The sequence below is a fragment of the Phyllopteryx taeniolatus genome, chromosome 11 (assembly GCF_024500385.1).
Source record: "Phyllopteryx taeniolatus isolate TA_2022b chromosome 11, UOR_Ptae_1.2, whole genome shotgun sequence".
In the NCBI taxonomy this organism is placed as follows: domain Eukaryota; kingdom Metazoa; phylum Chordata; class Actinopteri; order Syngnathiformes; family Syngnathidae; genus Phyllopteryx; species Phyllopteryx taeniolatus.
Genome location: NC_084512.1, coordinates 21,372,478 through 21,513,780, shown reverse-complemented (window position 1 = coordinate 21,513,780; position 141,303 = coordinate 21,372,478). Strand labels below are relative to the sequence as shown.

The 141,303-nt window shown below is 41.5% G+C and overlaps 10 protein-coding genes, 1 long non-coding RNA gene and 1 other non-coding gene across 15 annotated transcripts in view; 6 read left to right on the top strand and 6 right to left on the bottom strand.

Moving 5' to 3' along the window:
• Nucleotides 1–4,816, bottom strand: part of LOC133485707 (uncharacterized) — a 15,530-nt gene extending 10,714 nt beyond the window's left edge. Inside the window, exons 1-3 of the long non-coding RNA XR_009790781.1 lie at nucleotides 4,738–4,816; nucleotides 4,584–4,629; nucleotides 3,570–3,637 (exon numbers count right to left, since the gene is read on the bottom strand). This is a non-coding gene — a long non-coding RNA (uncharacterized LOC133485707). The remainder of the gene's footprint in view (nucleotides 1–3,569; nucleotides 3,638–4,583; nucleotides 4,630–4,737) is intronic.
• Nucleotides 4,279–10,459, top strand: ikzf5 (IKAROS family zinc finger 5). The gene is made up of 4 exons (XM_061789873.1): nucleotides 4,279–4,661; nucleotides 5,306–5,466; nucleotides 5,823–5,996; nucleotides 6,467–10,459. The coding sequence occupies exons 1-4, from the start codon at nucleotides 4,600–4,602 to the stop codon at nucleotides 7,354–7,356; spliced, it is 1,287 nt and encodes a 428-aa protein (XP_061645857.1). The 5' UTR covers nucleotides 4,279–4,599; the 3' UTR covers nucleotides 7,357–10,459.
• Nucleotides 10,460–10,546: 87 nt separating this feature from the next.
• Nucleotides 10,547–16,405, bottom strand: LOC133485704 (deleted in malignant brain tumors 1 protein). Its single transcript, XM_061789871.1, has 17 exons — nucleotides 16,331–16,405; nucleotides 16,213–16,254; nucleotides 15,445–15,543; nucleotides 15,313–15,351; nucleotides 15,141–15,239; nucleotides 15,008–15,046; nucleotides 14,823–14,921; nucleotides 13,831–13,869; nucleotides 13,646–13,744; nucleotides 13,526–13,561; nucleotides 13,307–13,451; nucleotides 12,232–12,449; nucleotides 11,903–12,078; nucleotides 11,605–11,835; nucleotides 11,363–11,526; nucleotides 10,746–10,990; nucleotides 10,547–10,677 (listed from the first exon to the last, which is right to left on the bottom strand). Exons 1-17 carry the CDS (start codon nucleotides 16,380–16,382, stop codon nucleotides 10,631–10,633), a joined length of 1,869 nt encoding a protein of 622 aa, XP_061645855.1. The 5' UTR covers nucleotides 16,383–16,405; the 3' UTR covers nucleotides 10,547–10,630.
• Nucleotides 16,406–18,070: 1,665 nt separating this feature from the next.
• On the top strand, nucleotides 18,071–24,906 carry agt (angiotensinogen). Its single transcript, XM_061789872.1, has 7 exons — nucleotides 18,071–18,229; nucleotides 20,651–21,089; nucleotides 21,390–21,747; nucleotides 23,006–23,130; nucleotides 23,301–23,449; nucleotides 23,671–23,827; nucleotides 24,475–24,906. Exons 2-7 carry the CDS (start codon nucleotides 20,673–20,675, stop codon nucleotides 24,652–24,654), a joined length of 1,386 nt encoding a protein of 461 aa, XP_061645856.1. The 5' UTR covers nucleotides 18,071–18,229; nucleotides 20,651–20,672; the 3' UTR covers nucleotides 24,655–24,906.
• A 2,522-nt stretch (nucleotides 24,907–27,428) lies between these two features.
• Nucleotides 27,429–40,142, bottom strand: cog2 (component of oligomeric golgi complex 2). Of its 3 annotated transcripts, XM_061790089.1 has the most exons (19): nucleotides 39,800–40,142; nucleotides 39,496–39,571; nucleotides 39,155–39,316; nucleotides 38,443–38,508; nucleotides 37,751–37,831; nucleotides 37,546–37,649; nucleotides 36,147–36,255; nucleotides 35,893–36,072; nucleotides 35,092–35,216; nucleotides 33,987–34,113; nucleotides 33,765–33,904; nucleotides 32,366–32,427; nucleotides 31,309–31,460; nucleotides 31,040–31,225; nucleotides 29,905–29,977; nucleotides 29,679–29,821; nucleotides 29,448–29,587; nucleotides 28,294–28,492; nucleotides 27,429–28,208 (listed from the first exon to the last, which is right to left on the bottom strand). In XM_061790089.1, exons 2-19 carry the CDS (start codon nucleotides 39,550–39,552, stop codon nucleotides 28,110–28,112), a joined length of 2,205 nt encoding a protein of 734 aa, XP_061646073.1. In that variant the 5' UTR covers nucleotides 39,553–39,571; nucleotides 39,800–40,142; the 3' UTR covers nucleotides 27,429–28,109. The 3 variants fall into 3 exon arrangements, with proteins under 3 accessions (XP_061646073.1, XP_061646072.1, XP_061646075.1); XM_061790088.1 differs by lacking the exon at nucleotides 39,800–40,142 and having other exon boundaries at nucleotides 39,496–39,700; XM_061790091.1 differs by lacking the exons at nucleotides 37,751–37,831; nucleotides 39,800–40,142 and having other exon boundaries at nucleotides 39,496–39,700.
• Nucleotides 40,143–40,321: 179 nt separating this feature from the next.
• On the top strand, nucleotides 40,322–56,658 carry pgbd5 (piggyBac transposable element derived 5). Its single transcript, XM_061790092.1, has 8 exons — nucleotides 40,322–40,417; nucleotides 40,918–41,545; nucleotides 45,977–46,407; nucleotides 48,764–48,898; nucleotides 49,515–49,695; nucleotides 50,524–50,721; nucleotides 52,198–52,303; nucleotides 53,201–56,658. Exons 2-8 carry the CDS (start codon nucleotides 41,134–41,136, stop codon nucleotides 53,397–53,399), a joined length of 1,662 nt encoding a protein of 553 aa, XP_061646076.1. The 5' UTR covers nucleotides 40,322–40,417; nucleotides 40,918–41,133; the 3' UTR covers nucleotides 53,400–56,658.
• A 16,732-nt stretch (nucleotides 56,659–73,390) lies between these two features.
• klf5a (Kruppel like factor 5a) lies at nucleotides 73,391–84,180 on the bottom strand. Its single transcript, XM_061789023.1, is given in 6 exon segments — nucleotides 73,391–75,932; nucleotides 79,033–79,092; nucleotides 82,344–82,414; nucleotides 82,416–83,128; nucleotides 83,130–83,321; nucleotides 84,011–84,180. Coding segments are annotated over 6 exon segments (1,377 nt in total). The 5' UTR covers nucleotides 84,173–84,180; the 3' UTR covers nucleotides 73,391–75,753.
• A 1,702-nt stretch (nucleotides 84,181–85,882) lies between these two features.
• Nucleotides 85,883–115,302, bottom strand: pibf1 (progesterone immunomodulatory binding factor 1). Its single transcript, XM_061789020.1, has 18 exons — nucleotides 114,426–115,302; nucleotides 113,896–113,996; nucleotides 113,635–113,833; nucleotides 113,451–113,570; nucleotides 110,077–110,210; nucleotides 108,731–108,839; nucleotides 107,947–108,066; nucleotides 107,814–107,875; nucleotides 107,615–107,740; nucleotides 107,426–107,524; nucleotides 98,352–98,517; nucleotides 96,428–96,578; nucleotides 96,157–96,247; nucleotides 94,355–94,457; nucleotides 91,641–91,771; nucleotides 89,652–89,736; nucleotides 87,089–87,268; nucleotides 85,883–86,024 (listed from the first exon to the last, which is right to left on the bottom strand). The coding sequence occupies exons 1-18, from the start codon at nucleotides 114,684–114,686 to the stop codon at nucleotides 85,971–85,973; spliced, it is 2,292 nt and encodes a 763-aa protein (XP_061645004.1). The 5' UTR covers nucleotides 114,687–115,302; the 3' UTR covers nucleotides 85,883–85,970.
• Nucleotides 98,925–99,006, top strand: trnas-acu (transfer RNA serine (anticodon ACU)). Its single transcript has one exon. It is a non-coding gene; the product is annotated as a tRNA-Ser (tRNA).
• Nucleotides 115,303–115,512: 210 nt separating the features above from the next.
• On the top strand, nucleotides 115,513–127,097 carry dis3 (DIS3 exosome endoribonuclease and 3'-5' exoribonuclease). Its single transcript, XM_061789019.1, has 21 exons — nucleotides 115,513–116,047; nucleotides 116,736–116,893; nucleotides 116,971–117,155; nucleotides 117,232–117,305; nucleotides 117,985–118,152; nucleotides 118,463–118,624; nucleotides 118,701–118,814; nucleotides 119,135–119,272; nucleotides 119,370–119,516; nucleotides 119,749–119,865; nucleotides 119,943–120,044; nucleotides 120,169–120,233; nucleotides 120,642–120,726; nucleotides 121,637–121,764; nucleotides 121,847–121,933; nucleotides 122,801–122,957; nucleotides 123,645–123,859; nucleotides 124,056–124,224; nucleotides 125,103–125,261; nucleotides 125,327–125,449; nucleotides 126,198–127,097. Exons 1-21 carry the CDS (start codon nucleotides 115,829–115,831, stop codon nucleotides 126,264–126,266), a joined length of 2,841 nt encoding a protein of 946 aa, XP_061645003.1. The 5' UTR covers nucleotides 115,513–115,828; the 3' UTR covers nucleotides 126,267–127,097.
• bora (bora aurora kinase A activator) lies at nucleotides 127,080–135,016 on the bottom strand. Of its 2 annotated transcripts, none has more exons than XM_061789021.1 (12): nucleotides 134,777–135,016; nucleotides 134,194–134,346; nucleotides 134,006–134,112; nucleotides 133,863–133,908; nucleotides 133,023–133,101; nucleotides 132,895–132,936; nucleotides 132,774–132,830; nucleotides 132,455–132,705; nucleotides 130,882–131,035; nucleotides 129,060–129,580; nucleotides 127,979–128,119; nucleotides 127,080–127,540 (listed from the first exon to the last, which is right to left on the bottom strand). In XM_061789021.1, exons 2-12 carry the CDS (start codon nucleotides 134,344–134,346, stop codon nucleotides 127,520–127,522), a joined length of 1,572 nt encoding a protein of 523 aa, XP_061645005.1. In that variant the 5' UTR covers nucleotides 134,777–135,016; the 3' UTR covers nucleotides 127,080–127,519. The 2 variants fall into 2 exon arrangements, with proteins under 2 accessions (XP_061645005.1, XP_061645006.1); XM_061789022.1 differs by having other exon boundaries at nucleotides 134,203–134,346.
• Nucleotides 135,017–135,052: 36 nt separating this feature from the next.
• Nucleotides 135,053–136,185, top strand: mzt1 (mitotic spindle organizing protein 1). Its single transcript, XM_061789024.1, has 3 exons — nucleotides 135,053–135,324; nucleotides 135,415–135,560; nucleotides 135,689–136,185. Exons 1-3 carry the CDS (start codon nucleotides 135,273–135,275, stop codon nucleotides 135,713–135,715), a joined length of 225 nt encoding a protein of 74 aa, XP_061645008.1. The 5' UTR covers nucleotides 135,053–135,272; the 3' UTR covers nucleotides 135,716–136,185.
• Nucleotides 136,186–141,303: the final 5,118 nt, after the last annotated feature.

The window sequence follows — 141,303 nt, the reverse complement described above, 5'->3', positions numbered from 1 at the left end:
AAGCTTAATATCTACCTCCTTTATGCCCACACACACACACACACACACTCAGTTCTTTTTCCAAATGCTCCATGTGGAGATTCCCAAAGAAACACTTTCCCATCTAATCCCCCCTTCACCTTTTCCGCCTGTCCGCCGTTACTATGGCTGCACTTGTGTGGGATTAAAAAGCTTTTACACGCGGGTAATCCTCCAATGAGGCCAACAAAAATGACGCCGCGTCTTTAAGGAGCTCGCTTCTCCAAATTTAATTCCAATTTGAGGCGCAAAAGAGCGGCCTTGTGTGCGGCTTCAGACACCGCTAACGGCCCACGAATCAAGCGGGTTAAGAGACGCCGCGGAACCTTTTCATTGGGCTCGGACGCCGCGGCCTCCTCAACGACAGGTGGCGCCGCGGAGCTGGCCTTGCTTAAGAGCCGCACCTTTGCATAATGGCAAGTTTAAGAGTAATTGTAAAACTTCATCACGCCCACACAAATGCTGGACTAGTACATTTGATTTAGTGCATCTCCACAGTGCGCTGCAAAATGATTACTTATTATTAGAGATAGACCGATGTTTTTTTTAAGGCCGATTGTTAGAAGAAAAGAGAACGATATTTGGAGCCGATATTTGTTTGCAGCCGTGGCCCAATGGTTAAGATCATTGCCTGCCACCGTGGGGGACCTAGGTTCAAAACCCCGACTGGACCATCCGCCAACATCCCCCGGACTCACGGCTGTGGTGTCCTTGAGCAAGACACCGATACCCCGAAATGCTCCCCGGGCGCTTCAGCTACCCCCTGCTCCAGTGTGTTCCACTAACATGTGTATGTGTTCGCTGTGATGGGTTAAATGCAGAGAACAAATTTCGTGCGCACGCATGCATGTTCATGACAATAAAAGATGATTCTTCTTCTTCTTCTTCTAAAAGGGAAAATATTGTTGTCAAAATTTTGAATAATACGAACTCCAATACTTTGTTAAAATCCCTTTAAGCATATGTTTATAAAAAAAAAGCTTTTCAGATTTGCAACATGGTGAAGTTTTATTTATTTTTTTTAATCTTAGAAAATAGATTGTTAATTTGTTTTGAAATTCTAACAAAAAGCGCAGGGAGTTCCCAGGCTCAGCAGCATGTCTAAGAAAGTTACATGAAAACGTAAATGAATGAAAAGCTCTCTGCAATTTTCTACAGTAAATAAAGTTTTCCAAAATTTCAATATAACTAAATTATTAATCTTTCACTCATCATTGTTTTAAGTTAAAAAAAAAAATAATGTGCAGCATCTCTAATAAAGTTATGAAATATATAAACAGATTGTGCTGGTGGGGGCAAAAGGTGTAAAAATGGCTGCAGAGCTAAACAGTGGAGGTAAGAGACAATAGTTAATACTACTTGAAGTCCAGCAAGCAAAGTGCACCAGAGGAAAAATCTCAATTCAGTGTTGTGTTTGAGTTTGGACGTTCCACTGTACGACATATTAACAAATCCAGTAGCATATTCTGTGTATTGAACAAAATTAGAGCACGTTCTGCATCTTCTCGCTAACAAATCATTTTGTCTGCGTGTAAATTATTCAACAGGATCCGGGGCCCGCTGGAAACCTGTGCATAATTAAATTGTAATAAAACAACAGAAGTGCAGACTGGCTGTTGGGAGGTGATGCTAATTGGCTGCTAAAATGTCTCCTGCCAGCACGTGAATGTGCATGCTGGTGATCTGTGGAATATCATGGATCAATATTGATCATGTAGTAGCTCCCAAAGAGCTTCCTCTGCACATTTGGCAAGGGAGTGGGTACTTGTGGAGTTGGGAGTTGATGTTTCACCATTAAGACATGTGCACCATCTTGTGTACAATTGTTGTAACCACATGTAAGGAATACTGCAATTTTGAATGTTTGGTTCATTTTTTTTTTTTGCGTTTGGACACATTGACATCCTAAATAATCTCAGTTGTTACACTGTCATACCTTTATAGGAGGATGCATTATTATGCGCTCATATTACACAGCTGGAGTTGAATGGTGGCAGGTTTACATCACTGTAATGTACTGCTGTAATACAGTTGGCCTGTTGAGATGCAGTCAAGAGATACAGTGCTCTCACTCCACTCGTGTCCATTTGTCATCTTCTCCTCGGCAGGTTTTCCTTTAACTTTGACATTAATAGAGCAACGTCATGTTGTGCCTCTTTTGCCACTTGCGCCTAATTACACGCGGTACACGTTGAAAGTGTCTCGTGTCATGCTGGATGTGAATGGGGTCAGTTAGCTAATTACCCGGCGGGGTGGGAAGGAGGTTTCATATTCCGCAGTGTTGTGGTTGCGGACAAAAATGGGGTAGGTTGAAATAAACAGTGAATAAATGCTTTGCAATAAAGGTTTCTCGTTGAAGTTACATTCAAATATTAAAACAAATATTGGAAAATGTAATTGGTGATGATAACAACTTTTTGTCTAAAGTAAATACAGCAACTAAAGCGGGATACTCATTCTGGTAAAATGGCTTAATTTGAGCATTTTCATCTCTTTCGATCAAATTTGTCTAAATCAGCGTTGGTGAGCAGTTCTCTTTTGCAGAGATAGTCCATTATCGAGATACCCTTTATTCGTTCCACAAAGATGCTGACTAGACAGCATGATTATTGCACAGGGCTGCCCACGATAAAAGACCACTCTAAAATGTGCTGTTTTATCACACAGCACAATGTCGAAGGTGTCTCAAGTTTTGAGGGAGCGTGCAATTGCACCAATGCTAATTTCTGGAACATGTGCCACACTTGTGAGGTGGTTGAATTATTTTGGCAAAGGAGAAATGCTCACGAAACAAATTTAGACAGCTTTGTGAACAATATTGGAGAGAAACAGGCCTTTTGCCGACATAGAAAAAGTCTTAGATCTTTGAGTTCATCCATTCATCCATTTTCTGAGCCGCTTCTCCTCACTAGGGTCACGGGCGTGATGGAGCCCATCCCAGCTATCATCGGGCAGGAGGCGGGGTACACCCTGAACTGGTTGCCAGCCAATCGCAGGGCACATACAAACAAACAACCATTCGCACTCACATTCACACCTACGGGCAATTTAGAGTTTTCAATTAACCTACCATGCATATTTTTGGGATGTGGGAGGAAACCAGAGAGCCCGGAGAAAACCCACGCAGGCACGGGGAGAACATGCAAACTCCACACAGGCGGGGCCGGGGATTGAACGAAGCACCTCAGAACTGTGAGGCAGACGCACTAACCAGTCGTCCACCGTGCCGCCTCTTTGAGTTCAGCTCTTGAAAAATGGGTGAAAAAAACATTTAGATTCCACCTGGTTAAAATAAATTAAGTGGGCGTGGCCACACTTCCCACCATTTTCAACCAAGTAGTGTGTCTTTAGTAATAAGCCATATTTAATAGTTTTTGTAACCAACAGTTTACATAGAAATGTCATGATCAGTTCCATATTGCTCGTATATTTGGGAAACAATTTTTTTTGCTGTGTATAGCAACAACTCCCGGAAGTAACGCCAGACGAAGTATGATCATTTTCCTCATGTTTTTTTTTTTTAAGCGATAAAGTGAAATAATTCAACTAACCTTAATCACCGACAGTCAACCGCGACGTGTCTCTTCTGTCATGTTTTCCAACTCATTTTAGGGGGCACCTACATTGAAGAAAGATATTTGTGTTGATAGTTTATTTTGTGAGACACTACACTACACTAACAAATTCTGGAAAGATGTATCCCAGTGTTTCTGTTGTTGATAATATTGACTCTGACTTTGACTCTGAAATTGTATAGTTTGGTTTCTTCAATAATGATAGCAACAAAACTAAACGAGGCGTTGCGGTAAATTCAATAATTGTTCTTGCAAAATTTTACTTCCACAAATCCAAATTTTGGCATTAAAAACCTCTTTTTTTATTTTTGAGAAGGAAAAAAGACAATACGTAAGTACAATATTGAAATCTAAAAACTAAAAGCAGTTAAAATTGTTATTTTTATGCTCTGAATTTATGTTTTTTTCATCCCTCTGGGTCCTCTTTTGTGTTATTATATGTATTAATGGCTATTGCCTGTTTCTTATTTTTATTTTTTATTTTCTTGTAACTTGAATATTTTCAATAAAGATTGTTTAGAAAATATCTCACGGGGCGCTGCACCCCGGAAAAAAATACTGTAGTGACGTAATGTATTTCTAAAATAGAAGAGATTATTATTCGTGTATTTAAATTGCAGTCGCATATCTCACTTAGCAGTGGAAACCGTTCTTCGAGGACCATTTTTTGTGTGGTGGTCGGACTTTTGTCGTCGATGCACAACTTGGTGAACTTTCACCCCTCCAAGCCGTCTTGTTTTGATTTAGAATGCTAGGTTCTTAGCGTGAAATTTAGCAGGAGGACCGGGCGTAAATACAAATGACAGCGGGGACATTTGAGGAAAATTGACCCGTACGCGATAGAGAAGGGTGACAATGGCGCTGTCAAGAAGAAACTGTCGCTCCCGCTGACAAAAAGATGCTTGTTTTAACCCGATGCTAACGTTAGGTGTCAACTTAATATACTTCCTGTCAACATGGCGGTGATGAGGAGCGATGTGTAGCACTCACCTACTGGACACACTGCATGTGTTCGCCTTTGGTTTTCATTACTGGCCTGGATATTTCACACAAGCAAATACAACGGATGTAAGTATATAAACATATTCGGGAGGTTGTGGCGTAGTTTACAAAGGATTCAATTCATCTGCATTGCTGCACTTACTGTGTAGGTGCAAGTAACCTCCAGGTTTATTAGTCACGTTGTGTCGTCAACCAGACATTTTTCTATTATAACATTGTCATGAGCTTTTCACAATGACGTCACGCACTTCCGGGTGGCAGTCATAACAGAAACCTCTCTGACATTTGACCAAGGCAGAGTGTTTGAGAAAACAGGATAAAAGCCTTGATGATTGATGATGATTTAACCTTCTTGTGAGGTGTCAGTCGAAAAGAAGAGATTATGCTCTGTAAATATCTTCGTAGGGAGACGGAACGCCGGCTCAAATTTACCTTTTCAACAGGTAGGTTGATTAAAAAAATAGACAATAGTGGACATTTAGACAGTTAACATGATCATTGAGGCAGACTCGATATCCACACGACATTCTGCAGGATTAATTTACATTATTTTTCTGAAAGAAAGGTTTATCTAACAGCGTACGTTTTTGTCATAATTCACAGTTCAGGTTTGCAGTAGATGCTCACCTTTCTGCCACCTAGAACTACCCTGTCGCCTATCGTTTACAAACGTTATAAAGTGGTCTATACTTTTGAAAATGTCGTTGCAGTGTTGGATATTTCCATTCCTTGCTTTCAATGGGCGAGGAAAAGCCAGACACGCTGGACTTCGTGAAGGATTTCCAGGAGTATCTGAGCCAGCAGACGCAGCATGTCAACATGATATCAGGCTCCGTCAGCGGCGTCAAGGAAGCGGATGAGCTACCGGCTGGTAACGTTGATGCTTCTTCAGTTTTTTTTTTTTCATGAGTCAACGTTGTGATGATGATGAATCATATAACAGTGAACCCTAGCTATTCACGCGGGCTAGGAATAGCAAACATTTGCATATAGGAGACAACCCCCCTACTCACAGTTTGCTATTCTTCACCTATTTTTCTGTAGAGCCTATCCTCACAAAAACTTCTCCTCCGCTAACATGAAACCTTAGAAGGCGCTACAAAAGGACACGAAACATGGATATGTGCGTTTTTCAGCAAATAGTTATATGTCGTAGTTAGGTTCTACAGAAATATTTTCGAGTCGGTGAGTTTGCGAATGGCTGACTGTTTATCCCTTCATGTGCAGACTGCAGTCAGAACGGGCTCGATCACCCGACGGTGGACATGAACCTTGAAGATGGATCTGGGATGTTGGTGGATGGTTTTGAGAGAACCTTTGACGGCAAACTCAAGTGCCTGTACTGCAACTACGCCACCCGAGGCACAGCGAGACTCGTTGAGCACATTCGAATGCACACAGGTATGGCTTTACAGTTTAATTTAGGGTTGTCACTATTGAATCGATTCCATCCATTCCATCAATTAATCAAATAATCTGATACAAATTTTTATTTTGCATTAAAGTTTATTGCAAAAATCTTTTTATTACGTTAATTGTTATTTGGTATTGTTAATTATTTATAAACAAGAATTAAGCAATATGACACGAGGGAGTGATTTACTCACCAACATTTTTGAAACTGAGAGCGACTTCTTGGATACTGATTAATGCGAAGCTCGATATACGCTTCTTAGGCTGCTTCAGGTTCAACTACTTGTCAATTACAGGCTAATTATGTTACAGCGGCAAGTAACACATTTTTTTTAGAATAGATTTAACTAACAATTTTTTTTAATAAATCGATTACAAAATACAATATAACGGAATAAATGTAACGTGTTACTGCCCAACCCACCTCTGGATATACACCTGTTTCCTCAATCCAACAGGAGAGAAACCTCACCGCTGCCACCTGTGCCCGTTCGCATCGGCCTACGAGCGCCACCTGGAGGCCCACATGCGCTCGCACACGGGCGAGAAGCCGTACAAGTGCGAGCTGTGCTCCTTCCGCTGCAGCGACCGCAGCAACCTGTCGCACCACCGCCGCCGGCGCCACAAGCTGGTCCCGAAGAAGGACGCCCACTCGCTGTCCCACAAGAAAATGCTGAGCGTGCTGCAGAAAAAAGCTGGCTCGATTAGCTACGGCCGCCGCCTCCTCATCGCCTCGTGCTCTTCTTCCGCGATGACGCCTAGGGGCGACGACGTCGACGACTGCTCCCGTGAGCTGCCGCAGGAGGTTGATGATGATTGCGCAGGCGAGGAGGACACTCAAACTTGCCATCATTCGAACCTGATCATGGACAACCCCCTCAACCAGCTCTCCGCCCTGGCAGGCCAGTGTTCCAGCCTCCCTTCTTTGCTCCAGCCCCCCGTGTCCCCAGGAGCTGAATCCGTCGTGGATGAGAAGCCCCTCCTGATCCAGCATCCACCCGCCGCCTCCTCCCCGATCACCCCCGAACCGCGCGCCACCACTCAACCCAGCAACTGTAGCCCCGCGGGCGGAGCCTGCAGCGAGCACAGCGTTCACGCCAGCACCCCCAGCGTGTCCAACAGCCAGCCCGGCACGCCGGCCCCCGGCCAGTCGGCCCCCCTGCTGGACCACCGGCGCGTGCTGCATCACTGCCAGCACTGCGACATCTACTTCCCCGACAACATCCTCTACACCATCCACATGGGCTGCCACGGCTACGAGAACCCATTCCAGTGCAACATCTGCGGCCACAAGTGCAGGAGCAAGTATGACTTCGCCTGCCATTTTGCTCGCGGTCAGCACAAGTGACAAGTTTTGATAACTTTACAGGATTTTTATTTATTGATTTTTTTTTTCTCCCCACTTGGCCTTGATGTAGCATTTATCCTTCCAAAAAGATGTCAGAATTCAGATGGAGCCCTTGTCTATGATCGGTGAACGTTTTTCACAAGCGGAAGGAGTCATAATTTTATGAAGGAGTCAATAGCGCCACTTATGAGAACACATTTGTATCTCTACAATTAATATTTTTAAAATTTGATGAGAATAACGAGGAATTTACTTGGGAAAAGAGTTGCAATATTACGAGAATAAGTACAGGAAAAAAATGCTAATTTTAGACAGAAAATGTCCCTTGCAAATTACACGTATATTGTCAAAATGTAAAAAATAAAATGTTACAATTTTATAAGAGTAAAGTTGTAACATTGTGAGAAAAAAGTTTTAATATAAAAAACTCATAAGAATAGAGTCGGAATACTACAAGAATCAACTCATATGAGGAAAGTGCAATATAACACGAATACAGTGAAAATGTTCTAACATCACAAGAAAAGTAGTAATTTTATGAGAATAAAGTTGTCTTTTAGGAGGAAAAAAGTCAAATCACAATTGAGGAAAAAAAACAATTTTATAAGAAGGTTGTAACATGAAAACTGTGTCATGTTACATAGGAAATATTCTATTTTCTGAGAAAAACAGAGAATCAGAATATTTCCTGAATAAAGTGAAAATATTGAGAAAACGTCAAAATTTGACATGGGAAAAGTCTTAAAATCCCATGGGAAAAAAAACATATTACAAGGAGAAGTTAGAATGGAATAAGAAATTAGTCAATATTTTTTTACAAGTTCAAATCTTACCAGAGAAAAATTTAATATTTCACAAATAAAGCCAAAATATTATGAGGGGAAAAGTCGCAATTTTTGGGAATTTTATAAGAAAAAGCTGATTGCTGATTGAAAATATGAAGTAGTTGTCATATCACAAAAATAAAAAAAATAATTTTACGATTAAAAAGTCCTTTTACGGGACTGAAGTAATTTACGTGAATACAAAATCTGAATGTTACATGGATAAGGCCAAAATATAAAAAGTCATAATTTTATGAGCATAAAGTTGTAATATTGCAAAAATCATTATTTTACCAGAAGTTGTAATTCTATGAAACAGAAGTCAGAACGAGAAATGAGAAAATAAATTAAATGAAATAAATGAGAAATTGTTATTTCAGGTGAAACTATTCTAATATTAAGAGAAAATATTTCTAAAATGAGAAACAAAGGTACGATTTCAAAAAAATAAAATCTTTGATGTGGAAAAAATATTATATGACAGTAAAGTGGTAATCATCGTACGAAGAGTTTAGTGTTATTGTGCAAACTTTTTTTCTGGGGGAAAAATATAGCTTAGCCCATAATATTGCAACTTTGCTATGGAAAAAAAAAAATACTGCTCTCACAAGTCTCTTTTTTTTCCCCTCACCTTTTTTTTTACTCTTTCATATAAATTAAATAAACCAACCATGAAGGAGATTTCTTTTTTTTCTTTTCTTTTTTTTTAAACTTAATATACAGTATTTCGGGATGTAGCCTCAACTCTCCTGGAGCTAATCCTATAAGGTTGCCTCAGTAACACAACTTTGTTAAAAGTGATGTGGTGTTGAAATAATGCCAGTATTTCTTTGCAGTGCCTGACATTTGACGTTTGTGAGTGAAATAGGAAAAAAGTCTGAAGTATCGCCTGTATTTTGCCAAAATCTTCCTTCCATAATGCTGCTATGACTCTTTGGAATAAATTCCAGCTGCACCACAAGACAGTGATTGGCCACTGTGGCAATGTTACTAATGCCCGGTCAGCCACTGAGGTGTAAACTGGATTTTAACTTACTTTAAAATTTTTGTGTACTGTAGTTCCTGAACACACCTCACCAGGGGCCACCAGAAAATGTTGCTTTCCTTTAGTAACATAGCACACTGAACTTGCTATTGTCTGAAGTCACTTTAAGAACCGTATCCCCATGGCCTTACAACCTTACTGATGACAGTTTCCCCAAATGTATCCCACTGAGCCTGGTGCTTTTTTTTCTTGAATATTTACTACATATTGTATTCTCAGTGGTTGATTTGATGTTCGGTGTAAAAAAAATAATAATAATAATAATTCTAGCGGGGTACACACATACCGAACCTATTTTTAAAATGTGAGGGACTTTTATGTAATTTCTTAGTCATCCAAGTCATGATGATCCACAAAAGTTGACTGGAGGCAACTGGACTCTTCTGGGTTGTTGAAGACGTTTCACCTTTAATCCGAAAGGCTTTTTCAGTTCTAAATTTTAGGTGATGATTCTCATTCTGGTTGGTGTGTTCCAACGACTGTTTGTTATGCAGAAAGACACACCAGGCAACAAGAAACAACCTAGGGGAACTCGACACCTAAAATTTAGAACTAAAGAAGTATTTTGGATTAATGGCGAAAGGTCTTCAACAACCCAGACTCCCGTTGCCTCCATTCAATTTTTGCAGAGTAGTACTCCAAGAAGAGAACAGAAGAAACTATGCTAACTCTTAGCTTGTCTGGTAACTTCTACTACTACGAACGACTTGCGAGATTTTTTACAAACGCTCAACACAAAAGTTTCAGTTGGCTTGCTAGTTTGCTACCCTTCAGTTTTACGTCAAAATCGCGGCGTCTGACTCTGCTTGACTGTGTTGAATCAATCGACCATCGATTATTGCAATTGTAAACACTGAATAGGTTCAACATTTAAGATTGTCAGCCGAACCGTTTTCCAAGCAGATGGGTGAGGAAAAATGAACCCCACCCTAGCCCACAGGATATATTGCTCAGGATAATCTTTTAGAGACATGCAATAATCGGGCCTTTGCTGACTCCGTTCGCAAAAAGAAGGGAAAATGCACAAATTCGGTCCAATGTGTGTACCTTGCTGACACCTACTTTAGCAAGTTTGTCCAGTTTGTTGGCTTCTGTCGTCTTTTGCCAAGCAGAGTGTACAGTAGTGACTTGCCGCTGTGCCCAGCACAAGGAATGAATGATGCCTTTTGTCATCACTGTGTTCTCACTTCATAGGTAGCGTTTGTCTCAAAAGCCCTTTCTTCCTTTGGGATGCTAATTTGATGAGATAATTTACAAGTAAAAGTGTGTTTTTTAACTGTGTTGAGTGTCATCTGATGAGTGTGTGAAAGAAACCAGATAGTCTTTCCTGCAGCCTTTAATCAAAGGTGAGTATGTTTCACACTTTCATTAATGATTATAATTACAATAAGTAGAGATGATCGTGTTAAACCGCATCCTCTTTTGCAGATGTCTCTTCCTTTTTGTCCGGGTCTAAGAACGAGAAAACATGGATAAATTCCTGACTTTGTTCCTATATAGATGTCAAATGCGCTACACACCGATAAGCTGGATCGGACCCAGGACCAGAGTCTGGCTCTCGTGTTTGGCACCCACATCTCTGGCCTTGCGCTTGAGGCAGCCCCGGCGGCAGCGGGAGTTCCAGTCGTTGTCTTGACATAGGAGGACCTTGCACTGGATGTAAACCTCCTCTGCGTGCCTCAAGAACTGGAAGGCCTTGAAGGAGAATCGAGCGTAGCGGGCGCTGCCACTGACGTACGCGTGATAGGTGTTATCTATGGGACACCTGTGTGGGGGGAAAAAGATCATGTGACGTGTGTTGTGTCGTGTCTCACAGGGCTGAGGCAGCTTCATTTCACTGTGAGAGTGGGAAATGAATTGATTATTATTGTGATCTATATTGTGGTTCAGTTAGAAGTGTGTAAATAGGAGTGTCATTTTGGATTCACACTCGTACTGCTGCAAAAATGAGGTGTTTCCCTTTTAGGAAGACTTTGTGCCACACTCCAAAATGCTAGGGGGAACCATAGCAGTAATTTGGGAATATTTGACCCTGTTGTAGAAACTGGATGAGATCAGAAGCTTTGGGTAGCAGGAAGCAGACAAAAAGGACCTGCACTCAGGAGTTGCTTGGCGGTTGAGTGGGTGCTGATCTTACCCATTGCGGACCAGGTAGTAGGTTGTCGTATGGAAGTCGTAGGAGGATGGCGAGGCCACACAGGTGTCAAGGAAAATATCCAGGTAGCTGCCGCTGCTGCCCCTCAGTTCCATCTGGATGTAGAGGTCCTGGTTGAGAGAAACTTTGTATGGGAATTCAGCCACCTGGTGGAGGAGAGCATCAAGGCAACACTTGAATGGCTTGTGTGGAGTTGAGTGTCTTTGTAAAAGAAGTTTTTCTGCCTTATAGTTGAAGCTGCTGCTAGTGTAGAAGTCCATGGAGGTGTTGAACATTCCTGTGCCTGTGATGCTGGTGTTGTCATGATTCTGTGCCAGGTACATAATCTGTGCCACAGAGAATTGATCCATCCGACACACCACGTCGATTTTTAAGTTGGCCTTGCGAGTTATGTCTCCGGAGCTAGAGGTGTAGCCCCGCACCTTGTTGGTATATACCACTCTGCCGTTTTCAAACTGAAACATACATTTGTTTGTTTTGTTATAATTGCAGATTGTTAACCCTCCCACATCTGCTGTCAACCTTTCGACTGGTGCCACAGCTGTAGACACGGAAATTGAAGACCACCTCCTTGGTAAAAATTTGGGGTCGACAATACTGGTCATTGAGGTAGAGACTGTGGCCGTCGTAGCCCAGTGAATTCAGGTACTTCCGCCCAATCTTAATGTTCATGAAATCCGAGGAGCAGTTGACTTTACCTGGTAAGAGACCATGCTGTTTTACAGGACCAGTAAATACAATTTATTGTTAAATACAAGCAACAACTACAGGCTCAAAAAGGTGCACTTGTCACCAACCTACTCCACTAACAAAGTTCTCGCAAATCTTCTATCTTCCAGTCTTAATTTTACCTGAGTCCTGCGGCAGAGCGCTTGTGAACTCCGCACGGAATCCTCTCCCGACTACCGAGTTGTCGCTGCGGAAGACCACAGTCATGTGGTTGGAGGTCGAGTAGAAAACATTCAAGCTGTTGTTGTTGTTGTCGTTGCATACTTTTCCCAAAAATTGTGAGTTTATGGATGGTCCGTCGTAGACTGAAATGTAGTCACAGTTGCAGCAGCTCTCCAATCTGCCCACAAGTTAATCAATCAAACAAGCATCATCAAGTATTCCAAGCAAACTCTCATGAATTATTTCTCTGGAACAGCTAACTAGGACTCCACTGGTTACGATTCTGAACTGATACTTCTTTCAAATTTCTTAGGTTCCAACATTGTTCAATGTCAAGCAAGAACCCCCTGATCATCATCCTTGTGCCTTTTTTACGTTATTGTCCTCTATCCGAGCAATAACTTTGTTTTGATTGTTTTCCACTACTAGAAAAATAAGTAATTCAGGTCTCAAATTTCAGTGAGCCCCTAAACCTACCCTAACTCTAATCCTAACCCCCATAATACCCTAACCCTCCTGAATCTTAACACTAACCCAATGTTTAGCCTACACAAACCCTTACCCTCCTTAATCCTAACCCAAACTACAGAAACCCAAAATCTACACAAACACCTAACCCTCCCTAATCATAACGCTACTGAAACCCTAACCCTACCCAAGATCTAGCCCTACCCTAACCCAAACCCAACCCTCTCTAATCCTAACCCCACATTGCTCAGAGTAATTTTACCCTATCCAAACCCACCCGCTAGCCATAACCCTCAATGAGCCAACTCTTTACCCTACGCAAACCCTAACCCTCCCGAATCCATACAGTTAAACTGCTCAAACCTTAGCTCTACCCAAACCCTAACTCTACCCTGAACACTGTCTCTAACCCTACTCTAATCTTAGTAACCGTAGTATTAATGTTCTGCATCAGACTATGATCCCTGCCACTTTAGTATTACATATGATCCAAGTAACGTGTGGTAGTTGAGCGCTAAGGACTTTTGACGAGCATTTTTATCAAATATAACGTAAACATTCACGCACTGCAGGTATGAGAATTCTAGCAGTACTCTTTGGTCATGGAAAGATCTGAGGTGCCAAACACAGTAGGCGTTGTCGTGGTAGTAGTCAGGGTGCCTGGGACTGAAGAAAGCACCAGAGCCAAACATGGAGCCTCCGCATGGCCCCTCTGAAAGTCAACGCCTTTATTTACATTCCGCTTGTGTGTTAACTTGAGGTTAACGTCCATGCAGAAGATTCTACCTGTGCTTGGCATGTAAGTTGTGGAGTAGCAGTGCGCTGTTTCAAAAGAGTAAAATGAAAATACACAGATGTTACCACTTTTTGTGTGCTGGGGTTGTTTTAGGGGCATTTTTTACTCACAGTAGTAGTCAGAGCAACATCTGCCATAGTACTGGCACGAGCTGGAGCAGGAACAGCTTCCTAGGTCCCTGCCACAGTTGTAACGACACGAAGGCTGGGCTGGACAAAAGAAGTGGAAGAATATTACCAAATTACAAAATGTACCTTGTTTAAATGACAGATTTTGCCCGAATATGTCGATTAACCTGTGGTCCATGGTTCTGCAGTCGCCCTATCACAGTAATCTGAAAGAAAGAGTTTTTACGCATTTCATGAAGGGCAACACCAAAGGATGTCAAGCGGCATTTGTTAGGGTATTTTAGGGCAGTGTTTCACAGCCTTAATTGATCCAGGGTACAAAATAATACTAAAATAATGAGGATCTTTGACTTGGATGAAATCTGGGCCTTTTTATTTGAACAAAAAGCTAATGATTTTTTTTGCTATGTGCTGCGAGCCAACATTTGAGCTCAAATCAAGCTTCGGGTATGCCGTCGCTTAAGTGAAGTGGGAAAAAAAAACAAATAGAGCCTTTAAATGCACTGTAATGCCTGTGCATTCACTTTCAGCGTTTTGTCACTGCCATCGACTGCTTTTAATGTCAAATATCCATGTTAACTGGAAGGCAATGAGTTCAACAGGACAGTCGAACACACAAATAGATCATAAAAACACTCGCAAGGAGCTGCTGTAGGCCACAACTGACGCCCAGGCACTGAAACGCACACCGACCGGCCAACCCGACTCCAGATCCTGATGTCACTGATGCTACAATAATTCATTTCTTTATATATTCTTTTATTATGTTTTTATGCAATAGAGTGCTATTTCTCTTTATTAACAATCTACAATACTCTCTACTATTTATTGGAACAAATTAAACTCGGTCAATGTCAATGTACGATTTTGCGTTGTTATTTTAATGGTTAATTGTACCTTCTGGAATCTAGGGGAAGTACTTTTTCTGCCTGTCATTATACATCGCTGGCATAGATAGAGGAACAACGATACATTGTGTTGTAAATAAGTAACGGTTTTTGGACCAATTAAGTGAAATTGGCGAGTGAGGAGAAGCGGTACAGAAAATGGATGGATGGATATTTCGTGATGATCTCTCATGGCACAGTAATGTACCACGGCAAAATAATGTACTACGGCACAGTGGTAAGGAATCACTGGTTTAGGGACATAAACTCACAGTTATAGTCACGGCAACAGTTGCTATAGTACCGGCAGGAGCTAGAGCAGGAACAGCTTCCCATGTGACTGCCGCAGTTGTAGCGACACGAGGCCTGACCTGGAGGAATCTCAGCATTTTAGTTCCCATTCATCCTGAAAACTTTGTTTTTGATTGGTAATTTTGTCAATCAAGTGATGAAGTACCTGTGGTCCATGGTTGTGGAGTTGTGCTACTGCAGTAATCTGAGAATAAGGATGATAAAATGGGATTTTCTTTACACATTTTTGGCCACAACAACACCAATGAGGATGTCCCTCAGGATTTTCTGATACTCACAGTTGTAGTCTCGGCAACAGTTGCCATAGTGCCGACACGAGCTGGAGCAGGAACAGGTTCCCATGTGACTGCCGCAGTTGTAGCGACACGAGGCCTGACCTGGACGAATCTCATCATTTTAGTTCCCATTCATCCCGAAAACTCTGATTTTGTCAAGCTAGTTATGAGTTACCTGTGGTCCATGGTTGTAGAGTTGTGCTACTGCAGTAATCTGAGAGAAATGACAATAAAAATGTTAATTCTGACCTATTTTTGCCCGGGAAAACACCCGTGAGGATGTCCCTCAGGATTTTCTGATACTCACAATTGTAGTCTTGGCAACAGTTGCCATAGTGCCGACACGAGCTGGAGCAGGAACAGCTTCCCATGTGACTGCCGCAGTTGTAGCGACACGAGGGTGCAGCTAGAAGAAGAAATATTTAAAGAAGTTAAATCAACAAACAATAAAAACTGAATTGCTGGGTGACGACATGACTGAAATGTACCAAATGGAATCAACTTTGAATCCATTTTCTAATGCACTCCTCATTAGGGTTGTGTGTGCGCAGGAGCCCATCCTGCTGAATTTGGGAGAGAGGCAGAGGGTAGACCCTGGACTGGTCACCGGGAGGCCGGAGATCGATAAACAAGTATTCACATTCACACCTACGTATGGACAATTTAGTCTTCGAACATCGAACCTCAGAACTGGGAGGCAAACAGTGACTCAGAGGTCACTTCCCTCTGAGAACATTCTGTCCGAAGCCACTGTTGATCATTTGTTAGGTGTGGTCTAGGTCTCATGATTTAATACTTTCAAATTATGAATAGGTCTGTTTAAAAACCAATTCTAATTGAACCAGGAAATGTTTTGGTCCATTCGTGGATCAAATATCTTTCATGAATTTTGCCATTGGGCTCCTTGTTCGAGAAATTGTGCAAAAGAACTGCAACATTGCACAGTTGAACTTTGAGAAGCACAGAGAAGGTCAAATTAGACTCTAAAGGTTAGAGTGCATTTTAAGATGATCCTGTAATGTCGGCAGAAAGTGGAACGTCTCGAACTTTTGTGTATAAATCATACTGTATGTACCTGTAGTTCTGTACAACAGTGCATTGTTGAGGGCACCATCACCTGATTATGAAAGAACAAAACCAAATCAATACTGAATCTGTCAGCTCAAACACAGTTTAAAAATAACACACAATACCTCGCACTCCGTGTTGGACGACCACGCCACAAACGACCAGGAAGGTCCACATCGTGACCAAGTTCACCTTCCGAACTGCCTCACCAAGAACCACAGAACAGTTTATATGATAATACAAGCGCCTCCTTTCGCTAGCCATAAATTATTCAAATATCACATGGTGATTGTTATGCGTGAGAAACACACACTTGTGCTCCGTTGTAAAGAGTCAGCACAGGATTGTTTGAAGGTATTTGCTTGTGTAGCTTAATGGTACGCAATTAATCACACAGAATATATCGGCTCTGACACTGATGGTGAGTGATTATACCTCACTCCGGCTGCCAACTGTTAGTTTTGTCAAATATTTTTAAACGGGGTCGTGTCAACTTTAAAAAAAAAAAAAATGTAAAATATTTTTAACAGGGTCGTGTAGACTTTTTTTAAACCCACTGTTTATATTTGTTCTAGTATTCAGACATTTGCTATTGCTATTTCAAAGGAACAAAATGGACAAAATAGTGAGTTTGGTTCACATTTAATAATAGAAAACACCTAAAATATTGTTTTTCAATCATTTTGTATGTTCAATATTTTTATATTAACAGTTGGCATTAACTGCAAATTCTGGTAAGGGAACGATTTTTTGTCAAAACTGAAAGATAATTATATATTGATATAAATACTATTTATATTAATATGCTACACTGTATATATTGTATTTTATACTATTTTGTTGTTTGAGCCACTTTTTTTAAGACTCATAAATACTATTCGTCCCCAAACCCCAAATATTGAGTAAATGTTTGACTTTATAAAATTGTAATTTATGGAGCCTCTGCAGCTGCAATCTATTCACGAGGCTGTGTTCATGTCAGCCCATAAAAAAATGAACATAATATTGTTTCATTTATGATGAGAAAATATAATGAGTGTGTGTGCAAAGGAATGTTCCTCCTGATCTCACGGATGTTGGCTTTTTGATAGACAGTACTTGATAGTAAAGTGTTGTAAAGTGTACCATTTGCAAACTAGTTGCTATTTTCCCAGGCCAATTTATGAGAGGCAACGTTTCTTCACACTTACATTCACAAATATGGACAATTTAAAATCTTCACTGAATCTCGTTTGTCCTCATTAAGTTTTGTGGACACATGGAGACTATTCCCGCTGACTTTGGGCGAGATGCGGGCTGCACCCAGGACTGGTCGCCAGTGAATCGCAGGGTACAAACAAGGTTTTCACACTCACTTTCACATTTATGGACAATTTTGAGTCTTCTATGAGGCTAACGTATGTTTTTGGAATGTGGGAGAAAACCAAGCAAACAATATGCAAACTCAGACTAGAAGTTCAGAGCCAATATTGGACCCCAGAACCTTAGAAGTGTGAAGCAGAAGTTTCACCACTCACCACTGTTTCATCGTTGCTGCTCATAAGACTGAAGTCATCCAGTCCACCAAAGAATAGCAAACAACAGCAGAGTAAGCTGTTTTGACTTCCTCGTAAACAATTGTTAGATTTTGACAGTAGTTTTCCATTTCCTTCCACGTCTAGTGATTCATGTTTGTTTTCGTGTCCTGTTTACTCGTTCCGGAACACTATTCCCACGTCACGATTGAACATCTGTGCAACTTTTCGCTGAATGGACCCTTCTCTCTCTGCCTTTCCTATTGTGGCCGCCGCTCTCAGGCCCCTTTTCAGGATGCACTTACATCATGCTCCTAAAGTCAACACGTCAGGGGCGGAGGGGGCAACACGGGGAGGGCCTCTGTCAGAGCCGTTATTGATCACTATCAGGCGGCACAACCAGCCTGAGTCAGTCAGGGCCGGTGTTAATCAATAACCAGCACGGTGGTCCGCTTTAAAGTCAGGGGAGCAGAGCAGCTGCGGATTCATTCGGCAGCAAGCCCGCACACGGTAAGAGTCGACTTCACTGTCTCTGTACTTTACTCTTTGAAAGATGTTTGTTTGTAGGTTTAACGGGGAAAAAAATAGCAAGTCATCTAGCAAGTCATCAAGTCATATTTTTCATATGAAGTAGAATAAGGTACCATATGTCATGATTTCACGGGTTTGAAGAGTGGGCGTCGAAGTGCATTGATCAGAGACCAAGGCCATGTCCTGCGGTCCATCCACAGAGTGTTTGCTCACTTCACACACTCGAGAGGGTAAAGTCCGAGTTTTTCTGCACTTAACAAAAAAAAAAACATTTGCCGAAATTCTTTTTTGCAGACTTTCCTCCAAAAATATCAATCAGTCTGCTTTCTTTAAATCAGCTTTTATATTTGTAGGACCGCTCAGTGGGACACTCACTACAATATGTCACAATTTCATATCTTGATGATGAATTTGAATAAATTAATACATTTTATATATACAATGTGTGTGTGTATATATATATATATATATATAGATAGATATAGATATACGATATTAGTTTATACTTTTATTAATACGTTATTTACTTTAATATATATATTTAAATTTATACTTTAGTATTTATATATAGTACATAATGAAAATATAATTTAAAAACGAATTATGCATTTAGTCCTTTTGAAATTATTTTACATGGATATATAGATATATATATTTTTTACGTAATAATTTTAAAGGCTTAATTGTACTGTTTTAATTATATTTATAATTTTCTTATTTTATATATGTAAAATATATGTATATTTACTTTATGTAAATATATTTTATAATACAATAATAATAGCCAATGTAGTATATGTATATAGAAAATTATATAATTAAGTAATATACAATAATAATAATATAAAAAAAGCAATAAATAGTCTATTTAATTCTTTGATATTATTGAAAATTTGGGGTTACTCCAAATTTTAACCACAGAAAACATAATAAAATGTGATTATTTTTAAAAATGATTATCAGTTCATTTGGTTACCAATTGGGAGGAGTTATACACACCTTAAAGAGAGGCATGTAGCGACCCTCTTGACTTAAATTTGAGGTACCAAATATGGTTCCTTGCACTATTTACATGCATTAAACTATATGTAAAAAATAATAATAATGAAAAGTTCCAGGCGATACGGGAACACAATGATAATTCAACTTCAATAATTTCTCATTTTGCCCCTGACACCCTTGACGCAAATGCTGTAATTTTTGGAGATGTTTTTTTTTTTATATATATTGCCTGTAGTCAAGGAATCACATTTGTTAATTTAAATCATTCAAGCTACCAAATGTAATTCCTTGCCTGATATAGGCCTCGCCAGTTGAGATTATTAAAACTGTCAATTTAGTACACACTGTGAGAAGTTTCGTCTCGGGAACGGCAACATCCCGATTTGAGCAGTTTGTTGGATCCAAATAGACAAGCAAAGAAACGGACCCCAATGTGCTTCATTGTCTAAGCGACCCTTGTTGCCGAGGGCGATGCGTGCGCTCATTCAGCGGGCAGCGGCACAAAGAAGGTTCCATCCATCACTGACACGTCGTCTCGTCCCCACTGTTCTTGCCGGTTAATGGCGTCGGAGGCTAAAAACCAGATCCAGCCAGATGTCGTCTCATTGGGACACTGAGTCGAAAGAACGTATGTGTATAGATGTATGTTTTCAAATGTGCGGAGTAAAAGTCAAAAGTTGTCAATAAGTTAGTGCGCCCCGTATATTGACGGTTCGGCATTCGCGAATTCCCCTATGCGCTGATTTTTGGGCGGAACCTCTGTTAATCACTAAAAATGTCACCTATTTACTGTTTTTGTGCTCCGGCCAAAGCCATGTTTAATATACTGTAAATAATAATATTAGAGTATTGCTTTAATAATAATTCCTTTGGGCAAAGGAACTATGTTGAAGTGAGGGGAGGAGCCTCGTTTAGTCAGGCCATATTTCATCTAATAGGAAAAAAAAAAAAAGCTTTTCTGCCGTCTTGTGACATTTTATGGGCAATTACAAAACGTTTTCGTGTGGACACCAAATGCTCAATTGATTTTGGCCATTCGCTGCAGGGTTCGGTCCGTAGATTAGATCAAATTCGATTCGATTAGATAGATGGAGCAGGGCAGTTGCAGCAGCCTTGTCACTTAAACGGTTCCTCTGCCTGGAGATGGTGCTGTACAGTGGATGCTTTGGACTGTCCAAGTTGGACAGTCCAACTTGTTCGGTAATCTCCGTCCTGCCACAGATGTCAGGCTGTCCGTCTCGATGCCCACGACAGAGGCTGCCGTCCGTCCTCACTTTGTCCAGGCGCCTCGGTTCGTCCTATGTCCAGCGAATACCTGGGGTTCGCTGCATCGCTGTATTTGTACTTCCCGCCATTGACACAATATTCATAAAGTCTTTCTGTGTTCTCTCTGCTAAGGATTCCGAAATTGACAAACAAAATGCAAAGCCTACGCCCAGCTTTCGTGGTCCTGCTGCTGTGGTGCTGCCACCCAGGAGGCCGAGCCAACCGCGTTTACATCCACCCCTTCCACCTCTTCGCCGCCGACAACGTCAGCTGCGAGACCCTTCAGACCCAGACGGCAAAGCCCTTGCAGACCCTTCCTTTGGCGCCCCTCGACATGGCGGTCCTGACGCCGGAGCCCCGAGATCCGTCGCAGCAGGACACTCAGAAGCAGAACGTCACGCAGAGGACGGCGGTGCTGGCTGAGCTGCTGAACTCGTTGGGTTTGAGGGTGTACCAGGCGCTCAGCGCCAAGCAGCGAGGCGCCAACACGCTCCTGTCGCCCGTCAACATCTACGGATCCCTGGTCACCTTCTACCTGGGGACCTCCAAGAAGACGGCCAGCTCCTTCCAGGTTTGGACCTCGAATTGGCGGACTCGGTTTAGTGCAGGGGTTCTCAAATCTTTTAGGCCGAGGGACCCCTTACTGGGGAGAGGTTTTTCTACGGGCTCCTTCCTTATCCAAAGGGCCATTAAACATTATGACAAATGCCATTGGAATTACAGTAATCGCCTGCTACACGTGGGGGATAGGGACCCCACCATGTACTATGATGTAATGTATTATGTAACTATTGCACTGTACAGTTTAAGGTATGTAAAATAGTTGTATGGACTTGATCCTTTTCTCTCATCTTCCCTTCTTTCCTACCAGCTTCTGCTGGGCCTGAGCAGCGGCACCGATCGAGACGACTGCGTGTCCCTGGTGGACGGACACAAGGTCCTGAAGACTCTGCACAGCATCAACTCCCCGGTGGGCGACGGACACAAAGAAGACGAGATGACCACCCAAGTGTGGCTTTTCAGCCACCCGCACGTCCGCCTGTCCGCCGACGTCGTAGAAGGCACCCGAGACTTCTCGGACTCGTCCTTCATCCGTGGCGTGGACTTCTCCCAGCCCGAGCTGGTGAACACTTTTGTAGAGAAGACGTCCGACGGGAAAGTGAAGGACGCCTTCAAAGATGTGGATGTGAACTCCAACCTTCTGTTTGTTACTTTCTTCAACTTCCAAGGTTTGTCACTTCCTGTCGTTTCCTCAATACAGTGGTGCCTTGACTTATGAGTTTAATTCACTCCGTGAACATTGCCCTTAACTCTAACCTCATAAATCAAGTCAAGGTGAGGCGGCTTTATTTATATAGCGCATTTCATACACAAGGTAACTCAATGTGCTTTACATGATTAAAATAATTTAAAAACAAAGTACAGAAAATAAAAGACAGCAAATCCAATTCTCTTTACCTATTGAAATGAATGGATATGCCCGAAACCCAAGGGAAAAAATAGCACTAATTTATAGTAGTGTACTTTATCTATAAAAAAAAAAAAAAAAAAAAAAACAGGCACTAATAACATCAAATAGAATATAAAGAGTTAAACAGCTTGTGCATCATGATTTCATGCATAAATAGATTGTGCGGCTCCTTGTGTGCTTCCCTTGGCCACCAGGGGGCAGTACAATACTATATACATACGTATACAGTCTACACACAAAGAAGATGGTCACAACTGCTCAGTAAGATGCAGTGATATGAGTCATTTTTTTTTTTTTTTTTTTTTGCAGAGGATAAAGAATATATGCCTCTGAGTATTGTTGAAATATACGTCTACAAATATGTTGCTTAATGGTTATAACACCGTAATGTTGATGCGAGTTTTGCTAGCCCATCTATGACTTTTTGCATTGTGTGTTAGCATTAACTTTCATAAGACAAAGTTATTTAGTTTGGTTAAATACACAACTTGTAATTTTCTTTGTTTTATGTTTAGTTTTACAGTATACCGGTATTGCAACTGGGAGTAGCAATAAACAATAAACTTTTTGGAAGAATTGTTCACTATCCGCCAAACTGTTGCTTGTTGAGAAGTTTGCTGCCACCATCCGGCGTGTTAAAATTTAGAGTTACTGTTACAGCTTAATTGTTTGGGTAGTGTACATGTGACACCTCAAAAAACATTTTCCCAATAAGAACACCAGGGATTGCAATTTTTCAGTTGCATTATGTGTGCATTGGTCCATCGCCAGGTTTCTGGGTGTGAGTCTCTGACTGTATTTTGTATTTTATTTTTTTTGCGATTGTGCAGTTAATTGTGAAGGTTTTTGGTCCAGTTGAAATTAAAACACCTTCGCCTTAGTTCAAAGGGTCTCGTTTTACATTTTTGCATTGATAAATCTGGAACACAAAAACAAAACAAAAAAGCCCTCGAATGGATTAAAGAGACATCTTAGTTGTACCCTACAATCAATCCCGCCTGTCTTTGTCTTTCTAGGCAACTGGAAGACGACCTTCCAACCAGAGAAGACCTCCTTACAGGAGTTTTATGTGGACGAAACAACCACCGTGATGGCTCCGCTGATGACCCACACGGGCCTGTACCACTACTTCAATGATAAGGTACTTCAAATACCTTATAAAGGTCTGTTTAAGTCAGTGACTTTTCACCTAGAAATCCAATGTTTAGGTGAATCTTCTGGCTTGTGTTACCAGTACTATATCCTGACAAGCCAAAGACATAATGTATATCTAATACATCTACAGTAATAATCCATGTGTGTTTTGTGTAGGTGAGGAGGTGCACGGTGGTGAAACTGTCACTAAGTAAACGCTCCTACATGCTGGTGGTGGTGGCCCACAAGGGCGCCAAGCTACACGACATCGAAGCCAAACTACGCACTGACGTCATGTCCTCGTGGTGCCACAGCCTCCAGGAGGGGTCAGTCTGACTGTCTACATACACTGTTGAGCCGTTTATTTCATCAATAATGAAGTTTTGAGACTCATTTTACCATTCAATTCAGCAATAATAATTGATAGATCAATTAATTAGGTGGAAACGTGTACAGTCGAATGACACTTCCTCCTCTGGTCATCAAATAAAATGAAATAATATCAAATTTGATCAAATGCTGTATTGGTCGTCATGCGGTGTTGCAGGCTGCTGGAGCTGTCGCTGCCAAAGTTTTCCATGTCTTCTGTGAACGACCTGCGTGAGCTTTTGAGCAACGTGGACGCAGAAGTGGAGGCCAAACTGTTGGGCTCGCAGGCCGAATTCAGCCGACTGGGCAACACCGACCAGTTCACCATCGATAAGGTAAGCGAGGGGCCACACGACTGCTAGGAGCAATTACCGGTTAATAGAGACTGGCGTATGGAGCAAGACAGAGTCAACTAAAAATGTTTGAATGAGGTAGTTTATTTACATTATTCACCTTCATTTTTTTAACACTTTTTGTCACCTGTGTCAGAAATCTCTATCCAGTTACGTTAATAGTATTTGCTTGATATGTTATTTAATACAGGGGCTGAGCCCTGCACCGAATCCCCAGCAATTGATCCCCCCACACCCCAAAAAAAGGCTTGCAATTGCCAAGAGATGCCACAAGATGGCAGCAAAGCATTACGTTTGTCGAAGTGAAGCTCCTCAACTTGCTTCAACATTGTTCCTTGACACCAAGATGCCACAACATAGCGGCAAACACTACTTTTATCCAAATGAAACTCCTCAATTCAATTCCACATAGTGCCTTGGCACAAGATGGCAGCAAAGCACCACTTTTGTCTAAATGAAGATCCTCAAGTCACTTCAACTGACTTCCCCAGCACAAATATGCCAACAAAAGGGTGGCAAAGCACTAGTTTTTCAAATGTTGCTAAATGCCCGTTTGGGCCGTGGGCGGGCTTAAGATGTCAAAAAGTATTGCAATTCCATGTTGCGTGTCCTCTTCTTGGCGCTTCTAGGCGATCACCAAGGTGTCGTTCGAGATGTCCGAGGAAGGCGCGACGTCCCGGGACAAAGCGGAGGAGGCGACGGGCACTCCCCTCAAGATTTCCGTCAACCGACCCTTCTTGTTCTCCGTGGTGGAGGGAGAGTCCAACGCCATCCTCATGTTGGGAAAAATCACCAACCCGACGCTGTGAAAATAACCAGACTAGACTTAAAATGAAGGAAATCATCAGTTTTATCATCATTGCCATGTTGTCAGTATTTATGAAAACACGTTACTGTTTTTCCACTTTTAAGTTCCACTTTAATTTTGTTTTTCTTTTAACAATTCCTCTACAGTATTTTTCAATAGAGTTGTTACAGTTCATCAGATGAGCCTTGTATATTGTAACTAAAGAGTTTATTTTTGTTCGATGGCCGAATAAAATGTTTGTTCCTCAATCAAATTCAATTGTAGTCGTTATTCTGCGTCAGGCACCCAGGGCAAAACATAATGGATTTTTGAAAGTACACATTTTGAGTTCTCTAAATTATTCTTGAAAAACATGCAGACATTTTCGTTGTTGTTTTTTTTTAAATATATTTGCCTGAATTCTCAGGATTTTAAAAATATACAGTATGGATGTTTGCATTACATTTATGAAATAATAGGTCTATTGGTGTTTGGTGATATGAAAACTAACTGAGAGTTGAATTAATCGGCTCGTGGTGAAGTGCTGGGTTTCAAGGGAGGGTTAGGGCTTCAAACCAGGATTAGGGTTTCAAATTAGGGTTTCAAACCACGGTTAGGGTTTAGGGTTAGGGTTTCAAACTGGGGTTAGGGATTCAAATTATGGTTTCAAACCGTGGTTAAGGTTTCAAACCAGGATTAGGGTTTCAAACCAAGGTTAGGGTTTCAAACCAGGGTTAGGGTTTAGGGTTAGGGTTTCAAACTGGGGTTAGGGATTCAAGTTAGGGTTTCAAACCGTTGTTAAGGTTTCAAATTATTGTTTCAAACCAGGGTTAGGGTTTCAAATTAGGGTTTCAAACCATGATAGAGTTTTATATTAGGGTTTCAAACCGGGGTTTGCATTTCAAATTAGCGTTTCAAACTGTGGTTAGGGTTTGAAACCAGGGTTAAGGTTCGAAATTGGGATTTCAAACGAGGGTTAACGTTTCAAATTAAGGTTTCAAACCGAAATTAGAGTTTCAAACCAGGATTAGGGTTTCAAATTACTGTTTCAAACCGGGGTTAGGGTTTCAAAATAGGATTTCAAACCAGGGTTAGGGTTTCAAATTACAGTTTAAATCCAGGGTTAGGGTTTCAAATTATGGTTTCAAGCCAGGGTTACGGTTTCAAATTAGGGCTTCAAACCAGGGTTTGGGTTTCAAATTAGGGTTTCAAACCGGGTTGGGGATTCAAATTATGGTTTCAAGCCAGGGTTACGGTTTCAAATTAGGGCTTCAAACCAGGGTTTGGGTTTCAAATTAGGGTTTCAAACCGGGTTGGGGATTCAAATTATGGTTTCAAACAAGAGTTAGTGTTTCAAATTAGCGCTTCAAACCAGGGGTTGGGACCCGCGGCTAGGGTTTCAAGTTAGGGTTTCAAACCAAGGTTAGGGATTAGGGTTAGTTTTCAAACTGGGGTTAGGGATTCAAATTATGGTTTCAAACCAGGGTTAGGGTTTCAAACAGTGGTTAAGGTTTTAAATTATGGTTTCAAACCAGGGTTAGGGTTTCAAATTAGGGTTTCAAACCGTGGTTAAGGTTTAAAATTATTGTTTCAAACCAGGATTTGAGTTTCAAAAAAGGGCTTCAAACCAGGGTTTGTGTTTCAAATTAGGGTTTCAAACCGGGTTGGGGATTCAAATTATGGTTTCAAACGAGAGTTAGGGTTTCAAATTAGGGTTTCAAACCGTGGTTAAGGTTTAGGGTTAGGGATTCAAATTATGGTTTCAAACCAGGATTAGGGTTTTATATTATGGTTACAAACCATGGTTAGGGTTTCAAATTAGGGTTACAAACCGTGGTTAAAGTTTCATATTAGTGTTTCAAACCAGGATTAGGGTTTCAAATTAGGGCTTCACACCAGGGTTTGGGTTTCAAATTAGGGTTTCAAACCGGGTAGGGGATTCCAATTATGGTTTCAAACAAGGGTTAGTGTTTCAAATTAGCACTTCAAACCAGGGTCTTCACACCAGGGTTTGGATTTCAAATTAGGGTTTCAAACCGGGTTTGGGATTCAAATTAGGGTTTCAAACCGTGGTTTGGGTTTGAAACCAGGGTTAGGTTTCGAAGTTGGCTTTTGAAACGAGGGTTAACATTTCAAATTAAGGTTACAAACCGAAGTTAGGGATTCAATTGAAGGTTTCAGACCAGAATTATGGTTTCAAATTACAGTTTCAAACCAGGGTTAGGGTTTCAAACTGGGATTCGGGTTTCAAATTAAGGATTCAAACCGTGGTTTGAGTTTCATATTCGTGTTTCAAACCAGGGTTTGGGTTTCAAATTATGGTTTCAAACAAGAGTTAGGGTTTCAAATTAGCACTTCAAACCTGGGGTTTCAAATTAGGGATTCAAACTAGGGTTAGGGTTTAAAATGATAGGTTTTCAAACTTGTGTTTCAAGATGGGGTTAAGTTACAAGGTTCAAGCGCGATTCATTTGCAGTCCGGACACGGAGGGGCGAACAGCTCAGCTCCGGAGGGTCTTTCAAGAGTCTCCGGTAACATCACTTACATTTGTCGCTTGTCACTTTGTACGTCGCCATGGAAGAGACAAAACTGCCCCCCAAAACAGAGTCATTTTAGACACAGAGTGACAAAGTGTAATGTGATTCTCGATCCTTTGTGTATTTTGACAAAAGAAAGTCAAGGGCCTTTGTTAAGATACCTGCAAACTGAAGTCAAGGAGAAAAAAAAAATGCAAAATGATTTCTTCAAATTCAAGCCCAAAATTCAACATCAGTGATTCTCAGAGTAGCACTTAAGAACTGTTTGCTTTCAATCATTTATTGAGGTACAATTTTCAACTCTTATGTACAATAGATATGAATTGAATCGATTCCTTTCGTTTGCCTTTTTATATTTATATGTATTAAAGAGCTGCATTAACATTACAGTAACAAAAAAAAACACTTTTTAGTGTCGTCTTTTTTGATAAACACGTCATAATTGTATTTCAGTTGTGAAGGTGGCACTTGGAAAGCTGAGTATTTGTCTCCTTTAGGTAGTACTTGGTGTAAAACGTTGGAGAGCCACTGTAATCTCCATAAACTAAACAGCAGAAATGAGTGTAGTGTTGCACAAGCACTACAGTAACACTGTACTAAGTCATTGTACTAGGATCCGATGACACAAATTGTAAGCATTTATTTCACTCCTGAGCTCATTTCAATGCGCAGTATAAATAGTCAGTTTCTCGCAGAACACAATATGACCAGTCCACACGTTTGCGTAGAACAGCACACACGATGATTCGGCTCATCTCGTCCAGCCACTTTATGCGGATTCATGTATACATTTACATTATACACGATCCAATCACAGTTGCACATTCTGCGTGCACTTTGGCTTTACAATATCTATTAAAATGTCCTCGTTCTTCCTGATCGAACATCATTGTGAACCCATTCCCAAACCCTGCACGGCAGTTATCTTGTTTTATTTTTGTCAGGGGTTGTGTTCAACGAGATCTCTGGCTTCTTTCACCAGCTCCATCAGTGTGGAGAACATGGAGATGTCTGCCGGGTCCAGGCCCATCTTCTGTATCTGAGGGACAACACGCACACAATTTGGATCATTTAAGTGCGAAATGTACTTGTTCACTGTACACGTGACGCCCCCACCCACAGACCTGTTCCCCCAGGTACTCCACATCTAGAGCCAGTTGCAGGCGGATCTTGGTGTCGTCCGACGGGGCGCCGTTGGTTCCGGCCGCGCCGCCGCCGCTGCTGGTGGCGGCGGTGGCGCCCTTCCTGGCTTGCTTCAGTCGCTTCAGACTCTCCTCCATCTTCCTCACCGAGCTCAGAACCTCAGAAATGGTCTCATAGTACCTAGCACACACGTGTGTCCATGTAGTTAATCGTGACCCCAAAAATCATAAACAACCTGATTAACTTATTTTATTATTACGTTTATTTGCGGTGGCCGACTGGTTAGCACATCTGCCTCACAGTTCTGAGGACCCGGGTTAAAATCCGCCCTCGCCTGTGTGGAGTTTGCATGTCCTCCCCGTGCATGCGTGTGTCTTTTCTCCGGGTACTCCGGTAGGTTGATTGAAGACTCTAAATTGCCCGTCGGTGTGAATGTGAGTGCGAATGGTTGTTTGTTTATGTGTGCCTCTTGCCCGGAGTCAGCTGGGATAGGCGCCAGCACGCCCCTCGTGAGGATAAGCAGTACAGAAAATTGATGGATATTTATTTGTATACCTTTTCAACTATTCGATTTATTTCATTTTTAAAATGTACTGTATGCATTTCTTTTTTAAAGCATAAACACATTCACCAATGTACTTAATTTTTGAAAGTACATTTTAAAAACCTGTTAAAAGATTTACAACCTGATTTGTTTATGAATTTTGAAACATCACTAAAGAAAAAAATATTTGTTAACAGTTTTTAAAACTTTTTAAACAATTATAACGTCTTTATTTTTTTAATCTATTACAACCATATTTAATATATTTCTATATTTTTTTTTCATGATTTATTTTGAAGCCTCATGAAAAAAAAAGCAAAAACATTTTTTGTTAATTTATACTGATTTTTCAAACTATATTAAACAAAAATTACAACCTGATTTGTAGTTATTCTAAAACCAAACAGTACAACACCATTTTAAAACCATATTTAAAAAAATATATAAAATATTTGTATTTGCTTAAAACCAAATCAAACAAAAAATAGAACCATATTTATTTAATGTATTTGTTTTTAACCCTGTATATATATGAAAACTGTATCCAGTAAGTTCCTCCACGGAGAAAACAAACAAAGTTGGGGAGCTCACCTCTGCGTGCATTCCGAAAGAGTCACTCTCAGCCACTGTCGCGCCGTAGCCGCGTCCACCAGGCCCGTCGAGTCGGTCAGCAACTGATGCAACGGCTGCAAGGCGTTGTCCATGTACGCCGACGCTCGCACGGGCGCCCCCTGTCCACGTGGAAAGAAGAAATGTGTTCAACGGCGCGTCGGGCTAGCAGGTGGCGGCGGCGGCGGCGACTTTGGTCTTCCGGCGACCGACCTTATTAGTCCTGCGGTAGAGTCGGGGCACCTCGGACGCGCTCTTCAGGAAGCGGCAGCTGCGTTCGCTCAGGTGTTGGGTCATGCGGGTGCTGAGGGCGGGGATGCTGCCGGACAGGCACGCTTTGGAGTCCGCTAATGCCTCTAGGGGGGAAACATGTTCCTTCAAATCGGTCACCTTTTTAAAACCTTCCAGTAGTGAAATTAGACATTTACTTGTCACGTACCTTCCACAATGACAAGGTTTGTGAACCCGATGACTTCCAACCGCTGTCTGGCCATTTCTGACACTTCTGGTAACTAAAAGACAAAAGGAGACCATTTTTAAACGTATGGTCTTCAGGGTTTATAATTGCTTTAACAGTAGATGCCACAAGATGGTTGCAAGGCACTACATTCTTATTAGACACATTTACACATTTTGTTATTTTTATATTCCATTTTCCGAGCCGCTTCTCCTCACTAGGGTCGCGGGCGTGCTGGAGCCTATCCCAGCTGTCATCGGGCAGGAGGCGGGGTACACCCTGAACTGGTTGGTTATTTTTATATATCATGCTTTAAAAATGTCAGCACACAATTGTATTTTTTGCATAAAACTTTGATTAATCCAATATTTTTTGTTAACACTTAAGGAAATATTGATTTTGTTCAGTAGAATTCTTTATTAATTTAAAAATTTGTTTTTAACTGTAATAACACAAAATATAATCAGATTTATTTTATTTAGGCATTTACTTTAAACCTTAATAAAAACAATTACAACCTTATTTATTTTTAATTTTTAAACCTTATTTAAATATAAAATGAAACATTGACCAAAGGTTACAAGCTAATTTCTTGTACTTTATTTATTTACTTTGAAACCTTAAACAAAAATAAATTTACCCGACTTATTTTTATGATACTACTAAACAAAATCTGTTTTTTTAAACCTTAAACACAAATTGCAACCTATATATATTTTTAAACATTATTAAACCAATATTAGGCTACTCCATTATATTTAGATTATATTACCTTCTAAATATACAACTTATAACCAGAATAATTATTTCACTTAAAACAAATTTCAACATGATTCACATATTTTATCACCACATAGTGCTAATTGTAAACTGTGAAGGCACATTCAATTAAGAAACGACTACACATATTTGTGACAGTGTACATAAAATACTATGTACATTGAGGATACATACACAAATGTAAAGATTGTGGCATGATATGATAGTAAGTGGAGAAAACTAATAATAACCCCCCCAAACGGAGCATGACTTCGACACAGCTCTTATATTGGTTGTGTTTAGCACGTGCAGGTGTACCTAATGAAGTGTGTAGTGCTATTATGATCGTTGCGCTTACTTGCTCTTGTAGTTTTTGGACGTCGGCTGCAATGTGGACTAGCTTTTTGGTGGACAGCGAGGCCGGACTTCCGCTCTCGCTGCCCGTCTCCTCTACGGACGCCCTGCTGGAGGTGGACGACGCCGAGCTGGGGAGGGTCCTGGCGGGCTCTTTGCTCACCTCGGGCAGAGTGGTCTTGGTCAGCACCTGCTCGCCGAGCCAATCGATCAATCGAAATCAAATCAGTAAGTCTTGAAATGATAATTAGTATTCCATTATTAAAAGCTGACCTCGTCCAGGAAGGTTCCGTATCGCGAGTAGAGCTGCAGCGTGAGCTTCCAGAAGCGATGAGCCAGCGGCGCCAGGTAGATTTTGTCGGCCCAGCAGCGCGTCAGGCAAGACCACAGCGACACCGACGCCTGAAGGTGGTACGCGCTGCCGGCTGGATGCACGGCGGCACACAGACAAGTGTCAAAGTGATATTAGTAAGTGTATTATACTGTAGGTGTTATTAAGCCTGGATTTATACTTCAAGTGCCTAATTCTGATTTAATGCCTGTGTCATCTGATTGAGTGATAAGAAAGAAAAACCATCAAATCTCATTTTTATAGGTGTCTTCTAAATGTTTTTTTTGTTTGTTTTTTTTGGCCAGTGTGCAATCCATTGAGGATTCATGGCATCATCGAGTTGAACTGTCTTGCTCCCCATTAATCCCCTTCATATTCGCATCTGCATATTGCTTTTTCTGAAACACCCTAAATTGTCACAACATACCACCAAAGCGCTGTCTAAATTGGAAAGTAGTACAGTGGTACCTTGACTTACAAGTTTTATTCAGTTAGTGATTGGGCTTGAAACTCAACGTACTCCTACAGTGGTGCCTTAAAACAAGAGTTTAATTTAATCTGTGACTATGCTCATGATTTAAAACACTTATAACTCAAATCACCTTTCCTCAATGAAATGAACGGAAATGCCATTAATGCGTTTCACACTCCGCCCCAAAATCCTTTTCTTTTTTTTTTTTTCCTGTAAGTTTTTGTCACATTTTTTTTTTTTTGCTTCAAGTCAATGGGCATTGTGCTGCTCCTGGGGGCAGTATAATCTAATCTATAGATATGCCCCTGTACAGGTGACCAATCTGTGTATCCGTGACATCGAGCTCACAATGATCGGGTATTTCAGTGCATTTGCATGTATTCTGTACGTATCAGGTTGTTATCCACATTTGGAAGAGTCCGCATTCCGATCTGAAGGTACTCTATTCAACCCCCCCCCCCCATAACGAATATCCCAATTGTGCCATTTGAGAGCAGAAAAAAAAAAATGTAATCCAAGACACACACCTGGCGCCGCCTGTAATCCGTCGCTGATGGCGTTCTCCAGGCTTCCTGCTATTTCCTTATACCTGGAAAAGCATTCGGAGAGGAGAAAGGAGCAAGTAATCATTGCGCAATATCAGCTGTGATGTGCAAACATGAAGGAACACAGTGCTTTCTGGAAAAAAAAAAAATGACTTTTCCCCAATACTGTCTGTGGCGTGGCCTTGTACAATCTTTGTGTGACGTGCAGCAATGAATGTCTACAGCAGTCGAAGTGTACTTTGTGTTGCATCCGTGTTGTGTGTGTTTACAGAAGGAGTGGGTCACAGTCAAACATGAAGCCACACGTCCGCAACGCTCCCGCTGCGACGTGCTGCTCAGTTTTTGTTCCGGCATCAAACACATGTGCGATAGGTGCATCCGTAAGTTTGTTTTTAAGTAGGCGGGATTGGACGTGCCGCTGTGTCGCCATACACTGGCCAGACACTTCATTAGGTACACCTGCACATTCTAATGAGATCCAATACAAATGCATAACTGATGAGGGGTTTCTGATATACTGGTCATCACCATCTGAGGGGGCAAACTAGCACATCCATGTGATGCTTTATTTATTGTACATTTATTATTTTTAAAACTTAAAAAAATATATAACCTGACTTATTTTCCAAATCTTATTAAACTAAATATTTTTTTAAACTTGAACAAAAAGTTAACTTTATTTCTAAACCTCATAAAAAAAATGACTTTCTATTTTCTTTTATTTGTATTTATGAATCAATTTTTAAACATTGTTGTTTATTGTTTAAATATTAAACTAAACTTAAAAGCTAATTTATTGCTTATTTACTTTTAAACCTTACCTTAACATTACAATATGATTTATTTTTAAAATAATATCAAACAAAAATAATAAGATAATTAGTTGTAAATAATTGTAATTAATTATATTATTTACTTACTTTTAACCTCAACCTAAAATGATCAAAAATTCATTTTTAACATTAGAATTCAAACTGTTTTCAACCTTATAATTACAACCATTTTTAAACATTTTAAAAATGACAAATATGAATTTACATTAATCTATTTTCAAACCTTACCTCAAAATTACAATCTGATTCTTTTTTTTAAACCATTAAACAAAAACTACAACCTAATATATATATTTTAATTATAATTTTTAAACCTCAACCCTAACTATGTTTTTACACGTGTTAAACTGATTTATGTATTTAATTAAGAAAAACCTTTTTTTCTTTACCTAATTACCCATAAATTACAACCTTTTAAATTGATTTTCTTGTTATACAGTACACATTTGAATCCTTCAATTATGAAGGGGATGCCAAGGTGCTGCTCAATTTTGTTAACTCTAACCTTAACCCACACACACACAATAAGCGCTGTGCCACTTACTTACCTTAGCTGAAAGTATACGGGCAGGTTCCATTTATTGTGGAAGCCGACGTATGACGGGTGCGCTCTGAGCCGTCTCACGCTGGCCTGCGAGCTGCACTGGCGCTCGAACCGGCGTACAAACTCTGTGCTCGCGCTGTAACGCTAGAAATGAAGAACACCACGGTAAGACGAGGAATAAATGCCAAGTAAGCTGACGTCATTTCTTGTCCCCCATCCGCTGTACCTCATAGAATATGTCGGGGTTTCCGGGGTTGAAGAGGTAAGACAGCCTCTCCTCGATGCCTTTCACCATCTCGGGCCACACCGAGTTGACCAGGAAGTCGTAGCCGGGAATGATGTCGGCTTTGTCGCTGAGGAGAGAGGGCATTTCAATGAAGGATCTACAGATGAATTGGGTTACTCATGTGGCATTGTAATCAGGCCCGATTCTGTATACTTTGTCTTGAAGTCAAGGGACCATAACTAACTCGACAAGGGGTGCAACTATCAAATATTTTTAGAATCGAGTATTCTACCGATTAATTGATTTTGTATTATTAAACAATAACGTGCGGGTGAGCTGCAGCTATTATTTATGTCCACTTGGGGTCCCCATCCTCACTTTCTACTGTAATATCTGTGATTCTGAGCGTGTATGGCTTTAAAAAGGCAGGGCCTGGCCTGGTGAGTGACGTGGGCGTCAGAGAACGCGAGTGTAGATATGGCTCACTGTTAACCGCCTAATGCAGGTTGAGTGACTCGCCGTGAGTTGTGGCCATCGGCAGCTCATGTATGAACATGTTTACTTTTATTTTTATTTTTTTTCTTTCCTCCAGGCTTGCCACCATCGCACCAATTTATTTCTGGGACTGCAGTAACATTAGTCTATGTGGAAAAATTATCCCTGCTTCAAGTTTTTGAACAATAGTCAACAGAGAGGTCAGAAAGGTCGCTAAACATAGCGACCAACTTGCGAAGTTGGCAAGACGGACTACTTTTGTGAACCAGCTCCTCTCTGTTGGCAGCTATGTTGTTGTGTGCACATCAGCAGAGATACACTTTGAATTACAGAAGCCACAAAAACAGCAAATTTTTATTTTTATTTTTTTTAATCGTCCTGACAAATAAAAGTTAGAGAGTTAATCTATAAAATCAATTAATCGCATATACAAATAGTTGTTCCAATACTGTCGTTTCTGTCTTCCCAGTTTTCCGGAATGCAGCACTTACTATTCCAAATGAGCTTTTGCTATAGCAAGCATGTGCATGTTTATCTAAAAATTCTCTGATTGCACATTTTTCCAATTATGACTCAAATAAATTTCTTTTGACTATCCACCCTTACTAACCTGGATATGGCTCCTCCGGTCACTTCTCTCAAGAGTCTGCAGTGATGAGGAACAAACTCCAGCAGCCTTGAGTACATCACCTGGAGACCATTGGGACTGGACTTGACCACCTCCTCCACAATCACCTTCGAACATACGGAGGAAGCCGTAAGTTCTCACACAGCAACCCCAAGTAGAGTTGTACCTTGACTTACCACAGTGCCCCAACTTACAAGTTTTTTGAGTTATACTTTTGTATTTGTTTTGCTTTCGGTAGTGAGCCAAAATTCAAGGTATGAATGAGCTTCCGGTACGACGACGCTCGGGTGAAGTGAAGAATAAATAAATAAATAAATAAATAAAATAAAGATAAAAAGGAACAATTAAGGGCCTGTAATGTAAACGTTCATGTGGGCAAAGTGAGCCACAGTCAAACACACAAATACAAAATGAGAACACTTGAACTGCTGTAGGCCACAACCAGCCAACCGGAGGCCAGCTCCCGACGTCGCTCACTAGGCCACAAAAACAACGGAAAACGCAAAGCACTACATGAAGCTCATTAACTTATTTCAACATAGTTCATTGGCAGCAAGTCATAAAAACATGGTGGCAGAGTAATATTTTTTCAGGGAAAAGAGTATAGGTTAAAAAAATAACAAAAATGCAAGTATCAAATCACAAATATGCAGGGGAATATTGTAAGGACAGTTCAATTCATTTTAATGGGGAAAATGTATTTAATATGTGTCCCGAACTCAGTGATGGAACAAATTAGTCAGGGTACCACTGTAGAATCTTCAACATTAACGCCATGTTTACCTGATCCATGAAGGGTTTGACCAGCACTTGTCCCACCAGCGCCTCAGCGTCTCGCATCTTGTCGATGGTGGCGTACGTCCTGAGGCAGTGTCGCACCATGTCCACGTTGGATGTCTGCAGACCCTCGATGAGCAGACCCTCCAGGGAGCGCTGCAGCATGGAGGTGATGCCGGCGATGCGCTGGAGGGGCGGATGCAAACGTTCACGGAGGATCTTTCAAAACGAAGCGACGGTGCTTTCAGATGAAGACTCACAGGTCTGACTTTGTCCAGCAGTGGCATGCCTTTGCTCTGCACGGCGTGGAACTGAAGCTGGTTGAACTCGGTGGCGATCCTCTCCAAGATCTGACCTGCTAACAAGGGGCTGAACACGGACAGAAAGACAAGACGCACAATGTCACGGATTTAAAGAATATCTATGACATAATGTGTCTATTGTTAGGGTATCTGTAGGTTAGAGGAAGCCAGATGGAAGACTTTTTAAGAGCGTTGTAAGGCCACTTCAAACAAAAGTCACGACCTATCATTCTCTAAAAATGATCATGAGGAACAAGCGTTTTTTGTTTTTTTTAACATTTTAGAAATTTGAGGACATTTTCTTTGCATGTATGAAATAGTTTACAATGCAGATTAATTCAAAATACATCAAAGAAAATAAGGCATTTTTTTTTTTAAACCTTTCAATGGGACATTTAATGATTAAGACATTTTTGAGCCTAATGAAAGCCTTCATTTTGAAAAATAAAATTCAAGATATTTTAAGCATAAGGCGACAAAACACTTATCAAAATAATAAAAAATAACTAAAAACAAGTTTTAGTTTAGATAATTGTGAATACTGAAAATAAAATAATAAAATATTAATTAAAAAAAATGTTTTAATGTATGTACAGCAGACTGAACTATGACTTCCCAAAAACTATTTTCAACTTAAATAATTGTTAATAAGTTGAAAATTAAAAATAATAAATAAGACTAATTTGTACAATACATAAAACAAAAGAAAACATACAATGCAATATAAGAGCCTTAAAGTTTGAAATTCTCAAATTAAAATGAGTATGATAGTTACCGTATTTTAACTAAATTCATTTATTAACAGTATTTTAATGCAATGTATTTACTTTTATGTTGTTATGCATCTGTACTGTTGGAATCCAAATTATTGCATTGTAAATTACATTCATTTGCAAAATCCACCCATTTTCTGTACCACTTATCCTCATGAACAATAAAAAAAAATGACAACTTATTTGAATTGTTTGGAACTATTTCTTGTTGTTCCTTGCTGTATGAAACGCTAGGCTGCATAATGCTACAAATATAGTGCCGCACGTGGCCAGGTGGTGAGCACATTTGCCTCACTGTTACGACACTAGCTGTTAAAATATAGGTTTCTTGTGTGGAATTTGCATGTTCTCCCTGTGCTTGCGTGGGTTTTTGGGTGCACTTTGGCTTCCTCCCATATTCCAAAAACAGGCAAATTAAGTACACTGAAGACTAAATTGTTCATCGGTGTGAATGCGTGTAGAAATGGTTGTTCGTCTATGTGTGCCTTGCGATTAGCCGGCTCCCAATCCAGCCTAGTCAGCTAAGGTAGCCTTCAGCTCACCGGAGACCCTAATAAGAACATGGATGGACGGACATTTGACACCTGTTGATTTCCAACGAGTTGGACTCTTTGGGGTTTTGCGAGTTGAGGATTTTCTCAATCTTCTCCACCGAGCGCACCACCTGGATCAGCCTCAGGACGCAAACCTGACGGACAGAATGGAATGCATGGGAATTAAAAGATATTTAAAATGAAATTTGATGGTGGCACAGATGATTCTATAACAATAGCAATGTAAGAGCCTAACCTTTTTCTTCTGCAGGTCTTCCTGTTTGGATAGCTGCACGTCTATGGCTTGTATCACCTCGCTGACGCACGACCGCAGGCTCTGCACCGACAAGGTTCCTCAGCACTCATTCAAACGGTCGTACACTAACTACTAGTGATGGCGAGATGAGGCTTCATGACGCATCGCAACACTTCAGCCGTTGGTTCGAGTAATGGTTCATTTCTTGATGCTTCATGTGCTCACGAAACATGTTCATAATCACCTGCAGCTGTATCTTATCCACATATGTTATGCGTTGCATTTTGCGTCTTTTTGGCTCTTGGGAATGTAATACAAAACAATGCTTGACCAAGTAATTTTCCGACATAGAAGTGTAAAATATATTATTTTTGAAAACACTCTGTGTGCGTAAAACGTTCATAATCATTGGTATGGCAGGTTGTAAACTATTTTTCTGTCACTTTCGGAAAATGTCATGTGCTTTAGCGGGCAGAGGACTTTGAAAGTGCTTATTTAGAACTAACAGTTTATCGCCATTTTTGCCGGGCAGAGAGGCTTCGGATGTCATCACTTCTGGCTCCCCCCCTAAATGAAGCAAGCCTCGATACGCGCTTTGCGGAAACGCCCCTTCCATTACCCGAGAGGCGGCTCGAAAACTCGGCACATCTCGCAACGTCACTACCGACTACATATCGAATTCAAACACGTACCATGACCTCCTCCCGTAGCTGTCCCAGTGGCACGGAAAGCTGATTGAGGGCTTTGTCCATCCCCACCTGAGACAAGATGAGAGGGCGGCAATAATTCAATTCAACTGTATTAATATAGCGCCAAGTCACAACACAAGTTGTCTCAAGCGACTTTACATATCGCTGGCATCGGGACAAACCCTCCTATAGTATGTCAAAAATGTAGTCAAATTCATATTTTTTTTCATAGATTAAAACTATTAGTGATTCCCCAAAGTGGGTGTTATTTTTACAAATTCTTTACCAAGCTTAAGTGTTGAAAATGGCTTGCTCTCTTTGAAGATGAGATGCTAACGGCTCAACAAACACACAGGGTTTCTTCGACTCAACTTTCATCACATTATTGTCGACTTAAAAACAATCATAAGTCGTGCAACGCCTAGTCTTCATTGTATTAATTTAATTTGCAATAATAATGCTTGGGTCATTGGCAGTAGTACTAGGAGTTTTACTGCACCATTAAATTAATTGCATAAATTGTAGCAATCCAGATGTAAACATGTTGTTGTTGTTGGGTGCACCGCGAAATCTGAGCTGGATAACAAAATAAATATAGTAATATTCTACCTTGAAACAGTACTAAAGTGGAAAAGAACTGGTAAATTCTGAGAATATAGATGCACAAGAAAAGAGTTTACAGTTTGGAAGCACATATGATGCAATAAGCACTCACTAGATTGGTGGAGAGGTTGACAAAGTCAGCGTAGTCCTTGTTTATTAGCTCCACCATGGCTGTTTTCAGCAGCTTGTAGTAGAGCTCCAGGTCCTCCCTCATCTCCTCCAGCTGCACCTGCTTCCGACACTCGGCCACGAACTGGTCCACGTCAAAGTCATCCTGGGGGCACAAAAACAACAACTATGAAGCCTCTAGGGATGATAGTTACTATAGAATGCAGCCATTATCAACTTTTTGGCATCGGCGATCGTTGAACTTGGAGCCGGTGAGTGTCTATTCGCCATGTAGCGAAAGCGAGCACATCTACGACCGATTACGTTAATACAGACGACCCTTACCTTCATGAAAACGTCCTTGTCGAAGCACAGAGAGTCGGGGCCCTTCGGTAAATTCATGATGAAGTCTAAAATGCAGCTACAACATAAGAAGCAGGGAAGATACAGCGGCTAAGTGTTGGCGATTACTTCCGCAAACATGGCACATGACCAGCGAAGAAGAAATTTCAGGCTTGGATAACAGCAGCGCCCCATAGAGAGTGCCGGTAGTAACTGCACCGTGGTACTGCATTGGCATTCTTCAACGGAAGCTTTCTGAATTACAAAAAATAGATTTAAAAATAAAAACATGATGAAAAATACAAACCTAATCTTAATCTTTATTTTCCTCAAACATGGCACAATAGTCTGACAATGGCCGTAGACCGGCGGTACCCTTCATTGCATGCTATAAATATGCATGTGCTAAATAATCGAACCTCGGCCTCTTTTTTTTGTGACTTTATAGGAGGGAATAAATCTTACAGGGCTGCAACAGTGTCACGCAATGCAGGAAGAGAAATTGCTCCAGTGCCAATGGGATACTGGCTCGTGAATGACGCGTTCAGGGAACACTGGGTCGTCGGACAACTCAAGTCTTTGACTCGGGGGAAGATGCATTTCTTTGGACAGGTGTGTGGCGTCACTGCGGTAACGATGGCAGGGCCCATGTAGACGCCCTAAAAGAGCATACTAAATCGTCACCGACAAAGTTTATTGATTCTACGCTCAAGAATTACATGCTACAAACTTACATCAGCAATACCCGCTGCCTGGCGATGGCGTCAGTTAGGAAAAGTGGAGTTAAATTAATTTCAAACTCCTGTCTTTTCCTGTTCAAAAGGAAGCAATTTTCGTCTTAGCTTGACCTGTGATGTTTTCGACAAAGGCTAAGGAAAGGTGGTGTAAAAGTCAGGAGATTTGACTTTGAGATTCTCAAAATGTGGTACGTTTACCATTAATGGTACACAGACTCCCTCGAGTGGCACACAAAAGAATAACTGCCAAAGTACAGTTCAGTTGTATTTAACTTTTGTTGTACAATTCATTTGTATTTAATCTTGTAGAACTGAACGTTTTTAAACTTAAATTTAGGTGCAATTTTTATTTAACTTTTGTGTGCAATACTTTTAACTGAATCGTACAGTACAGTTTATTTTATATGCTCTATTGAAGAGCAGTAGATGTGCGGCTGTACAATTCCAAATGCAATGTAATACAACTTACTGCGATATGATATACAGCATCGAGAGGAAATCGAGTCCACAGGTTACTTGGGTAAATAAAGTTAACCACAAATTGGGTTTATTGTAAGGACTATTGGTGGTCGGAAGTGAATCTTCAAAAACAAAGATAATCCATGTAGTCATATTTTAGTTCACAGTTGTTTGGTGGGCATAATTAAATAGGTTTCATATTTCCCAGTTTCTATGAATGCACCAACAGGTTGTGCCCACCAGGGGGCGCAAACGTTCCATAATCCTTGAGGCGGACCAGCCCCAGATCGTCAAAAAGAAACAGGTGCTCCCGAACCATCCCCGAGTGGAGAAGGTGGCGCTTTCCTCCGACATCGTGACGACTTCCGCGCAGGAGGGAGGACCGAGTGAGTGATCCGAGCACCGCCACCACTACCGCCGCAGAGGGAGAGAGAGAGAGAGAGAGATGGCGGAGTGCGGCCGGAAGGCGCTGTCCCTCCTGGAGGCGGCCCGCTCCCGATACGAGAGCCTGCAGATATCCGACGACGTGTTCGGCGAGTCTGGGGACGACAGCAGCGACAACCCGTTCTACAGCACCTCCGGGGACTCGGACTCGGACGACTACATCGCCGAGGTGGGCGAGGAGCAACAGCACCACCACCACCACCGCCGTCATCATCATCCTCCTCACCACTACCAACAGCACCAACACCAACACCAGCACCAGCACCACCAGAGACGGGCCGACAGGGAGAGCTCACACGGCGGCGGAGGAAGCCCCGGTCCGCCCGGTGCTCTGTCCCGCAGCCAAGCCGAGGAGGAAGGCTGGACGGAGACCGTGCAGGACGTCACGGTGCCGCCGTTTAAAGGCTCCTACGGTGAGGCGTGATGAAAGAAGGTCACTTGTCACTCACAACACTATCACGTTTTATGACGGCCCATGCAGCAACAACGACGGCAAGTCGAGCTCATTTTTTCATGATGTGTGTGCGTGGGGGGCGCAGGATGACGCTGCAGCATTAATTGCTGTGTTCATGCCTTCGACGCTAATGTTGTTTCATGCATGCATGCTGTGTGGCCTCCTCTGCCACATGCAGTCATGCAACATTGCATTAGATATCATTTTCAGTTAGTAGACAAAATATTAGGGGATCCAATAACATATTAAAAATGACCTTCAATTTAACAGTATGTTTCCCCCCCCCCATGAAGTCACTGATGGTGTAGTGGTTCATTAGCCTGACTTCGACTTTAGTTCCCAATCAGTGATGGTGTGAATGTAAGCATGAATGTTTGCGAGTTTCAATGTACGCCTTGCGACTGACTGGCGACCAGTTCAGGGTGTAGTTAGCCTTTTGCCTGAAGGCAGCTGGGATAGTCGCCTATTATTGTAGTAGTTTGTAGTGGTGTAGTATAGCGCTGCGTAATAGTGAGAGGTGTCTTTAATATTTTGACTGGACTAATAAACATTGACAAATTAATATAGGCGTGATCTGACAGAGCATCCTGACTTGTACATTTCATATAAAATGCAAACCAGCTATGCACACGCCTGAATTGTAAGGCACCAACGTGGATTTTGTCTTCATCTGATGGATTTTTGTCATTGTGCACTGCGGGCAGCACAGTGTCCTAGTGGTTAGCATGTCTGGCTCATAGTTCTGACGTTCAGGGTTCAAATCGCTCTGCTCTGGTTTTCTCCGGCTTCCTCCCACAATCCAAAAACATACACGTTCGGTTCATTGAAGACTGTAAATTATCTATTGGTCTGAATGTGAGCACGGATTGTTGTTTGTTTAGTATATGCGCCCTGCGATTGGTCGGCGACCAGTTCAAGGTGTACCCAACCTCTCACCCAAAGTCAGGTGCAATACGCTCCTTCTCAGCCGCCACCCTAATGAGGACGCGCTATAGAAAATGGACGCTTTGTGCATTGCGTGCCATTATTTTATTACTCAAAGTGCAGTGTCAGGGAATCGGTGAGTGAAGTTCAGTGCAGCACACCGCAGCTCAAGCCGGCCCAATTGGTATAAATGACTACTTGTTGACACATTGCGCCATTGGCCACCGCATGGAGCACTTCAGAGAGAAAAAAACGCAGCAATCGTATCTTCCCGGGAAACACTAGGATGGAGGTAATTGTTTTTGGTGTGCAGAGCACGATATAAATTGATTTGGACCATGCTCTCATTCCGTGCGACAGCGGTACTTGAAATCCCAACATGGACCTAAAATGGCATCCCTTTCTCCAATTTTGAACACTTAATGACATCAAAGAAGCTATTGTTAAAGTAACCACAACACAAGAGCAACTCCACTCCAATCGTGCTTGTGTATTGGAGTGCAGAGAAGAATCTTGAAGATATTCTGTGGGATACATTGTCAGGGGTGAGACTTTGGGGCATGCACAAATTTAGAGTCTTCAATTATCCTAACATGCATTTATTTGGAATGTGAGAGGAAGTCCGAGTGCCCGGAGACAACCTACGCAAACACGGGGAGAACATGCTAAAGGGATTTGAACCCAGATCTCCCGACAGTGAAGCAGACTTGCTAACCATTATATTCCCGTCCTTCCAGAGGTCAGGCAAAATAAATTTAAATTGTTAACAGCATGGCGGCACGGTGGACGACTGGTTAGAGCGTCAGCCTCACAGTTCCGCATTTATCTTCTTCTCTTCTATAATTACACTGCATCTACATCTAGAGAGCACAGTGCAGCCTGACACATTGTGGCCCATCGTGGTACTGCATTGAAGGCGCACAACTCTCCATTTGGAGTTGCTCGTATACTGTAATTAGCCGTACAAAAGCGATCGACTCAAAACCAGCAATATAGTTGAGGGTTCACCGTAATATTCAAAGTCTGCAATTGATTAGCGACTAGTCCCAAAGTCACCAAGGTTAGGCTCAAGCTCGCCTGGTAGTGACCCGAATGAGGACAGATGCTAAGAAAATGGATGGATGAATGGGTATTCAAAGTTTTTTCAAGATGCTTTGCATCCTACTCCTGTTTGGTCGGTGGAGACGTAGCAGGTGTGTCGTGTTTGTGCAGCATTGTTGTGTATTTGCACAACCGCTGCGAGTGCGGTCAGCCTCCCGGATGATCAACTGGCTGCAGGCACAATCATAGCCAACATTCCAAAAACCTCAAATGGACAAGGTGTGCCCTTATTGCTCTTCAGTGTGATGTTTCTTTATGAGTTTCCCCTGCAGTTGAAGTGAGACAGGACAAGGTCTTAACTATTGTGGGAGTGCATCCCGCATTGTCTTTTTTTGTCAGCTGACTGGCATTTAAGTGACGGCCAAGCGCCGTGTACATTAATCGTCGGCTGCCGTCAAAAAGCCAGAAATCAAGTCGGCCTCGCTGTAAAATACCATCTGGTTCCCACTCGGCTTGGAAATTGTAGTTTTGAAAGCGTCGGAATTTTGTGTGTGTGTATGTTGTTGAATTACTCCAGGTCAAGTGTTTCTTATCTTCATCTCGGGGTTGTTCGAGGGTGAAGCAGGAGGGCCAAGATTACAAAGTGATGTAACCGCTTAATCGGGATGTTGTAGTAGGGGATTTAAAACACTGATTATTCATTCGCTTTTAAGAGATTAACCCCGGCCTCCTCCGTATGCTGTGTTTTAATGGTCGTCTATGTGTTATGCAACGCGACGGAAATATACATAACAGAAAATGAATGTGATTTGTTTTATTACAAATGATACCTTACAAAGAGTACATTTCATACAAGCAGAAAATCTCTTGGGAGCTTATTTGTCCATATGTGCCCTGCGACTGGCTGGCAACCAGTCCACGGTGTGCCCCAGATCTCACCCAGATGTTAGAATACGCTCAAAGTCAGCTGGGATCGGCACCAGTGCTGCCCCGTACCGTCAACATGTTCAACAAAACAATCAAGTTCCCATAATAAGGTCAGCTAAATGGTACTTTGTGTGTAGTTCAGGTATCCAACCAGATTGTGGGAAATTAACCCGTTAATCCACTGATCGAAGTACTTTGTTTCTGTTGAGCCAGAGCCATATAGTCTAGACATAAAGTGCTCTGTCAGGGCTGCGTAAGGATAAATCCACAGGGAGCAAAATACATATTTGCTCAGCACCACATGAAATAATTTCATTATCTTCCTCTGCTTCTGGTGCTCTGGATTCTCTCCTGCCAGGAGGAAGAGAGGAAGGTTGGTGAGTCACAGCCCAAGGAATGATTCCTTTTGGCTGAATCCTACTTCCAAGCTTTCAAGTCTAATGGAATGCAAACGCAGACGCGTTCGGAGCCATCGGCTGAGTGGGCGATCTCATTCTCCACGCTCGTGCCGGTCTGCTGCTCTCCCACGTGTTACTTTGTACCACCCGAGCTGCTCCCTTTATCTTGAATTCGGCAGCCTCTTACTAGTTTGTTAGCCGTATCCACTGAACGATACATGATGGAGTGTGTGTGCGCACAGAGATAATAACGTTGTGCCAAGCACTGACTGCGTCATAAACACGTGGATTACATTCTGAAATAATGAAGGAACAAATCCTAACGCCAGGTTTAGTGATTTTCACTGGAGTTGGAAACTTTCTATGGGATGTTATGGGGGGTAAACGGGAATAAACCAAGAATAAAAAATTGAAAAGTGATGGTTAGCTCTTAATAGGAACTTTAGAATAATGTTGAGCATAATCCTGAGTAGGCATGGGGCAGTTACCGGTTTCAAGGTTTACCATGGTTTGAAAAAGTCACAGTTGCAAAACTGTCCATTACTGGTATGAGCTTTTTAATTTTTTTTATTATTATTTTTTTTTCTTCTTGACATGACCCCCTCCCCTCTCTTGCACGAAAAGTCAGTGAGACCTACGACTTTTTCGCTTGTCAAAAAAGTCATCTCTTTTGGGAATTTTCCGGGTCCCGTGAAAAATATGATGTCACAATTACAAGAGTGCCGCCCCTAGGACAAATTCAATCGAATTAACCTCAATTCTGAAAACTTTCCAATGTTGAATATTTCCAAAGTGTCTCAGCTTAATTTCCCATTTAAAAGAAATTACCAAGAGGTTCCCACCCCTTTGCAGCCTTACTTGTCATTCGTTACAGCAAAGTGACACTTCGCAAGTGCAGCAACGGCACACTGTGACATGACGGCGGCTGTCATCTTGAAATAAACTGCCCTCACACCCCCGAGCTTGCTGTCTTTGCATTGTGTTAATGGCTGGTGTTGCACTCCAAGGTTCTAAAGTACCGTTCCCCTATGTGTTTGTGATTTGCTGTCTCAAAACGCTTCTGCCTTTGAGACTTCCTTCTCTCCATTGTCGTATTCCAGGCCCCGCTCAGAAGATGCCGGCGACCGCCAGCGCTCTCGACTTCTTCCAGCTCTTCGTCCCGGACAACTGTATCCAAAACATGGTGACGCAGACCAACATGTACGCCAAGAAGTTTCAGGAGCGCTTCGGCTCGGACGAGGGCTGGCGTCCCGTCACGGCCCAGGAGATGAAGGCCTTCGTGGGCTTCGTCACGTCCACCAGCGTGCACCACTGCGAGTCGGTGCTCAGCATCTGGAGCTCGGGCTTTTTCAGCAACCGCAGCATCGCGCTGAAAATGAGCCAGGCGCGCTTCGAGAAGATCCTCAAGTACTTCCACATTGTGGCCTTCAGGCCGTCGCAGGGAAGCAACCAGGGCCTGTACAAGATCCAGCCCTTCCTGGACTCGCTGCAGCAGGCTTTTAGCTGCACGTTCAGGCCTTCGCAGACCCAGGTGGGTGCACACGAGTCGTCTACGTATGAATACATTTATTTTCTGTAGCGCTGTTCCTCATTAGTGTTGAAAGTGCGCTGCTCTGGAGTCATTCTTTATTCGGGCTCTAGTTTTCTAGAATCCCTCACTTGTGGAAATTACAATGACTACCTCTTTAGAAATGTTTAAATCTGGACTTGAGACTTATTTCTACCCTCTCGCATTTAACGAAACCACAGGTAGCTTGCAAATTGCTTCTTGGCCTGCCTTACGCCCTGACGTTTGAGAGGAGAGGTGGCAGTAAAACGGGTCACAATAAATGAGAGAGTGTAAAAATAAGTCTTAAGTCCGGATTTAAACACTTCTACAGAGGTAGCCACTCTAAATTCTGCAGTTAGGGCCTTCCATTTTCTCTGCAACTTGGGGCAGAGTGCTCCCTGCCCCACACAGAGCGAAAGGACAGAGAGAGCTGGTGGAACAGGTCAGAAAGATTCTAAGTCACTCCAAAAACAGAACAATGAACATGTATATTCATTTTGCAACTAATTCACTACACACGCATCTTTTCGGCAACAGCGCCATCTGCTGGATCTGGTGGTCAACATTAATATACAGTAAATAACCCTAAAGCCGAGCACTCCAGAAAGTCTCATGAGACTTTGGGTCAGTCAGCATCATATGATAAGCATTTTATTTTTAAGCCACTACAGTTGGGTACCATCGAGGTCAAAGAACCAAAAATGAGATTCGGAACCAAACCAAAGTTGTCGTCTTTGAATCAGAGATTGTTCTTAAAGAACATTTTATTTCACGGACTCCTCTCATTTCTAACAACCCCGATACCAATGAAGTTGGGACGTTGTGTTAAACATAAATAAAACAATACAGTGATTTGCAAATCATGTTCAACCTACATTTAATTGAATACACTGCCAAGACAAACTGATCAACTTGATTGTTTTTAGCAAATAATCATTAACTTCAAATTTTATGGCTGCAACACGTTCCAAAAAAGCTGGGACAGGTGGCAAAAAAAGACTTGAGAAACAGTGGTACACAGTGGTAATCATAACCCTGTCCATTTAGAACGTGTTGCAGCCATAGAATTCTAAGTTAATGATTATTTGCTAAAAACAATAAAGTTTATCAGTTTGAACATTCAATATCTTGGCTCTGTAGTGTGTTCAATTAAATATAGGTTCAACATGATTTGCAAATCATTGTATTCTGTTTTGATTTGTTTAACACAACGTCCCAACTTCATTGGAATTGGGGTTGTACACAATAGCTGAGAAAATTAAATTGCACTTTGTACTGCATGTTAAAGGAGATAACGCAACGAAATGTGCTCCCGAGATTGAGGTCGAGCCAAGTGAGTCCCGCAAGGAACGTCAGTCTGCACATCGTATTCAGATGTGTGTGCCTGCATTGTATAAGTGTGTGTGTGTGTGTGTCATGGGAAGGGAATCGTGCATCTTGGACAGCTTATTTGATCTGTTAGGCGTCCATGCCAGCGGGTGTGACGGCTGTCCAAAAATCTCTATTTCACTCACTTTGACCCAGAAAGCTCAAGTTTGAAGTTTCCCCTTATTAAATTGATGATTAAATAATGCTCAGGTTCCATTGACACTGTCCGAGAGGTATTGATGTAACTAATATATTTATTAGTGTGGTTCTTGAGTGCCGCACTGCGTTGCACCATACTGAGACTTTGTTCTAATATCGTATTGGATCTCATTATATTACGCAGCTGTACACTGTAGCGTTAGTTAGCATGATGATTATTACCAGCTAAAAAGATGATAGTGTGCTTCTAATCCAAGCCAACAATGTTCAGCAAACCAGCACTGACACTTTTTGTTTGGACCAAAGGATTCAACCAACCTGACCAGTTGCTATGGTAACAGTCACTACAGTACACCAATTGTGAGGACAAATATGCAGGACAAGGAGAAATTACATAACGTTCCATGTTTAGACTTTAAAATCCATCTTTTGGATGCAGCAGTACATGTGAGGGTGTGAGCGGAAATCCTCCATCCCGAGCGCGGTCCAAAACATTTATCACTTTGGAAAACAAAACAAAAAAAAAAAAAAAACAGGGAAATGCTCTCCAAAGGAATACTTGGAGAGGGACCAGAAAAATTATATAACAACCTTCCAAATGAATAATGAAAGAATAACAGGACAATTTAGCATAGGATTTTCTTTGAGGCAAAAATAAACGATGTATGAAGTGGCTATAAAAAATCTACACACCCCTGTTTGAATACCAGGATTTTGTTATTAAAAAAAATAATAATAAAAATTACACCGTGATAAATCATTTCAAAACGTTTAACCCGCACAACTCAAAAAGTGGGATTTCGATTTGCAGGTTCTTCACGAACCCTTGATCGACGAGGACCCGGTCTTTATCAGCACCTGTACGGAACGTGAGCAGAGGAAGAGGAAGAAGAGGAAGTTCAGTCTTTGGGTTCGACAGTGCACCGCCACTGGATTCATCTGTCAAGTACAGTATCCATTTTAGACTTACTTACGTACTACTCCCTGTTTCGGTTTCAACTTGCCAGATCTGTATTGCACCCTTTGGTGGTTACTGCTAACTAGTGAAACTCATTTTACCTAAATTATTTTAAGTAACAGCAACACAAAATGATTTGATGTTTTGATTAGTAACTGCAGCCCGTCGAGGCAACAAATTTGCTCAGATTGAATTAACTGAGCACTCTGCTGATTGCCGTGGAATCGATTCTGCTCGCATCGTTTCAAGAAGTGGCGATAACACAGCATTTGCATCGTTCATGCGGAAAATTCCTTGTAATGTGTCCTTGCAAACCTCATCTCGTCCGTTCAGCAAACACGTTACACTTCTGACTGACGATTACCAGTCAACTGATGCGTCTGCTCTGACTTGTGTTGACGTCGAGACAGAGAGAAGGGAGATGAGTTAATGGAGCAAATCAATCAGATTCCATTAGCCACCACGCAGGCACACACACACACACACACACACACACACAGAGGCCACTTAGCGGGATAGCCAGAGGCAGGCTACATGTTGGTATGCAATATGTGCCCTCAACAAAAGCCGAGAAGATGGACGTCTCTCGTGTGTGTCTGCGCAGATTTCGGTGCATCTGAAGGAGGGCCAAGGTGCGGACGGCCTGGCTGCTTTGAAGTACAAACCTCAGCTGCACGGTCTGGTGGCCAAGCAGCTGTGCCAGAACATCTCGGGCAAAAACACCATCGTCTTCACGGGCCCGTCCATCACCAGCCTCGGCCTCTTCACGGAGTTCAGCAAGCAAGGTCGGCGCTCTCCAACGGCGCTGTAAAATAATACACAGAATTCGTCATCAAGATAAAATGAATCATGAATACATCTAAATAAATGAATAATTAGCCCTGTTTGCATCATTGGTGCTTCATAAACCGAAACATTTATCCTGATATACACATATTGGCCACAATATTTGATACTTCTATCCAAACTAATGCTATTCACTACAGTTTCGAATATTTAGCTAAATTAAAGGGGTAACAGTAAACAAGTAAATTGTAAAATACAGCTTCAGTGTCATGTTTCCATGCCTTTTTAAATCACGTTAATAGGTCACAGCACTAAGATGCACCACAGATATATTGCAGATCAATTTATTGAAATGGGTATATTGTTTGGGATGCTTTAAAGACAATTATTTGACACCACAGAGCAGTGATGTTCAGCCTCATTATTGGAAAGTCTTTTTTGGTGTACAACAGCAGATGTGGGTCAGTGTGCTGCTCAAATAAGATTAGACTCAAGTGATTCAGCAGAAAAATCCTCGTTCTGTGAGTTTCGTGAGCTTTTTGCATTACACAAGAGACTCAATTGGGGTTGAGCTGCAGCCTCCAGACAAATAGAAGTTTGGCGATACGATCAATATTTTGTCATCCTAATGAGACCAGACAAAACGGAAAATTCAATGCTTGTTAAAGGCTTTGTTTGCCAGGTGTATTGCAACTTCATCATGCTAGATGAATGAGCAATTAACGCACAAATGAAGGGACAGGATAGCAAGAAGAGAAAGATGGCTACAAGAAAGCAATGAACGTTGTTTTACCGGCTGTGTCACTGCGCTTGGTGTCCCTGTGCAGACATCTACTGCTGCGGTCTGCTGAGCACCAGGAAGAGCGACTGCACGGGTCTGCCTCAGAGCATGCTGGTGTGCAGCTCCACGCCGGCGCAGCGCGGCCAGTGGCGGGTGATGATGCAAGGCAGCATGTCGCTCATCAGCTGGTACAACAAGGGACACTTCAGGTTCCTGACCAACGCGTACTCGCCCACTAAACAAGGTAGACTCTGCTTGGAATACATTGTTACCTCGCTGTATTGCTGTTCATCGTTCGCATCCCCGCTGTGTTGTGATTTTTCTTCTTTTTTTTTTTTTTTTTAAGTAAGAGGTATTTTATGAAGAATGTTATTTTCTGTGGTCTCTCTGTGTCATGGCTTTTTGATCTGCAACGTACAAGGTTATACGTTAAAAATCAAGCACAGTAAAACGCATGGGAAACGGGGGGTTCACCGTACTTGACTTTTGTAAAACTGCTGTCAGTGGTGCAACAGTAAAGTGGTTATAAGTATTGCTTTGCAGTTGTCTTGTAGGGTCTCGGTGTCAAGGAACTAAGTTGAAGTGAGTTGAGGAGCTTCATGAAGTACTTGGCCACCATCTTGTGGCATCAAAAGGCAATTCTAAACCTTTTGGGGTTATTTACTTGCTGATTTTCACTATTTGTGGCAGGGCTCTGACCCTGTCCCCCAAGAATAATTCCATAATCCCATCACTTGTTGCTAGGCAGAATTTGTATAGCGTAATAATTTGTGCCCCTAAAGCAGTGTACACACACAGAGATTTTTTTAACATCTTAACCGAGACCCAACACATGACAATAAAAAAATATTTGTGTGTGCTTTCTGTTCTTATCGTGTGTGGTGTAGTCAAGATGACCAACACGGCAGACAACACACATAAAGATATCTCCTCCGACAATCAGTGCTCACCGACACAACCAGTTTCTTAAATCTTTGTGTCCGGCAACAATGCCAGCTTAGAGGTCGCTTCCTAATTGGCTTTCGTTCCATTTCGCATCACAATCAGAGTCTGTGGCTCAGGCCAACTCGGTGTTGACAACACATGCAAGGATTTGTGATCGTGAGTGTTATATCGGTTTAACATTAACGATTGTCAGCCTTGACCGTATTCCGAGTAGAGGATAAATCACTCGTAACCCACCCCAAACCACAGTTTAATTGCTCTGGGTAATCTTTTAGAGACGCCTGGTAATTGGGCCTTTGTTGACTTTGAACAGAAAGTGTGAAAAGGTTCAAATTCGGCCTGATTGTTATGTAAAACCACAACTGGATTCAAGGACTCAGGGGCCCCGAGACTCCATTTTTTTGCAAACTGTCTTTTCCTTTGCAGTACTTTAGTTTCATCTACATAATGCTGCAATCATAAATTCACCTGTCTCCATTTATTTTTCTCCTTGGAATCATTCATTCATCACCTGAAAACAAACAAAAAACATTCCCACAGCCCAAGTTATCAGTTTACTATAGACAACAAACATCACTTTAATGATTGTAAGACACGTTTGTTAATGCATTTTAATTTTCCACTAATAAATGGATGTGTACTACATACCGTTTAACTAGTAGATGCTACAAAAAAATAAAATAAATAAAAAGTTACCATTGGGCTAGAAACCACAAGTGACGCATTTTAATTTAATGTCTTTTCACTGACTTTGTTGCATGGGTGTTTGTGTCAGGTCTGATCATCAAGAGGAAAAGCGGCGAGGTTCCGTGTCCCTTGGCGGTGGAGGCCTTCGCGGCGCACCTCAGCTACATCTGCAAATACGACGACAAGTTCAGCAAGTACGTGTGCCTGTTCAGTGTTTACTGGAATACCTCTTCTAATTCTTCAAAGCATCTTGGGTCAGATATCATTCAAAATCAATAGTTTCCTCGCTCACTTGTTTGAAAGTCAATCAAAATCAAGGTGGTTCTTGTTCAGATATACTGCATAACACCACTACCTTTGCTTGGAAAAGATCAACTGGGGATTGCTGACTGAGCAACATTGTCGAGAAATCCCACCCCTACAGATTAAAAAAATACAACTGTTGTTGTCGCTTAAAATTTTTTTTACAAATTAACATTTTTAAAAGGAGTGGTGGTACAAATGCAAAGAAATAATAAAGTTAATAATCGTCATTTAAAAAAAATCTTTTTATTAAACTTTTCTGAACAATGCACATCAGTAAAGTGTCCCGATAAAAGAAAATCATTATTAAAATGTGTCAAAATGTACTATTATGATTATTTGTTGTTATTATTCTAAGACATGATAGTTTACAATTATTGTTGTTATTACAAAGTACAACACTGTAGAGACCTATTTTTCTTTAAAAAAAAAAAAAAATTAATAAAAAAAAAATGCATGTTTAAAAAATGGTGGCTTTTGAGGCACTGGAACAGATTAATGGCATTTCTATTCATTTCAATGGGGAAGGATGATTTGAGATGCGAGTGTTTTGAGACGTGAGCGTGGAACGAATTCAACTTGTAAGTTAAGACACCACTGTACTCGTACAACTTATAATGATTGTGCATTTTTATCCTTTTAAAGATATTTAACATAACCTAATTGAAACGCATTTTAAATTAAAAAAAAATATATATTTTTTTTTTTACACGTTGTGACTTACGTGTCCCTAATGAAGTGTCCAGCAAGCGTCTATTAACTCGGTATGTGTCCATGTGTGCGGTCAGGTACTTTATCTTCCACAAGCCCAACAAGACGTGGCAGCAGGTGTTCTGGCTGAGCATCAGCATCGCCATCAACAACGCCTACGTCCTCTACAAGATGTCCGACGCTTACGCCGTCAAGCGCTACAGCCGGGCGCAGTTCGGAGAGAGACTGGTGAAGGAGCTGCTGGACGTCGACGACGAATGTTCGCCCACGCCTTGAGGCGACGAGGGGTTCCTTCACACACTCCCCCTACCCGACACACACATTCACATTCACACAATTCCTCGCGCCTGTACAGACTGTGTGTCACCGTGCCGAAGCAGTGCCAACTTGTGCTCGGGTCCTTATCGGTTGTACTGTAAAAGATATGTAACATCACTTATCCAGTTGGAGCAGTTGCATGATGGAGAGGAATGATGACTATAAAGATTTGTCAAAACATGAGATCACGGCAGTACTTTCCCCCTTTTAATGTTAAAATGCTGAACAAACATACTGTATGTTATTGTATACCAAAATTCTTTATTTTTATTCCCAGCACTTTTTCGCCACTCCTTCCACATTGCTCACGTTATTGAAATTTCAAAAGAGTCACAAAATACAGGAAATCTTGGAAATCATTTTTTCATTTTCTTAAAATTCTCTTTTTTGCCCCCACATTTCATAATTTTTCACTCTGCCTCCCTCCCCCTCCAAAAAAAAAAACATTCAAGTGAATGAGACATTTAACAAAAACGTTCCGAATTCAAACTGTCCAGCTCAATTAGAACATTTTGGGAACTATTTTCCACTCCAATAATCCTCAGAATCCCCAAAAATTCCACACTTCACAGTAAAATTCCAATATTTCAGAGATATTTCACATACAGTAGACTCCCGCATACTCTCGGTTAGGCACCCGCGGATTCACCTATTCACCATTTTTTTTTCTTTCTTTTACTTTTCCGTTTTTGGGGAGGAACACACCCCGAAAATGCTTATTGCCAGTTTATCCCTGCTTATTCAGGAATTTTCTGGGTTCAAACTAAATAAAATTTCCAATGCAATTATAATGAGCATCAACAATTTTTGGATTTTTGCTATTTGCGGTTAGCTTGATCCTCATCTCCCGCGAATAGCGAGGGTCCACTGTATATGCCTCGTCCATCGACATTTCTTGAGCAATTCAAACCATTCCAACTTCAAAGTTTTCCTCTTAGTGCGACCATCTTGGGAACTTTTTTTATTTACCAATAATTCCCACATTCCCAAAAATGCCACACTTTTCAAAGTAAAATTCCTACATTTTCACTTGTGTCACAGTTTTTGTTTGTCACTGTTTTCACGCCAGTGACACAACTAATTGCATACCACCAATCGAAAAGTTCATTCTCACTTTATCCCCCTTTAAAAACTAAAATGTGTCGTAAAAATGGTTCCGGGGAATGTTGTAACCAGTCTTTTGCATTTACATTTCCTAATCCAACTGTGACTTATCAAACGGTGACCCAAAGGAACGGATATTATTGATGACTGAGAGATTCTGTACATATAGATGTATGAAATTGAGCCAATCAATTTGCTGTAAGCAAGTCATCGCCATAGTTTTAGTCTGTTTCTATTTTGTTTACAAATCGCACTGAGTGTACGTCACACAGACACAAGATTGTCCTTTTTTTAATATCACTAATCCAAAGCAATGTTGTCATCACTTGTGTATGTGTGTGTGTGGGCGTGTGTGTGTGAACTACTAAATGTCCCGTACTCACTTGCAGTAACCTTCACTTCATGTCACTTCAATATCAAATACAGGCACATGTGCATAGTAGCTTCTAGTAGTGATTAAACAAACAATATGTAACAATGTGTCCATCAACCAGCGTGTTGTCGAAGCTACGCTGGCATAAAATACGAAGCGGAATGACTTTGTCGTCGCCACGGTGACCCCTGGTTTACGAACTTCATCAGACAATAATACTGATGTGTGAGTGTTAGCATTAGCATTGGCGCTATCAAAACACTTTGCGGCCAGATGCATGTGTATTTCAAGACCCGTGTTTGTCGTTTAACGCGTGTATGTTTACGATTTACTTACCAGTGTGGCTTAATAGACGCAAATGACTTATTACAACAGTTTGCTGAGCCTTAAATTTTAAAAGGGTAACTAATTTATTTATTTATTTATTTTTTATGTTTGCAGCAGAATCAATAATTATCTAATAATGTGACCAAAACATAAAACATTATAATAATACATCATACTCACTAGAGAGACTGATTATTAAATGTGTTAATCTGTGCAGATATGTCTCGCTCGTTGAACTTGGCTGGAACAAGTTTTGCTCAGATCAACCAATCAGAGGACGGAAATGGATGACATCATCGAGGACCAGCTCACTGACCCAGTGAGGACAAATTTAAAATCGGATTGGTTAAAGAAACAGTCCTATTGCTAATACAGTTTTACGTTACGGTGGCCAGCACTACTGTTTCTAATGACCCTGGGCAGATTAGATTTACATGGCAACACGGAGAGGCTGAAATCTGATTGGACAAAAAAATAAAATAAATAATTAATCAACATCCACCTGCACTGGGCATAGTGAAGCCAAGAGAAAACTATAAAATGAAAAGAAAGACTTATGCGAATAAATGAATCCAATTTAATTAAAAATGTGAATTTAGGTTATAAATGTAAATCAGTGATAGTATTTAAGTATTTGTCAAACCTCTTATCACCCCTTTTTTTGTTTGTTTGTTTTTTAAATCTACCACGTTTATGTTTTTCAGTTCTGAAAAGGTCCATATTTCAGGCCAAGTGGCTCAAAAATGTGACTTTATTTCTCTTTCTGTAATAATCCCACACATCTATCGTTATTGTGCCTCTCCTTTTCGATTCGCTCCCCATGCAAACTAATGGACGTGTCGGAGGAAACGTGCTTGACACTAAATTACTCGCCCTAGTCGTGCGGTATGAGAAGATGTCCACGTGATGTGAAATGTGTGTGTGTGTGTGTGTGTGTGTGCGCGCGTCTCATTGTGGTGTGTGTGTATCTGTGCAGTGCTTCATCTGTGCATCCACCGAGTCAGTCGAGACGTGTAATAATCAGCTCTGATGATGAAAAAGAGTGAGCTCAGGGCACCTTTGCTAACTAACCGCACTTCGTACGCGACACTATTGATAGCAGACTAACACACATACACTTGGTGGACTTATTTATCTCATAACCGGGTGCTATAAGTATAAAGTCAACTTCAATGTTATGACATCTTAGCAGCCATGTTGAGGAGGTGAAAAAAAAAATAACATGGTAAAAGATGGTAGAAAAAGAAAAGAACAGAGTTTTACCTTCATGCAACTGATGAGCTGGACAGACGTGTGTGTGTGTGAGTGAGTGTGAGTGTGTGTATGCATGTACTGTTAACACTGGGTTGAAATGTGTACAATAACTGGACCAAATAAATTTCAGAAATGTGTGTGGTGACGAGTTGTACAAGGCCTTTGTGTCATTGTCATTTTTAAGAAAATATTATTCACTGTACAGCGAACCTCCACCAGTGTAAATCTGCGACGTAGCGAGACCATTAATAGTTTTACCCCTCCCACGTGCATTAAACACATTTAAACTTACTTAAACGCATCAAAAGATGCTTTTCTGCGAGGATTTCTTAGCTCCTGTTCTCACTGTCGCTGTCAAGAAATGGGAGACTGTCATATAAAATAACTTTGAGGAAACGAAAAGAACACCCGCTCGCACAGATCTCCAAGTAAGAGACAAAGCGTGCTTGCTTCAAGTTGTTTATTCATCACTGCCGGTTGAAGTTTCATGTAAAGATTGTATATTTAAACACCCAAATGTTCTAGGAAACTATTTCATCTAATGTAAATACACTAGTTTAATGCTAACATAATGATGACATAGATGGGGGTAGCAGAAATTAGCATAGCATAGACGGTAATAATAAACCTACCTCTACTTTAACACGAGGCAGCAACGCATACAGCAAAATATAATTAAATATAGGATAGTTTAACACCAAAATGTTCAACCGAACTATATAATTTGTCCTACCAAAAGTCTGCTAGCTTAATGCTAACATAGACCGTGAACCTATCAATATTCACGGTTCAAACTTAACAAATTTATATAGTTGCAGATTTTTATTTTCATCTATCCTCCATTATTTACTCAATAACTCGCCTATTAACAGTTGGCATCTTGGTGCCAAAGAACTATGTTGAAGTAAATAGACAAGCTTCATGTTGAACCAAATTTGTGCTTTTTGACCATCTTGTGGCAAATATTGGTAATTATGAACCTTATTGGAAGGGCGTCAGTTACTCATAGATTTTTGTTATTCGCGGCAAGACTCGGTTTCTATCCCTTGGGTGAATAACGGGGGAACACTGTAATGTAGACCCGCTAACAGAAATGAGCGTAGATGTTAGCGCATTTATAAACCTTCAAACAACTGCTACTTTAACACACACCGGGCAGACAACACATACAAAGAGAGCATACAACAATACAGACAAGCATAGTTTCTTTGCTCAGTGGGAATACGACTCTGACTCTTCTTCTTTCTCTTTATTAAACTACATTCACATCCAGTAGAGCTCAGTGCTGCCCGCCATGTTGTGGCACAATGAGGTATTACACCGAAGACTGTAAATTTAGACTTGCCTGACAGTATATTATACAGTACTGTAAAAGAAAAAAAATATTAATTACATATTGTACAAATTCATTAAGCACATGGTAAAATACTTTACAAAAGCCAATTACCTAATTTGTATTTTCAATTTTTTATTTTCATGAGATGGTGAATTAGTTTTCTTTTTAGCCATAAGCAATTATAATCCAAATGATTAAAATATATCTGAAAAAAATTCTAATTTATCAAACTGCAGCTGGACATGTTACAAATGAAACAGATGTAATACCCAATATGACCTGAGGATGGCAGCATGTCACAGCCCACAGCATTAGGTACACTTGCACAATCTAGTAATGAGCGCCAATGCAAAACCTGCTCACTCAGTGCAATATGGCTCAAGGGACAATAACTCGAACATAAAAAAAAATAATAATAAAGAAAAATAATAATTCAATGTTGAGCGCTTCGTGAGATGATTTTAGTCTTAATGTGAAGAGACTCTCCTCCCCGGCAGAAGAAGCAGTCATCTCCCACATCAAGTAATGGATGAGTACGCAAATGTACAGTGCTTAAATTCTTTTTACAGTTGTATGAGAATTAAAGTTGGCTTCGTTTCCCAGGTGTCATCAAGTGGTGAATAATTTTATTTGTTTGAATCATACAGTGGTTAGCATCTTTTTACACTAAAATGTCACCTAAAGCATTGCGTGTACAGTTGCTAAATGTTTCATGATGGTCACAGTTGGACAGATGTGCTGCCCATGTGTCATCATTAAACTTTATGTCCGAACTTTGTTTCAAAATGCAAATGGAGCTCAGTTTAATTTAGCTTTGCATGTGCAATAATAATACTGTAATTACTCTTTAATATGATCACATGAAGGCAACACGATGGCCACAGTGGCCTAACTCCTTCCTGTGTTGACTTTGCAATGTCTGCTTGCGTGGGTTTTCCCTTGGTACTCACACCCACGTTCCAAAAACAAGCATAAAGACTCATAAATTGTCCGTAGGTGGGAATAGTTATGTGATAAATGTCCAAACTGTGCATACTATTACAGTGGCCTAAACTTTTTTTTTTTTTTAATCCTGTACACAACATTTGTTATATACAGTTCAGCTGTATTTAACTTGAAAGTATAATACATCGCCATTTAATCTTTTTGAATTTTTTGTTTTAGATAATAAAATGTATATCATTTATATGTGCAATACATTTCAATTCCTTCGTACAGTTTTTTTCTTTTTGTTCTATTTTCCTATATTTAAATGAAGTGTTAAAGTTCAAACTGTGCATCACGTTACAGCGGCTTGCAATAATATTAAATATACTTGTTAGGAATAAAACCTTGGGCCTACTTCGTGGTGGGGCCAAGTATTTCTTTCTTTCTTTATTTATTTTTTTAGGCGTAAAACGCTTGTGAACCACTTGCTGTCGGTGTGAACATCCCAATACTTTTATCCATGTAGCGTCCATTGAAAAGCGATGGGGAAGACATTAGTCATGACAGGTCTCGTTTATAAGACATTAATCCTTGCCAAATCACCTATAATGGCTGGCAGCAAAAAAAAAAAAAAAAAAAGGGCGTTGTTGTTTTATTCCCCTCCCTCCCCCTTTCCTTTCTGTTCTTTTTAGAACGATATCGTAAAAGATTAGTCATCGAGTCATCATGAAAAGCGCGCCGGCGTTTTCATGAGTCTTTCCCAACTTTACAACCGTCGTCTCCAGGATGTCTAGGGCTCTCCACCCAACACGACGGACGCGAGGTTAGGACAAGGTTAGGAGTGGAGATCTCACACTTCTCGCCTATTGTACGGTTCACTCCGTATTTGCTATGAGTAATTGTTTGGGGGACACCATGATCACTTTATAAACAAAGTTTTTCAACAGAAAACAAATTGGAAGGCCTAATAACCATGATATAGACAAATAACACACAGGAGACATCCATCCATCCATCCATCCATCTTCTGTACCGCTTTATCCTCACAAGGGTCGCGGGCGTGCTGGAGCCTATCCCAGCTATCTACGGGCGAGAGGCGGGGTACACCCTGAACTGGTCGCCAGCCAATCGCAGACACAGGAGAGAACTTTTGAGAAATGTATCGCTGTAGCCGGTGTTTAAAATGACATGACAGTGACATATCTCAAGTTATGTAACCCCACAGGCATTTTCTAAGTGGAATTCAAAGGTAACTATGTGATCAAATACATAATTTGGAACCTTCTCAATTGCGTACATATACAATGACTGTATTTACATCTGCATTACAACACATGCACGTATTCTTAATATTTTTCAAATGTGTTTTTTAAAGTTACATTTATATATCCATGCTTCATGGGAAAAAAAGAGTAAAGTTTGTATGAATGTTTTTATACATAAGATTAAATGATACATTTACTGTATGTTCAATATTGTATGTTCAACATTTACTGTATGTTCAATATTCAGTATCACATATATTACATGATTTATTTATATATATATATATATATTTATATATGATTGATATTATATACAATTCTAGTGTTTTTTTTTTTGGTTTTTTTTAACTCTACCTCGTTACATAACAAGGCAGGCATTTAGTTTTTGTGAATCATAGTGAACAATTCTTCCCAAAAAAAAGCTGTTGTTGCCACTTCCAGTTGACGTTAACTGTCAAACTAAACAAAATAGGGAGAATTCCACATTTGTGTATTTTTAAAAAATAAATAAATAAATAAAAAGCGTTGCCTTACGACAGTCTGTTTAGCTTAATGCTAACGTAAAATGCAAACCGCCACAGATGGGCTAAGGAATAGCATTTTTGTGGCAGTGCTATAACACTTTCAGAAACGGACATCAGAACACAAATGGTAAGGCACTGTAACATTATGCACAGTTTGAACATTAACACTACACTTAAATATTGGGGGGGGGGGGGAAACTATACTTAAAAATTCACTCAACTCAACTTGCACATACAAGTAAAAAAAAAAAAAAAAACATACCTAAATAAATGTTTAAAAAGAAACTTCTTAAATATTAAATGCAGTTTACGAAGCATTTGTGCAGGTAAACACGAAATACACCCATTCAAATGACATGAATTTATTTATTGTATTTCTTGAACACATTGAAAATACAAACACTTTATTTTGTGTTTTGTTTTTTTTTCCCACCCTGGTCGTAAGATCTTGAGTGGCAATATTATGTCAAATATTGTTTGACCCTTTTGTCCCCATGGTGTCCAGGAACGCAGGCGATTGTTGATGATGCTCAATGATTAACCCCAATCGACGTCCCCCGTGTTTGCCGTCCCTCTTGCGACACGGCCGCACGTGGCCGCCACGAGATTCTTTTTTTAAAAATTGCCGGACGCCCATTTTGACATGAAATATGACTTATGATAAGATTTTTTTTCTTCCGAGATAAGGCTCGTTCGGACCTTTGAAACAGACAAGGACGCTCATTAGGCCTGAATAATACGCCGAGGAGGGCTTGAAACTCTCTAGACTGTACGTTTTAGTTCTGGAGGCCATCCCAGTAGACTGGATGCAGGGAACACAATGGACTGGTCAAAGGTCAATTAATACAATTGAAATAAGTGTCATAAAAAAAAAAAACGAAGAAAAAGCCAAACGTAAATTGCATTTTTGTGAACAATTTAGCAGAGGTCAGACTTTCAATAAGAATTGCAATGTGCGAAGAGGATGTGCGTGCGTGTGTGCGTGCATCGCGTGCAGATGGAGCGCCTCGTCTCCCACTCAGGTCCCGTCCCGACACGGGGGCCGCTCGGGGTTGCAAACGGAGCCATTAGCCTATTAGCATGATGATGTTAGAGATACTCGGGGGCGGAATGAGCGGCATACTTCCAATTGCATGCAGCTGCCAAAGAAGAAGAAGAAGAGGAGAGGAGGTGGAAGGGTGGGGGTCATCATATCCCCCCCCCCCCCCCCCCCGCCCCCCTCCCGCCCCCTTCACATGCATGTGTGTGTGCATGCAAGCCATATGTGCAGCGAGTGTGTAGGTGTGAAGGGATCAGGCATCGGGGGGATTCAGGCATGACATCGTCGTATAATAGAATAATGTTTTATGTCATCGGAAGGAAGGGGCGGCTTTTGAGGGGGCTGATTATTTTCATAAAACGCACACACACATACACACACACACTATGGAAAGTCATTTGAGCATATTCGATAGTCTTGATATCCAGTTTAGGGTCCAAGGACCTTAGTAGGACAGCTTTGGCATACTAGTAGGACAACTACATGTTACTAGCAAGGAAAAACTGTGTACTTGTTTGAATCTGTGTGGTACTTGCACTAGTGAAGCACTAGAGGTTAACTAGTACATTTCTTTTTTTTTTTTGTCACAAGTAACACGCAGTTGTCAACTAGTGCACAGTTTTGCCTCACTCGTAACATGGCGTAGCCTTACGAGCAAGGACTAAGAGAATACTAGTACATGAATCTTAAGCTAGTAAAACAATTCAACACGACAATGTCGTACTACTAACGAGTAATTTTTTTCCTCACTAGTTTATGACATTTTTTGCACACTAGTAGAACAACTTTGCCATACTACAAACTACTAAATGTTGCTAGGGAGGCAGAACTGTGCACTAATTGGAATCCGCATGCTACTACAGTAGCACTACTAGTAAAGCGCGAGATGTTAACTAGTAGAGCTCAATAATATCACTAGTACTACCAGAAGCATTCAGTTGTCAACTAATACTACTAGTTTTGCATCACTATTAACATGTAGTCACTCTATTAGTGACGTCAAAGACCGTATTAGTCCAAGGACATTAAGCTAGAACTAGAACTATTCAGGGCACTAGTAGAACGATGGTGTCTTACCAGTAATGTTTTTGTCCACTAGTACTGCCTTCAACTACTGTATGGCATTTCTGCACACTTGTATAGGACATCTTTGGCACAAGTGCGATTCATATTCAGCATAAGGTCCATGTACTGGTACGCTCTTTGTCCTCTTTCGCATACTAGTAGGACAACGACATGTCACTTGTGAAGCAAAACTGCACTAGTTGACTACAGTGTGCTACTAATACAAGTAGGGGCATTCTAGTTGACGTATGGCATTTCATAGTAGTAGTAGTAGCGCACAGATGTCAACAAGTGCACAGTTTTGCCTTACTAGTAACATGCAGTTCTCCTATTAATATGACAACATCTTAACGATGCCAAATTACTATGACTGGAAATAAAATGTTACCCGTAAGACATAGTCGGTGGTTCTATTTGTGCGCTCAGTTGCCTTTCCAGTGAGGACAAAGAGTGTACTAGTACGTGAACCTTAAGCCGATGCCCATGATATGGAATAAATGCTCAAATGTCTTTTCATCCACACGCACACGTTGGCTTCCATATGATGTACATCAGATGTGCGGAGACAGATGAGGACGAGCAGCAAGAGAATTACACGCTTCTCCATTATCCCGACAAGAGCGCGCATGTCTGGCTGTGTGCGTGTGCGTGCATGCCGCGCCATCATCATTTTCTCGATGCCTCCTCGAATCAGCGGGGATTCGTCAGCACATTCACGCGTTCCCGTCAAGGCCTCGGGGTGCCTCACAAGTTCATTTAGTCACACGAGAGCAGGTGGAACATAGTGGAAGGAGATTTGTGCTGCTTTTATCCAAACTCCGCTGTAGTAGGGCTTACTTTTGCCACCAAGTTTTCACTTGTTTGCACATAGTTTATCTGAAGTGAACATTTTTAATGGGTTTTTACTAGGAATGGGTGAGTACTGATAACGGGTATCAGTATCGGGCCAATGGCGGCCTTATTTCAAGGTATCGGTTACTCGTGAACCCCGGAATATTCACGGTTCGGTATTCGCAAATTCGCATAGTCACATAGTCAGAGTTTTTTTTTTTTTTTTTCAAGAACCTCAACCGAAATAAATGGAAAGTGAAAGTTCTTTCGCTTCTCTGCCGATGCCGCTATTAATAGCCTGTGTAGTCTCGAAATAGTCCCATTGCTAATAGTTGATCTCACGTCCGCTAGCACTACAGATTTTGAAGGTCCTTAATCAAATATATAAATCTGCAAATGCCAAACTGCAAATACAGTATGTGGAGGTTCATTGTGTACTTACGTACTGTAATCTCATTTGTTTCTATTTGAAAAGAGGAAAATTCTTGCATCAGTTTTCATCCAACTTCAAATTGAACACAATCCTCCATGGCTTTGAGATGTGGGTGGTGTGTGTGTGTGTGTGTGTGTGTGGGGGGGGGGGGGGGGGGGGGGGGGGGGGGACAATGAAAATCGAGTATGATTGTTATTTGTTTGCTAGGTTGTTATGATCCCTGAGGTCAATTTCCAGACGGGAAACATTTGCTTCCACCGAAGGGTTATGACTATCTGTGTAATGTCATCACAGCTTGTTTTATTATAATGATTGTTATTATTAGTAGTATTAGTAGAAGCATTAGCAGTGGTACTAAGCGAGGAAGAAAATTGCAAATAGTATGGTGAACTAGTGGCCAGCACGTGTTCCTCACTATTGAGAGGTTCTAGGTTTGAATCGCAGCTTCGGCCTTACTGTGTTAGGTTTGCGTGTTCTCCCCCGTGCTGCGTGGGTTTTCTCTGGGTACTCTGGCTTCCTCCCACATTCCAAAAACATGCGTGTTGGGTCCATTGAAGTTCAACCATGATTTGTTGGAACAATGGGCCTCAAAATATTTTTCAGGGAAAAAAGACAAATGACCTAGAGTTCATCCAAGATTTTTTGGAACAATTTCGAATACAACCAAGATTTGTTGGAAAAATTTGGAGTTCAACAAATATTTTTTGGGGGAAGAATTTGGACTTCAATCAAGATTATGTTTTTTTTAACAGTTTGGAGTTCAACCAAGATTTTTTTGGAACAGTTTGGAGTTCAACCAAGATATTCAATTTGGAGTTTAATCTTCCTCAAAAGTTAAAAAAATATTTAAAAAATTTTTTTGGGGGTGGGGGCTGGGGGTTATTCTTCAACCAAGATTTTCTAAAACAAAAAAACAAAAAAAACAAAAAACTGCCTCAATTTCAAACAATTTGAAGTGCAACCAAGACCATTTGGATTTTTTTTTATTTTTTTTTGGGGGGGGGGGGGGACAGGGGGGACATCTGTGTCAGAAGTTAAACAATTCGAGTTTAAAGCTTCAACTATACTAAAAAAGGAAGTCCATTGTATATAGTAGTCTCTTTATATCGCGGCTTTTCACCTATCGGCAGCTTCAGAACGTAACTCCCGCGATGAACAGGGGATCAATGTGCAGTATATGCTCGTTCCTAAAGCGCTTGTCCTAAATTAGGGTGGCGGCTGAGCTGGAGCCTATCCCAGTGGACTTTGGGTGAGAGGTAGGGTCCACCCTGACAATTTGGAGTCTTCAGAGTAAACATTTCAGGCTTTATTTTGACTTCATTTTTCCTCCCGCCTCCTCCGCCACCTTGCATGCTAACAATCAATAAAATAGATCCTCTGGTACGAGGCCACATCTTTTGTTGTGTGCAGCCGTTTGGCTCGGCCGCGTGCCTTCCGTGCGACCGCTCGGGGAAGCTTTAAAGAGCACAAATATTTGACTTTATGGAGGGCAGCGTACACACACACACGCCTTCACACATGCTTACGCGCAATTAAAAGTGTAATCCGCACAAACTGCATGTTTTGACGCGCGTTCGCAGGGAGTGGAGAGAACCGACACGACTCCGGCGTCTTCACATCTGGCTCCCGACCAGATGTGCTTCAGGTTGCTCGTAAAAAGAACGAAGACGCAGGTTCAACTCGAAGTGTTTTCTTTGATAAGTGCCCTTTACATTCTTGCTGATGAAATATAGCAAGCGCTCGTCATTTCCAGGCCTTCCAATTCTCCCATGTCTGCCTCCCTGGTTTTCCCAGCCATGTCTCCGTTGGGAATGATTGTGAATAATTCCTGATAATAATGATAATAAATAAAAAAAATTAAAAAAAAATCCAACTTGAACAAGATAGTTTTAACTCTGCTGAATCAAGTCACGGACGTCGGATGGTTTCGACACCGCTATGTCTCGCAGGGACCCTAAATCCCGGAATCTTGTTTGTCTTCCAAAGAGAGCAATAAGTAAGAACGAAAGAAACACAACAACGACATGATTGTTCCTTATCACTGGGCTTTTGTTATAGAAAGACCTAACGTTGCTCCTGTGAGCATTAAACTGATTGGTTCCTTAAATGTAGCTATTATGATGACAAACAGCTACAGTGCAATCTCCATTGGAGACTGAATGCTCTGAAGTGAAGCAATTTTTCTGGAAACATTCGCTTCAAAAGTCAAACAATCTGGTGTTCAAACAAATTTGGGGGGAAAGATAGGCCTAAACAATATTTATTGTTTTTAAATAACCTCAAAATCTAACGATTTGGATTTCTTTCAAGATTTTTTGAAAAAATATGCCTCAACTGAGATTTTTTTGGAAAACGATATCTCAAAAGTCAAACCAAGAGTTTCTGGAAAAATGTGCCTCAAACAGGATCAAGATAAAGTAAAACCAAGATTTTGGGGAACAATATTGGCCTCAGAAGTCAAACAATTAAGAGTTCAACTAACATTTTCTGGAGATATGTGTCAAAGGTCAAACAGGTTGGTATTTAAGCAAGATTTTGGGGAAAAATATTTTGAAAATGTGAACCAATTTGGTGGTCAGCCAAGATTTTCTTGGAAATATATGCTTCAAAAGTCAAACAATTTGGAGTTCAAGCAATCATTTTTGGAAAATATGCATCAAACGAGATTTTTCTGGAAAACTGTACCTCAAAAGTCAAACAACTTGGAGTTCAACTGAGATTTTCTGGAAAAACATGCCCGTGTTTTCAATTTCGAGGTTTGTAGCCAACATAATGGCTCGTGCTCCAGTGTAACGTCAAAGCCGCCACTGCGGGACAACAAATGCGATGATAGGCACGAGACGTGGACGAATGAATTACGAGTCCATTAGCTTTTATCTTTTTCCGATCTGCAAAACCATAAAAACGTTTAATTCACGACTGTTTGGCGAGGGAGGTGGCCCACGCAAACGTGTGGAAGTCAACAGTCAGCAGTGGCGTGTTTGTACAGTGTGACTCTTTCTATATGTATGACTAATACGATAGCATCGTCTCTCCTTTTTTTTTTTTTTTCAGGCGTCCCGATAAGAAGTAAAAAGGCCCCCCGGGTCAAAAGCTTCTTTCTTTTGCGTTGCCATGGGAGTCATTGCATAGTGTGCAATACTTAATGAGCTTAAATGGGTTTGTCCTTTTGAACTGGGAGGAAGGAACCCACCCAACACTGTCAACAGGTGACTTTTCTGACTGAGCAGTTCACTTCAGTCCAACATCACACACACTTCCGCTTAGCTAGAGCCACTCGAGTAAAAAAGGTGGAAAATGTAATTGATTTATTACAATAGTTCACAAATGATACAGTACAATGACTATCCAGGAAGCAAGTCAGTGTAATTTATCACATCACATTTCTGAGTGGTCATTTGTTGCTAGGCAGACTTCAAAGGGCTCATGCATAACTGCCCCATCGGCCAATGAGAAACAATGCTCGCTGCAAATTGGAGGCAACGCAAAGTCAGACAAATTTGAATTAATGCTCTGTATTAACTATAAAGATGAAAGTCTGATTTTCAAACAGCTACAGGAATTAATTTGCTCTGTTATTGATTACAAAACTCAGTCAAGTCAGAATTTTAAACATTTGAATCAATTGTCTGTATTGACTATAAAACCGACTGACACGTCCAATTATTAAACATTTGAATTAATTTTCTGAATTAAACACAAAACTCACAGACAAGTCCGTTTAAAACATTTGAATTATTGCTCTGTATTAACTGTAAAACTCACAGGCAAGTCATTTTTTTAAACATTTGAATCAATGCTCTGTATTCACTATACAACTAACAGGCAAATCTTTTTTTTTTTTTAATTCATGTTCAGGATTGCTTATAAAAACTCACAGACAAGTGATATTTTTAATGATAATATATAATAATGAATGAATGCTCTGTATTAACTATAAAACTCACAGACAAGTCAGATATATTTGAAAACATTTGAATTCATGTTCTGATTAAGTATAAAACTCACGTAAAAAGTTGATGTAAACGTTCTGAGAGAATAACATCTATCTATCTATCTATCTATCTATCTATCTATCTATCTATCTATCTATCTATCTATCTATCTATCTATCTATCTATCTATCTATCTATCTATCTATCTATCTATCTGCGGGAGCTTAAGAACTATAGTCAAATGGACACAATGCTATGAAAAGCTCATTTTGAATAGAGAATAACGATGTTTGGGCATATTGGTATTAGTTTTAGAACATTGTAAACTAAAATAAAAGACAACGTTTGTGTACTGTTGGTATTTGTGTCATGAGACCACAATAGGACAAAAGCCTCACCTCTTTTGAACGTGTTTTCTATTTTGCCTTTTCCTTGAGCGTCTGTTTTTACTGACTGCTTCTTTCCGATTGGCTGCAGCTTTTGTCCATTTAGTGGCCCATTTATTGCTCCTCTTTGTTACATATTGTCTTTGATGAAAAATGGTTGCAATTACCATTGCGACATGTTCAGGCGTCAATTACTTTCTGTTTAACAGGATTTTAACTTTACCAAGTTTCTTGGAAGTAATTATCGTCGCGAGGCCTTTAAAAGTCTCGTTTTTCAGGTTGTTCAAAAAGGTCGAGACGTGATTTAGTGTGTGAAAAAAACACCACACGCTTACTTCGTGGCTGCTTTTTTTAAATGGAACAATTAATATGTTAAAATTAACAAGTCAGTTGACTTTAGGGGATTTCACATGCTCTAAATTAGCTAATGACGAAAGCTGCACAAATCATTTCTATTTTGGCCACAATACCCACAGTAAAGGTCCGCCAAAAGTTGTCTTCGAGCAACATCGTAATGATCGTATATACAGAGACCCACCTGCAATAGCTAAAATTACACGATATATAGAAAAAAACACATTCAACTTATTAAAACACACTTTTTAAAGTATTTCGAAGTGCCTATTCTCATTCTCTCGCTGTCGAGAAATTGGAGACTATCATACAACATCACGTTGAGGAATTGAAAAGACAACTCACTTGTGCATAGAGTTCTCCAAATACGAGCCACAAAGGTGACTATTTATCACTACCAGTTGGAGTTTACTGTAAATTGGCCACATAAAGCAAAGCAGAATTAAATCTTCTTTTAAACGACGACATGTTCAACCCAACTGTATCATTTTGTCTAACGAAAGTCCGCTCGCTTAACGCTAACGTACTATACAGCGTTCCCGTATGCTGAAATTATTTGGTGGTAAAGTAATGAATGACCTGCTAGCTTAATGCTAACATAATGGAAAATGCTATTGATGTGCTAACAGTTAGCATCAATAGTAGCAGTTTTAGAGCCCTTAAAGCAAACGCACACAAATGATGTAGACAGATTATATACCAATACTCACAGGCATATATTCTTTATCCTCTGTGAATAACGACTACTCTTAATGTAACTTACTGTGTTTGTTACAAGGGTTTCGAAACTCTTCTTCATTTGTGTCTGCATGACTCTATTATATTGCCTCCTGGTGGCCAAAGTGGGCAAACCAGAAGGAACAGTAAAATGAACTGAATTTGCAACATCATGATGAACATTCTGTTTTATTCTTTACATTCGATTGAATTCTGTCATTATGGCATTCTGTTTATATTAAGTACAATATTATAGAGTGCTATTTTCCTGATTAAATACACAAACACAATTATTATTATTGTTTTATAAGGTGTACAACAGTCACCTGAGACGACATCTTCCTGTACATTGAACTCTTTACTTTTAGCATGTCGGATCGTTCCAAAACTGATAACACCATATTCTATTCTGAGAGTATTCTGAGAGTTTGTGTGTGTGTGTGTGTGTGTGTGTGCGTGTGTGCGTGTGTGTGCGTGTATCCGGGCTCCCCGTGGTCCTTCTATTGGTCTTCTGGGTGGGTGGTCTGTTCCAAGAGAGGAGCATTGGAAATATTACACCTACCTACACAAGCATGCACACACACACACACACACACACACACACGCGCGCGCACACAAACATATGCACACGCACGCACACTCAAGCAAAGTGGGAATCACACCAACGCAGCACAGCGGCGGGCGGAGCAGGCGGGAGCCGTCTTCCAGATGTGTGACGTTAATTTGCTCCATGCAAAAACATGAACCGGTAGCTCCCACTCACTCATCACCACACTGTGTGTGTGTGTGTGTGTGTGTGTGTGTGTGTGCGTGCGTGCGTGCATGTGTGTGTGTGTGTACTACGGAGAGATAAACAACCTTGTAAAAATTAGGCTAGTGTTGGGAAGTAACGAAGTGCAAAAATTGTTTGTCACTATACTTGAGTCGATTTTTCACGTATCTGTCCATCTCTTGAGTTTTTTTTTTTTTTCGATTTTCACTTTTACTTTTTACGATTTTCGCTGATGATAAAAAAAAATTATTCTTTTGACGATTGTTTTTATTGTCTGTCTACACGTGTTCCTGCATCGTTTGTGTTCACATATCCGTTGCATTAAACTGCAACGTCAATGCTACTTTCATTAGCCTATATATGGCGTTTTGCATTGCTTGCTAGCATTAAGCTAGTGGACATTTTGCAGGACAAAGTTAGATGGTTTATTGAAATACTCAACATGGAATTCTTTTTTGTTTTCTGTCCAATTTGACAGTTAACTTCAAGTGGGAGTGGCAAGAAACAGCTTGACAAAAGCACTTGGCCTTTTATTTTTAAGAATTGTTCACTGCCAAACTGCTGCTTGTTGTGAAATTCGCTGCCACGATCGGTGAGCGCTCGTAACTATTATTTTTTGCTCCACTTTAAATTTTTGACTTACTATCAGAGTCTGCACTTTGACCTTTTAAGTCAGTTCTTCAACTTTTACCAGATTCAGTTTTTTTTTTTTTTTTTTAATGCCGTCTGCGGTGAAAGGCCCATCCACCTGTGAGGCTCCACCCCACGATCGCAGGTGACGGAGAAGGTGAGAGGATGTGGGAAAAGCGTCCACTTTGACCTGGAGTGCATCACCCCGGGAGGAAGACGAGGAGGAGGAAAGGGGCGCATGAAAGAAAGAGTGAGGAGGAGGAGAAAAATGAAATCAGAAGAGCGGAGGAGGAAAAAGACGGAAGAGGTTGATTGGCTCCCCCGTGAGATTCTTTTGTTTAGATTGTTCCTCGCTCCATCTCTTTTTTTTTTTTTTGGGACATCTGAGGCACATTACAGCAGCGAGGCCTGAGTCACATTTAGGACTTAAACCAAGAACATATGCGCTCTGTGTGAGTGTGTGCGTACGTTGGGATGCAGTGGGATTCCCCCCGCGCCGTTCCCAGAGTGCTGCTGGACTTTTATTTTCTTGTCCATTGTCTCATGCTGCGGTATAAAAGGCTTATTGTTTGCGGAACAGCCAGGGTGCTGCTGCAGGTTACCGGACTGTCCCGAGCGAGAACGTCGATGCTCCTCCTCCACTCTTGACTCCTGAATTTAGATTTGAGCGGCTCCGCTTCTTGGGCGACACGGCGCCCGAGTGGGGAGCACATCTGGCTCACAGTTAGGAGGTTCTTAGTTTGAACCCCAGCTCAGGATTGCCTTGGTTCTCTCCGGGTTGTCTGGCTTCTTCCTCTCTACATTTGAAAAATATGCATGTTAAGTTCAGTGAATACTGTAAATCACAGGTGTCAAACTCAAGGCTCGGGGACCTGATTCCGGCCCACTAAAGCAAATAAAGTGTGTCTACATCACTTTTCTTGGTAAATGCAGAAATTGCAGTTGTACTTCATTTTTAACTGATATTACAAGCATTTTTTTCACCAAATCCCTTCTTAACATTAGTTGAATAATAGTTTTATCCAGTGTTACTTTCACTTACGAATAATTCCGTTCCGTGACCAAGCTTGTAACTCAATTTACTCAAATCTGACATTTCGTTCTATCTCCCCTCCCAAAACACAATATTTATTATGTTTTTAATTTAAAAAAATAGCACTGTATTGTATAAAACATAGTGAAGCACAGTAACTGAGAATGTAAAGAAATAAACTGGTTTCATGAAGTGTAATTACTGTACATAACTGTATTATTCCGTATATTTGTTGGGACCACGTAAGAGGGAGCAAATATCTCCTATTCAGGCCTCCTTTCACTGGCTGCCAGTGCACTTTAGAGTTCATTTTAAGATTCTGCTATTTGTTTTCCAAACAATGCTTGTGTTGGGCGCCCACTCCATTACACTCACAGCTGTTTCTGATATTTTGCCCCCCCTATTGCATGTAAGTAAAGAAGGTTTTCAAAATCATATTGTTAAATTAATACCTCTCTAATAGTGTCAATCAAAACAGAGTATTATTAGCAATGTGAAAGCACCTTTTTTGTGTGTAGATGGTAATGTACAGTAAATCTCATGCGTGTTACTCCTCATGTATATTTAAAATGTATGTACATGGACTTTAAATGTATTTTGGTAGATGTTGGTGTTTACTCTGTAGCCAGCTCATGCACAATACACTAAGTGCAAGAATCCCACTGATTCTGAATGTATAACACATAAGTAAGATTTAATAGTAATGTTTTATTGTCCCCTCACATCATTGTTTTTCAAAGAGAGGGTTTATTGTTCAAAGGTCGACGTAAGATCCCTGCTGATTTTGTGGGGCGAATACAGTAAAAATAATCCAAAATTGACTTTCCTTAATGTTTTCTTTTATGTCCTACTGTTCCACAACTATTATTTTAGTTAAAACCAATGAAAAGTTCATGTTGGATCTGCAGCACACTCACTATTGGTGAGCACATATGCCTCACAGTTCTTAGGTTCTGGATTTGAACCTCTGTGCCACACTAAAGGCACTACAGAAAATGGCCATTCATGAACATAATAAAAGGTCATTCAATGATACATGAATCACCCATGCTTTTGGAATCAGTGAAGTGTAAAATGCACTTGTGAATTTTATATTTTGACCTGTATATGTCATCAGCCTAACAGTATGCCTAAGTCATATTTTTATATTTTTTGTAAAAACAAACAAAAGAACATTTAACAAGAGTCCAGTTGCCTCGATTCCACCTTTGCCGGTTATAATGACCAGGATGAATGAGAGTTGCACAAACATAAAGAAAAAACACAATTGATATTGTGACAATAACTTAAAAATAACTTGAATAATGGTGCTAGTAGGCTAACAATTTGTATTTTTATGTCAAACTATTTTGTCAATTTAAAATATGTCAGTTAAGCACCAAAAAATGTTAAGTTTGGATCGACTTTGTGTCTGGAGCTATCAAAATGCAATTGTGTGGACATAAACACTGACATAAAACAGAATATGTGATTTATTTATCTAGTGAGTTGATCTAAAATCAAGACATGGATGATTAATAAGATGACTGACTCAAATTGACCATTTTCTCAAGCTGCAAGAGTTCGGCACTTACTCATGTCAAACAAGAATCTGGTTTTAGGTGGGAAAATGTGACAAAACATTGCAAAGCATGGATAGAAGTGTCAGTTTATTTTTTTTATTTTATTAGGTTTCACTCAGTTGAAGAAAAAACAACTTTTGTCTTTGGAACGTTAAACGAACGAGAGAAAAAGGCCCAAAAAAAATACAAAGCAAATTGCATGACAAAAATTGACATGAAAACAATTTTAAATGTGGGGTGACTTCCTTTTTTTTTTTTTTTTTTTTTTTGCCCTTTTGTTTACAAAAAAAGAAAAGCTAAAAAAAAATGTATTTACAGTGCATCTATATATTTACATTAAGGCATTTTTGCTGGGGTCAAAAGAAGACGGCGGGCGTGATATGAACCCCACTTGTACACAAATAAATAGTCAGATCTAGTGTGATATTTACGTTTACAGTGCTATTCTCTGGTTGCTACCTGCTGTGGGTGAACACACACACACACACACACACGACCGACAACATTTTGGACTGATTTGCACATCGGCTGAGGAAACATTTGATGTCTTCTGTTGTGACAGTATAAACAAAAAACAGCACCGTGATTGTTTTAAAGTCTCAGTGCATCACAGCTCTGCTACAATTTATTCAACACAAACCAGACTATATAGAGGCACTTTTTAATAAAGGTGGAGATGACGACAGGCTTTGGTTCAAGAACATACCAAATGACATGGGAAGTGAGAGTGTTTTTCAAGCTGCTCGTGTTCGTGTCTGCTTCGCTAAAAGACAAAATGAATAATTGATCAGCTAATTGCTGCTCTTAAGCAGCCTCCCTCTTGGCAAAATAAAAAATAAAAATAAAAAATAAAAAAAAATCCTTCCATATGTCCGCCCCCTTTTTCCCTTTCTTCCATCCCCGACACATTGATCGTCCAGCGGTGTAGTTTTTACTCACTCGTTTTTTCTGTATTACCAATTTCTAGTGCAAACCAAAGGATTTGGTTAAAAATAAACAAAAAACAAATAAAGGAATAAAGAAGCCCAATCTGGATATTCTAGTTCTAGGAGGTAACAAAATATGATTTGGCTTGACTAGTTTCGCACATCCATTCGTCCATTTTCTATAACGCGTATCCTCATTAAGGTCGACTGGAGCCTATCCCAGGTGACTTTGGGCGAGAGGCGGGGTACACCCTCAACTGGTCGCTACCCACTCGTAGGGCACATATACACCACTCGCAAAAAAAGATTTTCAGGTGAAATTTCTAGATGAACCAAAAATGCACTATAACCTTAAAACTTTACAAAAATAATAATAATAATAATAAAAACCACGTAAGGTTTCAACCTTTTTAACTGACACCCAATGTGCATAACCAACAGCAAGAGCCAGACGCTCTTTCCGTTGGCATTAGCACTGCTGTCGGTGTCAGCTGAGGAGGGTGCAGCAGTGGTAAGTAAGAGTAATATTGAAATGGTAAACTATATTAAATGTTGATTGATGTTCTTATCAATTACATTCAAAGTTTACATGATTCACTTGTTATATTATAATCCTCAAGAAGGATTTTATCTAGCTCAGTAAATACAATTTTCTCAAATTCACACTTTTTAGTTGATAAAAGTTAATGTTCAAAATTAATTTGGCGTACGTGGATTTGGAGGATTGAGGACGACCTTGGATTGAGGACGACCTTGGGTCACCAAATGACTAAATACGCCCCGGCCAAGGACGTTCACTTTATGCCTTTCTGTGACTCTTCCAGTCTCTCTGTACCTCTGTTGTAACCTGCTGGTGACTCTATTTCAGTGGCCACTTCCCTCCAGGAACATCCTGTTTGACGCTATCAAAGGTTAACTTTGTTGTTGTTGTCAACATCTGTTGGGAATTTTGAGGCAACCGCAACTTGCACAATAAGTACGGAAATATTGAACATCAAATTAAATTCACCTGTAAAGGTTACAGTGTATTTTAGGTTCATCCTGCAATTTCACCCGAAAGGTGAATATCCCAAACTTGTTGCGAGTAGTTAAGACAAACAAGCAGTCACACTCACATTCACACCTATGGACAATTTAGAGTCTTCAATGAACCGTACATGCATGTTTTTGGAATGTTGGGCGAACCTGGAGTACTCGGAGAACATGCAAACTCCACACAGGTAGAACAGAGCTGAGATTCGAGCCCCGAACCTCAGAACTGTGAGGAAAACGTGCTAACCGCTCGGCCATCGTGCTGCCTAGTTTCGCACACCAGACACGGGTTAAGTGCTTATCATTCCAGTCATAAAAGGACTACGACCTTTTTATTTCCCCAGTCTGTATTGAGTGTATCTGAAGCTCATTCCAGTTGCTCCTGCACCACCAGTGGGAGTCGGCGAGACCTTCCCCAGGGAAAAAAATTAACAAAAGAACAAACCCCCAAAATGTCATGAGCGAGTGCTTTCCGCATGGTCAAGTGTTAGTTCTGGTGCCTCTTCATGTGCAGGGCCAGATGGTCCGAGCGGGAGAAGGAACGCGAGCACACGGGGCACTGGAAGGGCTTGGCGCCCGTGTGTTTGCGGTAGTGGCGGGTCAGCTCGTCGGAGCGGGCGAAGCGCCAGTCGCAGCTGTCCCACGTGCACCTGTAAGGCTTCTCACCTGCAGGGGGAGAAAGGAAAGACTTTGTGAGCAAGTTTCCAGTGGTGGAAGAAGTATGCGCACTCTGTACTATGAGTACAAATATAGTGACGACGCTGAGTGCCCCAACTTCTCTGCACACAAAATAGTCTCCCTTTTTATTAAGAAAAACAAAAACAACAACAAAACACGTTACATGTTGCATGTTGTTGGGTAAGCGCTAGCTAGCACTGGCTCAACATTTATGCTATCCTAAAGCTAACAACTGTGAACTAACAAAACATGCTAATACCTAATGATAACTGACAAAATACCTTCCTTGTATGTGTTTTTTCAGATTAGATGGAGTAGTTATAAACAGCAGAATCTTGCGGTTTTAAGGCTGGCATAAGACACAACGCATTCGCCACAAATAATTCATCTGAAGCCAAATCTCCGAGACTGTTGTATCATCGTCGTTATTGCTCTCTGGTTCACATTCTTCCATGTTGCTGTTCAACCTGTTTTGTTTTTTTTTCACCCTAATATCTCAAAGTATCAATCAATCAAGAGCTCAACTGCAGCCGACTTCACATCTCTCTATTGACATCTTTTTCACATTGTGTGGTCATCCGTGAAGGTTGAAAAAAGTAACCTTGTTTGACAAAACAAGAAGTAGAAAGTACACGTGTCTTTTATAAATGCAAAAAAAAAAAAGTCGTCAGAAAAAAAATAAAAAATACCTACTGGTACCTGAAAATTCTACTCAAGTCTAATTTGTACTTGAGTACTGTGAGCAAAGGATAGCAGCCAAATTAACGAACACCGCGTCGTGGTGATTCACACTATCGGATTAGCAGGAACTGGAAAGGCTGGTTGGCTGCGGTACACCGTTCCACCCAGGGGGCGAGTGGCGCGGAGTGTCGGCCATCTTCTTGCATAAGGACCTTTGTCACCTGTCATCTTCAAAAGGATCTCATTTGTTTCCTTTTTTTGCCCCCAGGGGCTCCACATTACTGCGGCGGCCACAAATACCGAGCGATGTACTGTGTGCTTGGGTACGGGAGGGCGTTACCCACTCATGTAGCTTTAAGTGGTGTTCACAGATATTGATAATTGGGTCAAATTTAAGCACCCCCCCCCCCCCCCCCCACCCCCATATATTTACAGTTTTCACCATTCTTTTCACAATTCTTCACTGAGAAATCCCTTGCTCCTACTGCCTTATGGTGACTCATTCATTTCCATTCCAATTCATGTTGCCAAATAGGGTTCCTTAACTTGTAAAGGGCACACAATTTGGCCCCCTAGTTCACCTGCTAAATGTGCTTCATTCTGATTCTGATCAAAATTCTTTTTTTGCGTTTTATATTCATATTTTTTTTTAAACATAGGCAAGATTGTGCAGAAAAAAGAATGAACAGGGCGGGGAGTTCATATCTCGCAACACACTCTCAAACACACACACACACACACACACACACACACAATCAGGATAATGGATGTTGATGGAGATTAGAGGGGGAACTCCCACGGGAACCCAAACGCATTAGGAATCATCTCATACAGATTAGTGACAGGTGTATGTGCGTGCGTGTGTGTGTGTGTGCAGTCAAGTGTCTGAATAAGAGCGGTGCATCGAGTAGCAAAAAGAAAGGCGTCGAGGGAGGGTGGGGAGCGAGGGCATGGGGGAGATCGGGGGGGGTTTTGAAGGTGGAAGAAAAAAAAGACGGTGAGATTGAGTGAAAGCTACAAAGAATAGACAATAAGGAAATTGGTTGTGTGTCTCTTTGTGCATCGAAGCAATGTTTAATTGTCGTGTTCCAGACCCCCAAGCCCCCTACCCCATCACCCCATCCGACTCGCCTAAGGTGTGTGTGTGTGTAAGATGTGGAATGTGTAGATATCAACAGAAGCTTTGTTTAGTTAGCTGCTCCGAGGTGGGGCCCAAAAAACACCTTCCAGGGCTTGTTTGTTGCTTCTGCTCGTCCAAACTAACAATTCGGACGACAGGACGGGCGAACGGCAGAGGAAGACTGGAAGCGAAAGCGACTACAAGGGCAGTCCGTTGCTCAATGGAGACCTCCTCCAAGGCCAAATATATGCCAATTTGGATCATGAACAAATTGTACATCTTTGTAAATACCTAGCTTGTGTTGACACATCAGAAACGTTATCGTTTTAACCTCAGAAGAACTTTATTACATAATAATGTTTAAAAAAAATAGGAAGTAGTAGTAAAAACAAAACAGTAATTTATACATATTTTTCATTATTTATTTGTATTTAATAATTAGATTGTCACTCGCATTCTTGGCTGGGAGCAATCCCTTGTAATGAGGTGTGTCATCCTTTTTGACTCAAGGTAACAAATATGGTTCCTTGCCCTAAATAGGGCTATGATTCAGGTATAAAAATTTAAAAAACATTTCCCTCAAGTTTGATTTTAAAATAAAAATGGTTAAAATTTAATTTTGAACTAGACTTGATCATGTTTGTGTGAGTAAACATAATGCCTTTATTGCTCCGACTATATTGAAAAATAATTCCAGGATTCCCACCTTTAAGCGGGGTAGACTTATACCAAATTGTAACATCTTAACTGATTATTAGAATGGGAGAGACCCCCACACATGACGAGGGGGGGAAAAAAAAAAGAAAATCTGTTTTCTGAGCACCCTCAACACACTACAACAATTGGGCCTTTACGACCTTTGATCAGAAAGGGGAAAATGCTCAAATTCTTTTTCGATTATTGGTACGCGTGTACCATGCTTAAACTATAACCTAGCCAAGTAGATATTGATGCATGTGTGCTTAGTAACAAAATAGATTTCGGCGCAGCATGGTAAGCGAGCTGACATTGTACCCCATACCCTGAGTGTCATTGCCCCCCCCCCACCAACCCCGTCACATGGCAGAAGTGTGTCACTTCCACCTGCTTTGATGGAATAGTATATTAGGCAGACGATGCGGAATGGTGCAGCAGGCTACATTTACACATACACAAACACATGCCAGGAACACAACACTCTGCCTGGCAACACGGTGCCAGGCGCAAACGCCGAAATACGAGTCGCGCGCTCATTTTCTTCCCGGGCAATTATTCTTATTATCGGAAAGGGACGAAGCGACGTCTTACCCGTGTGGGTCCTGAGGTGGGCTTTCAGATGGGACGACTTGGTGTAGACCTTCTTGCAGCCTGTCGGGACAGAAACCAACGCAACTCAATCACATGTCATGGGATACCTCGTGGAAACATGTAATGAGAGCCAATTATTGAGCTGTATCAAAAAGTATTCTACTCATACCGCTATGTCGTGAGATGTTTCTCATCATTGGATACCTTATGGCAGTGTTTCTCAACATTTATTGAGCCCAGCCACATATTTCACATTTGAAAAATCTGGCTGTACACCACCAAACAAAGTATTTAGCTACCGAAATAACGATGATGTCATCTCAGTTTACTCACAAATTGACTTTGTGTGCAATCTGGGCCTGTTTAGTTGAAGCTATTCTGTTGTATGAATGGCAACAGATGGATACAAAGGTTAATTCTTCCTTCTGCCATCTTGTGAAAAGGCATTTCATTGTTCTACCTGTCACAATATGCCGCTGACATAATGGAAACCCGTTTGAGCATTTATTCGACAAAGGTCCTAACTTGGACGCTCTTTGTCTTCACTAGTAAAGAATTCTGTGCACGAGTAGAATGACTGTATCTTAGTAGGAACGTTTTTTCCCCCTACTACTACTGACACATTTGGCCTACTAGTGCGGAATTCAACCTTAAGAGTAAACTATTATTATTACAAATTAATTATCAAACGGCTTTATGAATCCTTTAGAGCGTTTATTCGACAATCCTGATTGTCCAACTTTCAAAATTCTGGTCTTAAGACACTGGCTTATATTGATGAAAAAGGATACATTATTTGCAAGAAATTAACAACAGAGTTCCGACCAATTAGGTAAAAAGAAATTCTGCGGCACACCTGATGATCTCTCACAGCAGACGAATGTCCCAGTAATTTCTTTCATCAAACTCGGCTAATAAAGCAAGCGAATGAACACGCATGTCGAGACGGCAGTCGAACAGGTTGAACCACTCTTGCTCATCGTATGACATCACAATTGACAGAATTAACATTCACGCCTGCATTCTTAATGAGGTTTTTCCACAACATGGACTAAGGGGGGTCACCTTGAAACACGTCCCTATGCGTTAGTTTCGCATTGAGACAATCTCTCCTTGACGCGTGAGAGCACTCTGCATCATTTGAATTTTAAGACGTTGGACGTGCGCAAACACGCATACAGGAAGCTCCGCTTTTAAGCCTCCTTTTTACACGCTGACGCCACTCGGCCTGCAAGTAGCTGCACATCGAGCACCTCCCGTGAGAGCATTGAGATGATTTTTGGGGAATAAAAAGATTCCAGTGAATCAACGCGGCTAGCTAACCAAGTGAACTGGGAGCCGTCGAGCTGACAAAACAGGCCTGCTTAATTAACACAAATATGCCCACAGGTTGATTCCATCATCATACCAGTAATGTCTTTAACGCCGCAACCATCTGTGAGAACTGACTGCAGAGTGCGCTCCGGCTGTAAAACGTGTGATAATCCACAAAGGGAAGAAAAGAGAGTTTAAAAAAAGGAAAACAAAAGAAACTCTAGTAACCAGTTGTAATAACTCATCAGCCTGCTATTTTGTACAGACAGTAAACAACAATGTCAGCCCAAACAATCCTGATTTGGATCAGGACCAAATTGTACACCATCACCCCCTTGCATATTCCTGAATTTTGTCATTAATACTCAAGCATTTGTCACAGAAAATTGAAGGAATAGTTTCAACAAAACTAGTTGTTCCTCGAGCTGTGTCAGGCAACAACGCAGGATTTGCGATCGTAACTATTGCACCGGTTTAACATTTACGATTGTTGGCTGGCACGTAAGGATTTACATTTTTAATGTTTGAATAGGTTTCCCATTTATGATTTGATGGCTGGTCCTAACCGCTTTTTTCCAAGAAGACTGTGGCGGACAAATGCATCCCACACCTCAGGATAAGCACTCAGGATAATCTTTTAGTGATGTCCGATAATCGGACCTTTGCGGACTTTTATCAGAAGGGAGGAAAAAAATACTTATTAGTTGAATTGTTGGTATGATTATACCCCCCCCCCCCGCCTTTAACAAACGTTAATAAATAACGTTACCCAGTAGATATTGATGTGTATTGAGTCTTACCACAAGCTCATCGTTCACCATAATCTTATAAAGACATTTGGGTCTTTGCTGACTTTCATCAGAAGGGAGGGAAACGCTCCCATTCATCAAACTATCGGTATGTGTGTACTCTCCTTAAGGCTGTTTGATGTAATATAATTTTAAAATCACAGCGATAAACGTCGAAGGTGGTCCAAAGCAAAATGCTAAACGTCGTCCGACCATGTTAGTGAGTTCGTTTGTCCCATCACGGCACACATCTGGGAACACTGAGAACTAAAATTAGCACTGATGCTTTACCCGGCATATGTCTGAAATTGGTCAGTAATTTTCAAAAAACTTGTAGGAATATTACAAGAATATAATTCTGGATCCATGTCAAAATGTAATGGGCCTGTGCCACACCCCTCTGCAAAGTGCTTCAGTAGTTATGCCGAGGACAACTTTGCCACTTTCACAAGTAGAACGACTACATGTTACTTATGAGGCAAAACCATGCACTATTAGTACTAGTAGCGCTTAGTTGTCAACTAGTGCACAGTTTTGACTCACTAGTAACATGTAATTGTCCTACTAGTTATGACAAAGAGCATACCAGTACATGGACTAGAATAAAGTGCTCAAACACTTTTCCCAGCCGTTTGAGCATTTAATCAATAGATATTGATGCGTAGTGACTGCGTATCCTTGATATCCATCTTTAGGTATTATTACACTCTTTGTCTTGACTAGTAAGACAACACAAGCACTAGTAGAACAACAAGGGCATACCAGTAGAACGACTGTGTCTCATTAGTAACATTTTCCCACAACTGCTCTGCACACTAGCAGGACAACTTTGACACACTAGACTAGACATACTATTATTAGTGAGGCAAAACTACTAAAGGGCATTTTGGTGCGACTAGTAGGCTCCAGGAGGCTACTAGTGCAGGATAGATGCCTACTAGTTGGGCCTACTAGTGTTACTAATGCAGCACAGTCGTTTAGTAGTAAGGTTTAAATTTGTACTAGTAGGTCAAAAGTGGCACGAGTAGTGCAAAAATAATTACTAGCAAGGAAAATGTTGTTCTACTAGTGTGCTGAATGGTGCTACTAGTGAGGACAAAGTGCAAAGTAGTATATGGACCTTAAGCTGGATATCAAGGACATTGAATGACTGCTCAACCAGCTTTCCATACACAAGCAACAATGCTAAGCATGTGATTTTGTTCCAACCTGGATAATCACAGTGGTGGATCCGTCGCTTCTCCAAGTCCGGGTTGTTCCTGCGGTTGTAGCGGGCGGCGGTGAGGGCCTGCGTGGCCGCGGGGGGCGTGGGGCAGCGGCGCGGCTTGTCCCGGGACTGCGGGAGCGGTGCCCGAAGCGAGGGGCAGCGCCATGGCATCGGGCGCCAGTCCTGGGCCGCCGCCCGCCAGCTTGGAGGCGATGGTGGCTGCGTACGAGGGCGGCGGCGACATGGTGTGGAGGAGCTCCTTCTGCCTGTCGGGGCTACCCGGCTCGGAGCTGGGCGGCGAGGGCGGCAGGTAGGGCTGCTGTTGGAAGAAGTGGGCGTGCGGGCGCGAGTAAGGGGCCCCGCCGCAGAAAGAAGACTTAGCAGTCTGATCTTGTTGGGTGGTACAGAAGGGCGTGCGGACGGTGGAGGAGTGTGGAAGCTGCTGCTGGTGCTGCTGCTGCTGCTGCTGAGGGTCATGATGATGGTGAGCCTCCATGCCGTCGCCATGGTGATGCTCCAAACCGGAGATCAGGAGCTGGAAGAGCGAGGCGCCGCCGTCGTGCTGGTGTAGCTGCTGCTCGAACGGCGACGACATCTCCTGTTTGATGAACACCTCCGGTAGAGCCTCGCCGCCCGGTTGATTGAAAGCGCTGGTGAAGTCGGGCAACCCCGCCATGTTGGTTACCATGGCGCCGCAGCTACTCGTGGGCACCTGGAGGTTCTGAGAGAAGCACGACGCCGCCGATTCCCTCTTGACCTGGACGAGGTCCCCGTGCGGCTGAGGGGGGCCGCGGCGGCTGGGCCAAGCCCGACCTCGGGTAGGCCACATCGGGGAAGAAGAGATTCATGTTGAGGGTGTACGGAGCCCCCGTGTGGTCCTCCCCGAAGAAGTGATCCACCCCTATGGCGCCGTCTCTTTGGGACTTCTGAGTGTCTGGAAGCGGCTGTGGGGAGAGATAGCGGTCCATCTCACACTTTGCCTGTCGAAAGGACCCCAAAAAATATATAAGCATTTCACTCAGCTTTTGACAAGGTGTCACACAACCATTTCAGATTTGATAGGCAAGTCACCACTAAGACATTTATCAAGTAGTCATCAATAGGCGGCTGCCACATTCCCACTCTGCGTGTAAGGCTGAACTCAGAACACCTACAAGCCTTCCTGCATGGGCTCCACTTTTTACTGCTATGACTTTGCATATTTCTTGTAAAAATTCTAACAAGGATTTAGCTTGGAGAAAGAGCATGCAAGAGAATAAAGGGAGGCGAGGGAACACCCATGGATATGCATGCAATGGCAGTAGTAGGAGTTGTCTGGGATGGGCTCCTGCTATTTCTAAGCTCCCGTACCGGCTGTTTCCACGGTCCTCTCGTCTTCTTTGCTCTACTGCGGGGCAGTGAGAGTTTGCGGGACCTTTCAGACCAGGGTCAGTTGGTGCGAACCGACAACTGCTCGCCAACTGGCTGCACATGCACAACACGAAAAAATGCGCGGGGATGCCTTGCGTGTTTACCGCAAATGGTTCACGATGTATTTAAAAAAAAAAAAAAAAGTGGCGCGTGCGGTGTTGTAATGGTGTGGCAGGCCGGTTAGGAAAAACAGCCGCCACGCCCATTGAATCCCAAACACAATCGATCACAATCCGTGTACGAGTGGGAGCTTTTTCACCTGTGTGTAGACGCTGTGTCCGCCTCTGTCCGAGTCGCCGATCTTGCACTCCAAGCCGAAGTCCTCCAGGTGAAATCCTGCGGGCAAGGACGCCTTGTGCAACGGGTAGAAGGGCTCCTCGTGCCCGCCGCCGCCTCCGCTCATCGCCAGTGTCGCAGCCATGGAGCAACGAAAATGGGGGAGAAAAATAAAAAACAAAAACACTTGGGGCCCCGTTTTAGTGCGCTGAAATGAGGAGGAAGAAGAGGAGGAGGATGCTACAGTCGAGCCGGGGGAGGGAATGGAGCAGGACGATCTTGCTTACATCCCCGTTTGCACTTGTCTCGCCTCCTCCAGCGGTCCACCATCAGTTTTCTATGCGCGGCGTGCAGGGCGGAGCGGGCCTGGTGTAAATAGAGCACACGCACCGCCTACCAGACCTTTAAAAGGCTGCCCATCACTCATTCAACCGCGGCCACCGCCCTGAACTTACCGTCTAAATACATTAACGACGCCAGCACCGCACATCCACTAGGGTAACGTCAAGGTTGAACAAACCTTGACACACATAGATTTTTTTTTTTTAAACTCAATTTTAAATAATTTTAGAGGAGCTCAATTTGTAGTGGGAAAAAAAGGAGAAGATGAAACTGAGGCAAAATAAGTATTGATATTAATAAATATTATTAAGTCATTGTATGAGATGTCACTTAGTCCTTCCATAAAAAAGTAAAATAAATCAGGTGGCATTTATACTAGTGGTGTAAAGGCAATCGCATTTGGTAAGGTAGAGATAGGGCCTACTCCATAAACAAACACAGTGCTGCTCCACCTCAGGTAAGTTACATGCTTTTGGCAGTACAGGGAGTCCTCAGTTTACAACTGAGTTCCGTTCCTACGGCGGCGATGTAACCCATAATTTGTAAGTGTGACATATCATAATCGATCGATAACCTACGCTAACACCGTATTAAAGTCATAATTACAGTAAATAGGGGAAAACACTTGTAAGCCAGACACAGTAATTAACAGCAGTTATTGAGCGTCCCTCCTTGTGGCATATGACGTATTCTTACGCCGCCGCGCAAACTAGTTCATTGTACGCCGTTAGTGACCTGGAAAAGTCATAATTACAGTAAATATTTGTACGAAAAACACTTTTAGGCCATCATAACGATTAAAAACTAACTTCCATTGTGCATTCTATCCATCGATCTATGTATAGATCGGTCTATTCATCCAGCTATCGATCGATCTATGTATCCATCTATCTATCTATCTATCTATCTATCTATCTATCAGAAGTGTTAAATATTTGAACAGTGATAAAGGGAGTGCTCAGGTGTGCCTGATGAGCACATTTATTGTATTGGTTGAGTTCGGATGTGTTTGGAAATGGAGCCATGATGACACACACTTAAAACATTTTTCAGAAACAGAACAAATGAATGCCCGTCTGTCAGCAGTCACGCGATGAAATCTGTGAATAGAACTCAATGCCAATTCTTGGATTTAGCTGGAAGATTAGGGCGTGCATTACAGACGAAAATTGAAAGACAGATGAGAATGTTAAAAAAAAGTCAGTATAAACTGGCAAGGTACCAAAGAAGGCATTCCAGCCCTGTTGTTCAGCAATGTACCGTGAACAATAATTAATGTGCAACAGCAGCCGCACTTTAACTACCAGGTGGATTTCACTTTGTACAATATGAGGTCATGCAAAATATGCCAAGCGTCCAATTCCAGACTAAAGCAGTGCGGAACAGATAAGAAGATAGATGGGCTCAAAAACAGAGACGTGCCAAGAAAGATGAATACCTTGGGCACTTTTACGAGGAATGTGTTACCTGAGGAACATCTGATTGTGTGGGAGAACAGCTAGTAATGGCTATTTCAAAACCTATAGAAGATTTATGAATCCAAAAGTGAGGGAAAAACATTTCAATGTGATTTTTTTTTTTTTTTAAAGCACCACATGTCATTATTTGGGTTTCTGCTTGAGTCTTTGGTACCAATCAGGAGCTTCTCTTTTGGTCTGCAAATAAAACAGAGGGAAAATTTGTTTAAGAGCATGATTTCTTTTTCTGTGGTTATCTAAAAAGTTTCAGACAATGAAGGTATCTTGTTTCAGAAAGAAGATGAACTGGTGTACAGCATTTGATTTTCTTGACAGAAGAAAATCAGGCGACACAACTAAACCCTGCTGTTATGTTGTAGGTCAAATTGACCCATTTAAAAATCTAGATTTTTAAAAAAAAAATTATGTGAAATTTTTATGAGAATAAACCTTCTGCTGCTGCCCTTATTTTGTTCTTCATGTATATATTTTATTGTTGGATTTGCTAACACCCCATTACGTGGTATATTGAAGATTGTAACCTGGCAGCAAGAGAAGAGGCTAAAAGGAAGGCGAGCGTGGGTGGTAGAAATGAAATATAAAAGAAAATATACATTCATTCTCCATTTCAAATGCAGATACACCTCAATATTTTACAATATTGCAGAAAATGCTTTTTAATTTCTGTTGTTCAATTCAAAAAGGGAAAATTCATATAGTATTATACAGATTTTCATCTTTTATAATTTTGATCTTATTTAAAAAAACAAAACCAGTCACTCTCTCTAGATATTAGAATATTAATAATGAAACTATAAAAAAAGAATTTTTAATAGAAATAGATAGGAATTGGCCTTCTGAAAAGTATTTTGTGTGTGCATTTCATGAATCTGTATAGATTAATGAGTTTTACTTTTTGACTTTAGCTACTGAAAGAAATACAATTTTGTACAATATTCTGATGTATTCAGATGCACCTGTATGTCATATATACACACACACCTAAACTCACCCCAAATTCACACCAACATAAATGAATACGTGATAAATGCTTCATCTCCACTTATATAACAGGAGGGATCAGGAGAATATCACTATTCCCCTTTGTGACACTTTGTCTCTCAACTGTTGCTCAAATGAAACCCAACTGCCAAAACCTTTTTTTCTCTTTCTTCTACTACCCTGCCAACGTAGCGTGTTTCCCTTGTCTCAGGTTGAGGAGTATGACTCACGCATGGGCATTGGCCCCGTCTGACACTTACGAACACGGTGGGTTTAGGTTTGCTGGGAGACTCGTCCTCGGTGGGCCCGCTGTCCTGCTTGGAGCGCCACTTGTCTGAGCGGGAGGCCCTTGGGTCGGCTTTGTTCGCCTCCAAGGGGCTTAGAACGTTTTCCTGTTGGGAGCGCATGCTGATCAGGACCTGCTTCATCATGGCTAACTCCTGCGGGATTGCATGGAGGGATGTGTTAGACTCTATTATGTGGTTTCTTATGTATCATAACTATTTGTCAAGAACATTGTATCCCAAGCTTTATTAAGCCAAGGCACATATTTTACATTAGAAAAATCTCATGGCACACAACCAAACAAAAATGTCCCAAAACGTACAGTATATACAGTGTGTGTTTTAGTGGTTTGTATAGTGAATAGTCAAGTCTGAATTTAGAGTTGTACACTTTCAGTGTAGTATGTTGTGCTGCAACATGCCCGGAAGCGCTGAGCTCTACTGGAAGAGATGCAGTACAATTAACAGCAAGAAGAAGAGGCAGAGAAGGTGCCCAACTAACTTCCAGTAATATTTGTTGTTTCCACAAAGCAGAGAGAAAATATGCCGGTGAGCATTGTTATATGCTCTGTTTGTATGTGTTGTTTCTCCACGGTTGTTAAGTTAGCAGTTGTTTGAAGGTTTGTAATTACTGTAACCTCGATGCTAATTAAATGTTAGCATTAAGATAGTGGAGTTTTATTAGACTAAATTATATGGTTTGGTTGAACATTTTGGTGTTAAATTTTTTTGTTTCATGTGTCAATTTTACAATAAATTTCAACTGGGAGTGACAAACTGCTTGAAGCAAGCACGCTTTGCCTCTTATTTGGAGAACTGTGCGAGAAAGATTGGGAACAGGTGTGAAGGAATACTTCAAAAATGTGTTTTAATTAGTTTGAGTGTGTTTTACTACAGTATGATTGAAACGTGCTAGAGAGGTAAAACTATTTAAAACTTGTTTCCATATAGACTCGCCGGTTGGTCTGAAATGTATCTGCTGCAATAAACGAGAGGATCATACTGAAAGGATGATCTCTCAATCTACTCACAAATTTACTATCTCAGTGTGAAATCTGGGCCTATTTCGCCGAACACAAAGCTATTCATCTGTTGTTTGAATGGCAACAGGTGGATACACAGGTTACCTGTACCTTCTGCCATGTAGTAAAAGAGCATTTAATTATTCTGCCATTATTCGGCACTGACATACTGTAGATAGATGAACAAATATTATTTTTTTTGTGGTAAAATATTTTATGACCATTTAATGAAAATTGGACAATTTCCTCCGGCACACCTGATCATCTCTCATGGCACACTAACATGGTTGGGAATCACTGGTCTAGGACAAGCTCTTAAAGGCGGCCCCAGGGCTCAACGAGCTTCAAGGGTCTTGCAGGGTGGGCTAAGGGAGTGGGGCAGAGGAAAGGACTCTGGGCCATTTCGCTGTTCTATTTATCACCCCTGAGGACATGAGCCCTGGCATGTCACACACACGCAGCAACGTGTGCACACACATACACACACACACACACACACGCTGCGGTGGCATCTCAAACAGGCAGGCGGAGAGGAACAGCTGTCTATGACAGGGCACATACTTCATACAGCAAACAGCAAGCGATGGGGAGAAGGGGGGGGGGACCTGTTTTCACGTGCGCGCACGCACACACAAACACACATACTCTTAAAGGAATTGTTGCAACACAGTGCGAGAACTCGCCTGGTGTGAAAAGCCTGAATGTTTGTTTAAAAAGCGACTCTTGCGCACTGAAAAGAGGCAAACAGGCACAACTGGCTCAATCATTGCTTTCTTGGTTTGAGGCCTTCTATGCACATGTGAAACTTTTCGGCTGTGTGAGCGGATCCCGACAACATCCGTCGGATAAACACAGCGAGGGGGAAAACATTTAATATGGTAAACCACAGGTGTCAAGACTCAAGGCCCGGGGGCCAGATCTGGCCCGTCATATCCTTTTACGTGGTCCGCGTAAGCAAATCATGTGTTCTTTTGTACCAAAATTTTATATTGTGTTCACTTTTAATAATATTGAGAAGTGGCGAGTACTGAACAAAAAATGTTTTAAAAAAAATAAAAAAGCGGTGACGCGAGCAGGTGGGTGTGTTTGGTGTTTGGACCATTTTCAACTGTACGAAAAACCAAGCGGATGCACATAAACTGGGACATAAAAAATATAATTAAATGGCTAATAAGAAAGTAGTAATTGGTATGGGTTGAAAAACGGGCACCATTCCATTCCATTTTGTTCCAAAATCAAATCATCTAAGGCATTTCTTTTTAAGGGTAATGTAAAATAAGGTTAGTTTGAAATTATAATAACATGTTTTGTGGATCATAGTTATATATATTATGTATATGTATATTTACAGTTTAAACTATTAATATAGGCAATTATAACCATTTTCAGTGGGGACGTCTACAGTATAGTTCACACATTTTTGCTCTTCGCGGTAGGTCTTTGTCCCAAACCCTTAAGAATACCGAGGGTTCATTGTACTGTAATTTCCCGTACAGAAGGGTTGTCATCACATATACCTCCCGATGGTTGAGGAGCCGTTCCAGATCGGCAGCCATGTTGTTCTTCACTTGCAGCAGAGCCGTCCGCTCTTTCCTCAGAGAACTGGTGACACACACACGGAGTGCAAGAGATCGGATGTTAAAGGAAAACATCACAACGTTCAATTTAGCTCAACTTATGAAACGAGTCAGACGGTTTACTGATGACTAAGAGTGACTCAAAACAATCGTGGCACATTCACTTCACCTGAATGAGATTTCTATTGTATCAGGGTGGAGTCTGATTATGATCAGTGCAGAAAACGTGTGGTAACAAACTGCGTCACGGTCCTTATGATTGAGGAAAGGAAGACATGAATGGGCTATGACCCTGCATCAATATCAAACGTGACAATAGCTGCTCGCCAGCCTCACAGACAACTGTTGAACATGTGTGTTAATCTCAGCACGAAAGTGAATGTTCCAGAGTTGGGAAGTCAGCGTTGGTGCTAGCAGCCACATGTAGGCTAAATAAAAGTAGAGCATTAAAAAACAAATGATGCCACTGTAACAGAGCCATGTGACATTCCACGATTCACAATGAATAGCGAACTGGCGTGCTAAATACTGACTTCCTCTCCGCCCCGTCACATGACCTGAAGCTACTTGTGGGTAGTGGAGTCTCAGGGGCTCCCAAAAGCTTTATTTCATACTTCCTGTTAGGTTTACATTGCTTATATTACATTTAAAGACGACACGGTGAGGTGCTTTGAGGCAGACTTGCGTTACTGGGTTGCCGTGCTGCCAGTAAGGCAATTAATTAAAGAGAATCACATTTTTATATACTGAATAAAAATAGGGCGGCACGGTGGACGACTGGTTAGAGCGTCAGCCTCACAGTTCTGAGCACCGCAAAAAAAACATGCAAGAATTGGAGACTCTAAATTGCCCGTAGATGTGAATGTGAGTGCGACTGGTTGTTTGTTTGTATGTGCCCTGCAATTGGCTGGCAACCAGTTCGGGGTGTACCCCGCCTCCTGCCCGATGATAGCTGGGATAGGCTCCAGCATGCCCGCGACCTTAGTGAGGAGAAGCGGTTCAGAAAATGGAATAAAAATAGAAACCCAACACTTTTGTTTTCGTGTGCTGAAGTCCAAGATCTAAAACATTGTGCATGTACACACAAGGCCTATTTCTCTCCAATATTGTTCACAAAAATGTCTAAATCAATGTTAGTGAGCACTTCTTTGCACAGATAATCCATCCACCTCATAGTTGTGGCATATTGAGACACTGATTAGACAGCATGACTGTTCCACAGGTGTGCCTTAGGCTGCCCACAATAAAAGGCCACTCTAAAATGTGCAGTTTTACTGTATTGGTGATGCTGCAACATGAGGGGATGGTGGTGGATCAATGACACAACTAATCAACCCTCCAAAAGAGCTGTGTTGCACTCCGTGAGACAAATCAGATACTGACTGGCTTTTCTGAACCCCCCAAGTTTCTCCAATATGGTAAAACTTTACATCATAGAGTGGTACTTTATTGTGGGCAGCCTAAGGCACACCTGTGCAATAAATGTGAGGCAAATAGTGGTCACAGCGGATATTGACTGGTTTTCTGAGTTTCAAACCTTGGAACCTCTCAACTGTGAGGCAGATGTGCCAACCACTTACTGTACTGCCCTTGGATTTACTGACATAAATGTGTTCGAAGTCTTTTTCCATCATAATTGTATATTGTGTTGTTCTCACCCCCATAAAAACACAAACATGGAATAATAAAGGCGCCAAAGCCATGGAGAGCCATGGAGAAAGAAAAGAAGAGCTAAATCACCCAAGGACTGGGAGAGATGGAGAACTGCCAATCAGTCATTTACAGTGGAGCAAATTAAATTAGGGTAATGGCCTCAAATTAAAGGTGTTGTTTCAATATACGGTGGATGGTGTGTGAGTGTATGGGTGTGTATGAGAGAAGGAGAAAGAGAGAGAGAGAGAGAGAGAGCGAGAGAGAGTGAGTGCGTACGTGACATCGTCTTCAAGTGAAGTGACTCGTTGCTTCAGGCTGTTGATCTGTGCGTCCTTTTGTCTCACCGTCTCGATCAGGTAGCTGTAAGGCTGCTGCGTCTGCTCCAGCAGCTGGTTGGCCACTAACAACTGTGCGATGCACAGAAAACCAAGAAGGTCACTCACAGGATATCACAATTGCAATTGTTCTGCTCGAGCTGCGCAACAGTTGTTTCGTGTGCTGTCCACTTGGAACTTTGCCTCTGTTAACGAGCACAGTGGATGTGGAAAAAAAACATGGTTAAAGTTTGGACTCAACTTTAATACAAGGGGTCTCATATAAATATTACACAAGGCCCTTTAAAGTGATTGATAAGGTGAACAGTTTGGAGTGGATTCCTATGTTTTGCTTCACATTCTGCCAAGCGCTGCATAATTCTGGGCCACGGCCTAGCGGTTAGGAATCCCCCTTCCCTAAATTGCCCTTGTCCTGGGACAGATTTTTTTTTTGGGGGTGGAGGGAACTGGAATCAACGAAGGTTGTGAGTGAAGGGCTCTGGACTCAATTCTCCATTGATGCATTATTTTATATATAGGTCCAACTAGATGAAGCAACATCATGATCATGGTTACTTTTCCTTCGTATCACAGTCGAAAAACATGTATGTTAAGTGGGGTACACATATGCGGAAATTTAACATCTTTACCGATTTTCGAAATGTAAGAGAACCTATACATAAAGAGAAAAAAAAAATCAGCAAGTGTGTGCTTACTGCTCTTATTGTGTGATGTAACGGAGAGGACTCAAGATGACCCGAGATGGGTGGGATCCTTAAATCTGACCTGATTATCGGTATGGGTGTACCTGCTTACGATTAACTGAAGACTAAGAAAAGGATGCGAGTGTGAATGGATAGGGTCCATATTCGGCCTTTCTTCCTTTCTAATATGTACATTTACATACTGTTGTTGATGGAGGCATGCTCGCTTCTGTCAAACCTACAAAGACTGTCTCTTGATAATATCGGTTAAGGTGGCTACAAGCCTTAACTTTATTTCTTTATTTGTCCTTGGACGGCAATTGGTTCTGGAGCAAGACAGCAACAAACAAACAAACAAACAAACAAAAAACAGTAAAGTACATAAGAAGAGGGACATGGGGATAAGGAATACAATAATACGCAATCGGAAGCAGGGGTGTATATTTATTAGTAGCCCAATAGGAGATTAAGATGGTTTTGGCCTTCCTCCCAACCTGCCTACTGTACAGATCCGACAGTGCACTCTGCTGTATTCCTGTGATTTTACTGCACATCTTTACTATTTTACCAAGGCAATGTCTGGCCTTTATGCTGGTATGGTCCAAACAACAAATCACAGAAAAAGTTCAAACAGACTCAATATAATACTTGAACAATGAGCGCTTTGTTCACATGGAATTGTAACACTTGCAGTTTATAAACATTGCTGGCCCTTCTTGCACATCATCTTTATATTAAGGTTAAAATTAAGTATATTGTCAATAATGGACCCAATATATTTGTAGCTGCCTAGTGATATAAAACAGTAGTTGACTCGGAGGCCAAAATGCATGAAATGGAGATGCGACAAATGGAGAGGCAAAACCAGTGTTAGAGTGCCCTTGGTTGTGCTCAGCTGCTATCTGGTCTAAAATCTGGGGGGGAAACAGATAAAGTCGACTTGTTACACATTAAACAATTTTTACAGCCCATGAGAGGCCGAGCAAAAGCGGGTAGGAGGCTGTGCCGAAGTGGGTGAGAGGTTGAGGACAATAGTAAAGTTAGTCAGGGCGTCTGTGTGGGTGATGAAGTGGTTAACACCCTTGGCTTTTCTGCGAAGAGAAACTAATTTTTCATGCTCTCCTTTCATACTCAATGAATCCTAAGGTATTTCTGATGAATGCCATTCAGTCTTAGCTGACAGGTGAATGGCTGGTTTATTTAGCTTCAAGTGGGGCCCCACCTTTTTGCTCTCAACCATCTCAACTCTCGTACGACTCGAAAAGTTGAAAAAAAAATAATAAACACGATAAAAGGACAAAAAAAGTGAAACTAACTGGACACCTGCACCGTCGATCTGGCATTTTTTCTGCCTTACGATGACTTTCGAATTAGCGCACGAGCAGTAGACGTGAGCTCGCACACACCCCGAATTAAAGTTGCACATGCACAGAAACACAACACAAAGTAAGCCTGTGATTGGAGTGCAGAGGTGCCGAGAGAGGATAAGAACGCGGCCGTCCCCTTTTGTGACCCTGCTTTCCCATTGAGTCAACAAGTGTGACAGACAGACACTACGACTCTGGCTTCTCACACTTTGTTGCCTAAGCTGTTGTGTTTGCCCCAACAAAAACCTGGCATTTTCGTGAGAGGATATAGAGCCAATTGTTAGATGACCGATTACAGTGTGCGAGACCAACCGCCACTGAACCACCAGTGGCTGGCCTGTGCGATGGCATGAAGGTGTGGGAGGGGTGGTGATGAGCGAGGAGGCGTTGTGCACGGCTGTGTGATAACTGTTATGCCATCAAAACACTCGTAGTAAATCATTCAGGCTCTCGTAAAACCGGGGAATATCCGTGTTGCCCAGGTGGAGGATGGAAGACAATGTTATGGATGTGCATGATGCAGGTGGAGACATGAAGGCGTGTAAGTTAAAAACAAACACACATCGCATAATAGCGAACACCGAGGTGCGTCGCTTGGTGTTTACCTCCTCAGATATTTGGCCTGTTTGGGTCTGGTGCCTCTCCAAGTCTCTCCTCAGTGATGTGTTCTGTCTCTCCAGCTGCAGCACCCTGCGGGCCAGGTGAACACTGCACACACACATACACAAGCACAAAGAGTGAGGAGAAAATTCCAAAACACTGCAAGTTACCACTAGTGTTACTTCAATATTTCCCTCATGGGTTACGTAACCATGACAGATGAGATCAATATGAGGTTTTTAGCTTGTTTTGACTCTATCAAAAAGTGCACATGGACTATAAAAACACATACAGGACACACACATGCAATACAAGTCACAACACAGTGAGTAGCAGTTGACTGCAGGAGGAAGCAGGGAGGTGGGGGCCTGTGTGCAGATGATGGCAGTATATCACACGGCGAAACGTCGACATTTGGCAACGAGAAGAGAAAAAGCAGGAGGAATTTGTGCTGGTATGAAGGCTGTCATCCACCCGGGGAGGTCTAATGCCACTGCAAACACGAGTATAGTTGAGGAAGCACTTCTTCACACGGTCGGCACACAAAGGAGCAAATCACTCTGCTTTTATAAAGTGAGCTTTTCAGTGAGAAATGACTGTAAAATAAATACAAACGTGAATGTCTGTGAGTGTAGCTGTTTTCAGGATGATGCAAGCTGGCGCGAGTTGCTAGGACGACACAAGGCTTCATATTTGATTTGTACTGACTGCAATGTTATTGAGTTATTGTGAGTTTTACATAACAAAAGGTAAAACCTCATACTTCAAAGGATTCAAGCATAATGTGTGCAGCTTTGGACTCACTGGACTAACATGTTTTATGTATGAACTTCCATCATGAAAAGTGTTTTATTTTAAACTACAGCAGTGCCTTGAGATAAGACTCTTGCCTCTCCACTTTCCCCCCCCAATAAGGTTAATAGCACTCATAGCGCACATACAGTAATAACATAATTGGAATGTAAAGAATCAAAAAAGTTTGTGCATCATGATTAATTCATTCAGGCTGCTTCTGTTGTGCACGACTTGGCCAATGGGGGGGCAGTATAACATAGTCATGCAGAAACAAAAGAAGAAGAGTTTCACAACTACTATGAGTGACTCAGTAAGCTGCAGTAATATTAGTCATTTTCCGCAGATAATATATGCCTGAGAGTATTGTTATATTGTCTGCCTACATTACCATTGCTTAAAGCGTCACAACACCCCCTAGATGCTATTCGTTAGCCTGTCTATGGCGTTTTCTATTGTTTGTTAGCATTAAGCTAAGACGATATTTCTAAGGAAAAGCTATGTGGTTGTTGTTGTTAATTCTCTTTATTCTGTATTTAGATTGACAGTAAACTTTAACTGGGATTGACATTAAACAGCTTGAAGCCTTTTTTTGAAGAATTGTTCCCCATCTGCTGCTTGTTGTGAAGTGAGTTGAGCTCACTGCCACCATACAGTGCTTGTATCTCAATTTTTTGCATGCAAATCAAAGTAAAAAATAAATAAATTGAGGGGACGAAATCAGACCAAACTTTGGGGGTGAAAAATACAGTACAGCTTTTAAGTATCACAAAACATGAGGGTTTAAATTGATGTGATGTTATGCGAAGACCTTAGCAAGTCACAAGCCTGAAAGCATGACGCATGAAACTATGTTTTTGTTGGTGTCATTTATTCCAAGTAAAAAACCAGTCTCAACAAGGAGGAGGAGAAGCGGTTTCGCTGTAGTAACAATACGCAATGTGTTATTATGTGTACTATTGTTTTCTTTGTGTGGCTATTCCCAGCAGTGTGCGGTGTGCCTCAGGGTCCGTACCTCTGCTTAAGTCTCCTTCTGGCTGTGGTGGGAACGTTGGCTCCATAGCCGTACGAGAAGAGGATCCTCTCTGCTTCCTCTTCATTCTCAACTGGACAGACACCAAAACGAACACTAGATCGTCAGAAAGGTTTAACATAGTAGATATAAAAAGTGTACACACCCTTGTTCAAATGCCATGTTTTGGGGATATAAAAAAAAAATAGACCAAGATAAATCATTTGAAAACCTTTTCCACCATTAATGTAACCTACTCAGACTACAGACTCACTTTCGGCAGCCTGCATGGTGACCTGGTCCAGCTCCTGCTCGAGTTTTTCGTAAGTCTCCAACCGGGATGCCTGCTCGGCATTCTGCGCATGAAGCTCAGCGGTGCGCTTCTCCGATGACGTCTGTAGCCTGTAAAACTCCTGTGTGAGGACCTACCACAGAGGTGGAAACAAAGATGAAGATTATAAATGTTAATTTCGTCTTTACCACATTTAAGTTTTTACGTAAATTGTACACACACCATCCACAAACATGTCAGAAAAGTTGCACTGAGAGTGGTACACATTTGACACAAAAACATATACGGTATTAGAAATGTTAATTTAGTTTGACCACATACTGATTTAAGTTTAGTAATAAACTGTATAAAAGAGATACACCACCCGCAAACATGGTGCACTAAAATGGTATACTTTTGACACTTTTACCAGTTTTACAGCATATACAGGTGCATCTCAATAAATTACATTATCGTAGAAAAGGGCGGCACAGTGGTCGACTGGTTAGCACATCTGCCTCACAGTTCTGAGGACCCGGATTCAAATCCGGCCTCCCCTGTGTGGAGTTCGCATGTTCTCCCCGTGCCTGCGTGGGTTTACTCCGGTTACTCCGGTTTCCTCCCACATCCCAGAAACATGCACGGTAGGTTGATTGAAGACTCCAAATTGGCCGTAGGTGTGAATGTGAGTGTGAATGGTTGTTTGTTTATGTGTGTCCTACGATTGGCTGGCAACAAGTTCAGGCTGTACCCCTCCTCCTGTCTGCAGTTACCTGGGATAGGCTCCAGCACACCCGAAACCGAGTGAGGATAAGCGGTGTAGAAAATGGATGGATCATAGAAAAGTTCATTTATTTCACTTCTCAATAGTTAAACAGTAAATCACAGGAAAATACTTCTCAGAAGGCCAATTCCTACCAAATTTTTTTGTTATGTAATATTTTAATTTGTTGAGAAGCTAAATTTTGCTTTGTAGTTATTGAAGTACTGAAAAAAAATGTCAGCCATGATAGTCCAATTTATTGAGATGATGATGCAGCGCAATAAAAAAATAAAAATAAAGTTTCCGAGCAACCAGAATCCCCCCCTATTAATTACTGTACTTTTTGTACGGTTTGTTTAAGAACAGCACATTTTATATTAAAAAAGGTAAAACCACCAATGCTAATAAGCAGCAATAACATGTTGAAAGATGTTCTTTTCCACCTCTTCCTAATTAGTTTTTCCTGAGAACCGCTTGGAGGCAGCTGCGTAAGGCAAAGGAACGAATGTAGCTATCGAGGAAGGGCCGTCTGATGACTACTGCTGTGAAAGTGTTGAAAGAATTTTGCCGAATGACAAAGTGTTGCTGAAAGCCAGGCAGAAAAACAAAGCAACGATGTATGAGGAAGAATAACATCATCCATCCATCCATCCATCCATTTTCTGAGCCGCTTCTCCTCACTAGGGTCGCGGGCGTGCTGGAGCCTATCCCAGCTATCATCGGGCAGGAGGCGGAGTACACCCTGAACTGGTTGCCAGCCAATCGCAGGGCACATACAAACAAACAACCATTCGCTCTCACAGTCACACCTAGGGGCAATTTAGAGTCGTCAATTAACCTACCATGCATGTTTTTGGGATGTGGGAGGAAACCGGAGTGCCCGGAGAAAACCCACGCAGGCACGGGGAGAACATGCAAACTCCACAGAGGCGGCGCTGGGGATTGAACCCAGGTCCTCAGAACTGTGAGGCAGACGCTGTAACCAGTGTTTCACCGTGCTGCCGGAAGAATAACTTTCAGACAAAAATCATAGTGTTGCTCATCTGTGTCACATTAACATTATAGCAGTCACATAGTTAACTTCTTTGTATTATTGAATTTAAGCAAATAGTTTTTAGCTCTGTAGTCTCCACTCTGGGGATTCTTCAACCTTTTGGGGAGTACCTCCAGTTTTTTGCACTGTTTCTCACACTCGATCTGGCACTGAGCAAGAGCCTTGTCCGTCTCCTCCTTCATCATTTGAGCACGCTCAGCTTCGAAGGAGTGCAGCTTTGCCTGGTTGGACAACTCGGCGACCCTGCTGTCGGTGCCGAGCTGCAGCTGGCGAAACCTGTTGAGTGGAAGGAGAAGAACTTAAATGACTTTTTATGATCCACTTGAGCATAGAAGCATAATAATCTTATAATAGTATAAGTGTAATGTCATAGGGCAGCATGGTGGAATGGTGTTAGCACGTCTGCCTCATAGTTCTGAGATTCGGGGTTCGGATATCAGGATTCCTGTGTGGGGTTTGCATGTTCTCCCCATGCTTGTGTGTGTTTGCTGCGGGTACTCCAGCTTCCCCTCACGTTCCATAAACATGCACGTTAGGTTAACTGACGACTTGAAATTGTCCAAAGGTGTGAATGTAACTGTGAACCTGCAATTAAGTGGAAATGGTTGCTTGTCTACAAACCCCAATTCCAATGAAGTTCGGACAATGCCCGATTTGCAAATCCTTTTCAACCTATACTTAACCATGAGGTGGCCGAGAGGTTAAGGCGATGGATTACTAATCCATTGTGCTCTGCACGCGTGGGTTCGAATCCCATTCTCGTGAGTGTAACATTTATGTCTCACAACACAGTGGTGAACATGTCCTTTTTGGGAACATGTTCCAGGCACCAAATTCAAAATGAGCAACTATTTGCAGAAAACAAAGTTCATCAGTTTGAACACAACCTGGAGATGAACACGCTCAAGACTGTAGAGATGATCGTGGATCCTTCGCCACAACTGCCCCTCACGCTCTCCAACTGCCCTGTGTCAACCGTCGAGACCTTCAAGTTTCTGAGAATTACGGTCTCTCAGGACGTGAAGCGGGAGACCAACATCAACTCTGTCCTCAAAAAGGCCCAGCAGAGGATGTACTACTTGCGGCTTTTGAAGAAGCACGGCCTGCCACAGGAGCTGTAGAGCCAGTTCTACACAGCAGTCATTAAATCAGTCCTGTGTTCATCCATCACAGCCTGGTTCGGTGCTGCCACAAAAAAGGACAAACTCAGACTGCAACGGACAGTAAGGACTGCCGAAAAAAGGCAAGGTTAGGCGCTATCGAACAATGCAAACCAAAACCAGCAGACATTCCAACAGCTTCTTCCCTCTTGCCATTAACTTCTTAAACATTGGAGTTACAATTCCATTCTAACATGCTGCTAATTTTGCAGATTTCTGTTGAGACACTACTACATTATTTTTGTACTCACTGTAGTAGTCTCATCACTCTGCACTATTTGCATATCTGTTGTTGACCAATAGTGGACACCCATGTGCTTGAGAACTATCTGCACCATTTGCACAACTGTCACTGTTCCAGATTATCACACTATTAGTCACTTCAAACTGCTCTAAATTTCTTTAGGACTCTGCACCATTTGCACAATTGTCATTGTATCAGCATTACCACATTACTGGTAACTAGGGCTGCACAATTATGGCCAAAATAATAATCACAATTATTTTGATTAATATTGTAATCACAATTATTAATCAAAAGTATTCCTCGTTCGGGAAAAAATATTTTATTTTTTATTGCACTACGTTTCAACAAACAATATGTAACAGTTTTCAGTGCAAAATGGATCTTTAAATAAGAATAAATGACAGATAATAATAATAAAAAATACATGTACCCAAAGAAATTCTACTTTACTAAGAGCTGAATAAATGTGCTTTTACAAAGTACAACCAAATATTGCAACTTAATGGAAGCAAAGACAGTTAATGCATGAAACCATAACATTAGGCTGTAAGCACTGACTTTTCATAAGAAAATCCCCATCAATATAGTGAATTGCACATCTCCACTGTTCTGATTGTCCATTGGTCAGTCATGCACGGTCACAAACTGCAAAGAGCTCGACAGTTGTGATTTCTCTCTCTATTTCCTTCTGGCGTTTTTTTTTTTTTTTTTTTTTTTTGACTGCGCTTAGACCAGCTGAAAAGTTGAAGGCAGTCGCTACAATGATTGTTAAGTGTCTTACCTTGACACGGCGTCTCTCCGCCAATGTGCTGAGAGGGCCAACTTCAAAATAATAGCTTGACATATTACTACATCAATAACATTTTATGCTTTTATTTTGAAGATGGCCACGAGCGAGTTGCCGCCCCTTAATGAAGCCTTAACCTTATGTTCGCCCCCCTGCTGGATGGCTGGCTCGGTTGTGGGTACTGCTACAAATGAAGCACATTTCATATGCAGCAGTGCTCACATTTTAAATGTTTAAAAAAAAAACACTGAAACACTACGATGTCAGTCAATTGGGCGCAGATGCCTGTTTGCCCATCTGTTTGTTAATTAGCGGGCTCCTTCCTGGTTCACTCAGAATGATGAAGTGACGGGTGGTGTCATTATAAATCTGGGAGGTGGATGCTTCCACTCAAACAGTGAACTTGAACTCCTGGATCTGCACCGTTATATCCTAGCCCTCACCAAACTTAAATGGGTTCTTATTAACAAAACTTGTCACTGATGGTGTAGTGGTGCACTCGCCTGACTTTGGTGCTGGCAGCGTGGGATCAGTTCCCACTCAGTGACGGTGTGAATGTGAGTGCGAATGGTTGTCCGTGTCTATATGTGCCCTGCGACTGACTGGCGACCAGTTCAGGGTGTAGTCCGCCTTTCAGCTGGGATAGGCCCCAGCACCCCGCGACCCTAACCAGGATAAGCGGTGTTGAAAATGGATGGATGGATGGATTAACAAAACTTTTACACTATCCTGTATATTCGTACCTTGACTTCCAAGTTTAATTCTTTCCGTGACCACGCACGTTACTCAAATCACTCGTGCCTCAAATCAACTTTCTTCATTGAAATGTATGGAAATGGCATTAATCTGTTGCAGCCCCCCCAAAAAAACCACCAACAAATTTTTGTAACATGTACAGTATTGTACTGGCTGAAAATAGAGTACTAACATAATACAATAAAATGAACGTTTAAACAGTTTGTAATATATTTCTTTCATTTCCCTTAAATCATAATGTAAAGATGGACATCATTCGCTTCTTCCCAGCACTCGCTTTCTTAGGTCCCATGGCTAGAAAAACAAAAAATGAAAGGACAAAACACAACAGATACCTGTAATTTCACTGCGAGGTAAACAACGTGAACTTGTAGTGGCCAGATGTTATAAAGCTCGCCGCGGTGATGTCTGAAGCTCACTCGCAAGTCAAAGTTTTGGTCGCAACACAAAGCCCCCCCCAAAAACTCCAAAATTGGGGCACTTAGCCAAGTCAAGGCACCACTGTATAGCATTTTCCTGTGGCGTAATGTGCGTTGCCAGAGCCCTGTGGCACTCTCGAGCCTCTTTTACAACGAGATTGCAAAATCGGTTCATCTGAACTGCATTTAGCCGCCTTACACCTTTTCCACAGAACCCAGAAAAGCGTAGGATGTGAATTTTCATACAGTGACAAGGCATGACACAATTTCACAATTATTTGAACAGCAACAATTTCTTTCAACACAACAAGGCAGGAGGAATGAGTGTCAGGTGTTAAACCTCATTCCCTTTGACCAGCCATTGTGGAATTCCCTGATACAGCGGCATCCTCCGTCCTCTGATACTAAATCGTAGATTACCCCCCCAACCCCGTTCCCTATAATCCATGTTACGACTTGTACCTTTCCCTCTCTTTGCAAAGATTTTTCTTTTTTCCTTGTAATAAAAACCCACAAAGACAAGATTGATAATTTACTTATTCTGTCAGAAAAATATTTGCCAAAACAGTGTCATTTAGACACAACAGCAAGCAAGGAAAAGGTAGAAAAAAGCTTTTAAAGGCCGTGTAAAGGGAGGGGGGGGGGGGGGGGGGGGGGGGTCCTGAGTCCCTTCCTTCAGTAAAACACTCAGCTCCACCTATTTCAAAAACTCTTCAATGTGCAAATGACTAGCTGTAAAAATACCAAACTACTAAAGATCTGTCAATCTCATGGACATAATAAAACCCAGTTGCTCACTGGATAACATCTTCATCATAAAAAGCGTCAGGAAAGTAATCATCTGATGCTCTTTTGAATTCACAACTTGGCAAGTACAGTGTCGCCCAACAGGCCGGCCGAGTTTTAGAACATCAGGCTGAAGTGAAGCGCCCACAGCGATGCTTGCCGTCGTTTGATGTTCTGTGATTGCGTTTGGCAGCCGGCACAAGGAACTTAATGAGAACGAAATGTCGGGAGCTTGTGTTCTTCTCAGAAGACACGATTCTGAGTCAAAAGTGGTGTAGCCAGAGAAACTGCAAGCTTGCACGCAAAGCCTTGAATCTACTGTACTGGCTTTAATAAAAATTTAAAAAATAAAAGTACATTTTGCTTGCAAATCTAATTCTAATTTATTTAAGTTGTGAGGCAAAAATGTGGATGCAGGGCTTCTTTCCATACTACATTATAAATGAATTGAATGAAATTATATGAAATGTATTTGGATTTGAGCGCTTTAGAGAAATAAAAGCCAAACAATACACACTACGCACAAAAGGTTTGGGATATTGGGGCATCAGGTTAAAATTCAAGATGAACCCAAAATGCACTTTAACCTTGACAGGTGAACTTAAATTGACCTTCTCTAAACTTTTGAATGCAATTTTCAATACTTTTTGCACAACGAGCTGTTCTTTAACATGGAGCTCAAAGGCAAAATTCACAACAGGTGCTTGATCCATGAATGGACCAATACATTCCAAGGATGTCTACTTCTATGGCTTTCTCTGACTCTTCCAGTCTCCCTGTAGCTTTGTTTCAATCTGGTAACGACCCTCTGTCAGACTCGAAGCTCAGTGGCCACTTCCCTCTGAGAACATCCTGTTTAAAGCCTTATAATGGCCAGGTACTGTTCATCAATGCTTGTGTGTTGTTAGGTGAACAGCACAATGAAGAGTACTGTTTTAAATACTAATTTTAATTGAACCAGGAAATGTAATGGATGAGTCATGGTTTCAACACCTGTTGTGAATTTTGACATTCAGCCCCTTGTCAGAGAACAGCAATTTGTATAAAAAGTACAGTGAACATCTGGGACATCTGCAGTTCAAGCTCAAGCCGAATGTCGCTAACTTTTAACTTTTGTAAGTAGTGTATGTTTTATGCTGCAGTTAAAAATAACAAAGCCGCTGTGCTGTAAAAAAAAAAAAAAAAAAAAAAAAAAGTTGAAGGCAGATTGGAGAGATGTGTGTTTGCTTCCTCAGGCCACAGAGGTTGCTTTAGACAATATTAATAACTCTCGATTACAGCTGACCTGATAGAATTTCATCATCCATAGAGCGCTCTGGGCTGAGCTGTGCATGCGCGACGTGACGGACAAGTGCACATGGTCGCCGTTTTATGTCCTCCTTTATTGATGCCGGCCTGCTCTTGAGATGCAAGCAATGACTTCATCTGAATGTTCTCGCTTGTCTCAGGTTATTTCTTCAACCCTCAAATGAGATTTTGGCATGGAACCCGATGTGGAGAATCCCGGATTTTCCGCCATTCTGTGGCCTCGAAACAGTGTTTTTAACCCGAATGAAACATGGCTGTGAAGCTAAGTGGCCTGCCCACGCTACTGTCGTCTGACGCCATTTCAAGCTTGTCCGCCTTATTCTTTGCCCCAAAAATAGGGGCATTTGTGGGGTTAGGGGTTAAGGGCTTGTGGCAAGCATCTGTCGTTGCTGGCTTGCGATGAGCGGTGGGAATGCGATCGTGTCAAAGAGAGAGTGCATGGGACAGTGAGTGTGTGTGTGCGTGCTTGTGTGTTAGTGTGCATGGAAAGTAAGACCAACAGCTGGTGGTTTGGATCTGGAGAAATGACAAGCATGCAGTAGTACCCTGGAAACAGGGACCCTGGTGGTGCTGCTGCTGTGTGTGAGTGCGTGTGTCATTAATAGCCTATTTTACATATTATATTTCATGTCAAATATATAAAAAAAAAAATATTGGACACTCTTTACATTTTTTACATACTCTGGGCCGCATTTCTTTTTCTACATACAGCACATGGAAATAAAGTATGCATGATACATGTGATTTTATGGACATAATTTTCTACCACTTATCTAATTCAGGACAGTGGGTGAGCTGAAGCCTTTCTATACTGACGTTGAGCGAGAGACGGGGTACATGAGGACTGGCCATTCAATCACAGGTACAGAGACAAACAACCATTCACACCAAAGGAATACTTAAAATTTAATATGCATGCCTTTTGGAATGAGGGATAAAGCCGGAAGAAACCCACATAAGTACGGAGGGAAAATGAACACGCCACACAGAAAGGCCTGAGCTGGCATTCGTACCCATAACCTTTGACTGTGAGGCAAAAATAAAAAGCATGCTTGTTTTTCAAAAGAAATTACACAGTTTAAAACTACAGTATTAGTTCAGTGATTCCCAACCACATCAGAACATCATGTGTGCTGCAGTCTAAATTGGTCTAAAAATTATTTTCTAAAAAGAATGTCCATCCATCCATTTTCTTTACCGTTTATCCTCAAATATTTGCTAATCTGTCTATGCCAATAATGTACAGTAGTGACAGGCAGAACAATTAAATGCTACCGGGGACCTAATTAACTTGTGTATCCACCAGAGATGGGGGGGGGGGGACTCGAGTCAAATGACTTAAGTCAAGTTATTTGACTCGAGTTGCCAGTTTTATGACTTGACTTTGAGTTTTGACGAGCTTGATTTTTTCCCCCAATTACTTGGGACTTGGTTGAGACTTGAAGGTTGTGATTTGAGACTTGCACATATATGACTTACTCCCACCTCAGGTATCCACTTTATTTACAGTTTCTTTTTTTTTTGGTGGTGTGCCATGACATTCTTGTAATGTGAAATACCTGCCTTGGCTCAATAAAGTTTGGGAAACACTAGATTAGTGGGCATTTTACAGTAAATCTTATGTGGCTGTGTCCACTTTACCTGCACTGAGAGTAATTCCTTCCCTGGAGGAGAGACCAATAACAAGAGGCGTAACACCCCCCCAAACCACACACACCACCCGCACTGAATTGACTTCAGTGTGGCTTTTGAATTTGCTGCTTTGTCTTCCGTAAGAAAGGGTAAATCAAAGTGCCAGCCTGCACTAATGATATGCTTCAGATATCACACAGAACACACTGGCTTCAATCAGGTACTGTATGCATGTCGGCTGCTGTTTTAGTAATTTACTGCCCATTTTCATTTTGGAAGTCAAGAAGGCTGCCTTGCTAATTACACTATGTAATAATAATTAGACATTTTAAAAGAATGTGAAATAACGATGCCGCTCATGAAAAGAAAAAAAACTGCACCGACTGGCTTAGAGTTCTTTTTGAAAATTCAAAGCATCATCCTCAGGCAAATACTGTGAAAGGTTTCTTAAGTTTAAACCACAACCATGAAGTGACCTTCACGCTAACGTTTAACGTCAGCACCGTAATGGGCCTGCTGATGTTTCCCCGAAATGCTTGCGTGCCTGATGCAATGAGACAATGCAATAGAGGTATCAAAGATACTGCTTTCTGTTTTGACTGACGCTGTCAGAGAATGATTAATTACCTTGTTGTTGTTTTTTCATCATAGCTTGTTCGCTAGAGGAAATAACTGCTTTATCAATTTCCACTAAGGGTTGCAGAAAGGTGGGACATCGACCACCGTGAACTTAGTGGACATTTTTGTGAAATAGAATTATGTGTTTTAAACGCCTATGAACTTGTGAGGCGACATGGTGAATAGTGGTTAATGTGTCTGCCTCACAATCAGGTTATTAGGATTCGAATCTCTGGTGGAAGTCATCATGAGTGGATTCTGAGTACTGTTTAAATGGGTCAGCCTTGGTAGGAAACGTGCCTCTCAGAACAAAGAATGTGCAACACCAACCATGATCAGAATTTTGGGGATAAAGTTTTGTGGCAGCACGGTGTGTAGTAGTCGACACTTCTACCTTACTGTAAGAGGATCTGGGTTTAAATCTCTCTGGAGTTTGCACGTTCTCCCTGTGCTTGCGTGGGTTTGCTCCAAGTAATTTGATTTCCTATCACAATCCGAAAACATGCATGTTAGGATTACTGTAGATTTAAGTTTGAATGGTTGTACGTCCATTTGTGCCCTGCGATTAGCTGGCAACCAGTCCGGGGCGTACCCCACCAGCTCACCCGCAACCCAGTGGAAGACAAGCGCTATAGAAAATGGATGAACTTGTAGACCAGTCTACAAAGGGTAACCGTCTGAAGGCTGATTGAATCAAAAGCTCAGGTTGCAAGAACAGATCAATTTGGCACATTAACTGCAGCACAGGAGCAGTAGCGCACATTATTGTCTAAGCTTGCTGTTATGTTATGCAATGACACACCTACATTTCACAATATATATATTACACATGCACACAATAGAGTACACTATACTGTATACAGCATGAGCTGGGATAGGCTCCAGCAAAAGTGTAACCTTTTTCGGGAAGTAAATAAATACAGTAGCTTTGTTTAAGTAAATACTCATTTCAGATTTCCACTCCAGTGAGGATCCATTTTCTTGTTTTCGTAACCATATACTGTAAGAGGAGGCATTTGCTGCGTTTCCTCTTAATTCTTTTGTGAATTGTCAATGAATCTAGATGAAGGTGGGTATTTATGAAGGTGCACAATTTGATGCTGATCAAAGTTGGGATGGCTCAACAGGTTGGGATGGTTGGCCCACCCAACCCGTTTATTTACGTGGTTGTAGTTTGCGGCAGTGTAGAACTGCACTGCTTGATACTTATGTGATTATATTTTCCTCCTTTGCTGTAGCTAAAAAAGGAAACAATTTATTAGAAACACCTCTTAGGGTAGTTCGACACCACTGCAAATTACAACCACAATCGTAAGTGTTCAAGTAATGCCACTCTGTTACAGAAAAAAACAAAAGGTATTTTAGTAAAGGCATCATTATCAATTTATGCCGAGACCGTAGTAAACCGAGGAGCCCCTGTACATTGATCAAAGACTTCAGCAATCGAGGTGTACGGAGTTGTCAAACGTACTGTTCCAGAAGCTGGTCGTATCGCGACTGCGTGTCCCTCTCAGCAGCGAACGCCCGCTCCTTCTCCAGCACCGCATTGTCTCTGGCCTCACGCAGGTTTCTACCCAACAAAAACACATTGAAAGAGACCAGTTAAGACACCTGGACTTTCAACCCGGAGAATGAAAAAATGACATTGCGGATGCTGCACCTGTTCTCTCTCTCGTACATCTCCCTGGATGTTCTCTGCAGGTTGTCGATTTCCTGACCGGTCTTTAGACGGATGTTCTCCAGCTCATCTCTCAACTTCCGTTCATACTCAGACTTATAGTGATCGCTGAAAAAGAAAGCAAAAAGGCAGACCTTACAAGTCTTTTCCTGACTATTTGTGGCTAAAAACAGAAGCCAACCTGGATGCTATATATTTTTCATAGGCGCCCTCCCTGGCCTTCTTGGTGTCCTCCAGTTGCACCTGGAGCAGGTAGGTTAGACGTGGCCTGGCGATTACGTAAGGCATCGACCGATGTGTGAGACTGTAACAACCTGCAGGCGCTCCAGGCGATCTTCCTCATGCGCACAGCGAATGCTCAGCTCCATGTTCTGTCTGTGCAGGTACTCCTTGTCCTTCTGCAGCAGCGTCGCTGACTGCTGCAACGTCGCCATCTGTAGGACAAAAACAGCACAGCGGGCGTGGCAGGGGATGGAGGCTAGAGTTGACTACAGCAGGAATGCTCAACCTTTTATGGCCCAGGGATTCCTTACAGGGGAGAATGTTTTTCCAAGGGCCTCTCATAATCTGAATACCAATTACACAGAACTACCATGTGTACCCCTAAATTCTGTAGGAATGGAAAAAGTGGCCAATTTTCAACAAAATAAACAATGGCAACATTATATTTTAGCGAGAAAACAAAGATTTTGTCATTATAAAAAGTCATATTCTTATGAAAATAAAATTTTATTTTTCCAAGATAAAGTCTAAATGTTGAAATCTCGACTTGAGATTTATTTCTATACTCTCACATTTGATTAAACCACACTTCATACTAGGAGATGCAACTCGTCTCTCGCCCTGCCTCACCCCGACATTTAGATTTTGGCCTGTTTTACTGCCGCTTATCCATCCCCCCTTCTCTTCTGCTTGGAGAGGGGGCGAGGTGGCGATGACCGAAGTGAGGCTGTTGCTGTGAGGATTTTGCATCGACTGACCGTGAAAAGGCCTGAGGAGGACTACTACCACGGAGGAGTCTACCTGTGGCGCGTCATGGCCTCTGTACCACTGGACTAGAATACATATATATGTGGGTGTTCGGTTTGGATGATGCACCTCTTTGCTGAGGGCCTCTCGCTCCCTGCCAAGGGCCACGTGAGTCAAGTTAAGCGTCTCAAATCTTCTCTTCACCTCCTTCAGCTCGGCTTCCAAGACATCACGCTCACTACCAAACAACACATCACACACATCAACTTACTGTACATTCATGAGAAGGATCCATCCATCCATCCATTTTCTACCGCTTATCCGAGGTCGGGTCGCGGGGGCAGTAGCTTTAGCAGGGACGCGCAGACTTCCCTCACCCCAGCCACTTAATCCAGCTCTTCCGGGGGATCCCGAGGCGTTCCCAGGCCAGCCGAAAGACGTAGTCTCTCCAGCGTGTCCTGGGTCGTCCCCGGGGTCTCCTCCCGGTGGGTCATGCCCGGAACACCTCACCAGGGAGGCATCCGAATCAGATGCCCCAGCCACCTCATCTGGCTCCTCTCGATGTGGAGGAGCAGCGGCTCTACTCTGAGATCCTCCCGGATGACCGAGCTTCTCACCCTATCTCTAAGGGAGAGCCCGGACACCCTCCGAAGGAAACTCATTTCGGCCGCTTATATCCGGGATCTTGTTCTTTCGGTCATGACCCACAGCTCGTGACCATAGGTGAAGGTAGGAACGTGGATTGACCGGTAAATCGAGAGCTTCGCCTTTCGGCTTAGCTGCTTCTTTAGAACAACGGACCGATACAAAGTCCGCATCACTGCGGACGCTGTACCGATCCGCCTGTCGATCTACCGTTCTATACTTCCCTCACTTGTGAACAAGACCCCAAGATACTTGACCTCCTCCACTTGGGGCAGGATCTCATCCCCGACCTGGAGAGGGCACGCCACCCTTTTGCGACTGAGGACCATGGTCTCAGATTTGGAGGTGTTGATTCTCATCCCAGCCGCTTCACACTCGGCTGCGAACTGATCCAGTGAGAGTTGCACATCAAAGGAGAAATTATGCATTTTTTAAGAATTTAAGAGTTCCCTGGCGGTCAAAATATACTAAGGATAAAGAATTACGGCACACTTAATATTCCCTTGCAAATGCTGAGTATAAAATAGCATGATTGGGCGAAGCTAGGGCATTGCGAAGAAGCGAGGGCTACTAGAGCCATCTTAGCGACGGCATGGATACATTATGCCTTTCTGAAGCTGTGAAGACTATTAATCCAAAAGGCTGTGTTGTCAATTAGTATGCGGATGGATCTGTGCCTGTGGTACATCTTGCAGACACAACACCATTTGGAATGGCTGGCTCAGACACATTTTCAGAAATGGGCAGCTAACAAAAGATCAACTTGGTTTTTTAACTTCATACTTGATGGACAGGCACTCCACAGACACACGCAATTTAAAACCTGTCACCGTTTGATGTTGGGGTAGTTTTCCCGGCGGTAGTCTCCATCTTGGATGTGCTGTTTGGTGTCAGCCAGCTCCAAAGTCAGTCTCTGGCTCCTCAGCTCCAGCTCTGTGCGGAGACGGCGTTCATCCTCATAGCTCTGCACACACACACAGGCACACATATACTGTACATTATATACGGTATATTGAGCTGTGATCATCAGCAGCCTGATTTACAGGGGACACATTACGTGTGTTGGGGCTAAATGACAAGCGCCTGGTGGTCAGGCCTGAACCCATGGAACCCCGTGCACAGCCCCAAGAAGCAATGTGGGACTCTGAGGCGAGGTTGAAGTCACTGAGGTGGATAAAAAGTTCCTTTGTTACAGGGCCCCAGGGGTGGATGAGATCTGCCCGCTCTGGATGTTGTGGGGCTGTCCAGGTTGACACGCCGATGCAACATCGCATGGACATCGGGGACAGTGCCTCTGGATTGGCAGACCAGGGTGGCGGTCCCCCTTCTTAATAAGGGGGACTGAGGGTATGTTCCAACTACAGGGGAAAACACACTCCTCAGCCTTCCTAGGAAGGTCAACTCAGGGGTACTGGAGAGGATGGTCTGTCGGGAAGTCGAAACTCAAATTAGGAGGAGCAGTGTGGTTTCTATCTTTGGACCAGCTCTTCACCCTCCGCAGGGTCCTGAAGGGTGCATGTGAATTTGGCCAACCAGTCTACATGTGCTTTGTGGACTTGAAGAAGGTGTTCGACCAAGTCCCTCAGGATTATGGGGTACCAGATCCGCTATATGGGCTGTTTGGTGCCTGTACAACCGGTGTCAGAGTTTGGTCCGCATTGCCAGCAGTAAGTCGGATTGTTTCCAGTAATGGTTGGACACCGCCAAGGGTACCGTTTGTCATGGATTCTGTTCAGAAACTTTATGGACAGAATTTTTAGGCGCAGCCAAAACGTTGAAGGGGTCCCATTTGGTCACCTCAGTAATTCGTTTGGGTTGTTATCTCCATCAAGCCGCAATCTTTGACACTCACTGGAACAGTTCGCAAATGAGTGTGAAGCGGTTGGGATGAGAATCATCACCTCCAAATCTGAGACTATGGTCCTCAGTCGGAAAAGGGTGGAGTCCTTTCTCTGGGTCTGGGATGAGATCCTGCCCCAAGTGGAGCAGTTCCAAGTATCCAGGGGTCTTGTTCACGAATGAGCGGTTGTATCAGCTGTCTTGGGGAAGAAAGAACTGAGCCGGAAGGCGAAGCTCTCAATTTTCCGGTCGATCTGCGTTCCCGCCCTCACCTATGGTCGAGGGGGCGGGGGGTTGTGACCGAAAGAAAACGATCACAGACACAAACGGCCAAAATGAGTTTCCTCCGGAGGGTGTCTGGGATCAGGTGAGAAGGTCAGTCTTTCGGGAGGGCTTCAGAGTCGAGCCGCTGCCTCTCTGCATTGTGAGGAGCCAGATGAGGATGCCGCCCGGATGCCTCACTGGTAAGGTGTTCTGGGAACGTCCCACCGGGAGGAGGCCTTGGGCATGACCCGGGACACGCTGGGGAGACTATGTCTCCCTGCTGGCCTGGGAACAAAGTTACGAAATTCATACTCGCCAGTCACCCTCTCAAGTGGGATAATCGCAGACAAGAAATAGAACGCGATGTAATTCTTGATCCTTGGGGGTATTTTGACAAAAGCCATAAACGTGTTTTTAAGACACTGGGGAACTTTTTTTTTTTTTTAATTCATGTCTCCCTCCAGAGTGAGGACATTTAGTGCTTGTTTCACATGCCTCGTGCATGTGGTGCTAATGTCAATGATCTGTGTGGCACACAAACAATTTACATCAATAATGAGAGGCTGTCACATTTTCTCTGCCCTCGGCGTGTTGAATCAGTCGATGGGAGGTGGGCGGGGTTTGGGGGAAAGGGCTGTCAAAATGGCCAACAACTAGTTTGGTGATTCTATAAATCAGGAACCACGCTGAGGAGCCCGTAGGTCATGAAAGAAACCTTATCTGCACTAAAACTGTCAGAAGGAGAAGCAGATGACATGTTGTTTTTACAGTCACTTTCAAGAAACCAAACCTTTTGACCCTGCATTTTACATCACAATTCCACCACTTAAGGTCAAGTTTGTTTATTGTGTTTGCTCATGCAGCGCTTGAGTATAATTCTGACAAAGTGGGACAAAAAAAACAAAAAAGAAAAGAAAAAGCAGCATGGTGAGCATGATGATATGATGTAGTGTTTATTTGTGTTGCACACAAGCCTTTTTTGTAGAGGGAGATGAAAGAGATGAAAAGCGAGATAATGTCCGTAAATTGATCTGCGGGGTCTCGGTTGGTGTTGAGCGAGTGGTTGTTCAGTCACACGGGAGTGGCTCGTCAATCACGTGGCTGACAAGCGCCGGTGCTTTGACACGTGCCTGTGATTCCTGCCCTAATAACTAAAGTTGTCAGGGTTATAATGATCGCGACGTCTATCTAACAGGTCATGGGCAATTTATGAAAACAAATATTACTGAAGAACAGATACAGTGAACTTCCGATTTTTAGTGGTTCACCATTTGCACCCCACGTTATAACGTCGATTTTTCATGAGTTTTTATAGTATACAGGCAAGTCCAAATTTAGACTTGTGTGCCTTCAGTCTATTATTACATTGTGCCGTAAGATGCTGGGCACCAGTGAGGGACTACTAGAAGAGATGGAGTGCTATTAAAAGCAAGAACTAGAAGAGACGGTCCACAACTAAGCTCCAGGAATTGTCATTGTCCCATAAAGAGGAGAGAATATATGTCAGTTACACTAAACTTACTGGCAGTGACAAAGCAAGCACAATTTGACTCTGCGAACAAGAGAGTGTGAATAGGCGCAAAGAAATAGTGTGCTGCACGCAGGGTGTTCATTACGCCATCTATAAACATACTGTGTGTGTGCATTGCTAAAAAGCTCTATTTTTGTTTCATCTGTCCATAAAATATTGTTTAGCATTTGCTCTTTTGTATCAAACACAAGTTCTCTTTAGAAAAATGTTGTTCGACTTGATTCATTTTCTCCAGGAGATAGTCCACATTTAGTACTTAAACTTCATGGGTGCCAATAATGGTTAGCACGACTGTACATGTCAGACCCACCCACATTACTGTAGGTGAGAATCTGAACTATAAAGAGATCATATGAAAAACTTACCCTCCCACACATTTTAAATACATTTAAACTTATGAAAAGCACACTTTTTCAATTAAAAGATCCTGATAAGATGTTTGGTACATTTCCATTTATTTCTGAAGATATTGTACAGGTGATGCAAAAAATGAAGGGGTGCCAATAATGGCGAGCATAACTGTATCTCCCATAATAAACGGGGATTGGCTGTATAAGCACAGTGCAGTACCTCCATCAGAGCCTTCATTTGTGTCCGCTGCGTTTCCAGGTCTTCGTTCAAAGTGTCTTTCTTCACACGCAGCTCGGCCACCTGAGCCCTCAATGGAGTCACCACTTCGTAAAAGCGCACCTGCAAACATAATGGAAATGGTCAACAACGTAAGAAATGTTCATAAAAGTACCAGGTAACTCACAGCAACAAATTCCTGAATAGACATGGTCTCCTCGGGAAGGTCGCGGAGCTCCTGGTAGCGCTCGTGCGACATGTCCAAGTCCCGGAGAGACCGGCGCAGTTCTCCGGCCTTCTCCCGCATCTGCTGGTTGGCCTCCTCCAGCTGCTGCTGCCGCAGAAGGATGCTGTCCACTTCCTTCTTTCGCAAAGCATGCTGCTTCCTGAAGACCACAGTTCGGATTCGATGTGTGATGTGTCATATTCGTAGTGCATAGACACTCACCTGTTGTCTTCCTGAGCAATCTTCAGCTCACTGTCCAGCCTCAGCGCCAACACTTGTTTCTGATGGAGAGCATCATTCAGCCGCTCCTCCAGGTCCTCCACCTAATGGAGAACACCAGAGCACTACTATAACATATGGAGTATTAAAATATGACTTTTTTTCTCAAAACAAAAATACGACTTTTTAACAAAAATGTCAGGGAAGCATACTACAACTTCTGAACTTTATTCGGGGTCAACCAGAGGCAATTTAAATGGTGCCAAGCGTGTTGTGTACTGACTGCCTTCGTACCCCCAATGTGGAGCAAATTACAGGAAAAGCCTACTAGAACTTCTGAACTTTGTGTGGCGTCAATCAGAGACACTTTAAATGTGTGCTGACTCACATTTAAGATGAGTTTGAAGTTGATTGGTTCATTCTAAACCACATTATCCATCCATCCATCCAACCTGGCACTCGAACAGGGCTGTGTAGAATTTTTATATGAACTGTAGGAGCATGTGGAATGGAGAAGAACCTGCTTGTGTTACCTTGGACATGTAGTCTGCCTTCATGTTGTCTATGGTGAGGTTCTTCTGGGAAAGCTCAATTTTCAGCAGCTGGACGTTATGCAGCAGCTCCTTCCTCTCCAGCAGCTGTCGGATGAGCTTCTGCGAGCCGGGTCGCGTCTCGTCCGACGAGGAGACGTCCTCGGCGGTGCGCACGGTGGTCTCCAGGCTGACATCTTCCGACTCCAGGTCCAGCGAGCTGGAGACGTTGGCGGCGCTCGACTTTGGCTTCCTCGGGGGCATTTTCTTGTTCGACTCCGGTTAGCTAATGCTAACGAGCGAAGCGCGGAATGACAAAGTTGTGTCGTTCAAACTAGCTCGGAAAGTGCGCCATGTTATTTCTATATAGATACGTCCGATAAAATATTATGTAAGCATCAAACGAGACGACATAAAGACGAGAGCTGTCAGAAACACACTTTATTATTTTCAAGTGTCCCGCTTCCTTCCGCAGCGGTCCCGGGTGCATCTTATTTGCAACTGTGTTCTCCTCCTCGATGTCCGTGTTGGTAAAATGCCGAGAGCGGAACGAGAATCGAGGCGTTACTTTTTACTTACACAGAAATGAGATGAAGTCGTAGTGGCGATACATTGCCCGAGATGTATAACTTACAGCGCCACCTGTTGTAATATAGGCGCAGTACAACCACTAGTTGCCTGTCAGTATGGAAATTTGAACATTTATTCAATATCAATATGCACCAAAAGTGCATATTGATATTGATATACTAATGGCCAAAAGTAGCACCAGCACTAGTAGTGGAGGGAAAAAAACAAAACAAAACGTTATTAGTAAGACACATTCGTTGTACTAGTGCACTCTAGTTGTTCTACTAGTAGAATTGTCTTACTCGTGTTGACAAAAAACGTATTAGTCCATGCACCTAAAGGTGGATATCTATGGAGATATCAAATATATCGTATAAAAGCTAAAAAAAGATTTCATTACCACGGACACAAACATGCAGTTACTACCTCCAAACAATAGGGGCGGTGTGAATAATTTGCCTTGACACTGCCTGCTAGCCTGGTTTTATCTTCCTCGTTTTGTTGCTAATCAACAAGATAGCGATGGCCGACCAAAAATAACTCCAACGTACAAGCAAATCGTTCACATAAGACGTACAAAACCTTTGTGTGTTATTCATGCTAAATTGCCTTGCATGTTGTAGTTTATGACTGCATGTCATTAATTTTAACTAAGTCACGGTGAATACAGTTTAATTACATTAGGAAAGAACACCGAAGAGCATCCGGCCTTGTTTTAGTCGGTCCGCAGAACGGTTTACACATCCCTCTCACATGGGAACTTCAATTTTTATTTGCAATCAAATGTGAACCGAAAAACGCTCGAGTTTTGCCTTTGAAATATCTGCGCCGTCGTCATGTTGAAGTCTAAAACCTTCGTTAAGAAGACGCGGTCCGGCCGGGTGATGAAAATAGTGCGCGAGCATTACCTGCGAGACGACATTTGGTGCGGAAGCGAGGCGTGCGACGAATGCCAACAGGAGTCCACCGTGTTGCAGAGAGAAGCGTGCATCGAGAGCAACTTGTGCTCATTTTCGCATTACCTCATCCCGGACACTAATGTGGTGTTACACCAGGTAAGGAAACACATTTTGACGCTGTGCCACGCTCGCTGAGCTTCTAAACCAAACAAGAAAGCTATGCAAACATCCTAAAAACGAGAGTTAACATTATGCACAGTTGGAACATGAACACTGCCTATATACCAAACCGTTCCTCTTTTGAAAGTCTGCTAGCTTAATGCTAACATATGATGCAAAACGCCATAGATGGGCTAACAAAAGTTAGCATAGAAGTTACAGTAGTTATAAACCTTCAAACAACTGCTACTTTAACACACATAGAGCCGCAACACATTCAAACAAAGCATACAACAATAGTCACAGCCGTATATTGTCTGTGCTCTATGGGAAGAACAGCTATTACTTGAGCTCCGTTGTGGACCTTCTCTGCCTATGTGGTTTAATTCCACTGCATGTTTTCCAGTAGACCTCAGTGCTGCCCAGTATGTTGCAACTCTAAATTCAAACTTGCCTGTATACTGAAAAACTGCACAATGAGTTAAAAGTCTATGATATAATGAGAGCGTGAACGATGAACAGGGATATAGGGAGGGTTCACTGTACTGTATATGAGTAATGGCCGTTCAAAGAGTGATTTTTTTTTTTTTGGGGGGGGGGGGGGGGGGGGTATTTATGTTTTGGCATGTCAGCAATATTGTGTGTGTTTCATCCAACTCATGCACATTGTTTTGGTGTCCCACAGATTGATGTTTTGGAGGACCCTGTGATTCGTAACGTGGTGATCCTCCAGACCGTTCTCCAGGAAGTTCGCCACCGCAGTGCGCCGGTCTACAAGCGTCTCAAGGACCTCATCCACGAGGGAGAAAGACACTTCTACAGCTTCACCAATGAGCACCGCAGGTAGCAAAGTGCATCTGCATGTCTCTCTTTTGGCTTCGCCTTTAGATGGGGTTGTTATTTTACTTTCATTCCCACAGAGAGACATTCGTCGAACGCGAACCGGGGGAGAGCGCCAACGACCGGAACGACCGAGCGATCCGTGCGGCGGCCAAGTGGTACAACGAGCACCTCGCAAATCCCGATGGCCCTAAGGTGGTGCTCCTAACTAATGACCACGCTAACAAACAGAAGGCACAAGAGAGCGGTCTGCTGGTGTACAAATGTGAGCTTTTTGATTGAATCTATTAGAATTGCTAGACTAATAATCGCCTGATAAAGCGTCTTTGTTCACACACTAGTTGAGGAGTACATCAAGGGCCTGATAGCAAACCCCGAGCTTGTGGATCGCCTGGCGTTGTCAAATGATGAAAAGGTAAGCACATCAGTCCCGCCTGGATTTCACTGGCTTTTTTTGTGATTGTTGTGCGCTAAAATGCCTGCTGTTGTGGCAGTATTTTACAAAAAGTTTCAATTTTTATAAGGGCTTTTGTTGTGATGAAATATAGACATTTAGGTTTTTTCTTTCCCCCTCTTTCCTGTATCTCAGTGACATATAACGCACACATTCACGCACCTCATCTCTGATTACATTACACATTCTACTTGATATTCTAAAGAGGAATGTAGGTTGAATACGAGGAAAAATGCTGGTTCCATATGAAGGTGGTGAGGTATTAAGTCATTAATTATTATAGAACAGTGGTTCTCACACTTTTTACACCAAGTACCACCTAAATAAATACTTGGCCCTCCACATACCACCATGACTAACATTGAAATACAGTAGTATATAGGCCCACATGTTTATCAAAAACAAGGTTTTATTCCTCAAAAGTATATTTGTTATTGTATGCCACTGTATCGTTATGTACAGTTTGAACATTAACACTGCACTAAAATATAATAAAATAAAAAAAAAGTGTACTTACTTAAATAATGATTCAGATGTAAGTTCTGGTGTAATACACAGGGATCGGTTGAGTTTCCTAAATTGTTGCGATCTCGACATGCAAAATCCTTATATCTAATATTTGGCCTCTGATTCTCCTCAGAACGATATCACCTGCAGTAGGGTGTTATTCCCCGAGCACCTCCCGCTGTCCAAGATCCAGGCCGGCATCAAAAGCGGCTCCTTCCTCCAGGGAACCTTCAAGGCTAGCAGGGACAACTACCTAGAGGCCAAAGTCTTTATCCAAAAAGACGAGGAAGACGACACAGAGGTATGCCATTTTAGCACTCAGAGGAGACATATTACAGTAGTACATTAGGAAATCAATTTTCCCCATTGAAATGAATTGAAATGCCATTAAGCTTTTCCAGCCTCCAAGAAGCACCGCTCATGTTTTATGTTTTTAATGAACAGCACTGAGCACCATGCAGTTTTATTTAAAATCATAATAAAATAGAATGTAAATAAAATAAAGTGTAATAACTGTACATACTATAAGTCAAGGCACACAGTAAATTTTCTATATTATGTCTCCTTTAAGTGTATTTTGTGTTAAAACTCGCCTTTCCACATTTACCCAGGTCCTCATCCAGGGCCTACAGAACCTCAACCGAGCCGTGCACCAAGATGTGGTTGCAGTGCAGCTGTTGCCACGCAGTCAGTGGGTGGCGCCCTCTTCCGTCATGCTGCAGGATGTGGGCTCGGCCAAGGACGACACCACCGAAGAAGAGGAGGAGGACGCTGTAAGTTGGCATTGCGCGTGCAATAGTCCAGTTTTGAGTCTGCTTCTGTACGTGATGATCGTCTGTCTGTGAGCAGCTGAGAAGTTCCGCAGGGGTTGTAGACAGGAAGCCCACCGGCAAAATAGTGGGCATCATCAAGAGGAGCTGGAGGCCCTTCTGCGGCATGCTCAATATCTCCCAAATCAAAGAGGTAATGTCAGACTAAGGCTGGGCAATATGGCCTGAAGATAAAATCTTTTTTTTTTTTCTTCTTCCCCCACAAAAATCTGATTTCGGATGTTATATACAACGTTCTCCAGCCTATTCGTGAGTTACTACTCACAAATGGGTCAATTTGCAAATTTCAGTTTAACTTTTCAACAATTTAACATGAAAAACCACCACGACAAATGAACTCAAATAAATTGATTAAATTCGATTCACCGCGCAGCCTTATGTTAGACCGTTCAGTCGTTGTCGCCTTGACGCCAGGCATCAACGCTCATGGCATCGTCTTTGCTTTTCCTTTAGTCGACGCGGCACCTTTTCACGCCCGCGGACCGCTGCATTCCACGCATCCGCATCGAAACTCGCCAAGCGTCCACCTTAGCAGGCCAGAGGATCATGGTGGCCATTGACGGCTGGCCCAAAGACTCCAGATATCCAAATGTGAGTTGGAGCCAACTCCATTTACCACTTTTAAGTCATTGACATGTTGCATCTTAAATATTGTAATTGCGATTAATTGGCATTTTCTTCTCATTAGGGTCACTTTGTTCGTAGTTTGGGCGCGGCAGGGGAGAAGGATACAGAAGAGGAAGTCCTGCTGTTGGAGCACGACGTTCCCCATCAGGCCTTCTCTCAGGTGGTGCTCAGTTTTCTTCCCAAAATGCCATGGAGCATCAAACCAGAGGTAATTGACATCAATAGGAAAAATTGGACTTTGAATTTAGTGCATTCATAATCCAAGGTACCATTGTATATACCTTTTCAGAAATTGTTGTTTGGTGGTGTGCTGTGAGGTTTTTAAAATGTAAAATTTGTCCCTTAGCTCAGTAAAGGATGGGAAACACTGGCCTTGTCCAACCACTGATTTGAGAGGTGTGTCTCAGTACTTTTGTCCATGTGTGTCTGTGTACATGCAGGACATGGTGGGCAGGGAGGACCTGAGGCATCTGACAGTGTGCAGTGTGGATCCTCCCGGATGCACAGACATTGACGACGCACTCCACTGCAGAAAGCTGTGCAACGGGAACTTCGAGGTAGATGTCTCATACGCGCGCTTCCTGTATGCAGAATGTAATGCGTATGTACGCTGTATAAAGTGTGTCTGTTGCAGGTGGGAGTCCACATTGCGGACGTCAGTCACTTCATCAGACCCGGGAACGCTCTGGACAAAGAGGCCGCCAACCGAGGCACGACGGTTTACCTTTGTGGGAAGGTGAGGGGAATCCATGTGCTAACTGCACACTTACTGACAACCGGTTCAAATACAGTACATTTATAAGTAAGTCATCATGTTTTAGCTGGGCGATTTACTTGCATGTGTTGTGTGTGTCCCACAGAGGATCGACATGGTTCCTGAGCTGCTGAGCTCCAATCTGTGTTCGCTACGCTCCAACGTGGAGAGGTGAAGGGCGTTTATCCATATCACTGTCTCTAACCTGGCGGCACGGTGGATGACTGGGTAGCACATTTGCCTCACAGTCAGTTCTGAGGACTGGGGTCGCCTGTGTGGAGTTTTCATGTTCTCCCTGTGCCTATATGGGTTTTCTCCGGGTACTCCGGTATCCTCCCTCATCCCAAAAACATGCAGGTTGATTGAAGTTTCTAAATCGCCCTTAGGTGTGAATGTGAGTGCGAAAGGTTATTTGTTTATATGTGCACTGCGATTGGCTGGCGACCAGTTCAGGGTGTACGCCGCCTCTTGCCCAAAGATAGCTGGGGTAGGCTCCAGCACGCCCGCGACCCTAGTGAGGAGAAGCGGTACAGAAAATGGATTGACGAATGACTCTAACCTGGTTTTGTTTTATGCAAGGCTGGCTTTCTCATCTATCTGGGAGATGACTCAAGACGCTGAAGTTCTAAAAACCCGTTTTACCAAAAGTGTCATCAACTCCAAGGTATGGCACTACCCAGACATGCACATGAGCACGCCGTCGTACATATCTGCACTGATATGGGTACATGGGTGGACCGAAAAATTCTAAATCTATTGAGTGCAGTGGTATGAAAGCCACACGTACAAAATCAAATGAAAATCTAAACTTTTTTCACACCTAAGTGTACATAGTACACATACAAATGAGAGAAAACCAAAACTGCCAGTCTTACTACAGGAAGGAAATACAAGTGGAACCAACACTAGGTAACACAGAGGTGCAAATAGTTTTGATAAAAACAGTTTTCCTTTCGCCTTCTCCTCTTCCCCATTCCACTGGAAGAACTCTGCTTCATTTTCCTCACAGCACGCCAACAAGTTTGTTCATCTGAATCATGTCTGCATCTGCGCAGTACAAAAATGGAATAGTCCAGTGAGTGAGAAGCGAGTGGGGCACTCAGAACGGTTATGATAGATGAAGCATTTTGATTTATTTTTAAGTGCGAGAACAAAGACTAAATAATAATAATAACAATAATAATTGCTCTAAATGGAAGAAAACTTAATCAGTCTTTATGAGACTTTTGAGTGGGCCCTGAAAATCTCAGCGCCACAGGCAATTGCTTGTGCTTGCCTAATAGTAAGTCCGCCCTTGTTTTTGGGCATGATGAGTGTGCGCTGAAGCAGAGCCAAATGCTTCATTGCATGCAGACTTTATTTATAAAGGTGAACAGTTAACACACTGCTCATTAAAAAAAGGTCATAAACAGTAAACATGATTTGGCAAGTTAAAGAGAAGCTAAGAAAAGAATACATGACACTCCTGAGATCAGGAAGGTCCGTAAATAAGCCGCAGGGGTTAAAAAAAATACAGTCTTTAAGGCGGAATTTTACAGTATCTGATTGTCAATTTGTCTCCTGGTTCAATGCAGGCATCTCTGACCTACGCAGAGGCCCAGATGAGGATCGACGACACCAGTATGAAGGACGACATCACCAAAAGCCTACGCAGCCTCAACAAGCTCGCCCAAATCCTCAAGAAGCGCAGGATCAAGAAAGGGTGAGGTCTGCTTAGAAAGCGGGATTACTTGTGTTATCATCGTTTACTGTACATTCCTCATCATATTCATGTTCTCCTTCAGGGCGCTGACGCTGTCCTCCTTGGAGGTCCGCTTCCACATGGACAGCGAAACCCATGACCCCATTGAGCTTCAGACCAAAGAGCTCATGTGAGGACTTCCAAAAACTAATTACTAAACTAACTAAACGCAAAACAAAGAGAAATAAACGTGTATTTAAAACAACCACATAACTTTGTCTTAAAGTCCGCTAGCTTAATGCTAACACTTAATGGGAAAGACCATTGACAGGCTACACGAATAGCATCCATGTTGCAGTGTTATAATCTTTTAAGCACAGATATTTGAATACATGTAGGCAGATAATATAACCATACTCACGGGCATATATTCTTTATCCTCTGTTAAAAATGGCTAATATTACTGTGGTTTACTGGAGTGACTGTCTCCATGTATATCTGTATTATACTGCCCCCAGGTGGCCAAGGTGCACACACCAGCAGGAGCAGCATAATGTCCTTTGAATTGCAGCAAACCAAATTGGCAAAAACTGTTTTAACATGCATTAATTGGAGACTCTAAATTGCCCGTAGGTGTGACTGTGAGTGCGAATGGTTGTTTGTTTGTATGTGCCCTGCGATTGGCTGGCAACCACTTCAGGGTGTACCCCGCCTCCTGCCCGATGATAGCTGGGATAGGCTCCAGCACGCCCGCGACCCTAGTGAGGAGAAGCGGCTCAGAAAATGGATGGATGTTTAATTTCTTTACATTCTATTTAAATAAGTCATTTAAATGATTTTTAAACCATTTGCGCTGTCCATTTTTAGGCAGCTGCCAGCACATACTAAAAATAATATCGACATCGCCCGGAACGATCTTTAAAAATAAAATGTTATTAAAAAAATGGAATTTCCATTTATTTCAAGGGGGGAAATTCTTTGAGATACAAGTGTTTTAAGTTGCAAGCGTGGTCACAGATTGAATCTCAAGGCACCACTGTAATCTTTTGGTCATCAGGGAGACCAACTCTATGGTTGAAGAGTTCATGTTGCTGGCCAACATATCAGTCGCCCAGAAGATTTACGACGAGTTTGCAGAGTGCGCCCTGCTGAGGAAACATCCGGCACCGCCGCCTTCAAACTACGACATCCTCCTGAAGGCAGCAAAGTCCAAGGTAGGTGAAGCACCAAAAGAAAATTTTGATTTATTTAGATTTTTTCCTTTTTCTTTTATTTTTCTCCCCCCCCTCCTCACCTGGAGCTTTTTGTGTGACTACAAAAATATCCGGAAAAGCGTATGAGAACATCTGGACTTTACTTTGGGTTATTCAGTGGCACGTTGGTGGCAGTTTTGTGCTAACTCCCGTTTAACATGAGTTTGACTGTGATTGGTTAATTCTAAACAAAGTTAAAAGAGGATTTGTACACTTGTGTAACCACATTGTTATTTTTACTTTGCACTATCAAATACTTTTTGTTGAGTTGTAAAGGTTATAGGTCACATTAATGGTGGAAAATGTTTTATCTAAAAAAAAAGAACTCCCAAAAACCTGGGAATTAAACAGGGGTGTGTAGTCTTTTTATATCCACTGACTGTACAAAGCTTGTCTCTCACCCGCGATGTATCAGTTCAATGTGCTTACTAAGTAATATGATGGTCAACTTAAAACTTTATGGATTCATTTGAGTTTTATATTTCTAAATAAGTAAAATGAATCCAAAATCTGAAAAAAATTGGAGGAACAGCCTCCTGGAACAGATCATGTTCAAGTTCAGGGGGTCCACTGTGCATGCATAAAAATTCCCCATGTTCATGTTCAAACTGAAATGCAACACTTTCTTTGTTTGGTTGTGTGATTTAGGATGTGCTGATCCACACGGATTCAGCTAAGGCGCTGGCCGACACCCTGGAAGCGGCAAAAGTGGACGGCTTTGCGTACTTCAACACGCTGCTGCGCATCCTGGCCACTCGCTGCATGATGCAGGCCGTCTATTTCTGCTCGGGCATGGACAGCGACTTCCACCACTACGGTCTCGCCTCTCCCATTTACACGCACTTCACGTCGCCCATTAGGAGGTATTCCTCACTCTAAACCGCAAACAATAGGCACCAAGGTACATTTGGGTGAAATGAAAATGATGATGACAAAAGCCTGTATTTATGGTTGCACCCCTAGATATACCTCAATAGTTTTTTTCCCACCCTGAAGTACCCTTAAAGGTCTATTTTGACCTCTTCCCAACTAAATGTCAACTACTATCCTGGTGCGCAGGTACGCTGACATAATAGTGCACCGCCTTCTGGCTGTGGCCATCGGAGCAGACAGCACCTACCCGGATTTGACGGACAAACACAAACAGTCGGCGCTGTGCAACAACCTCAACTACAGACACAAAATGTCGCAGTATGCTCAGAGGGCGTCCGTGGCCTTCCACACACAGGTTAGTGGACAGACACAATGGTTTCCAGTTCAGGAAAATTGTTAATTTAGGGCAGGTCAAAAACACCATCATTTATAGAATGCATTATATAATTCAGTCCAAAATATTCTCTTCTCACACATTTCTTTCTGGCTCACACATATCCACTCGGCAAGCAGTCAGAATAAGTAGGCCGACTAGCGTCACATGGTATTGAGTTACAATGCACACGATTGGTCTATGTATTTACTTTTGCACATACATTTTCAGTACAATACCAGTGCAGTGACTATAAAAGCTGCTAAAATGTCAGGCAGGTAAAAATAAGACTATCTTCAATCGACCAAAATAAAAAATTTAGAAATTTAGACTACCTTGTATCCACAAAAGTTGCGCTGTACCAGTTGCAATAAGACTCCTGTAAATCCACCAAAAGTTGCATCTGTTAAAATGAGAAAATAAACTAAAATACCATAAATCCATCATAAACTGCACAGGTTAAAATAAACCAGGCCTAAATCCTTCAATAGTTGCAGAGGTTGAATGTGACTACCTTAACGCCCTCATTAATTGTGCCAGTTAAAATAAGACTAGCCGAAATCCCACAAAAGTTGCTCAGGTCTAAATAATAATATCGTAAATTACCCAATAGTTGCGCAGGTGAAAATAAGACTCTTAAACTCTCCCAAATTGCATACATTAAATATTAAATGCAAATGTACTTAAAAGTTAAATACGACTGAATTGTATTTGGGCAGTGGTTCTCTTGCATACCACACTGGGACCTGGTATGATCTGCATTTACTCTGTTTTAGTGTAAATGCAGATAATACAAAAACAAATGTCTCCGCATTAGTGCTTGTAGCAGTCAGTTTCACCCCACCCCTCCCTCTTTCCAGTTGTTCTTCAAGAGCCGAGGCATCGTGAGCGAGGAAGCATTTGTCCTGTTTGTGAGGAAGAACGCCATCATCGTACTCATCCCGAAGTTCGGCCTGGAGGGAACGGTCTTCTTCGACGGCAAGGACAAAAGCGGCCCCAACCTCGTATTTGATGAGGAGGTAATAAAGGCGCAATGCGTGTTATGAGGTTCTGCTGTCTAATCACTGTCGCGTTCTGTATTCAGCGTCCATCTCTGACTGTGGAGCAGCACACCTTCCATATATTTGACCGGGTGAAGGTCACTGTCAGCCTGGATGACTCCAATATTCAGCACCAGAAGATACGCATGGCCTTGACTGAGCCCGTGGTAAGGATTGACTCCACTTGTTAGCGCAGGGTTAGGCAAATTTTAAACTCAGGTCATTCATAGATAAGGTTTGTTTTGAGTTACTAGACTGGTCATGGAACAAATTGGTCTACCATTCTACCTATAAATAGCAAAATCTGAAAAACTATTTTGCTGTTTGTATAAATGTACATTTATATTTAACCCATTATCCAATAAAAGTTATCTATTGGATGAAATAAATAAATTAAGATTGAATTAATACAATTAAATTTTAAGAAGAAAAAAACATCTACATATATAAATATATATTAGAGTAATGTACAGTGCATCCAGAAAGTATTCACAGCGCTTCACGTTATTCAAATTTGGTTATAGTGGATGGAATTCATTTTTTTTTCAGCAAAAAGACATATGACGTTGGGGGGGAAAAAACATGGTATACTTATGTATTTGTTTTACATTACCTTTTACAATACATTACACTCAAAAATATTTTTCTCATGTCATTATAGGTTGTTGCGTGTAGAATTTTGAGGAAAAAAATGTTTTCATCGATAACAAATTTGATTGATGTAATGTTTTTTTTTTTTAAACTGTATGAATGTAACCTATTTTGGAATAAGGCTATAACATGACACAATGGAAAAAGTGAAGCGCTGTGAATACTTTTCCGAGTAGGCTGTTAATACTTTGCCCACTACTGGGTTAGCAGCTAATAATACAATGTTATCTTCCCCAAGTGAGATTCCCTCAATTTTCCCATCAGATCCCAGGTGTGAGTGTTTCAGCCACGGACGTTGAAACGCAAAATAAGAAGCCCAAACTGGACCGTTGAGCTGCCCCTTTTCATCGAGATTCTTCTTTGGACAATTTAATGAGACTGCCATACAACCTTGTTTTTTCCTCTTAATTCAAAGGGGTTTTTTATGCTTAGATAAAAAATTTTTACACATCCTTACATGATATCTAAAATTCAATATTTTATGTTTTAAGAGGTCAAAATAAAGTGATGGGCAGTCTGCTTCATCACCTCCAATGTCACTATTGAACGCAGTGTTGGGGAGTAACTAATTATAACTAGATTACATAATTACAAAATGTAATTGTAATCCATTTTATTACTGCGAGAAAATGTGTAATTAAATTAGTTGCTTTTTGAAATTTTCAAGGTTACAATTTTAGTTACATTTGAACAATAGCCGCAAAAAAAATTTCCCCCATGTCACTTCCTCCTACAGCCGACACCACTGATTGGCTCTCTCTAGTCATGTGCCATTATGCCATAGTCTCAACTTTCTCAAAACATTTTTTAGAGGAATCATCCAAGGGTCATGTTAGTGTATTCATTTGAAATTAAGTAGTCAAATGTAATTATCTTACTTTAAGTAACTGAAATAGTTACACTATTATTACATTATCAACAGGGTAACTTTTTTTGGGGGGGGGGGGTTCAGGCAAACAGCATCATGGATTTCACGAGTTATAATTTTTGCTGTATCACGTACTGCAGTATGTGGACATGAGTTGCTTCTTTCCAATGAAGAATGAAACTAATAAAATCTCATTTTTACTCTGCCATTGTCGCACTGTCATGTAAAAAGAAGCGAAGCACCACCATATGGAGGACTGTCATGTTGGCATTCAATAAAGTGACAAGTATTGTTCAGCCATGGGTTTTGTGACTTCAATCATAAGCAAAAACACTCAGGATCACACAAATAATACACTAAAGACCAAGAGAGTCAGTCATTCAGGTAATTTCGGTATTCATTAATTGTCGTCATATTGGCATACTAAAAAAAAAAAAAGCCACCTTTGAGTAAAAAAAATATTTAAATACTGTATAAAAATTGTTGTAATAAAGTTTAACTTAATCACATGGAGTACAAATCTGATCATCACTAACATGATTGTGTCAGCACCTAACAAAATTGCAGCCTCACCCACCCACTACGTTTCCTCTAATGTGCCAGCACCACTGTGTGATAACCGATTGTACAACTTCATTTAATGCCTCCAAAAACGACTGTATTGTTAAAAAAAAAAAAGCTGCAAGAAGTGGATGTCCCTTTCGATGTGTGAAACAGTTCATTGATGAGGATACCGCACCTGGAAAAGGACAAAGTCAACAGGAGTTTTAAGAGTTTCAAAGTTCCAGACCCACCCGCAATAAGTGAAGAGCTGATGCATCTAGATTCGAGATACTCTATACTGTACTGTATAACAAAATGGTTAGTTTAGTTCCACCCCACCCACAGGCTTTAAACATTATTCCGTAGCACCTGTGCTCCAAATAAGTGCCAAAGTGTGCCTGCTTCAAACTATTTGTCACTTTCAGTTGAAGTTCGTCATGCCCCGGTTACAGATTTAAAGGTATACCATGGTCTTAAAAACTCATGTATTTCAAAACTGCTAAAACTTTAGTAAGATAAAGTAACAGCTAAAGTAAAGTAAAATCAAGGTACCACTGTACATCAAACCATGAGTCACTTTATAGATTTACCATCAGAGTTTCTGTACTGTAACAATCAAGGGTGTTCGTGGTACCTTCACTTTTGAGGGTTTGTTGAGGTGGAAGGTATCTTCCGCAATGTTGGCGCTGAAAGACTCTTTGCCGTGATAGTCAGAGCCGAGGCCGTCGATCAGACTGCCTGCCCCCGTTGAGGTTGTTTGGTACCCGCTGTCCACCTGCACAACGCCACATACCCAAGTGTCTGGTTGTTATCCCAACATTGATTAAAGAAGGGTTTGAACGTGTGAGTTACATACAACATTACAGAATTTTTTTTATAGACAAAGTCCCGGGTGAACTGGAGCCTATCCCAGTTGACGAGAGGCAGGGTACATACATTTAAATCAATCTTTTTAAAAGAGGAATTAAAAATAAACAACTGGAAAAAAATGTGGTTGCACCAGTGTGCACAACGGCTTCGAAATGGGGATATGGCTGTGTTCTGAATTTCTTCGCATTCAAACTCGGGACACACCTGCCGCAATGTAGAGCAGCTCTGATTAACCCCAAATAAATTTCAAATGTTCATGCAGCTGCAGGAAAGCAAATAAATAAATAAATGTCAGGAAAAGCCTACTAGAAGATCTGAAATGTATTTGGTCTTCAGTATCCCCCCCCACCACCACAAAAAAAATACCATACTTTTTCCAGACCCCAACTACCAAACTTCCCAGTTAAAAAAATCTGTTACTTCTATGTTAATTTTTTTTAAATGAATTTGAGTAACTAGATGTGTACTATGTAAATCAATCAATCATCCAATTAATTGTTTATTTTCATTATTCAGAATATGAGTGCCAGTATGTCACCAAATAATTCCAGAAAACTAGGTAGGTAATATAGCGCCTAGATTACATTACATTAAGACCAAACCCAAAAATTTGTAATGTTCAATGCATGGCAGAAAATAGAGTGGCAACAGTCTTGGAAACATACATATTTTACCAAATAGGTTTCCATTTCCCATACTTTTCCAGGCCTGAAAATTTATCGAAACCAATTCCATACTTGCATAAGTACTCAGGACTGTGCTCCACTGTACTGCCCAAAACATTTGGCAAATCCCCCCCCCCCCCCACAAAAAGAGAATTAAAAAAGTAAATAAAAAATACAAACCTGCATACTGGAATCAAATATACTGCTGCGTTCCGCCAAAAGAGAGACAAATATTTGAGAGGTTTCCATGGCCGACACATTGCCCATACGAGAGCTGGTCAGCCGTCCAGGAAGGCCTCCGTTGTCTCCCTCCTCATCCTCCTCTTCCAGTTTGCCATCCATCCTCGATTCCTGATCCTTCTCCATCTTGACAGGCTCCATGAACCCCGAGCTTTCAGCGTTAGGAGCAGAATTGTCCTGAGCCAGAAAGGAGGATCTGTCCGGCTCCACCGAGAGGACGGAAGGCGAGACCTCTGCCTCCTGGGGGTCTGGTAGCCTGGGGTTGAGGACCGAGGAGATGAGCGGCGGGGTGGTGCAGCAACGGAATCGAGGCCTGGGATTGGCTCGGGGATGGTGCTGGTGTAGAGAACAGGTACGGATGGGAGAGCAACCTTCCACGTCTGGACTCATGGTAAAGGAGGGGAGATCCACGTCCAGGGGCACGCTGTGGGGAGTCAAACTGCAAGGTCGCTTCCACTCGGCTGAGGAGGATCAGAAATAAAAGTGTCACACATGAGCTTTAGAGCAGGGTGGGAGAACTTTTGTGCTCAAGGGCCAAATTTGATTTTTAAAGAGAGCCAGGTCATTTGGAGATGATGTAAAAGTAAATGTCAAAATGTGGATGCAAAATAGTTTCATTGAATAACCCATTTTCATTTTTTATTATTTATAATTAAATTAATTATAATAAATCCACTATTTAACACAATAAAAAATGTTTTGCAGTAAGTCAACAAAACAATTGTTTAATTAGATGAATTACAAAATTTAAAAAATTTGTTTTAATGAACCCATTTTAGAAGTTAAGTTCTAACCACTCGGCCACTGGTTAACCTACAGTCAGCTGAAAAGTGATGTCAGCTGAAAAGTGATGTCTTCTTTCACAGTGCAGGCAACAATTGAATAAAATGTGTCTGTGAACTAAGATCTGAATTTACCTTCAAAATAACTTTGAAATCAATAAATAGTTTCAACATCTGCACCTCTGCAAACTGGCTGGCTGAGATTGCTGCTTGAGAATATTACCGCAAATGGCATGGGCTGACTCGGCTCCATGTCTGGGAGGTGGGAGGGTTTAACAGTAACTCCGTTTAGCGTTATAGACTAGAAGCCACCATCTTTTGTACTGCACAAGGACCGACTGCACATGTCAAACATTTAACGAGAGTCAATAGCTAAAGTGTTTATGCACCCTAAAACGGACGTTGCGTCAGTATATGTGACAACCACAGGTAAACGAAACAATTTTATTCAACATTAATTGTATACTATTTATCCAATTCATCTAAAAATAAATATAAATTGTAATATTTTCATTATTTCACTTTTGTCCTTTTCAAGGGGAGTCTGAAGCATTAACCCAGAGGAGGAAAATCACTATAGAAAATGGATGGACAGTTCTTGAATAAAGTCAGTCCAGTATCGTTCCTTGTCGTCCCAAGGTTGAAACGCGGGAGAGACTGAGCTTTTTGCTGCCGCAGCCCCAAAACTGGAATGAGTTGCCCCTCCAGGTTAGACTAGCTCCCACACTCCTTATATTAAAAAACAGTTTAAAAACCCATTTGCTCTCCCTGACATTCTCAGACCCTTTAAGAGAGTTGGCAGTGTGTGCTTTGATTTTATGATTGTGTTGTCTTTTTATGTCCTGCATTTGTTTTATGTAATTGGTGCTACAGTATACAGTATGTTATATTTTATATCTGCTGATGTACATCGCTTTGGTTAATTCTATTGTTTTTAAAGGTGATTTATGAATAAACATAATTGGATTGGAGTACCATACCTGAGCCTGTGGGTGTGCGCAGCGTACATACAACGATGGGTGAAATGGTGGGAGAGGCTGTGCTAGCAGGTGATGACCTATCAGGGAAGAGCGGGCTGGCATTGCTGCTGTCCCGGAAGCAGCCAGTCTGGATCGGACTGGATGAGAATTGACCCTGTAGAGCAGTGCAGAAAATGAGGTCGTTTGAATGTTTAAGTTTACAGTGGTCCCCTGATTTAGGAGTTTAATTTGTTCCATTACCAAGCTCGTAACTCAATTACCGTAATTTCACATGTATAATGCTCACCCCCCGCCCCCCCAAATTTTTTTTTGTCAAAAGTCAATAGTGCCCATTATACATAGGTATAGGAGAAAATGAAAAAGACTTTCACATTTTATAATGTATGCCGCCATCTAGAGGTTATGAAAAAGCTGTACACTTGCATTCCAATATGCCACCGCCCCCTAGAGGTTATGGCAAAGTTGTACACTTTCATTCTAGTATGCCACCTAGAGGTGATGAAAAAGGTGTAGCCTACACTTTCAATCCAATATGGCAGGGGTACATATGACTGCATCTCTATATATATACATATATATGTATATATAAAATTGTGCTGATAAGTTTACATACCCAGGCAGAATTTGTGAAATATTGTTTTTTTAATACAACTGATGACTGCAACAACAACCATCATTAATTTCTTTATGGTTATATTTTGTTTAATGATAATGCTTTTCTGAAATGCTCGACTGTTTAATTTGAATCTCATTAAAATAAAATTAAATGTGTTTCACCTAATCCATGTTTTCTTTAAAGAATTGTACCCATTTTACAAATTCTGCCTGGGTAATCAAACATATGAGCACAACTGTGTTTTCTCATTTACTAAATAAAAGTAGAGCTGTGAATTTCAAAATAAGTAAATAAAAATAAAGTATTATGTGTTCAAATAAAGTGCTTAACTTGAGCATAATTCTTGGAAAAAAAACTAAAAATAAGATAATAATTAATGTTTTGATATGGGTAGAAGCCAAATCATGCATTGTAAAAATGCATTATACATAGGTTGAAGGGTTTTTCAGAATTTTTAGGTCAACTTTGGGGGTATGCATTATACATGAGAAATTACGGTATCTCGTATTATCAAATCATATTTTTATTACATAAAAAAATAGCAATGTAAAGAAACAGAGGTTATGAAGTATAATTACATATTGTAGTTTTCATATGTTGGATGTGTGCCTTTAAGGGGCGGGGTCTAGTGAGTGACAGCAGAAGTTGTAGTTGGATGTTAGTTTGTGTGTAAGCGTCTGAACATGAGTTCCTTGTGATTTGTCTCATTTCGTATTTGTGTGTTTATCTGTTTGTCCCGTTCAATAAAAAGCTGAAAGTGCTTTGGGGACTGCGGGGGCTATGCCCACATGCGAGGGCATTACAGTAAAATAATTCCTTAATTTTTTTCCCCCACCTCACTTCAGCGGCGGCGTGTCTGAAGCTCGATCGTAAAGCAAAAAAAAAAAGACAAAGCGAGGGCTTGTGAGTCGAAAAAACGTAAGTCGAGGTACCACTGTATTTGTGTTTTGGACTCACCGTAGAGGGAGTTGAAGCAGACACACTGCATGACAATGGAGATGAAAAGATGGCAGATTGTCCCACAAAATTCTGGGTCAACAGCGGCCTCTCTTCCCGGGAATGCCCTCTCTCTGGGCTCGGGGGACTGGAGCTGTCTGAGCCACTGCAGCTGCCTTGGCCATCCAGGAAGAGTTTGCGCCTCAAAGAGGAAGAGCTGAGGCTCTCCTGAGAGGCATCGCTCGTCGCTTCCTCACTGCGGTAATACTCCCCTAGGAGACGATCACCGTGAGATGACAACGGGAGAGAACCATTCGGACTGTGGCTATTATCGGCTTACCGAGAAGTCTCTCCAAATCAAAGCCCAACGGTAACGAGAGGCTCGTCTGACAGGCAACTGCAACACAAACTAGTTAATTACCGGTGAAGGGAAAAGTTCCTAACAATGAAAAACTACGGACCTGTTTTTTTTTCCTGCTCCTCTATCATCGGCGATAGAGACCCTGAAGATACACAACAATACGCTAAGATGAAAACAAATCTTTTAAATCCAGATATGTCTAGAAAACAAGATGGCGAGGAAGCAAACCTGTCTTATATATGTGTGGGGCTTTCTGGGTGTCTGACATAGACCATGGCGAGGGCACAATTGCTCCCTTGGTAAAAAACTGGATGGGGACACGAACAATACACATTATAGCCATGTCATGCATGTACATATTATTCACTATATTTCCATCCATCCGTTTTCTATACTTCGTTGTCATTAGGGTCGCGACTGAGCTGGAGCCCAGCTGATTTTGGCCAACAGGACACATGCTCTATAGCTAAGCAACCATTCCCACTATGGACAATGTAGTCTTCAACGAACCTAATATGTATGTTTTTGTCATGTGGGAGGGAGCCGAAGTACCCCTACATATACTATTAAATTCATTGCATTTATTGTCCTTTTCTGATGTTTTAATATTGGTGTTGTTCCATGCTTGATGATCACAAGGCTACATGGTCACACAACTGTCCTGTGTTCCAGCCGCATACCCTGGATTGTTTTGACTATATCACTAACTATGTAGATGTTCACTTGCCTGACGTCAGGTTCAGTCCACCTCAGTGATGGTGTGAATATAAGTATGACTGTGAATGTTTGTCTGTCTGTGTGCCCCGTGATCGACTGGTGACCAATCCAGGGTGTAGTCTGCCTTTTCCCTGAAGTCAGCTGGTATAGGCTCCAGCTCCCTCACATCTCTTAACAGGGTAAGGGGTAAATAAAATAGATGGATGGACATTTTGACTACCCATAGCTTTAATAGGATTTGCATCACCTTAATACAGTAGCACACATTATACAGTAGCGTTGATGCATAGCATATATTGACAAAAGGGGTGTAAAAATGTATAAATTGTCTCATCTCTCATCACAACATACCTGCTCGATTGCATTCTGACGCTTTTCTTCAATGTCAAAGTCTGTCCTTGAGATTTCAAGAAGCAAAAGATACTTTTAAGCCAACTTGTTACCCTACCTGGAAGAATTTCACGCACTTTAATTGCAGCATTTAATTTTACTACCTTGTCTGGCTGAGGTAAAACGACTGTCGCTGGATCTCCTCTTGATCTATGTGCACTGGGAGAAGACTGGCCATGTCGTCGATTGACCAGTTGAAGCCGGGGGGAGCCTGTGCAAAAGTGGATCGACACTTACAGACACAATATGATACAGCATTTGTCATGTGATATGAAATGAGGGTAGGACTTACATGACTTACATCTTGTGATAACTTGAAAACGGATGGACTAGGCACCAGGGGCTCACGGAGGTGGTGGTAGTCGTTGGGACTCTCGAATGGATTCCTTACTGAAGGTTTCCCTGGTGTTTCTGGAGTGATGTGTGGCTCTGGGTTGTCCCCCATCTTTTATAGTCACAATAAAAACAACCACAACAAAATATTTTGATCAGCAAAAAGGTCATTGAACAGTGATCCCAAACAGTAAGGCACAGCATATTAGTGTGCTGTGAGAGATCATCAGATTCCCCACGGGAAATGTTCCAAATACAATTAATTGAAAATATTATTTTTATTCATTCTTACATCATGCAGTACAGAAAAATATATATATATATTTATTCCGCTAAGCCAGCGACGTATAGCAGTGAAAGGTCGAACAAATAAATGCTCTTCCACTACCAGCCACATTATTATTATGTCAATATTAAATACTTTCTGTGACATTTTTTGCTTCGTGGTAAACCGTTAGATTTTTCTCATGTAAAATATGTGCTTTGGCTCAATAAAAGTTGAGAAATAGTGTCCTACAAGACGACATCTTGTTTTACCTTACCTTAGTTTCCTGGTTTTCGTTCGAGAAGAGAGAATTCCCTTGGTTTTTTTTTAGCTTCAAAACGATATGATATATATGTACAATTTACGTGATTGTCACATGATAGAATAATCCAATACTTTGAAGCCACAGACGACCAAAAGCCACCCGAGAATAAAGAAAGGTAAAGGAAGCGTCCTTACTAGTGAAGCGCTTTTGGACTTTTATTTCAATTTCGCCCTCGGCACCCACCGGCCAATAGAAACATTCCAGGATGTCCGTTGCAGCCAATCAGTGCTTTCGATCGTCATGTCCGCTTCCTGTTTCTCCAAGCTAACTCCAGCAGGCTAAACAACGCGAGTGTAGAATATTGCTTCGTCGTCTATTTTCACGAGACAATTCTGTTTTATAGCTTTCATAAAATGACCTGAAAATGTTCAAGTCATTTACACTCAATTGGGTAAATTGTTAATATTCTCGTGTGGGGCCTGTAGCAAGTTAGTATCCATTCAAGGCCATGGCAAGTGCATCCAACGCTAACCTGAATGCAGTCCGGGAGACTATGGACGGTAAGAGTGGCATTTTAGTGACTTTATTGTAATTCATTTGAATGCTTTGTTGGGTTTAGAACGTCTGTTTTCCTGGTATCCTTCTCCCAGTGTTACTGGAGATCTCCAGGCTGCTAAACACTGGCTTGGACATGGAGTCTTTGTCCATCTGTGTGAGATTATGTGAGCAGGGCATAAACCCAGAAGCTCTGTCTTCTGTCATCAAGGAGCTGAGAAAAGCCTCCGAGACCCTCAAGGTACACAGACTTCATCAGTTGAGCTCCGATGTGTTCTGTCAAAATCTTTGCAGTATGGCAATTTAGCAGAGGAATTTAAACTGAAGTGTCACCGTGGTGAGGTAACATTGTTTATTTTTGTTTTACAGGCTCCTGAGAATTGCACAAATGGATGAAGCCTTCACTTGGGGTTTTTAACTGGAATGCACCCGTTTCTTTACCCGAATCATGGAAGTTGCAGCCATTTTGTCCTCACACTCTTCCCTCTGATGCAGATGTCAATCTGAATGTTTTTCCCTAAAAAGAGCACTATCATCTTAATATAAGCAAACACATGACATTTGTAATAGTCCATTTTTAATCGTGTTTAATTTTAAATGTTAGAGAAGTGTCTTTTTTTTTTGTTTTTATATTTTGTAAACATCCATATTGTGTCTAATTCAAAACAACAATCAAAGCCACTAGATGGTGCTGTAACACCCTTTTTATAATCTGCATTTATTTTAGTTCAGGTTCAAAATGGGCAACAGCCACATGTAAAGAGATTAAAAGTAAAACATCTGTAGTGTTTACAAATAATTTTCAGTATTACACATAAGGAAAACTGGTCAAATGAAAAGTCTTGAATAAAAAAATGCATAATACAGTTGAGTCTGATACTATATCACAAACAATATCCGATAACTGATACTGTTGTAATATAATTCTGATAATTGACTTTTTGGAAAACCATAAAAATGACCTGATACATTTTATACTGTACATCTTTAGTGTGCCAACCCTATACAAAAAGCAATTCAATATGATTTGGACGTTCTTTTTAAAGTACAATTGGTCAGGGCATATGAAAGAGAATCTCAAAATACTGTGTAGCTCAACACTTCATGGCCACTTCTTTGGGTAGGGTGTATCCTTTTACTTAAGAGGGGCCATTTGAATTTTTATGACGTCCTCAGAGGGACATACTAAAATATATGAAAAAAACATGCTCATTATTATATATATTATGAGGATTTTAATGACTTTTTATAGCAGTTCCTCTCTGTGAGGCTGATGCAGGTTCCCCACCTCTGGTGTACACATACACTAGAATCGATGCTAGAGCTCTATCATTAGGTATTACAGACATACAGATCATTTGGTTGAATTAGAAATTTTCACCATTTCCTATCAAAGTCAGCAAAAGCCCGATTATCGAATGTCTCCGAAAGATTATCCTGTGTGATTATCCTATGTTGTGTGTTTAGAGTAATGTTTGTGTGCGGGTGTGGTGGAGAGTAGAGTACATCACAAACGGTAAGAGCAGCAAGAAAACACATGCATCATCATCATCATCATCATCATGTGTGTTGTCTCACCCTTAAAAAAATAGGTACATACAGTATGTACCCCCACCTTAACTACAGTATATGTTAACCACATATTAAAGATTTTCTATTGTAAATATTGAGCAGGTTTAACATTTATAATTGTAAGCAGCAACTGTTTTCCAAGCAGATCTGAGAGGGAAAATCACTCAACACACTACACCACAGGATAATCATTAGAGTCGTCCAATAATCGGGCTGACTTTGATTGGAAGGGGTGGGGGAAATGTTTAAATTCAGCCTGACTATCAGTGTGTGACCCCTTCATACACACCCAACACGTCTTCTGGGGGTGCAAATTCCCCATACGAACGGCAATGATTTGAAAACTAAATCATCACATCGTCGCATTTTTTATTTTGGGGGGCACGTTGCGACCTTCCCAGAAATGCTGTCCTGTGTAGCTGCACATATTGCACATACCAGAAACGACCACTACACTTGTGCTATATTCTTACAAAAAAAAAAAAAGTTATCCAGATATCTGGTGAAGATGATCAAGCTTACATCAAGTACCCAAGTGCACAGTGTATTGTTTTCTTTTCTTCACTGTCTGCAAAATAGCTCTATTCATCTTCCAGAAAACATGCTGAAAGCACACAACTTTCCTCCACAGGCCAATATTCAGGCTTGATACAACCTCTCATCTGCGACTGCTTGTAATACTGGCTCATCGTGTGTGTGTGTGTGTGTGTGTGTGTGTGTGTGTGTATGGTGGGGTCCACTTGCATGCGGGCAAGTTGATTTGCCAATGCTGCTTTAAGATGTCTACAAATGAGGGTTCACCCCACCCCCTACTCTTCCCACCTTTAAGCCATCTGACAATAACGCCCCTCAGAGGAAGTCAGCGTGTGAGCTCAAGGGTGTCGGCGTAAGCATTTTCTACCTTGACTGACAGGCCGGCGCTTCGAACGCTACGCTTGCTCCTTTTTTTGATCTGTTAACACACTTCTCTCTGTTTTCCTCAATAGGAACGCCATGTTTGACTCGTATGAATCAGACGGGGCAAACACTCAAGTAGAACTAAAGATACTGTACTTGTTTATAAAAAAAAAAAAAAGAATGGTAATGGTAGAAGTACTAATTCAACTCCTTTAACTTAAACAATACAGGCTGAAATGTAATAGAGTAAAAAAAAAGAATTATTTTTTTACTGTCAATAATATATAAACCAGTTTTGATAATTGCACAATGGAAAGAATCTTGCTAATGACAGTAACTGAAAAAAATAGACCTTATCTGTATATTGGCTTTTTTCAGATTAGATGGATAATTTTTGAACACCGGAAGATGTTGGTTTTTAGGCTGGCACAAGACAAAGTATTCACTATGAATCATTCTCGGAACCAAAATCAAATAATTCTCGTAAATAAGGCCACGGATGGGTAATATGTTGCTTATCCGAATCTGTTGCATCATAATTGTCAGTGATCCCTGCCTCACATTCTTCCATATCACCGCCGTCTCTGAGAGAAGAGTCAAACAAATTTTTCCTGTGGCCACATCTTAGTTATGGTTTCCCCTCTGAGGGCTGTTATGACTGTGTCATTTAAACATATTCTGTACAGGCGGCCATATGGGCTATAAACAGTTGCCCCTTATTACATACTGTTGACAAATTGACTTTGAAATCAGTAGTCATGCAATAGTGTGGCATGCTGTACAACTATTCAATTTATATTAAGGGATTTGGTGGAAAAAAAATGTTTGTAAGATCTGTTCAAAGTGAAGGACAATAGCAATTACTGTACAGGTTTTTTGCCCCAAAACCCCCCCCCCCCAAAAAAACTTGACAAGCAACACGTGGTAGACAACATGAGGGCCACATAAAGTGATGTGGCGGGTCAGATCTGCCCCCCAGGCCTTGAGTTTGAAACCTGTGCCATATGGTCTTAATCAATTATTCAAAATCTCAAATTAACTTTTTGTGTCGTAATCCACGAAGTAATCCAAAAGTAACAAACCTATTTTGACAAAGCAAAGAGTAGAAAGTACAGATATCTTTTACGTACCTTTTTAAATGTCAGAAGCAAAAGTAAAAAGTAATCAGAAAAATAAATACTCAAGTAAAGTACAGATACAGTGGTACTTGGTACTACTTAGTTTAATTTGTTCTGTGATCAAGCTCATAATTCAGTTTACTCGTGATTTAAATACATTTTCCCTTTTGAAAATAACTCGATGCCATTAATCCGTTGCAGCCCAAAACACCAAAAATTTTTTGCAACGTGTTTATAATAAAGGAAAAAAAAGCAGTGTATTGTATAAACATAATAAAAAATAACAACAGAAACTGTAAAGAAATAAACTGGTTTTATACAGTATAATTAGCATACGTTGCGAAAAGCCAAGTCACAATAACAACAGCCATCCTATTGTATGCGACCCTTTAAGGGGCGTGGCCACTTAGTTTTCGAATTTTGGCTTACTGTAACTACTTGCGAGTCTTCTGATTTTTCATTTGTGTGTTTGAATGTTTATACTGTTCATGGAATGGCCCTCCATTTTTTTCACTTCAATCGAGCGGCAGCATACCTAATGCTCGCACGGAAGTCAAATTTTGACCTACAACAGGAAAATAAGTAAATAAATAAAATAAAATTAAAAAATCAACCAAGCGATGCCACCTTACTAGAAAAACTTGGAGCACATTTAAGTCAAGGTACCACTGTACCTGAAATACTGTATCTACTTAAGTACATCATTTAAGTATTTGTACTTGGTTACTTCTTGGTTACTATATCATTGAGTATGAGTGAGGCATTCAGATGTGATGCCCCAAAGTTCTAAACACCCCCAGGCCTCCACATAGGGAAAAGGGGGTGTGGGGTGTAGATGGCGAAAGCCCCACAGTGTGAATCCTTTTCTTTTTTTTTTTTTTTTTTTTTACACAAAGCAAAAATACTTGCTTGATTGGCGAGTGTGGGCGTGGGAGTCTTCCGTGTTTGATGTGTTCCTCCTGATCCCCGCCAGACACTTTGATCTGCCGTAAAACAAAAATATTCCCAAATCCCACAGTCCTGACTGGATAGATTAGCAGCCATATATGCATAAACATCTAAAGGGGGGCTGCTCAACTAGGGCAGTGGTCAGGTCACATGACTGCAGCAACTTCAAGCGGGCCCTCGCATCCAAAACTTCTAAAGGTGTTTATGTTTGTATGTCTGATAATTACCCGGGCCCCGTACGTTATTATTTTTTCTTAATAAACGAGGGCATTCTCATTTAAAAGCGCAGGACCCTCGCAGTGCCATAATGGTCCTGGTGCGGGAAGTGGATGGTACAAGAAATAATTAGACTGATTAGTGGCTCCTTGTATGCGAAAACCCAAATTATGGACAGTGCATTTTGGTGGAAAAACAACTACTGTTTATGCTCAACTTCTGAGTGAGAAATGAAGAAGAAAGTGGGAGGCTGACCAATTTATGACATAAAAACAATAATTGAGCCTTTGTATGATGTTGTTTTGATGAGATTGAAGTCCAGTTTGGGTGCTCATTAGATGATCAATTAAAGAGCAAGACTTTCTTCATGTTTGATGCACCTTTGCGTTAGCATTCTTCTTCTTGTCTCGTGAATGTCTCGTCTCTATTGGTGTTGTGAATGTGGAAATACAGGGTAATCTTCCTTCCATTTTCACAATTGTCAATCAAAAACCAAAACAAAAATCTAAAAGTGACTGATTGTTTAGTTTTTTGTACTTCCATCTAACACAAAAAACAAATACCAGATTTGATATTTAAATTTGAGATCAAATATTATTTGTTCATTCTATTTTCAATTGGCAATCGATTCAAATGAAAAAGTAACTCATTATTTTGTTAATTGTTTTTAAATCTATCACCATTTTTTTTTTTTTTTTACTGCCTCATTTTTCATAGTAAAATTTGGGCTCAGCTCAAAAAAAACTGCCCACAGGACTGACTTTGAGTTTTATATTTCACTGGTCTTGTCCGTGCGACCTGCAAGTTTGGTAACAATCATTGGTGAAGGTGCATTAGCTTGTTAGCCGCCACAATCAGTCCGGACCACGACCATGATCCATCAGCCATATGATAGCATTTGATTGTTTTGAGCAGTGATTCTCAAAGTGGTACTAGTACTATTAGTGGTGCGTGAGGTCCCTCTAGTGGTACACAAAAGAATCACTGCCTAACTACAGTTCAGTTGTATTCAACTTTTTAGGACAATACATTTGCATTTAATCTTCAACAACCGTTTGTTTTAAAACTATTATTTGGGTAATTTTTTATTTAACCTTTATGCCCAATAAATTTACAAAAAACCTCTACTTAAGTTAAACATGAAACCTTTTTTAACATTTAGTTAAAATTTGAGATAATTTGAGCGAGAATTGGCTATGTTATTATTAATTTTTGGGGGGGAAAGGTAACTGA

Bases quoted from the DNA above. Each gene is read 5' to 3' on its own strand.
- ikzf5 (XM_061789873.1), top strand. From the start codon at position 4,600: ATGTGTTCGCCTTTGGTTTTCATTACTGGCCTGGATATTTCACACAAG. The intron at 4,662-5,305 runs GTAAGTATATAA...ATGTCGTTGCAG, and splicing joins CACAAGCAAATACAACGGAT to TGTTGGATATTTCCATTCCT. The intron at 5,467-5,822 runs GTAACGTTGATG...CTTCATGTGCAG, and splicing joins AGCGGATGAGCTACCGGCTG to ACTGCAGTCAGAACGGGCTC.
- dis3 (XM_061789019.1), top strand. From the start codon at position 115,829: ATGTTGAAGTCTAAAACCTTCGTTAAGAAGACGCGGTCCGGCCGGGTG. The intron at 116,048-116,735 runs GTAAGGAAACAC...GGTGTCCCACAG, and splicing joins CTAATGTGGTGTTACACCAG to ATTGATGTTTTGGAGGACCC. The intron at 116,894-116,970 runs GTAGCAAAGTGC...TCATTCCCACAG, and splicing joins TTCACCAATGAGCACCGCAG to AGAGACATTCGTCGAACGCG.
- cog2 (XM_061790089.1), bottom strand. From the start codon at position 39,552: ATGAATTTACCGAAGGGCCCCGACTCTCTGTGCTTCGACAAGGACGTT. The intron at 29,978-31,039 runs GTAAGCGCAACG...TTTGTCTTTTAG, and splicing joins TCCAAAAACTACAAGAGCAA to TTACCAGAAGTGTCAGAAAT. The intron at 28,493-29,447 runs GTGAGCTCCCCA...CGTGTGTGCTAG, and splicing joins CTTTCGGAATGCACGCAGAG to GTACTATGAGACCATTTCTG.
- pgbd5 (XM_061790092.1), top strand. From the start codon at position 41,134: ATGGCGGAGTGCGGCCGGAAGGCGCTGTCCCTCCTGGAGGCGGCCCGC. The intron at 48,899-49,514 runs GTACAGTATCCA...GTGTCTGCGCAG, and splicing joins CCACTGGATTCATCTGTCAA to ATTTCGGTGCATCTGAAGGA. The intron at 50,722-52,197 runs GTAGACTCTGCT...TGTTTGTGTCAG, and splicing joins GTACTCGCCCACTAAACAAG to GTCTGATCATCAAGAGGAAA.
- pibf1 (XM_061789020.1), bottom strand. From the start codon at position 114,686: ATGCCCCCGAGGAAGCCAAAGTCGAGCGCCGCCAACGTCTCCAGCTCG. The intron at 113,997-114,425 runs GTAACACAAGCA...GTTCTCCATTAG, and splicing joins AGGCAGACTACATGTCCAAG to GTGGAGGACCTGGAGGAGCG. The intron at 89,737-91,640 runs GTACGCACTCAC...GTGTGTCACCAG, and splicing joins TCACTTGAAGACGATGTCAC to TTCTCTGAGGAAAGAGCGGA.
- LOC133485704 (XM_061789871.1), bottom strand. From the start codon at position 16,382: ATGTGGACCTTCCTGGTCGTTTGTGGCGTGGTCGTCCAACACGGAGTG. The intron at 15,544-16,212 runs GTACATACAGTA...TTCTTCTTCTAG, and splicing joins ACTGTTGTACAGAACTACAG to CTGCACCCTCGTGTCGCTAC. The intron at 11,836-11,902 runs GTTGACAGCAGA...TGTATGTTTCAG, and splicing joins GCTGTGGCACCAGTCGAAAG to TTTGAAAACGGCAGAGTGGT.
- agt (XM_061789872.1), top strand. From the start codon at position 20,673: ATGCAAAGCCTACGCCCAGCTTTCGTGGTCCTGCTGCTGTGGTGCTGC. The intron at 23,131-23,300 runs GTACTTCAAATA...TGTTTTGTGTAG, and splicing joins ACCACTACTTCAATGATAAG to GTGAGGAGGTGCACGGTGGT. The intron at 23,828-24,474 runs GTAAGCGAGGGG...TGGCGCTTCTAG, and splicing joins ACCAGTTCACCATCGATAAG to GCGATCACCAAGGTGTCGTT.
- mzt1 (XM_061789024.1), top strand. From the start codon at position 135,273: ATGGCAAGTGCATCCAACGCTAACCTGAATGCAGTCCGGGAGACTATG. The intron at 135,325-135,414 runs GTAAGAGTGGCA...TCCTTCTCCCAG, and splicing joins AGTCCGGGAGACTATGGACG to TGTTACTGGAGATCTCCAGG. The intron at 135,561-135,688 runs GTACACAGACTT...TTTGTTTTACAG, and splicing joins AAGCCTCCGAGACCCTCAAG to GCTCCTGAGAATTGCACAAA.
- bora (XM_061789021.1), bottom strand. From the start codon at position 134,346: ATGGGGGACAACCCAGAGCCACACATCACTCCAGAAACACCAGGGAAA. The intron at 132,706-132,773 runs GTAAGCCGATAA...ATCGTCTCCTAG, and splicing joins TGATTTGGAGAGACTTCTCG to GGGAGTATTACCGCAGTGAG. The intron at 131,036-132,454 runs GTGAGTCCAAAA...ACTGCTCTACAG, and splicing joins CTGCTTCAACTCCCTCTACG to GGTCAATTCTCATCCAGTCC.